General features: G+C 55.6%; 1 protein-coding gene across 1 annotated transcript; it reads right to left on the bottom strand.

The window, feature by feature from the left end:
* Window positions 1–9,473: 9,473 nt before the first annotated feature.
* On the bottom strand, window positions 9,474–89,044 carry SHISAL1 (shisa like 1). Its single transcript, XM_032645415.1, has 6 exons — window positions 89,004–89,044; window positions 61,202–61,297; window positions 57,410–57,623; window positions 46,225–46,542; window positions 13,000–13,147; window positions 9,474–9,530 (listed from the first exon to the last, which is right to left on the bottom strand). Exons 2-6 carry the CDS (start codon window positions 61,266–61,268, stop codon window positions 9,474–9,476), a joined length of 804 nt encoding a protein of 267 aa, XP_032501306.1. The 5' UTR covers window positions 61,269–61,297; window positions 89,004–89,044.
* Window positions 89,045–121,896: the final 32,852 nt, after the last annotated feature.

The following is a 121,896-nucleotide window of genomic DNA, read 5'->3' as shown; positions in this document are numbered from 1 at the left end:
TTTCTCTGTCTTCTGATTTAGTTTAATAGGGCTTCTTGAATCTGTGGCTTGGTTTCTTTAATCAATTGTGGAAATTTCTCATCTGTTTATCTCTTCAAATATTATTTCTTCTCCATTCTCTTTCACTTCTCCTTCTGGAACTACAGTACATGTCAGTTACATGTTTCCTATGACTGCTAAATGCTTTTCTGTTTTCCATCCTTTTGTCTCCATGGTTTTTATTCTGGGTATTTTCTGCTAATACATCTTAAGGTTCATTAATTCTCTCTTCTGCTGCATCTAATCTGCTTTTTAATTAATTAATTAATTAATTTTTTTTTTTTTTGCGGTATGCGGGCCTCTCACTGTTGTGGCCTCTCGCATTGTGGAGCACAGGCTCCGGACGCGCAGGCTCAGCGGCCATGGCTCACGGGCCCAGCCGCTCCGCGGCATGTGGTATCCTCCTGGACCGGGGCATGAACCCACGTCCCCTGCATCGGCAGGTGGACTCTCAACCACTGCGCCACCAGGGAAGCCCAAATCTGCTTTTTTAAATTAAACTTTTTCCTTTTGAGATACTTGTATATCACAAGCAATTGTAAGAAGTAATGCAGAGAGATCCCTTTACCAAGTTTTCCCCAGCGGTAGCTTCTTGCGAAAGCTGTATTACAGTGTCACAAAGAGGATACTGAGCTTGATACGGTCAAGATACATAACATTTCCATCACCACAAGGATTCCTCCTGCTACCCTTTTACAGCTACATCCACATCCCTCCTGCCTTCACCTCTTCCTTAATCCCTGAAAACCATTAATCTGTTCTCTACTTCTATAATTGTGTCATTTCAAGAATGTTAAATAAATGGAATCATACGGCATGTAGCCTTGTGAGATTGACTTTTTTTTTTTTTCACTCAGGATAATTCTCTGGAGCTTCAACCAGCTCACTGCACACATCAGCAATTCCTTCCTTTTTTATTGTTGAGTATCACACCGTGTGGACGTACGGTTTGTCTAACCAGCCACCAGTCGACGAGCATTTGGATACTTCCCAAGTTTGGGGGTCTTACGAATAAAGCTGTTATCAACATTCACATACAGGTTTTTGTGAGAACATCAGTTTTAATTTACCTGGAATAAATGTCCAGGAGCACAACTGCTGGGTTGTGTGGTAGTTGTACGTTGAGTTTTTAAAGAAACTGCTGAACTGTTTCCCAGAGTGACTATACCATTTTATATTCCTACCAGCAACGTATGATGGTTCCAGTTTTTCCACATCCTTACCAGCATTTGTCACTATTTTAAATTTTTGCTATTCTAATAAGTGTGTAATGGTATCACACGGTGGTTTTGATTTGCATTTCCCTAATGGCTAATGATTTTAAATATCTTTTCATGTACTTATTTGTTGTTGTCTGTATTTAACAAAAGAAGTGCAAAACTTACACTCTGAAAACTGCAAAGCATTATGGAAAGAAATTTTAAAAGACCTAAATAAATGAAAGACATCCCATGTTTTAAAATACTTAATATTGGAAGTCTTAATGGAAGACAATATTTTTAAGATGACAATACTCCAAACTGATCTTTAGATTCAGCAAAATCCCTATCAAAATTCCAGCTTGCACCTTTGCAGAAGTTGACAAGCTGAACTTAAATTTCATATGGAAATGCAAGGGACTCGTAATAGCCAAAACAATCTTGGAACAGAAGAACAAAATCATGAGACCCACACTTCCCAATTACAAAACTCACTCCAAAGCTACTAATCAAAACTGTGGTCCTGGCATAAGGATGGACTTATCAATCAATAGACTAGAATTGAGAGTCCAGAAATAAACCCTCATATTTGAGATCAGTTGGTTTTTGACAAGGGTGCCAAGACAATTACAAATGGTGCTGTGACAACTGGATGTCCACAAGCAAAAGAATGAGTTGGGCCCCTACCTCACCATACATAAAATTAATTCAAAATGGTTCAAAGACCTAAATGTAAGAGTTAAAACCGTAAAGCTCTCAGAAGAAAACATAGGGATAAATCGTCCTGAGCGCAGATTAGGCAATGGTTTCTTAGATATGAAGCTAAAAGCACAAGCAACAGGATACAAAATAGATAAATTGGACTTCATGAAAATTATTGGTCTTCTGGAGATCCTCTTTCGTAAAATATTTCTTCATATCTAATAGGATTGCTTGGATTTTTTTTTTTTACTGTTTACTTAAAAATTTTTTTAAGTTACTCTTTCTGAAAACTTTTTAAAATTAAGGTATAATTGATGTACAAATTATATTAGTTTCAGGTGCATGACATTATGACTCCATATTTTTCTTTCTAATTTTGAGGGTTCTTTATATAGTCCAACTACTAGTTCTCTGTTGGTTATGTGGTTTGCAAAGATTTCCTGCCAGTCTATAGCTTGTCTTTTCATCTAGTTAACGGGGTTTTTCACAGAGCAAAATTTTTAATCGTGATGAAGTCCAGTTGATCAATTTTTGCCTTTTAAGAATCATGCTTGGGCTTCCCTGGTGGCGCAGTGGTTGAGAGTCCGCCTGCCGATGCAGGGGACGCGGGTTCGTGCCCCAGTCCGGGAAGATCCCACATGCCGCGGAGCGGCTGGGCCCGTGAGCCATGGCTGCTGAGCCTGCGTGTCCTCAGCCTGTGCTCTGCAACGGGAGAGGCCGCAACAGTGAGAGGCCCGCGTACCGCAAAAAAAAAAAAAAAAAAAAAAAAAAAAAAATCATGCTTCTTTGCCTAGCCCTAGATCCTGAAGATTTTCTCTTTCAAATTTTTCTACAGTTTTATCGTTTTGCAGTAAACATGTAAACCCATGATCCACTGAGAGATAATTTTCCCTTAAGGTATGAGACTTAGGTACTTAGGTCAAGATTCCATTTTTTTTCGCCTATGAATGTCCACTTGCTCCAGCACGATTTGTTGAAAATGCTGTCTTTCCCTCAACAAATTGCTTTTGCTCCTTCTTCAAAAACCAGTTGGGCATCTTGGTGTGGGTCCGTTTCCGTGTTCTCTATTTTGCTCCATAGATCTGTGTGTCTGTCCCTCCACCAACACCATATAGTGTTATTTTAGCTCTATAATAAGTCTTGAAATTGGGTAGAATGACTCCTCCCACTTTATTCTTCTTTTTCAAAACTGTTTTAGCTTTGCTAGTCCTTTGTCTTTTCTTTCTTTTTTTTTTTTTTTTTGCAGTAACTGGGCCTCTCACTGTTGTGGCCTCTCCCGTTGCGGAGCACAGGCTTCGGGCGCACAGGCTCAGCGGCCATGGCTCACGGGCCTAGCCGCTCCCCGGCATGTGGGATCTTCCCGGACTGGGGCACGAACCCGTGTCCCCTGCATCGGCAGGCAGACTCTGAACCACTGCGGCACCAGGGAAGCCTTCCTTTGCCTTTTCATATAAAATTTTAAATAATCTTGTATATGTCTTCAGAAAATCTTCCTGGGGTTTTGATAGAAGCTATGTTAACCTTATATATCAATTTGGGAAGAACTGACATCTCTACTATGTTGAGTCTTCCAATCCATGAACAAGGTACATCTTATTTTCGGCTGTGTTGGGTCTTTGTGGATGCGTGTGTGCTTTCTCTAGTTGTGGTGAGCGGGGGCTACTCTTCGTTGCGGTGTGCTGGCTTCTCATTTTCGTGGCTTCTCTCGTTGCTGAGCACGGGCTCTAGGCGCATAGGCTTCAGTAGTTGTGGCACGTGGGCTCGGTAGTTGTGGCGCACGGGCTTAGTTGCTCCGTGACATGTAGGATCTTCCCGGGCCAGGGCTCGAACCCGTGTCCCTGGCATTGGCAGGCAGATTCTTAACCACTGTGCCACGAGGGAAGCCCCTCCTCATTTATTTAGATCTTCTTTGATTTTAGCAGCTTTTTATAGTTTCAGCACAAAACTCACATATGTGTTGTTTTAGACTTACACTTTAATTTTTTAAAGAAATTGTAAATGATATTGTAATAATTTTAGCATTCATATGGTCATTGCTCGTACCTAGAAATACAATTGGCTTTTGTGTGCTCACCCATGATCTTTTGAACTCACTTATTGGTTCTAGAAGTCTTTTTTGTAGCTTCCTTGCCTTTTTTTTTTTTGTAGACAATCACATCATCTGCAAATAGGGACAGTTTTAATTCTTCCTTTTTCATCTTCATGCCTTTTATTTCCATTTCTTGCCTTCGTTGCACTGGTTAGCACTTCCAGCACCATCCTGAATACGAGTGGTGAGAGCAGACATCCTTGCCTTGTTTCCGGTCTAATCTGCCTTTAAACCCATTTATTGAGGTCTTATGTCTGGTTATCATACTTTTTATTTTTTACAATTTCTAATTGGTTCTTTAACATTTTCCTGTATTATATTTTTACGGTTTTCCGTTTTTAGAAATAATAATTTTGTACATTTTGAGCATATTAAGTGCAGCTGGTTTGGAACTTCTGTGGGTCTCTCCTGTGATCCATCACTGCTGCTTCTCATGTACATTGTTGCACTGTGTGCCTGGTTACCTCTGAGGGTGTGACAGACAGAATAGATCTGACAAATCGTTTGTAGAAATATTTTGAAGCCTGGGATGATGAAACCTCTCTGGAGGAAGATTAGTGTGTGGTGCTATAAGTTACATGGGAGTGCTAGCAATCTGGGACCCCCTTAATCCAATTTCAGGATTTGGGTGTCTCTGGGCCCCCAGGTGAAGTGGAACTGAGTGTAAGGGGGGTCCACCCTTACTCCTGGGTGCAGCCTTTGAGGTCCTCATCCAAAGTGGGGGTGACGCATCCCTCCCTCAGGTAGTCCAGGACTCCAACCCCCTCCCCCTAGCCTGCTAAGCCGGAAAACCATGGCCCATCCTCTCATTCCCCTGTTTCAGAATCAGCAAGTCCCCAGGGGAAAAGCAGCCCCAAGTGCAGACCTCATCTTCCTGAGTTTCTGTCTTCTCCCAGACCTTGAACTCAAAATTCTTCGCTACCTTGTCAGCTCTCTAATGCCCTCCGGTAGTTTTAAAAAATACATGTGGCCCAGGGTTTCTAGCTTTTCTCAGGGTGGGGCTGGGGTGGGCGGGGTAGTCTGAAGACCTGATCTGCCATCACTGGGGGTGCATGTTGGAGCGCGCCTTTCAGACGGGTGAAACGAAGACATATTCGAACACTGGTGGTAATGACCCACCATGACCCACCAGAGGGGGGATATCCGGGATGCAGGACTGAGGGGGATGTTGTCATAGGCAACGGGGGATGGAATCTTTTTTTTTTTTAAACGAGTATAGTTGCTTTACAATGTTGTGTTAGTTTCTGCTGTACAGCAAGGTAAATCAGCTATACATATACATATATTCCCTCTTTTCTGGATTTCTTTCCCATTTAGGTCACCACAGGGCATTGAGTAGAGTTCCTTGTGCTCTACAGTAGGTTCTCATTAGTTATCTATTTTATATATAGTAGTGTAAATATGTCAATCCCAATCTCCCAATTCATCCCACGCCCCCCTTTCCCCCTTGGTATCCATACGTTTGTTCTCTACGTCTGTGTCTCTATTTCTCCTTCGCAAATAGGTTCATGTATACCATTTTTCTACATGATTCCACATATATGCGTTCATATACGCTATCCTGAGATATGACCCACTGCAGATAGGAGCCTGGATGCTTCGTTTTGTGGTCGCTTCCTTGCCTGTGTGGAGTGAAGATGGTAATCCCAGCAGGACCCCTTGGCCTGGTCACGGTGTGGAGGCAGGTGGCCCCTGCTTTCTGCAGACCTTTCTCTCTGGGGGGAACTAGTGCTTGTCTAGTGAGAGCCATGGGCTGTGCTTTCTTCCTGTGAAAGCTCCAGTTGGCTGTATCCCGTGGCTCAGGAGCTGAGGAGGGGAGGAAGGATGTAAGGGGAAGCTGTGGAGGTCCTTGAACAAGCAGGCTGGGAGCCAGCCATGCTCAGCTCACCCGCCGCCGCTGACGGCCACCAGCTTACGAAGTCCTGCCCAGAAGTGCATCCTTTCCACGCTCAGAGGCTGCTCTTCCACGGGATAGATCCGGTGGTGTCTCTCCTTTGCCCCCAGCCTGCCCATGGCTCCCCACTGCCCATACACTCAAGTCTGAGACATTCGGCGGGGTGCCCAAGACCCTGAAGCATCTGGAGCCCTTCTCATGTTGTCACCCCTGCCAGCTGGGGCCAGAAATGACCCTGCGCTAGGGTAAGGGACGACTGGGAGAGAGAAGGCAGCTTTCTAGCACAATCTCTACTCAGAAGGTTATTCTGTCCGCTCCCCAGTGCCAAGGCAGGGAGGTGTGTAAGTGTGTGTATGTGTGTGTGTGCATGTGGCCGTGTCCTGGCCCGGTCCTCCTTGCCTGGAAACGGGGCTCTCCAAAGAAGCCTCAACGTGCCCCAAGAACGTGCCCGCAGCAAAGCAGTGATGTCAATCCTGGCCTTTTCCCGGTCCTTTTCCTCTGCCCCAGCCATGAGGCTGGTGGTGTTGGCGGGGAGGAGGGTGTGTGCTGAGAGTCTGCGCCATCCCATGGGACTCAAGTCCATTGGGGTGGCAGGAAGAGTTGACTAGCACTTAAGACGGAAATTCCGAGCTGAGCTGGGCCCGGAGGGACACTGCTCTGGCCAAATTGGGAATGAGGTTGAGGAGGGGGTGGACAGGCTCCAACGTGGCCCCCTCGGGCGACAGTTGTTGGAGGTGCAAAACCCCTATTTGCCCAATAAGTGTGTCTGTCCCTGCTGGAGCAGGGGGTCTGGTCTTCCTCCGTGGATCCACCGGCTGGAGGTGGACTCAGCCACTGGGGGCCGTCTTCTGAGCCAGGCCTGGAAACACACTGACCCGCAGAGCTGCTCTCACGCTGCACCAGCCTCGGGCGCAGGGAAAGGGGGTGGTGCTGGGGGTGGGGGTTGCGAGGGGACGGCGCTGCATCCCCGGCAATCGTCGCTGACGGCCCGCGGCTTGCAGCCCCTCCTGCCGCCCTCCAGTGCCCCTTTGGAGGCTCTGTCTCCTTTCCGACCTCAATCTTGCCCTCTGGGAGGTGGTGTCCATCAGGCCTCTCCATCTGCCTTTGGGCTGGACTCTCTGAGGCTTCCCGGAGGGACCCATGTGATCAGCTGCCCCTAACAGCACCCCAGCAGCTTCTTAGCTGAGACCCCAGGCCCTGGCCGTCCACCCTCCCGACAGAGTGACCACAAATGTGAGCGCAGCTTCCCCCGAGCACATTTTTGAAACATTAAAGCAAATTTTAATACAGGGAAGAGTTGACGTGGCACTCCTTTATTAAAACCTAAGGACATCTTTATAAAAACTACTGTATATAAAGACAAAAGCAGTGCAACAGCGGTCCGTGTAAAACACATCATTATTATTATTATTACATTATATTATTTTTAGGAATATTATTGGTTTTTGGTTTTCCCGGTTATCAGCTCTCAGAGAGACCGCACGCCTGCTCATGTGAAGTAGGGGTTTACAGGAGAGAGACAAGTCTGTCCCATGGTGTCTGCGCCCTTGTCCGGCTGATCCCGGGGAGGACACACCGACCTTGAGTGGGGGGGGTCCTACCTTGTCAGGGTGACAAAGCCCCCCACTCTCGCAGTCCCCACTTAGTTACTGCCCATCACCCAGACCCTGACTGTTTGGTTATTTGACAGTGACGTATCCCACTAGCTTTAACTTAGAAGATGCGGAAGAGAAAGGAAGGAACTGAGGTGAGAACTTGAGGTGAGTTTCCAAGAAGAGCTTCTCTTGGGGACACCAGTTTGGCTCCAGTTGTGACCACACTGGATGCCCACAGAGGCCGTGTAATCTATAAGTTTTGATCATACGCACGGTGACCCTTCCTGGGGTTCGCTGACTTTGATGGGATCCTGTACATTTCGGAGAGCAGTTTAGGGCAATTCACAGGGCGCCTTACTGCACCATCCCTGGGGTCACTGTTCACAGCACAGTCTATAGAAACGGTGCCCCCTGGAGGTGGGCACTGCAGCAGCCCTGAATTTCAGTCCGTCAAGGGCAAACAGGTCAGGGCTTTGACGTGAAGATAGGAGTTTTAGGTAGAGTGTAACTAATAGTCAAAGCTGCTCACTCATCAAGCACCTATCTAGCACCAACTGTCTGGCAGCATCTTGGACTGACAACTTGGGGGCGGGGCGAGGGGGGGAGACAATGCCACCTCCAAGGTCACTTACTCTCCTTATGAATTTGAACATTCCTAACCGTTAGGCACAAGTCATTTCACAGGTGATCCCAGCCTCTCCCTCAGACACTGCATGTTCCCTGACATCTCCGTCTACAGCAGGAATAGCTCCCAGAGGGGCACTGGGTAAATATTTGTTGAATAGATGAATGAATGCATGCATGAACAAATGGAATTTCTAGAATCTTCTACCTCACCTGACTGCTCAACTCAACATTCAAGTTTTCAGGCCACGGGCTCCAAAGCTGCATACATTCACTTAATCACCATCTAGTGCTGCATTTGTGCTGTAAGGAGGGGCTGGGGAGCCTGGCGTGGCATCAGTCAGACGGAGGGTGTGCCGTGTTTGTTTTCTGGAGGGGACAGGACATCACCCCAGCCTGGTGGTGAGTTCTGGGGCTGCAGGTGGCAGTGACCAGAGTGTCACCCACTCACTGGGTGGGTAGCTGCCCTGCTGACCTTTCAGATGGCCAGTGGGGACAGGTAGACACTGTCTATGCTCGCCAGGTGAGCGGTAAGATAAGAATCCCCCAAGGTTGCTGCAGAGAGGGGGCCACCCAGACGTGTCTGCAGTGACGTGGCTGCCCCTCCACATGGACAAGAAATGCCCCCAGCAACTCCTCTCGGGGCTATCATGTCAACTTGGATCACTGCGGAATCTGTAAATTTACCTCTGAGGGCCACCTAAGGCATGGCTCCTGCCATGGGTGGGGACCAATCAGACAAGCTGAAAAAATGAAAATAAATCAATCAACAATGTTTAAAAAGTCTGTGACTCTGGGAGACTAATCTTCTTTTACCGCACGACCTCTAGGAGACACAGTAAATGGGGTGTCAGAGGAGCCAGGAGACAGGGCCTGGGCAGGGACCGTGGTCTGGAGGGACAGCAGAGGGCTGGGACACCGGCCTGGTGTGGACAGGGGTCTAGGGGTCTGCTGGGTGCATGGGAGATGGTGCCAGGCCCGATGTGACGGGAATGGCCTAAAGGGAGCTTTTGATTTGACGGTGAGCTGAGAAGCATCTCTTGGTAGAAGAAGCCTGTTAACCCCCATTCCTGGCTGTGTTTCCCCTGATGCCCCCAAGCCCTCCTTTCTAGCCCTGGGGATGAATTTGCCTGAAGGGTTTTTTGGATGAAGAGGAGAAATGCCCCCACTCCAGGAATGCTAGCTGCCTACCTGCTATTTCTCTAAAGCATCCGAGACGGGCTCGTCAGAGAGACGGGATCTACCTGCAGAATCACACGTGTGCACGTGTGCATGTGTGTGTGTACGTGTGCTTTCAGTTAAGGCCTGTTTCCTATAGGTCCCGGTCAGCGTCAGATGTCGGGCTGGCAGCTGGCGGCCCCAGGCCCTTCTGAGCTAGCGGGCTGCTCCTTGAGGTGCAGGGGGATCTCAGAGGTTCAGGTGGGGGCAGAGAGGCCCATGGGTGATACCAGGTATTGGTTCTGCGTAGAGATTCCAAAACGCACAATTACGTTATACACACATGAGAAGGAAAGCATAAAACTGCTCATCATAACACACAGTTCCCAGTGGGAAAAAGTCCTTACAAATACAGGGAGTCAAAGACAAGCTCCTCAGCGGATATATTGCCATCTTCTCTCTCTCCTTTTTGTTTTGCTTTTCGTAGTATTATTCTTGTTATTTTTACAAATTATGTGGTTATAGCCAGAAGCTCACAGTAAAAAGTAAAACCAGGCAGCTCGAAAAATCAGGTTAGGGAGTCACTAAAAAACACTAACTCTGTAAATCTCTACTTGAACCTGTCACTACCCTGCATCTTATTCTCAGGGACACTCCACTCATTGGCGCGTCTGCCTGCCATGGTAGGATGGGGCAGGTTTTTGTCAGGATGGCCCGTGTCCCAGGGGCTTTGAGGAGCCCTTGACATTGAGAGGGAATGAACCGCACACGTGTGCCTTTCAGACGGGCATTCACACCCACGCACACTGCCCTCTCCCCTCAGCCACTCCGTCCCACGCCAACACCCCACACACTTGACAGGTGAGGCTCAGAGAGGTGAAGCGATTTGCCCAATACCACCCAGCGGGGAAGGGGCAGCGAGTGCCGTGGGTCCCTGCACTCCATCCCCTGCATCCCAGGCTGCCCTGTGTCCGTTTGCTAAGTCTGCGACGTCTGCTGGGCTTCACGATGAGGGGCCGCCGGCACACAACAGAGGGTTCTGATCCCCAGGCCCGGCTGCAACAGTAAACCTCCACGGGGTCATCATTCGCTCCTGGAAAGACCTCTGGTGGAGTCGAGAGCAGCGCCTTGCAAGTTCCCAAGCCCAGGGATGCAGATCAGGGGAACCCTAGCCCTTGCTGGTCTCTGTGACAGTGACCTCTGGCTCTAGTGTTCGGGGCAGAGAGGCAAGGCCACCAGCTCCTTCTTGGCCGGGGAAGCGTCTCTGTATGAACAGCCTCATGAGCAGCCCCAGAACCGCAGGAAGCCAGAGAAGCAAGCCCCCTAAAAGTCCCTGCAGAGCTGACGTCAGCTCTGTGGACAGATGTTACGGGCATCCAGGTTTTTGTGGAAGTCCCGCCTTAGGTGGGAAGGGCTTCTAGAGCCCTTTCTCTTAGTCAAGGCAGAGAAGGCACAGAACTTGCCTGGGGTCACACTGCTCTCAGCGCAGAGCTGATGTCAGACTCTGGGTCTGTGCCCACACCGCTCTCCCCAAGGCTCAGGTCTCTCTGATTCCCGAGGCCATGCACATGGGATGCAGGTGTTTGCTGATCCAGCTGGGCTGAATGGCTGCTGAGCGCCCCTCCGTGGCAACTGCTGCTCCGCGTGGACAAGGCCCAGGGGCAGGTCCTGGCGTGTCTCAGCATCCAGGGTAAAGGAAGCCACGCCTATCCCTAATCAATACCCCAAGCGAGGGCTCTCTGACATTGCCTCTGCCAAAGCTGTACACCTGGGCCCTGGCGGCACTGTATGGAGAAGACGGGACTCAAGCCACAGGTCTGGGTCTTCCTTAGCTTGCCTGTGTGGCCTTGGGCAAGCCACTTGACCCATCTGAGGCTCAGCATTGTAGCCCACGAAATGGGGAGAGTCCCTTCTTTATGGGCTTTGAGAGGGTGAAAAGCCAGGCTGGATGGAAAATGCTTGACACCCTGGAAACTTCTTTCTGCTTTATCAAAGGACAGGTGTTATGTTTTTCCAGGCTAAGGTGACTCACAGCGGACCACGGCATCTGGGCTCTCACCCACCTCTCTTTCTGCCCTTCCTCTGTGTCCCAGCCAGCCTGGATTTCTTTTGGCTCCTTGAAAGCCTCAAGCTAGTTGCTGCCTCAGGGCCTTTGCACTAGCTGCTCCTTCTGCCTGGAATATCTTTAATGTCCACGGGTGGCGCTTACTTACCATTCCGAGCTGGGCTTAGCCCGCTCAGAAAGCCCTTCCCAGACCACCCACGCTCAACAGGACCCCCACGAACACTGTTTTGACCAAATTCTCGGCTTAGGGCTCACTGCTATTGCTACCTTCCTTATTCACTGCTTATTTCTTCCCTGTCCTCTCCCCCAGCTAGGACACCAGCACCACGAGCAGGGACCTGCCTGCTCACTGCCACGTCTGATGGGCAGAGGGTCTGTGGAAGACAGTGGGTCCTGCTAGGTGAGGGTACGTGAGCAGATGAGCCGGGCCCACCCAGCCGGGCGCTGGCTTCACTAACACCAGGGGAATGAAGGTATCTACACTGCCACCTTGGCCCTCGGGGATTTATGTGATCGTTTCCTAGGTCAGGCCCTTCCGTGTGTGTGCCCCCGGGCTGGCGGGGTGGGTGGTGGCAGTGGTGAGCTCTGTGGATAGATGTTACGGGCATCCAAGTTTTTGTGGAAGTCCCTCCTTAAATGGGAAGGGCTTCTAGAAGCTTCCCTTCTGCATTTCCACAGTGCTCATCACTCTGTCCAGCAAAGATCTGTGTGTCTGTCTCTCCCACCAGATACGGCTCCCCCAGGGCAGGGACGAGGCCAGCCTGACTCATCTCCCTTCCCGATCGCTGCCCAGCAGAGGGCTGGCAGACAGTAGGTGCTTAACCAGAATGTGCTGTGTGTAGGAGGGTCCTTGGGGAAGCGACGGTGGAGAGCTTGGGTGATGGCCCATCCACTGTGGGACTGTGTTGGGGGTACCCTGGGCTGGGGAGCTTGGACTTTGGGTTCTTATACCTCTGAGGTCAAACCGAGGACTGGTCTCCTCCTGGCTGTGAGACATGGGCCATTTCTGCTGGGAGTTCATCCCACCCACCTCCCAGGTGATGAGAGAGGGTATACATGAAGATAATCTAGTGCCTGCCCCGAGGATGGCCTGAGACGTGTCTCTCATTATCACTGTCATTATGGGAACAAATTCCATAAGAACGAAACCCCACGGGCATTTCGCATCTCCAACACCCCCTGAGACACAGTGTGGCTGTGCCCTGTGCTTGCCAGCTCCATCTGGCTCACAGCTGCAGCAAGAAGCTGGAGCCCGGACGCTGGGCCAGACCCCCAGCACAAGGTGACTCAGGCCCATCGGAGAACTCGGGGGGACACCAATAAAACCAATCAAACAAACAAAAAGGATACCCCTGATCACACGCACACGCACGCACACACACTCACATTCAATATTCTGACACAGAGAGGCCCACAGGCCACTACTGGAGGGAGCAGAGGCGAGGGAACCACGCACGGGTACAACACATGGCCTGAATCCTCCCGGCTTCACTTGGCCGGAGCAGCTGTGTCGGTCATCCTGAGTCCACCATGGCGCCACCTCTCAGAAACCACTGGCCCAAAATGGGACTATTGCTTGCGGACGGGTGGCTCAGAAGCTCCCCCCTGCACCCGGCCCCCACCCCTGAGTTTACTCGTAGTGTTAGAAGTCCGAGGAAGGTTTCGGGCACAGGCGGCGTTTTCTCCTCTGCCACCACCGCGGCCGTCTTGGCTCTCCCCGGCGTCTTGAAGTGGTACTTCTCGGAGGCTGAGCCAGGTGCTTTGGGTCTCACCTCCCCCATCCTGAGGCACAGCAAAAGGGTTTTCTAGGGAAGCAGAAAGGAACAAAGTATCACATGGTGTCTCCTCCATGGGGATACACTGGGGACATTTCTCTCTGGCCTCAGTTCCAGGAGAACCCAGGTTTTTCTCTGAGCACATGACATGTTTTTGTCTTCTAGTTACTGAGACCTGTTGACTTTAAAGCTGGAAGCAAGACAAGCAGGGTCCTGCTATCACTATGGTTTCATACAGCACTAGTGCCCCTGGCCCAAGCAATAAGACAAGAAAAGAGCATAGAGTGACAGGAAGTGGGGCTAGAAGAACCCTAATTACCATTATTGGCAGATCACGTACATAGAAAACCCAAGAGAATCAACAGGCTAATTACTAGACAGAGAGTACAGATACAAAGATACAATTTTCAATCTGTAAGACAAAACCAGATCAACTTATAAAACCTATTACTCAGCCATAAAAAGAAACGAATTGAGCTATGTGTAATGAGGTGGATAGACCTAGAGTCTGCCATACAGAGTGAAGTAAGTCAGAAAGAGAAAGACAAATACCGTACGCTAACACATATATATATGGAATTTAAGAAAAATAAAACGTCATGAAGAACCTAGGGAGAAGACAGGAATAAAGACACAGACCTACTGGAGAACAGACTTGAGGATATGGGAGCGGGGAAGGGTGAGCTGTGACAGTGAGAGAGAGTAGCATGGACATATATACCCTACCAAACATAAGGTAGATAGCTAGTGAGAAGCAGCCGCATAGCACAGGGAGATCAGCTCGGTGCTTTGTGACCGCCTGCAGGGTGGGATAGGGAGGGTGGGAGGGAGGGAGACGCAAGAGGGAGGAGATATGGGGACATATGTATATGTATAACTGATTCACTTTGTTATAAAGCAGAAACTAATACACCATTGTAAAGAAATTATACCCAATAAATATGTTTTAAAAAAAACCTTATAAAACCAACAGTGTTTTTTTACCTCAACGTTTACCAGGGTGATTGTATGCCTTGGCTTAAGGATAGTCCCAGTTAATACTTATTGTTCTGACAAAATTTTTAATATTGTTCCCTTTTCAGCCTCAAAAGTATTCTACTTTGGATGATAAACCAGATGGTCACCCTTGCTATAACAAACTAGAAAATATTAAGAACAGATACAGATAACACTCATAATAATAAAAAGAACCATTGTAAATCTTGGTGGCACACCACTGGATAGGACCATATCATACAAAGCCATGGAGAAGAAGCCAGGACACTCCGGGCACACGGACAGGTCACGAGATCACTGGGGTAAGGTCAAGAGTGTAAACACCAGTCCACGGGGCACTTACAGCTTTGATTGGCAGAGTTGAGTTGCCTTTGTTCTTTCTCCTCTTGAGATCACCTCCAAACAAGGATAATGAGGAACAGAATACAAAACTCCATCTCAGGAAGACACAGTGAATCCCCTGTCCTATAGCCATTTATAGGGGTAATTACCCAGTCACAAGTATTCAACTTCCCATACTCCCTTGCAGACCGGAGTGGTCACATACCCACTCTGGCCAATGCTATGCAAGTGGAAGTCTACTGGGAAGGGGACATGGATCCAGAGGAAGAGCATGAGAACAAAGGACCTTCACTAATGTGGCTGGAGTGGGAAGCAGGGAGAAACCTGGTTCTGGTGGCAGCCCCAGATTGTCCACCTCCACACCGTTGTAGCTGGGTTTCTGAAACTTGTATCTGATTACAGCTACTAACAGATAAACCATCTTCCACCAGACTCCAGTGTGCTCCATGGGCAAGGGGGGAAGTTAATGGAGGGGGTTAAGCCAACAAAACCCATCTTTCCAGAGGGCTTGATACTCCAAATGCAGAGTCAACACACCATGTGCATCACTGGGCTCTAGGGTGACAGATTCTGTGGCCCCCATCACCTGCTTTATCATTCTCCATCCAGTACACTAAATATTTTACTTACTGGTCTAGCTTTTTTTTTTTTTTTTTTTTTTTTTTGCGGTACGCGGGCCTCTCACTGTTGTGGCCTCTCCCGTTGCGGAGCACAGGCTCCGGATGCGCAGGCTCAGCGATCATGGCTCACGGGCCCAGCCGCTCCGCGGCATGTGGGATCTTCCCGGACCGGGGCACGAACACGTGTCCCCTGCATCGGCAGGCGGGACTCTCAACCACTGCGCCACCAGGGAAGCCCTGGTCTAGCTTATTGTTTGTCTCTCCCAACTAGAAAATAAGCTACATGAGGGTCAAGGTATTTGTGTGTTGTGTTCATTTTTGCATTGCCAGGGTCTGGAGCAGTAACTGGTACACATAATAAGTCTTTGTTGAATGAATAAATGAAGCAAGAATTGAAAGCCCAGATGAACCCGATTTTAAGTATAAAGTCAACAGAAAACTTTTCAAAACACATTTTGAATTATAGCTCCCATGAGCCCTTCTTGCATAAATTAAGAGAGGATGCATAGAGGATAATAAAGGATAATAATCCTATACCTTAGGATAACGAAGGGTAAATAGAGCAACTCTGGCAAGAGTACTAGCAATGAGAATCTATTTAACTGTAGGACTATGTCTGAAACTAATGTATTGTGACTGTTATAGAAAAGAACAAAAAGGAAACAGAGAACACATATAAACTATGGTAGGGAAGGTGGAGGTCAGAAAGAGGGAGGTAACATATGTAAACTATGTCTTATTTGCTTATGGTTGGGAGTCCAAAAAGATCAGTTAGAGATGGAAATAAATTAGAGGTACAAAGGTAATGGAAAAATTAATATAATATAATCAACTAAAATCATTTGATGGAAGTGAGAGAAGGGGAGGGAGAGTAGATATGTTCTAATTTGGGCATCATTCATAGTAGGAGAAAATAAACAGTGTCTAAGAAATAAGAGGATTAAGGGTATCATATGACAGTATAATTATGAAGATACTATGGGATGAAAAACACAGCTTCCAAATTGTCAGAAGATATATACACAAAAAAGAAAACAAGAAAAACGAGGCCATATGGTGAAAATTGACAACCCCCACAAAAGCTATAAAAGCAGAAAGCATGTCATAAAACTATGATGACGGAACTAAGACTAAATGTAGCTGCCATATTATTAAATGTTAATGAGCCATACACCACTTGCTGAAAAAAAAAAAAAAAAGACTCAGACTGGTTTACAAGCAAAATCCACTGAAGGGAGAATAATTCAGAAAGGTTTCATATAATAGGATGAGTAGATGATGAAAAGGTTTTGGAGATGGACGGTGGTGACGGTTGTACAACAGTGTGAATGTACTTAATGCCACTGAACGGTACAGTGGTTAAAATGGTAAATTTTGTTATGTGTTTTGCCACAATTACACAAGAAAGAATGGGCAGAAACAAAACGAGTGCAAACCAAGAGAAACCAGGGGTCTTGATCTGAATGTTAGACAAAGCTGAAGTCAGGGCAAGAAATAGAGAATGAGAAAAGGAAGGCATTGTGTGGGGATCAAGGATGAGAGTCACCATGACGACTTAAAGTAATGAGTGTCTTTGCACCAAATAACATAGCCTCAACATTCATAGAGCAAGAAATCTGAAAATGTAGGAAGAAAAAGACAGAGTATGTTAATATTGGTGCATTTTAATTCACCTCTCTCAGTCCCTCACAGATTAAGTTGACAAAAACATAAATAAGGTATAGAGAGCCAAATAACCTAATTAATAACATAGTATGTGTGTGTGTGTGTGTGTGTGTGTTTTTAATTAATTAATTTATTTATTTTTGGCTGCATTGGGTCTTCATTTCTGCGCATGGGCTTTCTCTAGTTGTGGCGAGCAGAGGCTACTCTTCATTGCAGTGTGTGGGCTTCTCATTGCGGTGGCTTCTCTTTGTTGTGGAGCACAGGCTCTAGGCACACGGGCTTCAGTAGTTGTGGCACGTGGGCTCAGTAGTTGTGGCTTGTGGGCTCTAGAGTACAGGCCCAGTAGTTGTGGCGCATGGGCTTAGTTGCTCTGTGGCATGTGGGATCTTCCCGGACCAGGGTTTGAACCTGTGTCCTCTGCATTGGCAGGCAGATTCTTAACCACTGCACCACCAGGGAAGCCCTATGTGTGTGTATTAAACAGAATCTTCCTTCTGTTCAAATGTTCTTGAAAATGTACACACAAAAAGCAATTATCAGGCCACAAAGAAATTAAATTCCAAAAAGTAGATGTAAGACAACATTCTCTGATCACAATACACTAGAATTTGAAAATGTTAATCACAAAACAAAACCCAAGAAGTTTTAAAATGCTTTAAAATAACTCTTGTGTCAAAGATAGAGCAAAAAGTCAAAGTTGCAGAATATCTAGACAATAATGAAAATAAAAAGATTACATTTCAGAACGTGTGAGATGCAGCCAAGGCAATGCTCAGAGGAAAATTTATAGCTTTAAATATTTATATTAATAAATAAGAGAACATGAATTAGCTATCCAGCTCAAAAATTAGAAAAAAAGGCAAAATACCGAAGGAAGGCATAGGAAAGCACTTGATAAATTAAAACTGAAATGAAGTTAAAAACATAAAAGTAAGAAATGAATAAATAAATCCAATTTCTTACTCTTTTTGAAAAGCAGGACACATTAACTGTTGGTGACTCTAATAAAGCAGAAGGAGAAAGTGACCACGTAAAAGTTATCTGTACTTTTCCTTTCCAATTCCGCTTCTCCATTATCTCTTAACCCCTATAGATAGGCTTTTGACCCAACTATTCTGCAGGGTTTACCCTTGTTAAGGTCACCAAAGACCTCCATGTTGCTAAATCCTGTGGTCAATTCTCGGTCCTCCTTTTACGTGTCCCCTTGGCAGCACTGACACAGGTGATCACTTCTCCTGCTTCCAGGACACTCCAGGCCCCTCTCTTGGTTCTCCTCCTAATTTTCTTGCTGTTTCTTCTCAGGCTCCTCCGTGGGTCCCTCCCCATCTTCTCGGTCTCCTCTTCTCCTTTCCATCTCTACTCACTCCTGAGGAAATCATCTCCTCCCAAGGGATTAACTACTCTACATACATTAATGTCTCTTTCAGCCTCAAGCTCACACCATAGCTTCAAACTGTCTACCTGACATCACCATATTTAATAGACATCTCAAACTTAATATGCTCAAAACTAAAATCCTGATCCTTTGCCCCAAATCAGCTTTTCCCACAATTTTCCTGACTTCAGTAAATACAACTCCAACAGAGTCCCAGAGCATCTTTGGCCCCTCTCTTTCTCTCATCCCCAAATCCAGTCCACTAGTAAATCCTTCAGATGTATCCATCAACCTTGCCCTTCTGCCACCTCCATTGCTTCTACCATGGCCTCCTCGCTTATCAAGCTCTTCTGTCTACCCTCCATACAGCAGCCAGAGGGATCCTGTGAAAATCCATGTCGCGTCATGTCCCTCCTCTGCTCAAAACCCTCACTGGCTCCCGTCTCACTCAGAGAAGCCAAAGACCTTCCTCCCCATCCTCTCTGGTCACATCCCTCATCTTCTCTCTTTTGCTCACTCCACTCCAGCCACGATGGCTCATTTTACGTGTCAACTTGACTGGGCCACAGGGGCGGTGCCCGGATATTTGATCATACGTGGTCCTGGGTGTGTCTGTGAGGGTGTTTCTGGATGAGATCCGTCTTTGAATCTGTAGACTGAGTCAAGTGGATCACCTACCCAATGCAGGTAAGCCTCCTCCAATCCACTGAGGGCCTGGATAGAAGAAACAGGCAGAGGAAGGGAGAATTCCCTCTCTGCCTTCCTGTCTTTGAGCTGGGTCATCAGTCCTTTCCTGCCTTCAGACTTGGATTTGGACTGGAATTTACACCATTGGCTCTCTTGGTTCTCAGGCCTTCAGACTTGGAGTGGTACTGGGCCATCAGCCCTGCTAGATCTCTAGCTTGCCAACTACAGGTCTTGGGATTTCTCAGCCTCCAAATCTGCGCGAGCCAATTCCTTGGAATAAGTCTCTTTATATATATAGCTATCTCTATGTAGATTTTACATATTTTATCTGTATTAAATATAGACATATATTTATATATAGATATCTATCTATAACCTAGATTTATATATAGATATCTACATCTGTGTCTATACTATATCTATATCTGTATCGATATCTATCCTACTGGTTGTGCTTCTCCAAGCCCTTAGACCAAGACGGCACCTGCACCAGCATGCTTCCCTCTCTTCTCCCAGATAAACACATGGCTATTCCCTTACGTCCTTCAAGTCACCTATTACTGAGACCTTCTCTGACCACCTTATTGAAAGTTGGACTCCATCATCAACTCCCTCCCTGCTCTCACAGTGTTTTTCTCGCTAGCACTTATCACCATCTAACAGTCCACATATTTTATTTTATTTGTTATTTGGCCGTGCCGCCCTGCATGTGGGATCTTAGCTCCCTGACCAGGGATGGAATCCACGTCCCCTGCAGTGGAAGCGCAGAGTCTTAACCACTGGACCACCAGGGAATTCCACACGTATTTTAAATCGTCTGTAGCCTCCATATAAATGGGAGCTGGCCCACTACTCTACCCCCAGGACCAATAACGACACCTGGCACAGAGCAGGCGCTCAGGAAAGATGGGGGGAACACACAACCTACCCACTCAACCCTGTGCAACGAAATTAGAAACTTTGATGAGATGAGTGAATTTCCGAGACAATAGCAACTGCCCGAGAATCCAGGAAAAGTGAATCTAAACAAAGCAATGCCAGAAAGAAAGAAACTGTCCAACGGCAAATCCAAAGTCTAACATAAGAGAAAAGCAAATGAAAGCCATAATGAGAAAGCGTTCCAGAGCACAGCGCAAAGGAAGCTTCTACATTCCTCCACTCAGCACGTCTGCAGAGATCAAAAAGGTTGAGTGCACCATGTGTTTGCTGGGTTTGGGGGGAAAACCTCTGCTTCGTGCTGGTGGGAGGGACGTCAGGTCACTCCTGGAAGGCAGCTTGGCGCGCACCCACGTTATAGATGCGCACGCCCTCTGACCCAGTAATTCCACTTAACCATTATCCTACAAATACGCTCACAAGGGCAAAATTCTTACAAGCTCATTTATTGCAGTAATGTGGGTAAAAGTGGAGGATTAGGATCAAAGAAATGTCCATCACTGGGGAACTGGTTCAAAAACAATGGCTCCCCATGCAGTGGAGACCAAAGCAGAATGATGCCTCTGGAAGCCCCTGCTGGTGGCATCTTCTGCCTGGCCTAGGCTGGGTGCTGAGACACAGACCTGGAAGGAGTGGGCCCAGCCCTCGAGTGCTCTGAACTGGGGGGGAGCCACGCTGGGACCCTAAAACGAGAGCGACAGATCCGCACTGTGTCAGTGCTGAGTGGCTGGGGGCGTAGCTTGGATGGGGGCGGGGACCCAGGGAAAACTCATGTCAGGAAGTGAGGGAAGGCACACCAGGAGGAGGGGGCAGTCTGAGCCCAGGCCAATCAGAGGGTCACAGCAGGTGACGCAGGATCTTCCTGGTGGGCTGAGGCTAGACGGGCAGCCACGGAGCACTTCAACTGCCGGGCGAAGGCCCTACACGAGATCCCAGGGCTCTGGGACGTAGACGTGGAAGATCCTTCCTAATCCCAAGAAAGGTCAGAGTTAGGGCTGCTGTGATGCGGTATCTCTTCTGGGCTGGGCACTGTCCAAGCACTTCCTTTCTTTTCTTTTTTTTTTTGCGGTATGCAGCCCTCACTGCTGTGGCCTCTCCCGTTGCGGAGCACAGCCTCCGGACGCGCAGGCTCAGCGGCCATGGCTCACGGGCCCAGCCGCTCCGCGGCATGTGGGATCCTCACGGACCGGGGCACGAACCCACGTCCCCTGCATCGGCAGGCGGACTCTCAACCACTGCGCCACCAGGGAAGCCCCGAGCACTTTCTGTGCCTAGTCTCACTTCGCTCTCCCAGCAGCCCTAGCCCTATTTCCCCTGTTTACAGGTGGGGAAACCGAGCCTCAGGAAGGTCGTGTGACTTGCGCAGTCACATATCTGGCTAGCGGTGGAGCCAGGAGTCCAGCCTGTACTGCCGGCCACTGGGCTGCACTGCCACCCCTCAGGTGCCGGGTGGTGGCCTGGCTAGGCTGGCTGTGGGGAGGCCAGTTGAGCAGCAGGCGCCGCTGCCCTGGAGAGAGGATGCAGGGCTGGGACCCGGATGGGGCCCAGCAGGATAGGGAGGGTCTCCAGCTGGCTTCTGCAACCTAACTGGGGAGATAAGACAAAGCGCCTGGAAATTTGCATAACAATGGACGCTTCCAGAAGGCTGAGAATCTGTCACAGTAACTGCTCAGGATAAAAGCAGAGGCCTCGGGAGGCACAGCGTGACTACGTTGCCAGGTGAGCCGCAGATACTGTGCCCACGGCACTGATAAGAGCTCAGCCTGGATCTAGTGGGGACACTAAGCCGGGAGTGGGGACAGGAGCCTTCAGCTCAATTTCTGTTGCGTCCTCACAGCGACCTGAGAGGTGGAGACGCTTTGACCACTCCTCACAAAGGGGCGAACAATGTGGGACCACCAAGGTGGTAAGAGGGCACTCCCACGGTGGGGGAGAGCAGAGAGAGTCCCCCGGCACAGAAGGTGGCCTCTTAGTGGCAGAAGGTGTGGTCATGGGGGGCGGCATGGAGGAGGTGTGCTCGGTAATGATGATAGAAAGTGAAACGCGAGCATGGAGAAAATGGAACGTAAAACTACTACAGGGAGCTGCCCTACAAGCCCTCTGAAACAAAGGGCTAAGATGAGAAAGACTAGTGAGGTGGGGGAGGAACTCTCACCCACGACCTGGGGAGCGCAAAATGATTCACCTGCTTTGGGAAACGGGAAGCTGTACATGCTGAAGTTGAATATATGCCTGTCCCCTGGTGCTACATATACACCTGTGTGGGTAGAACTCAGGCCCCCAAAGAGGTCTCCATCCTCATCCCCAGAGGCTGTGAATGTGGCCTCACGTGGTGAAAGGGATGAAAGGTGCGAATGAGTCGCGGGCCTTGTGATGGGGAGACTGGTTACCGGGTGGGCCTGGGGTCATCACAAGGGTCCTTAAAAGAGGGGGGCAGGAGGTTCAGAGTCAGAGAAAGAGATGTGAGGATGGAAGCAGAGGTCGAAGTGATGCCATCACAGGAAGGGCCCACACGCCATGGAACACAGGTCACCTCCAGAAACTGGCAAAGCCCAGGGAACAGATTCTCCCCGGAACCTCCAAGGAACCAGCTCTGCCAGCACCTGAATATTAGGGGTTCACAAGGCTCACGTTGAACTTCTGCCCATCAGAACTATAAGCGGATAATTTGTGCTGTTCTAAGCCACTGAGTTCGTGGTCACTGGTTGCAGCAGCCCCAGGGACACTTGTGCGACACCCAAGAGAAATGTGTTCACCCATTCACCAGAGGACTTGGCTGTGAATGTTCAGAGCAGCTTTATGGGTAATAGAAACAACCCAAATGTCCTCAACAGGTAAAGGGAGAAGCAGAGCGTGCTACATCCATATGATGGAGTACTACACAGCACTGAAAAGAACGGGTTCTTGATATGCCCAACAACACGGAGGAATTCACCTCATAGATAAAATGTTGCGTGAGAGACACTGACCCCAGGCCCCACACCAGCCAACTCCAGCCTAGGAACAGCCCACGGTTGGGCAAAACCACTCAGGGGCTGGATGTCAGAGGAGTGGTGTCGAGGGGACGCGAGGAAGCCTTCTGGGTGTTGGAATGTTTCAATTTCGGATTGAAATTCACCAAGCTGTAGCATCAAGATGGGCACTTTATGTACTTCAACTCGGAAACCGTGAACTACCTCAGGAAATGAACCTCTGGTCTCACCTTGCATGCCCCAGTGATGGGGAGCTCACTACCTAGTGAGGAAAGCTGCTGGGCTGTGAAGGGAGGCTTCCTGGCAGGATGCTCTTCCTCTCCTGAGCCCGTAACCTGCTTCTGGCCTCCTCCTCCCCCTGCTGCCAGCTCGGCCTCGGGGTCCCTCACTCTAGTCCTGCAGACACGGTCAGGCTCCACAACCCTCAGACCGATCAGGCTTTTCTGGATCAGGGCTTCCTTCCGTCCTCCCCCGCTTCAGGCGAGAGCTGCCTGGAGCAAGGCAGGGCCCAGGCCCCTGGGGTCCCCGCAGACACTCGGCCTGTGTCCTCGCTCACTGCCGTCACCCGCTGTCAGGCACCTGCCTCCGGGAGTTTGGGTTTACGCTTCTGCTAAGTGGGGACTTCGTGAGGCTCCCAGGAAGCAGAGCGTGTGACAGCGCCTCGCCCGCAGAAGGCGCTCAGGGCACGGATGTCCTGTGAAGTGGGCGGGGAAAGCGTTTCACAAAGGGGACGTTAGAGACCCTCTAGGAAATTTTTATTTTGCCTTTAGCAAGACAGCTTGTTGGTCCTCTAGACGGATGAAGAGGGGCAGTGATCCCGGTGCAGAAGGAGGGGCTGAGCAAGGGAAGGTGCGTGTGTGTGAGTGTGTGGTGTGTGTATGTGTGTGTATGTGTGGTGTGTGTGTGTGTGTGTGCGTGCGTGTGTGTGGATGTGGTGTGTGTGGATGTGTGTGTGTGTGGTGTGTGTATGTGTGTGTATGTGTGGTGTGTGTGCATGTGTGTGTCAGTGTGTGTGGTGTGTGTATGTGTGTGTGTGGATGTGTGTGGATGTGTGTGGATGTGTGGTGTGTGGATGTGTGTGGATGTGTGTGGGTGTGTGGATGTGTGTGGATGTGTGTGGATGTGTGGTGTGTGTGTATGTGTGTGTGCGTGTGTGTGTGGTGTGTGTATGTGTGTGGATGTGTGTGTATGTGTGTGTATGTGTGGTGTGTGTGTGTGTGTGTGTCGGTGTGTGATGTCTGGGTGTGTGATGTGAACAGTGTCTCTGTGTGTGGCGCGTGTGTATTTGTGTGTGCTGGGGCGGCTTTGGGCTAACTGAGTGCCCCTTGAGACCTGGCACCGTGGAGGTGCTCCCAGCAGAGGGTAAAGAACCCGACCGTGGAATCAGGTTGCTTCTCACTGGCTGTTTGACTTCGAATGTGCCAGCGACCTCTCAGAACCTTAGTTTCCACATCCGTAAAATGGCCAGAAAACACCTGTCCTGAGAGGCTGTGGTGCAGGTGAGACGGGCAGCGCTCTCCCAAGTGCCCCTCGCACCCCAGCTGTGGGTCACCGAGTCTCCAGGAGAAACGAGAGACCATCAAAACAAAGGTCTTGTTTGTGGACAAATTAGAATGATTTGGGGTCATAAGGCACGGCTTCATTTTAAAGAATCCAACGTGAAACCTCACTTTCCTTCCTGAAGAGAGAAGCCAGCTGCGTAAAAGGCCAGGCAGAGGGCTTCCCTGGTGGCGCAGTGGTTAAGAATCCGCCTACCAATGTAGAGGATATGGGTTCGAGCCCTGGTCTGGGAAGATCCCACATGCCACGGAGCAACTAAGCCCGTGTGCCACAACTACTGAGCCTGTGCTCTAGAGCCCGTGAGCCACAACTACTGAGCCCACGTGCCACAACTACTGAAGCCCGCGTGCCTAGAGCCCGTGCTCCACAACAAGAGAAGCTGCCGCATTGAGAAGCCCATGCACCGCAATGAAGAGTAGCCCCTGCTCGCCACAACTAGAGAAAGCCCGCGCATAGCAACAAAGACCCAACGCAGCCAAAAATAAATAAATAAAGTAAATAAATTAAAAAAAAAAAAAAAAAAAAAAAAAGGCCAGGCAGATGGGAAGGCGAGATGATGCCTTTGGGAGTCAGACAAGCCGTCGCCTCCGTGTGTTTGCAGGAGCCGCTGACTGTGTTGAGGGACGGACACGGGCATCGTGGGAGCGGCGGGCAGAGGGCAGGGCATTCGGTCCTGGCATCTGAGGCCGACCCCGCCGCTCCAGGATCACCCCGTCTTCAGGCTTTCTGGGTTCCGTCTGCCTCGGGGGCTGCTCCTACCCGAACTCCTTTGCCGGCGTCCCCTGGGTCCCTTCCCACACACTTCATCCTCTCCCCCAGGTGACTTCCTGGCCCCATGCACGACATGATTCTGTGACAAGCCCCCTTGGCCAAATCCAAGCTGGGATTCAACCCAGGTTTTCCTCCGAGCTCCTCCCCGACTTGTGTGTGGCACCGACATCACCCCATCCACGCTCACAGGCACCTCAGACGGCAGACACTCCACAAGGCTGATCCCCAAAGCCACACCTGCCCCTGGGTTCCCACCTTGGAAAAATCCCACCGGCATCTCCCCAGCGGCTCAGGCCAGAGTCCAGGACACGGTCTTGGAGCCCCTCACCCCCCACCCAATCCACCAGCTGCTCCTGTGGGCTGTCTGCTTCCTTCTCTGCTCCTGCCACAACCCAGCCTGCAAGACAGCGCCAGCCTCTGCTGGACGGCCAGCTCCCTTCCCCACTCACTGCCAGGGGGAGCTTTTAAAAAGGCACCTGTCCCTCTCCTGGAGGGCTTCCCTGGTCCTGGGATCAGGAAGCCCACCCCTCACCATGGCCCTGCACATCAGACACCCCCTGCAACTCCCAGCCCTCCCCTCCTGGGCTCCCCTTTTCTCCCCACACTCCTGCATCTCGACTTTCCTTCTGGTACATGAATGCACTGGCTCTCTCTGCCTCAGTGCCTTTGCACATGCCACTCCGGGGCCTGGAATGTTCCCCGGTCCCACCTCAGTCTCCTCCAACCTCGGCAGCTCACTCTTTTCCATCCTAAAGGTCTCAGCTGCCCAGAGAGGCAGGAGCAAAATACAGAGAGCCACGAATGCCGAGCCGAGGGCCTGTCCTTATCCTGCAGCCACAGGAGCCTCAGACAGGCTTATGGCTGAGGAGGGCTGCCCAGGTGCCTCTGCAGATGCAGGGCTGAAGGCTGCTGTGGCGGGTGGCGGGAAATAGAGGAGGGGTCCGTGGGGAGCTGTGCCTGGCTCTGGGGGCATCATTGTTCAAGCCCAGCATGTACCCTTCCTGCCCGTACCCTTTACTCTTCTGCCTGGTGGCATTTCTCATGGAGCTCTGGGTCTTTAAACCTCTACATCCTAAAGGTTAATTTTTAATATTGCTTCCACAGGCGCTCTGCATCCTACATTAGATGCCATAAGGTGCTCCAGAGCTTGTCCTTTTCATCTGCAGCTTCTGTCCATAACTCCCCCCTCCTCCTGCTCTACAGAAAGACTCTCTCTCTTTGCCTCCTGCTACGAACTTTTCAAAGCGCTTTCCACATCCGTTCTTGTCCCCTATCGGCGTCTCCATCAGCCAGGTAGAAGGTCAGAAAGGTTCTAAGTTGAAAGGCAGCATAGAAGCATTCTGTCCCTTCCCTCGACTTACACGAGGGGACAGTAAAGCTTGGGGAGGCACAAGGCTGCCCAAGGTTAAACAGCAAGCCAGTGGTAGAGGGGGTTGAACGAGCAGCTGTGACTCCCAGCCCAGGCTCTGCTCTGGGCCCTGGGATCCCCAGTAGGACTCAGATCGTCCTTGTTCCTGCTTGGTGCAGTGGGGACAGATGTGACAACAGACCACGTGGTCCTGGCTGTGATGGGAGCGTGGAGCAGGGGAAGAAATCCTCCAGAGGATGGAGGGAGGCGAGTGACCTGAGCAAGGCTTTGAGGGGTGAGTAGGAGCTCGTGGGGAGCTGGGGTAGGAAACCCAGTGAGGCCAGGCTTGCGTGAGCGTCTCATGGGCAGAGATGGAGTCTGATCCATTCTGTGTCCTCAGCCCTGGCCCGGGGCCCAGGCTTTGGTCCAAAATCTCTGGGAAATTAACATGCCTCCTTGCTCTGGGGCGTTTGCACCTTGCCCGTGGCCATCCGTGGCTCCTGGTCCCCTGGCCCTGGCACCATCCATGCCTCTATGCTTCCTCAGTCTGGGCACTGACCTGGCCCCGTTCCTACTTTACTGCACCCCTGGCGGCCTCAGGTGCCCTGGCCCCTCCCCGCCGCCCTTCCCGCTGCCCTAGGGTCAGGACAGAGGTGGCAGGAGGGGGCTGAGGCTCGGGCCAGGGACACACCCAAGCGTATGAACGTGCACACAACACACACGATACACACGTGCGCACACACTATGCCCAAACTACACACCTGCACTTCACGTGCACACACACCCCCTCAACACGTATGCTACACGTGTACACCACAGCCACACTGCACCCTCCCGCCCACATTGTGCACACACACCCCTGGTCCTGGCCTTTCCAGGCAGGCTTCACGGCCAGGGAGGAGGCCGTCTCTCAAGGGCAACATGTTGTGAGTCCGCCAGCCCTCCTGGGGCCCCCCTCTGCCCACCTGGCTCACACCTGGCCCTCCTGGCGCCTGCATCTCTGCATCTCTCACGATGCATGTTCCCCCTTTACACGCCCCTCCCCCCCACAGCCCCCACCCCGCCTCTCCTCTCGTGTGTCCTTCTGGGCTGTGGCCACACGCGTGTCACCCACGTCAGACCCCACAGTGGTCCTTGGTGCTCCCCTCCCCCGCCTCCCCACATCCACTCACTCCGTAGGTCCCACCTAGTCCGCCTCCAAGATACTTCCGAATCAGTCCATTGCTCCCCGTCACCACCCCCCAGCCTCTACCATCCTGGCCTCATCCCTGGGGCACAGCGGCAGCCTACCCTCGGCCTCCCTGCCTCCACTCCCGCCTCCTACTGTAAGCCCTGCCCGGGCCACAGATGGGGGAGCTCCCACCAAACTCCCATCAGACCAAGTCGCCTGATGCTGAAAGCCCTCCGCCCACCCCACGTTTTCCTTAAACTCACAGACACGCTCCCTCCCGTCACGAGGCTGCCAGCTGTGAGTCCCATCATTAACTGGAACAGTGGCTTTTCATGAAGAAGCGGGCAGGTCTCCATCGAATGCACACAGCCACGGGGGCACAGCTGGAGGTGAGAGACGTGACCCCTGGAGTCGTGTAAGTGATGGTGCCGGTCAGGGTCACAGGGACACAGTCACTGGGGTGGTATTGTAGCGACTGGTGTGTCCACACTTGGGGGCAGGGAAGGTCCAGAAAGGGGCGTCAAAGGCTCGGAGGAGGGTCACTCAGAGGTGCTGGATGGGAGAAGGGGGCCCATTTGCAGGGGGGCTGGGAGCCAAGTGACAGCCGAGGGGCCTGGATCCATAGAAGGCTCTGGCATTCTACCAGCTCCCCAGGACGTGTCTGCGGCGTCTGCCGGCCTGGGGGCAGCGGTCAGGAAGGAGGGCTGGACACAGACGGCAAACCTGAAGACAGATGGGGGCCCCAGGGCGCCTCTGCAGCCGTGTCTCCCTGGCTCTGAGACCACCAGGGCCGGGGATGGCTGTCTCCAGCCTCCCAAATTTCAGACAACCCTAGCCGGCCTCACCAGGGAGTGGGCTCTGGGATGTGAAGACCCCAGGGTGACCAGGCCACAACAGGACAAGCCAGCACCACATCCCCCTGTCTCGTCTGTTTGGATGAGTTGTGACATAAACCCTCGGCAAACTCCAGCTGAGCAGGGGGCATTTGGCAGGGAGCTCTTCTCCCACCCACAAAGTGAGCAGAGACAAGGAGAGGGGGTACTTTGGGGGTCTTTCCTATGAGTGGGGTGCTGGATTAGGTCCTCTGCACACCCTCTCAGATTCCGTCTTCACTATCCACCCCCCTGCCAGGTGGGGATTATTTGCTCCCCCACCAATGTCTACGCAGCAGCTCAGAGAGGTAAAGCAATTTGCCCAAGGATGCACAGCTGGGCAGCCCAGAACCTGGTGCCAGCCCAGCCCAGGGGACTCCCGGGATGCAGCACCCAGAGATTCCCAAAGCCATGCTCCCAGAACCCAGGGCAGGATGGAACCACTCCCAGATCTCGCGGCCAAAGTGATCTGGCAGCGGGCTCTCCCCAGCACCCTGTGGGTGCCTTAGAAACAACCGGAAGACCATCCTGGAAGGCGCTGAGGAGGAGGGGGCAGGGGGTGCCCTCTTGGCCCACAGGCAAGTGCAGGTTTCCGTCGTTCCAACGGGGCTGGAATGCTCACATCGGGAGACATTTGCTGCACCAACGAGCATCTATTCTCGGAAGCAAATATTTTAGCAGCTAAAGCCAGAGTGTTAATGGCGGGGATGGGGGAGCAGGATAAAGAAGGAAAGCTTCCGTGGTCCCTCCTGACCCGCACCGATGGAGATAAATTCCTTCTTCCCCTGCCCTGATCTGGGAGCTGGGCCTGGGAAGAGTCCTTGAAATAAAGGGTCTGGGGGAACATAACAGTCATAAGCCCAAACATGACTTCCCTCCCTGGTGACGCCGCTTTCTCTGGTCACACCTGCTGCAGCCCAGAGGGCGATTCTATGGAATTCCTGTCCAGTTGCCATAAAGGAGCATCCTCCTTTCCTGGGGGTAATGATCCCCGAGATTCGCCCAGGCCTTCATGGAAACATCTCTCTGGTAATCGCACAGGCGAGCTGGCATCTTTGTTTACACAGTAGCTACCGCAGTTACTGGGTTACGGAATTTTAATTGATTTCAAACTTGGGAGCTGGGTGGGCCGTGTGGGTCTCCTCCAGGCTGGGTGGCCAGGTGCAAGGGCAGGATTGCAGGAGCCCCTCCCAGGGTTTGAGCGGCCGCCTGGCAGTGTGCCCCCGGGAATGGGGGCGCCACGGGGCTGATCTCCTGCTCTGTGCCAGGCTCCTAGTGGGCACCGTCTCCGTCCTCCTGATGCCCCTGTTTTCACAGACAAGCAAACAGGCTTGGCAGGAGCGAGTGACTGGCCCAAGGTCACAGGGCCTGTGGATCTGGTTGGCTGGACCCAAGGCCCTCACTCCCCACCTCCCCACCCCTGCCCTGGCTGAGCTGCATCCTGGGCCCAGAGACAGTGGGTCTAGTTCATCCTGGAAGTGCATTTTCAGTGATTTCCCCAAAACCTTCCCTGAGGTCTATTCTCCCTGTGGCTGAATACCTTGATTTTCCAGGCAAAGCAAGTGGAGGGCCAGGATCGATTTCTTGCCCATCACCGGCCAGCGTTCCTTGCGGGCAGGGCTGATCCTGTCTCACCTTTCTACCCCCAGCACTTAGCACAGCCGTGACCTAGTGCCGACCTTGGATAAAGTACTGGTTGAATAAATGAGGGGGTTAAGTGTGCCGGGGCTACGGCTGCACAGCAATGCGGACTGTTTCAGGGAAGGGGGAGCAGGATGGAGCCGGAGAGTTTGCAAAGGGACGTCCGAGCTGTTTCCTTGGGGTCTGAGACCCAGACGTGTGACAGGGAGGGCTGACCAGGCTCTCTGCCTTCTCACACCCCCTGCTTTCTCCGTGCCCAGAAGAACCAGGACCTGGAAAGGGTGGATGCATCTCCCTCCAGCTTGCTTCTTGTCCCAGCTACTGCTGCCCGGGACGCCTGCCTACGGATGTCCCAGGGAACGCCAGGACCCTGCTTTCACAAGCACCTAAGAACATGTTTGCTTCTCCACAGTACGGGGCACAGACCACTGGGGCAGGCAGATCTGAGCCATGCATAGCGATGAGCTGGTAAACATTTAATGACCTGTTCTCCGGCGGGGAGCCCTGATTTGTAGCATTTGCTGCCCATGTCCATGGTGTAAATACTGCCAATATGGCGTAGCTGACTGCAGAGTTGGGGAGAGATGGGTGGTAGCCACCATCATGCACATTTGCATCACACGGATACAACAGACCTAAACCCTCAAAAGCATAGAAAGTAGCCGATGTAGCAATGCAATTAGGAAGTGAAGAGTTTCAAGTATCTATTACTTTTGTGTTTAATAAAATTTATTTAATTGGAAGTTTATAACATTGAATTTTTATAGTGGTTTAACTACGGGTTCTGAAAATTTCTCAGAATTTAACTATCAGTGCTGCTGAGGTGGCCCCAGCAACTCTTGGATATGTTTATGGGTTTGTTTTATGTGTATTAGGAAAAATGTAACTCTTTTAAAAATGGAAGTATAGCTGATTTACAATGTTGTATTAGTTTCCAGTGTACAGCAAAGTGATTCAGTTATACATATATATTCTTTTTCATATTCTTTTCCATTATGGTTTATCACAGGATATTGGATATAGTTCCCTGTGCTCTACAGTAGGACCTTGTCGTTTATCCATCCTATATATAATAGCTTGCATCTCCTAATCCCAAACTCCTAACTTACCCCTCCCCACCCCTTTCCCTTTTGGTAACCAGAAGTTTGTTCTCTATGTCTGTGAGTCTGTTTCATAAATAAGTTCATTTGTGTTGTATTTTAGATTCCACATGGAAGTGATATCATATGGTATTTGTCTTTCTCTTTCTGACTTACTTCACTTAGTATAATCTCTACGTCCATCCATGTTGCTGCAAATGGCATTATTTCATTCTTTTTTATGGCTGAGTAGTATTCCACTGTATAAATGTATGTACCACATCTTCTTTATCCATTCCTCTGACTATGGACACTTAGGTGGCTTCCATGTTTTGGCTGTTGTAATTGGACATTGGGGTGCATGTATTTTTTGAATTAGAGTTTTAGTCTTTTCCAGGTATATGCCCAGGAGTGGGATTGCTGGATCGTATGGTAGGTCTATTTTTAGTTTTTTAAGGAACCTCTATACTGTTCTCCACAGTGGCTGCACCGATTTACATTCCCACCAATAGTGTAGGATGGTTCCCTGGAAATATGTAAAGATACGATTGCTTAGAGCAAGTCTGAGTTTTCTAACAAAAAAAAAAAATGGCTTGATTTAAGATCAATTAAAAATGTGGTAAGGGAGAGAGATACACAGTCAAGAGGAACACCTAGCAGCTGAAGTTTGGGAAAGAAATGTTGATGGAAATGGCTTCAATTATCACCTGTCTTGGGGGCACAGTAAAATAAGTGGGCAACCTGCAGGAGAGGAAATACAATTAATTAACAGATGAAAGGAAAGGTGTTCAACCTCATTAATAATAATTAATAAATGCAAACCCCCGTGCTGGAGAGGGGGCTGTGAAATGAGCGTCCTCAGAAGATGCTGGTGGGTGACAGTCCCTTTGGGAATGAGGCTGGCACCTATATAAAGAACCATAACACTGTCACATCCTTAGACTCAATAATTTGCCGGCCTGGAATCTATCCAGAGGAAATAATTCAGAAAAGGGAAAACCATAAACACTTAAAGGTGTTTGTTGCCACCCCTGATTTTCTAGAGTATGTGCCTCCCCTGCAATGTTTTTTGTCACAGTAAAAACAAACTGTAAGCTGTATAAATGCCTTGTTGTAGGGGAATGGCTAAATTAACGCCAGCATATGGAATCTGGACTACTTGGGAGCTGCTAAAACGCTATTTAGAAAAATTAAGTCAAAACCACAGGACAATGGCTAATTTAATGTTAGGCGAATAAAATTAGAATGCAAAATGATGTGTCCAGTCATCCCCTGGCCATAACCATGGGGGGATACATCCCAAGACCCCCAGTGGGTACTTGAAACTTCAGAGAGAACCAAACCCTACGTATATTATGTTTTCTTCTATACGTACATACCTGTGATAAAGTTTAATTTAGAAATCAGGCACGGTAAGTATAAGGCATGTTTAACGACGACTGCTAATAAAATGGGACAATTATAATACACTGTAATAAAAGTTACGTGAGAGTGGTCTCTCTCTCTCTCTCTCAAAATACCTTACTGTACACATTTAATGCCTTTTCCATCTTAATGAAGCACTTATGAGGCACTGTGGCCGTTACTTTTGCAGTTTGAGGTGTGACAGCAAAACTATCAAATTTCTTTTTCCTTTTTCACAGCGTCACGGGTAGAAGATTCGTTCTTGCCGTAGATCTTGGCAAGATCTTAGCTATTTTTCTTTCCACCCTGAGAACTGGCATCCTTTCACTTAAAGGATCCACTTTGTGGCTTCCCTTTGGCACAACTGACTTGTCGGCATCACCGCACTTGCTCCGAGAGGCCGTTATTAAGTAGATAAGGGTCACTCGAACACAAGCCCTGTGACACCACAACTGCCCATCTGATAACCAAGAGGGCTACTAAGTGACTGATGGACGGGACACCCTGGACAGCGGGATGTTTCGCATCCGGGGCAAGATGGATTGGGATTTTATCACGCTACTCAGAATGGTGTGCAATTTAAAGCTTATGAATTCTTTCTTTCTGGAATCTTCCATTTAATGTTTTCAAATCGAGGTTGACAACAGGCGACTGAAACCGGATAAAGTGAAACTTTGGATAAGGGGGAAACACTGTACGTCATTACTGGAAGAGTGTAAAAGCACGTGCATAAGAAAGCAGAAAATGCAAAACACCCGTGCGTGTTGGGGGGTTCTGTGGCTTCTCTTGTCTACTTTTACTCTTTGCACTAATAACACACCAATAATTACGATGAGCGTTTACGGTGGCCACTATCACATGCCTGGCAGTCGCCCCGCAGGGTTGGTCTACTGGTCCATTTTACAGATGGGAAAACTGAGGCTCAGAGAAGTGAAATAATTTGCCTGAGGTTCCCCACTAGCAAGTGGAGGCACCGTCTGAACCCCAGGTCGATACTGCGTCCAGATCAGAGAGGGGCTTGGTCTGCCGGTGCCTGGAGCCCCAGACCTCACGCTCTTTTGGAGGACCCTCAGGGTCCTGCCCCAGGGATGGGTAAGGCCTGACTTGCACAGGGAGCCTGTCCTCAGGCCCAGCATGGGGCTGGGTGCTTTGTGAGCACCATCTCAGGGTGTAGCTCTCACAGCGGGAGAAGTACCGGGGGAGACCCTGCTTCCCATTCCAAGAATGTGGGCTTTGGAGTCAGCTAGACCTGGGTGTGAATTCTGCCTCGGCGGCTGTGCAGCTCTGGGAAAGTTGCTAACTCTCGCTGAGGCTCAGTTTCCTCCTCCATGCACGGAGTTCAGGGTGGCCAAGCTGGGGACGTGAACTGGCACCATCTGCAGCTGCTTAGCTCACCAGTTCCTCAGTAAATGGGAGCTCCTTTTATTAACAATAACGATGCAATTCACTCATCGGTCTGACATTTACTAGGTGCCTAATGTGTGCCAGGCTCCGGGCAGAAGAAGATGCATTCACTCAACACTTATTTATTGAGCGCCTACTTCTAGGTGCTGGGGGCACGGCTGGGCACGAGACAGACCAATCCCAGCTCTCCCGGGGTTCCTTACAGCAGAGGAGACAGCAGACAAGAAAGCAAACACAACAGAGGTGGTGGGCTCTACGTAGAAACCGAAAGAGAAATAGGGGCAGTAGAGGGGGACGGTGGGGTGGGAAGGCTGTTGCTATCATATAAACCTTGGCCAGGGAGGGCATCTTGGAGGAGGTGACATCTGGGCAGGAACCTGGTGGAAGGGAGAGAGAGCAAGCCAAGCAAGTATCTGGGAGGAGAGCTTTTCAGGCAGAGGGAGTGGCAGGTGCAAAGGCCCTGAGGTAGGGGTGAGCTTGGCAAGCTCCGGGAGCCGCAAGGAGGCCAGTGTGGCTGCATCAAGTGGGGGAGAGGAAGACAGAGGGGCTGGGGAGGGGTGTCAGGTCAAGCTGCGAGCCAGTGAAAGAATTTTCTCCCCCAGTGAGAAAGGCATCTGTGGGTTCTGATTCACATTTGAAAGGGATCGTTCTGCTGCTCCATGTGGTTGGGGGGCGGGGGGGGGGGGGTTGGGAGGCAGAGGATAGAAGCAGGGAGAGAATTAGAAGGCGTTGTCTCCACCCTGGTGGGAAGATGGACTGGAACGGTTGGTCTTGGGAGAGGGGTGCGGAGGGAGGGTTCTGGGCTCCTTCAGGTATCGCTCACAGGACGTGTGAAACGGGAAACGGGAAAGAGGGGGTGGGGTCAGCTTGGCTCCGGCGGGAGGTGGCGGGGGTCCCTGGATGTGCTGGTCTGTCGGCCGTGTCTACTGAACATCCGGGTGAGTCTGGAGTCGGGGGTGACGCGGGTGGAGACAGACCCGGGGTCAGGTACAGGGGGACAAGACTGTAAATGTGGGCCGGGTGGGGTTCCCGGGGCGGGGGGTGGAGATGGGAAAAAGAGGCTCAAGGAAGGGCCCTCCAGTGTCTAAGGCTGCAGACACGAAGAGGGAGCAGTGAAGTGGACTGAGGTGGGGCCAGTGAGAGGCCGGGAGCTACGATGGGGTAGGCCCCCCCAGAACCCGGGGCTCCCCAGGGCTCCTCACTTTTCCTCAGCCTTTTCCCTCCTCTGGGACGTTGCCAAGCTGCTCTCTCTGCCCTTTCTCCACTTCCAGAAAACTCCTACTCATCCAATGAAACCCTTCCTTGTGTTGATCGCTGTCTGGTACTCAGCCGAAAGGGCTGTGGACCCTGGGGACAGCTGACTGCCATCTTCAACACTGCAGAAAGCCTGCCACACCTCGATGTGATGCCGGGGAGAGATGAAAAACATTTGTACAGCAATTTCTATATGTCGGGCTCTTCCCACGTCTCATTTAGCCAGACAGCACCTTGTGAGGCTGAATTTAATCACCCTGCTTTCCAGGTGAGGGCAGTTCGGCTAAATCATGTGCTGGAGGTCCTCTGGCCACCAAGAAACAGGGGAGCAATATTTGAACCCAGGTCTGCCAGCCTCCAAGAGCCTCTGCCCCTCACCACTCTGCTTCCTGCCTGTAAAGAAATAGAGTTTCGTAGCAGGTGGAGTTGTTCAGACACGGGCAGCTGGCTTCGGAGGAGTGAGCCCTCCATCACTGGGTAGCACACGCCTGGGCAGGGATGGGCAGGGGGGTTTCAGTGCCAACACCGGAAACCCTCTCGTCCTGGAGGCCGAGGGACCGGGGCACGAGAAGAGCGATGCTCTGAGAGGTGGGAGGTCAGAAGCCCCCAGGTAGCCAGAGACAAGGAAGTGGGTCATGAAGTGACGGACCATCTCTCAAGGCACAATGAATGCAGCCGTTAAAGCACCGCTCATGAAAAGTTCCCAATAACACGGGCAGCTCGCCATGACATAATGTTGAATTAAAAACCCAAGACACACAATTTTCTGGGCGAAGGCAACAGCTATAAAGCGAGATGATGTGCTGACGACAAGAGAGGGCTGGAGGGGAGGAAGGGCCGCGTTTGGTGGTGTGGCCATTGGTCCCTTCCTCGCCTGCTCTCCACTGAGCGTGGGCAATTTTATGGTGAAAAATTTGGCGTGAAAAGAAAGGAAGCTGTCACAGCTACTTGGTGGAGGGCTGAGGTGGGGGGATAGTAATCAAGGCCAGAGATAAGGGGCCCCGCGCTCTGGCTCCAGGCGGCCCTGCCTCTCCATGCATCTCATCATCCCCTCCCAAAGAAGACCCTAAGCCTTGAGAGACAGGGAGGGGGCAGGGAGGGCGCGAGATGTTGCAGGAATCGTCCAGGTCACGTGACTCAGGAGGGCAGCCGAGGGATTTGAACTCAGGACTGCCCCTCCCTTCATCCACCCCCTTCCCTTCTGCTCCAATATCACAATTTACTCCTTGGTATGAGTGGGAAAATCCACCAGCATAGCCCCAGGTCCCTTTGAACGTGGACTGTTTGGTTCTTTTTTCTGGACCCTGGAGGCCGGTGCCTTCAAGGGCTGGGTTGGGGTCTCTGTTGGGGTTTATCGCCCTCGAGGAAGGGAGAGAGCAGAAAAAGAGAAGGCCTTGAGCACCGGAAGACTTTCTGGGGGGCGTTTCTGGCCTCTTGTGGAATATTATTAGCAAAGGGGGTTTCACTAGAAGAAGAATCTATCTGATAATTCTACCGGAGAAAAGAACCCTGAGCCGCACTCTGTTCCTGGACAGCTGCTCCCTTCGGAGACCTCGTGGGCCTGACCCCTCGCCTGGCCCTTTGCACGTGCTGTTTTTCCTACCAGCAACACACTCCCGGCTTTTTCTTTTTTTTGCCTAACTCTTACTCATCCTTAAAGATCATTCCAGCCGCCACCTCCTCCAGGGAACTCTCCCTGATGCCCAGGATGGGCAGGTGTGTCTCCTCTGGGCTCCCTTTGATCAGATCTGATCACTCATTTCCTCTGTCTGCACCTGAGTCAGTCTGACTGTGTGTCCAGGTGCCCAACTCAGAGACTGGCGCAGGATAGGAGTGGGGAAGATCGGCTCCCATCCCTGCCCCTCTCTGGACCAGAACTGGACCCTATACCCCGTCTTCCTCCTGGCCCCTCCCCCTGCCCTTGGCCCTGCCCTGGCTGGAGCCTGCAGCAGGGAGCTACTCCCTGCCCAAGGCTTCAGGGGCATGCAGAGGCCCTCAAGCTCTATCTCCTGACTCCTGCCTTCTCTCATCCGGCTCTCTGGCCAAGGGCACCAGGCTGAAGACCCGGGCCTGACACTGCCTGGGTTCAAGTGCTGAGTTCTGCAGGTGACCAGCTGGGTGACCTTGGACCAGTTACCTAACCTCTCTGAGCCTTCGTTGTCTTGTCTGTAAAATGAGGATTTGTCAAATAAGTGTTTGGGAGCTGGGAGGGAGGCATTGAATCAAGCAAACGAAACCCTCATTCTTATGTTCTAGCGGGGCTGGGGCAGGAACATAGCGCACCCAATCTGAGTGCTGGAACGACACCCGGCTGCACCCCTGCTCAAGGGTTGCTGTTATTTTAAATTCACTCCCCAGCACCAAACCCAAGCGTTCCCTCTTGGGCTAACTGCCCCGCCCCCGTACCCCCCATCCCCCTGCCGGCTCTTCTCCACTGAGAAGTCTGGCTTTCTGCCCTCTCCAGGGTAAGGAGGCACAGGCCAGCTGGTGAGGGGTGAGGGGACATTCCCCAGGAATAGCATCAACGCTCCCTGCAGCCCTAATGTGTGCTCAGCCCTGGGCTGGGCCTTTCCATGTGTCCTCCTTCACCTCTCATCACCATTGTCCAGAGTAGATACTGAGACTCAGAGAGGGCCAGCGGCTCACCTGAGGACACACAGCACGTGAGGCCTCTGGTCTGGACTTTCTGTCACCCCTCATCCCTCATGGTACGCCCTGGTCGTGGAGCATCACTAATGAACAAACACTCTCCTGGGTTTTCACCAAAGCCGTGTGAACAAGGTGAAAACAGGGAGAGCTGGCAGAGGGTGCCTTCCTGTGTCAACTAGGCAGGGTGGGAGGAAGCCAGGGCCCAGCCGGGGAGGACAGGGGTCGGAGGGGACAGGGCCAGAGTGTCCTGATCCAGCTGGAAGCCCTAAGCATTTGAAACTCCAGCCCCACTTGGGACAGTCACTGTTTTCTGAATTCCGATCACGGAGGCCTCCTTGGTATTTGATGTGATGCCAAGGAAAGAAGATACCTGGTCCTCTCCCTTTGTCTCCTAATTTTCTGGAATTTCTCGCTGTTGGCTGGTGTCCCTGTAGAAACCGTACACCAGAAACTCTGGCCGCAGAGCCAGCAAAAAAGTGACGCCTGGGCTCTGCCAGGGGGGAGGCTCTGGGGTTGGGTGAACTCCAGGGACCCCACGGGGAGGCACGGGTGAGATCTGCAATGAGCTGTGAGGGTTCTAGGTGGGGGAGGGAGGAGGCGGGAGAGTGATGGGCTGAGAGGGGAGCCCCCGAACGAACATCAGGAAAGAACGTCTGGTTCTCCCACACGAAATCTACAAAAGTCACGTGATTTCAAGGGTCACCGGGGCCATTTTTCAAGCTGCTCCCTCTGTCTGAGGTGACTTTTCCATTGTGTGCCAACCAGGTGACCTCCCCTTACCTCCTCAGGTCTGGCGCAACATCGCCTCCTCTTCCAGGAAGCATGCCCTGACTCCTCCCTCCCCTGCAGTTCATCGTGGGCTCTTCTGGGTCCTCTGGGCACTTCATGTTACTGTGGCTGTTCTCTCAAGTGATGGGACACTTCCTTGCAAACAAGCCCCTCCCTGGCTGGAGCCTTTCTTGGCTGGCCAGGTGGACCAGGGGGAGCTGCTCCTCTACTGCCCAGGGGGCCAGGTAATTCAGCATCCCCCTGGACTCCAGAGCCAGCCCCCCAGGCCTCCAGGGCTCCTTCTGCCAATCTGGGCCTTGAAGTCAGGCAGCCTGCCCTACAGAGAAGCTCCCAGCTCTAACGGCCGCGGCTCTGTCCCCTAGTCAAGGGCTGGTCCCCAGACTGGCAGCATCAGCATCTCCCAGGAGCTTGTCTACAAATGCAGAATCCCAGGCCCACCCCAGACCATGCACATCAGAATTTGCAAGTTTAACAGGACCCTGGGGGATTGAATACCCATTAAAGTTTGAGATACACAAACAACCCCCTTCCCAGGCCCAGTCAGGAATTTTCTCTTGGGAAGGCTTGGGGGCTGGGCAGCCTCCTGTCTCTCCTCCAGGCACCACCCCATCTCAGCCCTCTAGGCCTGACCAGGGACCCTGACCTCAAGGAAGGTTTTGAAGGATGAATAGGAGTTCCTCAGGGAGATGTGGAAGAAGAGCATTCTGGGAAGAGAATTGTGTGCAAAAGCAGGGAGGTGTGAATCAGCAAGAGCTGGAGGGGAACCAGGCCTCAAATGGAAGGTGTGAGGCAGGGATGAGGGATGAGGTGGGAGGGGAAGACTGCACAGCTTTCCTTGGTTGGGAAGATAGAAGCCCCTGTAGTCCTATCTTGCTGTGGGGTGTGAGGCTCTGAGGTTGGCAGGGGCTGTGGCAGTTGGCTCAGGGTTGTACTTAGTTCCGAGAGACTGTGGACTAGGGAGACCCTGGCTTAAGTCCATGGACTTACTGTGTGGCCATGGGCAAGTCACTTAGCCTCTCTGGGCCTGTGTTTGCTCATCTGTAAAAGGGGATGGTAAAGCTGTGCAGCTCAGTTCCCAGGGTGGGTATTACAAGGACCAAGGGAAATAATGATTGGTGGTGGGGAGGGAGTCTAAACTGTAAGTGTAACCGTGGTTCCCAGCGCTCGACCTGCTCCCATGCGTGCGTCTTAGAGGGAGGTGAGCAGCAGCCCGAGGCTTCAGAGAGAGTGAGACAGGCTGCGGAGGGCCTTGGGGGCCAGGTTAGGAGCGGAAACCCTCCCGGGGGGTGGGGAGGTGGGACAAACCAGAGGGAGTGAGGCAGGGACAACGGGGGGCTGGGGTCCTGAGAGGGCAGCCAGAACCTCATCTGGTCCTGAGACCTCCCTGTGAGGTGAGGCTGTGATTGTCCCCATTTTACAGATGAGGAAACCGAGGCTCAGACAGGTCTTGAGGAGTCAAGCTGGGATTCAAAGCCAGATGTGTCTGACCTGGAGCCCCTGCTTGCTCCCCTGGGCCCGTAACAGTGACAATGACGCACACAAGCGTCGAGGCAGCTGGGATGACACCGTGCCTCGGGGACCCCTTTCCCTGAAGCTGCAGTGAGGACCCTGGGTGGTACCTGCAGCACCCCAGGCCACCTCCCTTTTCTCCTTTAGCTCCACTGCACGCCTATGGGGGCTGTAGCAATAAAGCACGCAGCCTGAGGATTAGGGTGATGTGTCAGGGCTGACTTCAGCTCTGTTGTTGCTGTGTCAATCAGACAGCATTTGCTGAGCACCTACTATGTGCCCTGAACACCAGAGACAAGATGCCTGCGGTGGGCGTAGGTTCCAGCCCGGGGGAACTGTAGTACAATAATAGAGATGTGATTCGCCAGAAGGTAGACCCGGAGCTGGGGCAAAAAGAAAGTCAGGTGGAGGGAGAGCCAGGGGAGGGCAGCAGGAAGGGGGAGCACAGCCCGGAGTTGCCCTCCTGCCGGCTGGGAGCCGGCAGGAGTGCGACAAGGGCCGAGGTGAAACGTTCCCTAAGCTCGGGAGAAAACCAGAGCGTGTCAAGTGAGCAAGGGAGACATTATGAGCAGAAAAGCAGGGCACCTTGTCACCACTTTCCGGGAGGCAGTGAGCCATGGAGGTGCGGGCACCAGGGGAGGCTGAGTCCATGGGATTTTAGCAGAAAACTTTGCAGTCCGAGGTCACTATGTTCTAAACGAAGGGAAAGCCAGCTTCTCCGTGAAATTAACTGAAAGCAGCTGCGCTTCATCCCCTCGGACCGCACCTCCCCACCCCCGGATCCAGGCCGGGTCCATAACTCAGTGACTGTGGGCTCCGGGGCAGGGGCACCACAACGCCATCCCGAGTGGTGATGCAGTTTGGGCCTGGCCCTGCCAGGCAGCAAGGAAATGGCGTTTCCGGTGACGGGGATGGATGGAGTGTGGGTCTGCGGGGACCACGGAGGCAGGCACTGCTCTGAGATGCAGCGCCCCTGATGCACGACCTCCGACGCTGCTCTTGAAGTGGCATCTTGGGGGCTGCCTCAGTCCACGCGTCACCGGAGAATCTTTTGACAAAGAGGTTCCTTCCCCCTCCCCTGGATGAGGCCACCTCTCCAGAGGCTCTGCGAGTCTCAGCAGAGAGGCCATGGGCCCCTGCATCAGTCTCCCCTTCTCTGGCTGACCCGGGCAAGTCAATGAACTCCTCCGAGCCCCCCAGTTTCCACATCTGAAAATGGGGCTCAACAGCCCTACAGAACAAGCAGCATGTGGCTGGCCTCTGTGGGGCACAGGGTGAATGCTGTTCCCGCCCCTCCCCCATCAACCCTGGCAGGGCAGGACCCCTACCACGTTTATTTACCCAAACGTGAAATGATCTCAAGAATCACCGGCACTTGAGGACCAGGTACCAGGCCTGTACAAGGATCAGCCCGTTTAATTCTCAGGATGATTATGACCCCTGGTGCTTACATGGGGAAACCGAGGCAGGGGCCGGTGGAACGGGCTGCCCAAGGTCGCAGAGCCTCCGAGTGGCACAGGTGGGCCTCGAACCTGGGCCGTCTGAGTCCCGGCTCCAGCACACGTGCTGCTTCTGATAACGCCCACGGTGATGATAGCGCTAAAAACATCCCCTTAAGAAGGCTGATGGCTTTATGGCCGAGCGGTGCCCACCTGGCTGACGGAGCCGGTGTGGGTGCCTGGCACATGGTCGGCACTGAGCAACGGCTACTGCCGTCCGCTTCCTGTCCTCCCATCTTGTTTCTTTCTGTGTCTCTGTGCCCTGAGCGCCTGACACTAAGTAGATCAATGCCGGCTGCCTGGAGGAGGGTGCAGGGGGCAGCGCCCACAGCCTCCTTCGTGGGTTTCTGAGTGTTCGCTGAGCCCTGCTAGGTACCTGGCCCCTCACAGGACTCAGCTGGGGGCGCCGAGGTCAGCCCAGTCCACTGCCAGGCATCCAGGTCTAGTACCTGCTCCCAGCCGCTGGACCGGGGCAGCTGCAGCATCCTTGGGTCTCCCCTCCGGGGTGCCTATGATAAGCCTCCTGCCTCAGTCTCCCCTGGAGTCGTTCAGGGCTGGATCTTGGCTCCAGAATTCCCCATCGCCAAATAAGGGCTCAAAACAGGCATATGGAGACCCCAGAAGAGGAATGCACCTCGTGATGGGGACTCCAGGAACCAAGGTGCTGAGTGCATATGCAACCCTCCTCCTCCCCGGCCCCTCTTCCAAGAGGGAGAACTCTGATCCTTCTCCCCAGGGAAGAAGCTGGGCCCTGGGCCAAGAATGGAGAAGCCTCCAGGAGCTGGAGAAGCCGAGATCATCCACCTAATATGGAGAGAGAGAGAGGGGGGGGGGGGAGGGAGGGAGGGAGGGAGGGAGGGAGAGGAGGGAGGGAGAGAGAGAGAGAGAGGGGAGGGAGAGAGAGAGAGAGAGAGGAGGGAGGGAGGGAGAGAGAGAGAGAGAGAGAGAGGAGGGAGGGAGGGAGGGAGAGAGAGAGAAAGAGAGAGAGAGAGAAAGGAGGGAGGGAGGGAGAGAGAGAGAGAGGAGGGAGGGAGGGAGGGAGAGAGAGAGAGAAAGAGAGAGAGAGAGAAAGGAGGGAGGGAGGGAGAGAGAGAGAGAGGAGGGAGGGAGGGAGGGAGGGAGAGAGAGAGAAAGAGAGAGAGAGAAAGGAGGGAGGGAGGGAGGGGGAGAGAGAGAGAGAGGAGGGAGGGAGGGAGGGAGGGAGAGAGAGAGAGAAAGAGAGAGAGAGAGAAAGGAGGGAGGGAGGGAGGGGGAGAGAGAGAGAGAGGAGGGAGGGAGGGAGGGAGAGAGAGAGAGAGAGAGGAGGGAGGGAGGGAGGGAGGGAGAGAGAGAGAGAGAGAGGCCCTTGGGGAGCGGCTGAGGGGATCCGTTCTCAATGAGACGCATCTCAGCGACGTGGCCGGGGGGCGGGGAAGATCCAAGTGACAATTAGTAGTAAAGCAGCGCAGACGCTATAGCTCTTGTTCCGGGAGAAACACTGATTTACAACCCTGCTGTCCCGACTCTCCACCCTCCCCCCACCCCCAGCTTGACATCACGCATGACCACACCCACCAGCGCACCTGGTCTCAGACCTCCACCTGCCTGAGAAGCCCCACCTCCGCTCCTGTCCACAAGGCAAGGCTTGTTTAACCTCAGGCTGCTGGGCCCACGGCCTGGCTGAGCCCCTCATCCCGCCTGCGCCCCCCCCCCCGGGCTGTACCCCTCGTCCTGTGACGATTACCCAGGTCTTCGCTTGCGCCGCTTGCTTCTGTGTCCCCAGCACCCCGCACAGAGCCAGGGTGGGGTAGTGGCTGCTTGGGAAACTTCAGCCAAACCAAACAATGTCAGGGAAGACAGGTACACACTCGGGAAGGGGAGGGATTCCTGCCGCCACAGAGGGCGCGGAGCTGGAAGCAAGGGGCAGTGGGGCAGGAGCTGGAGCCAGCTGTTCACCCCCCTCCACCCCCATCACGTACTGACCCTACTGGCTGGGCTCCTCCAGAAAGCTTCTCCGTGCTTCCAGCACTTCGCCCCCGGGGGTCATAGTGAGAATGAAGGCGTGCCAACAGGGCCCGGAACACAGCAAGTGCTCAGCAGATGTTACTGGAACCATGGGTGCCCACCAGGAGGCCTAGCGAGGTGAAGGTCTGCTCTGGTCTCAAAGTCCATCCCCTCTCCCTTCGGCTGGTAAAAGGAAGCCCAAGCAGGAAGTCCCCGGCCCAAGGTCACACACAGCGTGGAGGGCAGGATGGGATCTGGGCGGCACCTGGGGATCCCCTAACCCCCATCGCATCCTGGCACGTTCCTGATGCTTGTTCTTGTACGGAGACTCATATGGTGATGGAAACCCCGTTCTGAGTCTGCCTCTATGAGAACCAGGACACAAAGAGGCTCTGAGCTCAGAAATGAAACCATCTGGACAGAGGGCAGAGCCCATGGGCTGGGAGCCCAGCCTCTCATGAAGGTGCCATGAACCCAGACTTCACGTGCAATGCCAACGAGCTTGCATGCCCCCTTCCCCTCCATAGCTGATGTCCTTAAACCCCATCTGGATCGCACAGCACAGGGCCTGGTACACAGGAGGTGCACGACGTGTGCAATATGGAAAGGGGGAGACCTCAGAGACAGGCAACGGTTAACAGCAAGGGACACTGAGAACTGTTAGGACCAGACGCAGCGACTCAGAAATGGACCAGCGTGGTCCCTTTCCATGCAAGCAAACCACCGCGGGTTCTGCAGGCAGGACGGCAACAGCCCCTAAGGGCTGGCTCACATCACCGTCTTGTCAGAAACACGGCAGGGGCTGGGGAGCACCTTCGTTTACATGGTAGAGTCTCAGCTCTCAAAACACTTGGCTCCTGGTAATGAACTTTTCCAGTGGTTCTCAAACTGTAGTGCCTACAGGCATCACCCCCAGAGATTCCTGGTTAGGAGGCTCTGGCTGAGACCCAGGAATTTATTTTGACAAGCACCCCAGGTGTGTCTGCTGTGCGAGACTCACATCTCAGGAGACCACACCTTTGGGGCAGAGCCAACAGCTGTTTCATGGTCTGTAGCTTTGGGTGGGCTTGTGTGTCCCCTCTCCCCTCCTCAAGGTGAAGAGCAGCCTCTCCTCCACCCATCACCTCCACACCACCAGAAGCCTGGCTCGGGGGCCCCGCCCAGAGGACCGGCTCAGTCCACATTTGTCCAGCTGAGCTGAGCAAGGCTGCGTCTTTGCCTCCTGCATGACAGTTGGGGCAATTATTAGATCAGTAAGCACAAGCTGATTTAAGTGTATCTTATTAATTATTTAAGTCATTCATTATTGAAAAGGTCACTATCTGTTAGCTACTTAGACGATCATGAACTAGCTTGGTTGCGTCTCCTGCAAGGAAGGAGCAATGGTTAACTGAGCACCTACTATGTGCCAGGCATTTTATTTGATCCTCAAGACAATCCCAGGGTGGGGGGGGTGGGGGCGTGCGTTCTCACTCTCCCCTGCTTCACAGGATTGGAAGGTTAAGAGGGTGAAGGAGTTGCCTGAGGTTACAGAGCTGGTAACTGGCAGAGCTGGGACTTGAACCTGGGTTGGGTTGCCTGCAAAACTCATGGCTTGGCAGGGATCATTGTGTTGTAGGTTTTTGCACTGGATCTTGCAGGCTGGGCTCAGTACTGTGATGTCCTGGGATGATGTGCCCCGTGCCCCGTGTGCCCATGGCTGCAGCTCAGCCCCTGCAGAGCAGCTGAGCCCTACACCTGAGCCCTGGACTTGAGCATCTACACTCAGCCTGGCTCCTGCCAGGGGCTGATGCCTGTTCTTGGTGCTGGCCAGTCACACAGTAGGTTCCTGCTTCAAAATGCACAGATGCCTCCTCTCTCCCTCCAGCTCTGCACCGCCCAGGGACCCCCAGGTTAGGTTATTCTCTGCCTCCCACCAGACTGGAGATGGATAGACGTGAGAGCGGCAGTCTGTCCCTTTCCAGGAAATCATGAACTCGCCCCTGGGGTAGGGTAACCAGGCTCTGCGGGGGTGACCACCCTATAAGGCCAGCCGAGATGCCACCTCCCTGGCCGGCTTCCTTCCCTTCCCCGAGCCATCGCTGAGCAGCCTGCCTGTATCGCCCTCAGATGCCTTTCTGTGACTCAACATACATGCACCATGGAGTCCAGTAATAAATATGCTTATTTTCAAATTTCATGCCAAAAAAAGCTTCTCCCTCAGCCCCTGACAGATTGACTTGCTTCCTTTGACCAGACTGTGAAAACTTGGGAAGCCATCCAGTTTCCCTTTTTGCCTTGGCAGCTAGGAAACTCACAACTCCACTTCATGCTCAGTGGCAACAGCTCTCACACCAGAATCTAAGCAAAACAAACTTGCAAGCTTTGTTTCTAAGCTCTGTTTCAACCTTTCATTTCGACTTTTCTGTCCAGGCACGCGTTGTTACCACGAGCCACTTCACATCTTTCTTGGCAAATATGATAAGCAAATCATCCGGTAATTGACAAGCCAAACACAGCAGCAATAATGATCTGGTATTTTCCAAGCTCGTCAAAGACAAGAGATCGCAGCCACTCACCAGGCAGACGAACCCTGGAAGCTCATCAGCGGTGGGCTGTGGCTGTCTCTCTGCAGTGTGTGGACAGCCTGGGGGCCTTGAGGCAGGGGACCCGGGGGAGGCTGGGACTGCAGGGCCGGCTGCCCTGGCCGGGGTGCCTGGGCAGGGTTCCCCCACCGCCTGGGGTCCTGTTTCATCCACCGTCCATGGATGCCCCACCGTGCCAGGTAAACCTTGCAAATGTCGTAGTTCATTGCCGAGTAATACAAAAGATCTAGGACGAGTAGCATCAACACGAAGAAGCCGTAGATCCACACTCCCAACAAGGCGGTGTAGTTGCTGCGGGAAAACAGAGAGGGGCTGAGAGAGGCCGGGACAGCAGCCCCGCCGGGCTGGAGTTAATCAGGGGGGTTGATTAGAAAACGTGGCACGGAGGCTACTTCGGGGTCTCCGAGAGGAAGGTGAACCCCTCTGGAGGGCAGGGGATCTTAGCTCCCTCTTCTCATGCCCACTCCCCACTTTCCTCTCCCCAACCCGCCCTGTTTGCCCCTCCCAGATGCCTGCAATCCACTGCCCTCGGCCTGTCCCTCGAGCATCGCCTCCAAGGCCCCAAGTCCTTGGGCCGGGAGCCCAGGAGGCCTCACCCTGTTAGGCCCTATGGAAGAAATTTTCCGCTGGGCATCTAGGGCTCTTGCGTTGTGGTGGCCCTTACTTTCACCTTCCTGCCCCCCCCCACCGACATGGGCGCTACGCCCGGACCTGCCAGCTGTCTCCCGCGGGTACCTCCCGCTTGCCCCCCACTCCTGGCCTTGGCTTACGCCGCCCCCGCCACCTAGGAGGCTCTCTTGCATCCCTCATCATCCCCTCCCCTCCCCATCTTTCTGGACCCAGGGCAAATGCAGGAAGTCTGTTGTCTGAGGACAAACTGACCCAAGTTCCTGCCCCTCGGCATCCACACTGGGCCACCTCACACCCCCGAGTTCTGCGTGGGAATCAGCCAGGGCGTGTCCCACCTGGGGTCGGCTGCCTTCCAGCCTGCGCCATCACGCTCCCTCCCTCGGAAGCCCAGGAGTCAGGGCATCAGCTCAGCTGCCCTCCCCACACCCCACGGACCAGACACTGGTGCATCTGCTCCACCAGTCACATGCCTTTCACACCCACCCTCAGGCCGCTCCCCGACAGCGCTCTCCACCAGGCACCCCCAGGCTGCACGGCTGGGGTCTCAGGGCCCCCTGACGTCGGTTCTTTTATTCCTTCACCCAGCATTTCCACGCTGAGGGCCAGTCTGCCCTCCAGAAGCAGAGATGATGGGGTTGGTTTTGAGCTGCAAATGCCCCTTAGTGAGGGGAAGCTGGCTACCCCCTGAGGAGCTCACTGGAACACTGCGCCTTCTGCCCAGCCACTGCTTTCTGTCCCCCCACCGCCTTCCCTCCTCCCCAGTCTGACTCCCACTGCCTCTTGGAAACTGCTGGGCCCTTCCTCTGACCTGAGTGCCCCTCAAACCCTCCCCGCACCAGCCAGGGCCATGCTGGCATGGTCCGGGTATATCCTCCCGCCCAGGCCAGGGTCTGAGTCTCTCCCGGGCGCCCGGGGAGGGCCATTTCCTGGCTTCACCACTGCAGCGGGGCCAGCGGAGCTCCACACGGGGCTCGCCCAGGACTGCGGCTGTTTATGGGACCGATTTATTAGTCACTCAGATGCCCCCTCCACCGGCTCCCTGCTGCGGCCATCTGTTCAGGTGGGTGTGAGCTGGCGGGCGGCAAAGACGAGGCAAAGCCAGTGTCCAGCCTCGCTGCCCCCTGGGGGGACCCGCCCTGGCTCTCAGCAGACAGGCTCCCGGGTGTCCTGGGTCCCCTCGAGAGGTGCCTCTGGATGCCGTCTGAAGCTGCGGCACACGGGTCTGGAGCCAGGAGGCCCTGCCTCTGGTTTCTCCTTGGCCTCACTTTGCCGTGTGGCCTGGGAGGATGCCGTGTGTCTCTGGGTCTGGAGGAGATGATATGAAGCCCCTCCCGGTCTCGGTTTCCAGACTCTGCATCTTCCCAGCTGGGTTCACCTGCTCAGCCTTGGCCGCTGCAGTGAGATGGGCGCCGCTCCCCTCTGGGTCCTCCAGCCCCCTACCAGGGCTGGGCCCAGGCTGGGTGGGGAGGCTGACTTTTGCCCACACGTGCCCCCTGCCCGGAACGCCCTCCTTCCCCACACTGGCTGGGGGCTCCTCCAGGGGAGGTTCTGTGTGTCCCGCAAGCAGGCACGCACTGGCAGGTGCATAGGACTTAGTATCTGCTTGAGGAACGAGTAACCCAACAATTCCGCATCACGGCACCGTGGATCCCTCCGCGGCTTCATCTCCAGCCACCACCTCCATGAGGCCCGCGGCCGTCCCAGGGGCTTGTTTATGCTAAGGTGTGAATGACTGCCTGCCAGCCCCTGCCCCCCGACCCAGCCCCCGAGCTGCCTCATTTCAAGGGGAAGCTAGCTTCACTTGGAGATATCCAGGTGTGAATGCCTGCCAGGGAACGGAGGCCAGCAGCCCTGTCTGGCACGCCGAGGCAGGAGTCCACGTGGACAGGGGAGGAGGGCCTGGCTTCGGCCCCTGGCACCCCTGCTTTCCCCAGCACCCCCTCTCCAACCTCCTCTGTTGCCCCCACAGAGTTGCTCTAAGCATCAGGCTTTTCCTTGGTGGTTCCCATGGCGGCAGCCGCGGGCGCTGAGGGAGCCAGTGGGGCGGGAGAGGCAGGGGCAGCTGTTGGCAGATGCTGTCACACTGAGAGAGGGAGTCCACGACGCCAGCTGGGGGTGGGAGCTGGACACGGCTGGGCCTAAACCATCAGGACTAAGAAATAATAACAGCTAGCGAAGCAGCAGCCGGTGGGCATTGCTCTAAGTGCTTTACACATCTTAGCTCATCCGACGACACTCAAAACACACAGTGAAGAAAAATTACTGCTATCATCCCCATCCCCGAGATGGAAACTGAGGCTCAGAGGAATTCAGAGACTGTCTAAGAGCTCACAGCCATTAAGTGGCAGAGCCAGGATTTGAACCCAGCAATCCAGCTCCACAGCACACGTTCCTAACCGCTGCACCATACTGCCTAAGGCAGGCGCCACCCATGTTTTCTGGGCAGACAAGCCGCCTCCAGGCTTTTGCCTGTGCTGCTCCCCTGCCTGGAACTTGCTCCCTACCTCCTGTGCAGGCAGCTGGCCCCGCCCCCATGTCTGAGCGCAGCTATCACCCCTCCAGGAAGCCTTCCCTGATGTCCTATGTTAAGTTCAATCCCTCCCCTGGGCTCCCAAAGCCACCGGGCTTCCCAGAACACATTGTGTTGTCTTTGCTGTCTTGTAGGACTGTCTGCACCTCGAGATCAGAGCTCCTTGGGGCCAGGGTCAGAGTTCAATGCTCGGCCTGGGGCTGCTTTCAATGTTCCTTAAGCTAATATATATTGAGTGCTTATAGCGAGCTGGTGTCAGTGGCAGGCTTGATAGGAATAACTTCCTCACTAGACTTTACCTTCTCTACGCGTATTCTCTAGTAGTTAATAGTGATACTAGCAATCACAACGTGCCCGTGCCTTGTGTTTCCGAATCTTTGCAACAATACTGTGAGTTAGGAGCCAGTATCCCTCATTTACAGATGAGGAAACGGGGCCCAGAGAGGCATAGTCAGTGTCCAGAGGCTACACAGCTGGGCGGTGGCCGCACTGGGATGTACACGTAGGTCCATCTGACCTCAGAGTGTGCTGAGTTTTGGGGAATCCCAAGGTCAAGTCTAAGACAGATGTCCGGGCAGGAATTCCCCACATCTGCTTGGCCCACTTGTCCTGGCTCATCCTCTACCAGGAATTGCGGACAGGCCCCAACCTCCCCAACAACAGTATCCTGCATCTCAGTGTGTCATCGTCACGGGGTGCATGGGCACTGCTGAGCCTGCAGGCCTCCGCAGCCAGCTTGCTCTAACTGGCATGAGGTTTGGGGGGTGGTAGCATCCCCCCGATCTCACCGCCATGATCTCACCACACCCCGCCCCCCCCCCCCAGCTCAGAGAAGGGAGGGGCACACCCGCAGGAGGTGCCACCTTTGCTGACTCCCTCTGCCCTGCACGGGAGGCCACCCTGGAGGTGGCAGCCGGCTGGGAAGCCTGGGCCATGGACACCGTCTCCAGGCAGTTCCCTGCCTTCCAGGGCCTGCCCTCTCCATGGTTGCCTGGCTGGAAGCATTCTGGTCTTTTTAATCTAATTTAAAAATGTGATCTGGAAATTAATTTCATCCAGATGCAGGGGTCTTTGTTGAGTGTGTGTGTGGGTGTTTTATAAAGGGCAGGAGAGAAAATAGAGGCTGTTTTATGGGACAAGATGTGAAGCCAGCCAAAGCCACAGATCGCAATTTTTCAGTATCTTCTGGAAGACTTAATGATTCAGATTCTTTTGCTGCTTCCCGAGCAGTAAACAAAACCTTCTCTGATGGAGGAATGTCACTGAATACCTCCCGGGGACAGGAGCAGGTATGTCAGCCGGGGCGGAGGCCAGATGGAGGTCCCATCGCCACACATAGGCAGTCCCAGTTGAGGACGGAGGACAGAGTTCCTGAGGCCATCCTGTCAGAAAGGAACATCAGCGGCAGAGCTCACAGCTGGGCCCAGGCTGGCTGGGAGATGGTTCATGGCCCCTCAGCCAACTTCACCTAAAATAACTGGACCCGCTCACAGGGGGGCCTGTCAGTCAGTGTGACAAGTTGATAACCCTGGTGACTAAATTCTGGGCCCAAGAGATTAGGCCTGTGTGGATTCAAATCCCAGCTCAGCAAAATTCTTTCTCTGTGATCTGGGGAAAACGAGCTTTACTTTCCTCATCTGTAAAATGGGGATAACAATATGCCCTCCTTGGTGGTGCAATTGTGAGGCTTAATGAGATAACACGGGCCTGAAGGAGAAAGGACCCAGTGAGTGCTGGCTCCTGTGATTAAGGCACAGAGGGAATGCTCAATAGATCTAGGCCCAGAGAGGCAAAGTGACTTGCCCAAGGTCACACAGCAGGATTGAGGTTGTCCAGTGCCGTGGAGGAGCATGGGCTTGGGACTAATGAAGTAGCGTCCACTAATACCAAAATATTCACTGTTCTCCCTGCAGGCCTGCTTACAGGGCCCGGCCCTGCTGGTAACAGCCTTGGCCAAGTGATGTGCTTTGGCCAAAAAAAACGTCAGCAGAAGTATCAGGCTGATTCTGGGTGGAAGCTTAGGAGTTACCTTGTAATTTCACCATCGCTCTTTTCCCTCTCCCATGGGGACATCCTGCTCTGGATGAGGACTGCTTGATCAGCTCGGGTCACAGAATGCTCCCTGCCCAGAGCCCCAGGTGACCCAAGAAAGACATGGGGTGTGAGTCAAAAATAAGCCTTTGGGGCTTCCCTGGTGGCGCAGCGGTTGAGAGTCCGCCTGCCGATGCAGGGGACGCGGGTTCGTGCCCCGGTCCGGGAGGATCCCACGTGCCGCGGAGCGGCTGGGCCCGTGAGCCATGGCCGCTGAGCCTGCGCGTCCGGAGCCTGTGCTCCGCAACGGGAGAGGCCGCATCAGTGAGAGGCCCGCGTACCGCAAAACAAACAAACAAAAATAAGCCTTTGTGTCTCGACTCCCAGGGACTCTGGGGCTGCTCCTTAACTGAGCCCAGATGACCCACACACCGGTCCCAAACCCTGCTGAGCCACTTGTGTGCAGTAGGACTACAGGAAAGCTCTCACCTTCTCTGAGCCTCAGCCCTGGTGCAGTGAGGCCAGCGGGACCTTCTTCATAAATACCTCTACTCGGATTAAAGGAGTCAGGGCAAGTAAGGCCCCGTGCCTTCCACTAAATGCTCGCAAACGTTCATATATGTCCCTTCCCCTGGCTTGGAGGGGTGTATTCAGATTAGGAAACCTCACGGATTCTAGAACCTCTTGAGCGTCACAAGGCTGACAGTGTGTAGGTATGTTTCACGCCTAAAAGGGCTTGATAGGGCTGAGCAACTGACAAGAACATCCAGGAATTTCCGACCCAACTCGGGAGCTGGATTCAGAGCTTGAAGCATGTTTGACGGTGATGTAAGGCCTGCGGGACCGGGCCCAGGTAGAGGAGACCCAGGGTACTGGGATTCTCAGGTCCTCAGGCCTGGCCAACCACCACATGTCAGCTCTCGGTGTGGCTGGAGCACCTCTGGGTACTGGCAAAGGAAAGCTACTGGAGGAAAGAGGTTTCAGTGCGGCCGAGGGAAGAGTGACAACCCATCACTTCCCACTTTGAGGTCTTGAAGACCCTTCTGTCTTCTGAGCATTCCTGTCCCAGGTTCCCACCCCTGGCAGCCCATCTGCCTGGTGAAGGACCCACACACGGCACGAGACTCTAGTCCATACCACCTCTGCCGGAGGGATGTCCCCTGCCCCTAGAGAGAGCTGACCGCTGACCCCATATACCCCGTGCCACCCTGTGCCCTGGATACATGCTGCCATTGCTTGCTCAGGGCCCTGGGTGGTCACTGCTGCTGGCGTCCCAGCCGGAAGCTGGCATGGGAGGGTGTGCAGTACACTCCTGAACACCAGGGACTCTGCCCAAGTGGCTAGAAGTGGCATCTCACTGTGGCGGCAGGCTTGGCGAGGTTGCATCCCTAGCTCTGTCCGCCTTTCTGCCAGGCAGCTAGAGCCAAAACAGACCATTCTGTTCCTCCAGAGAGACGCAAATAAATAAGTCATCAGGAGCGCTCTCCTCTTCCCTGCCACCAGCCCCGCCTCCCAGCTGATTCACTGGCGGGTCAGGCGAATGTCAGGCAGCCTTGCTGTTGACAGGCCCCGTGCATCTTCACAAAGCCCCAACGGGAGTCACAGCTGCGCTGGTCCATCTAGATGGGCTGCCGGTGGGCGCTAACCTCCTGGGATATTGGAACACCTGGCCTCTTGGCTGAGGTCTGGCACATTCCCCAGCATCAGACAAGTCCTGGCTTTCTAGATGCACCTGGGAGTGGCAGGGCCCACTGGCCGGAACAAGGGCCCTGGTGTCCCTTGGCCTTGACTGGGTGGAACAGGTGACTTCACCTGCCTGGGCCCATCCCCTTCTTCCTTCCTCTCAGAGTAGCTGTGAGGACTAATGAGACAACAAAGGCATCCTGCCCAGAAGGGTCAGAGCTCCAAAGGGCAGGACGGTCCCAGAGGTGGACTTTACCTGGCTCTCCTCACACACCCGGAGCACTCAGGACCTCTTGGCCAGGCAGGCCTGTCCCAACCCATTCACTAACCTATCCTCCCACACCCAGTGGCCCATCCTCCAGTTGTCCCCTCTCTGCCGCAAGCTCTGGCTGGACGCAAGGCCCTGGCCCCGCTCCCTGGGCTCAGGCCTTCTCCCCAAGATGCCCCAGCTCAGGCAGCTAAACGGGGGCCTCCGGGGCCTCTTATCTGAGCTCTGGATTGGCTGTCTCCTGGGTGACCCCAGCCTCTCCTCTCCACAGGGCCCCAGTCTTGCCCACGTCATCCTCATGACTTCTGCAGTGTCCTAGGTCCTTGTATCATGCACCATCCGTGAGCACGAGCCCAGCTTAAAGCTCTCGGGGCCCCTCACCACCCTCAAGAGGAAGCCCAAGCCCCTCCTCCTCTGCCCCCCGGTCCGCGAGGCCCCACCCCATCCCGCAACCCCCGCCGCCTTGCCCCATGGTTCCCCTGGCATTTCACACTCAGGCTGCAGGGAACTGTGTCTGGAAATGCTCATTCCTCTGGACTGTGTGGCTCCCACCCTCTTCAACACTTTCGGATACAGGACACCAAGTACCACGCCTCCCTCGTGAAGCCCAGGAGAGCAGAACAGCCTGGGAGAGGAGCTCAGCCCAGCTCTTCTGGGCCTCCATCCACGTCTGTGGGAAGGGCGATGGCAGGAAGCTCGGTGGAGAATAATCAGGAGGGATCCCTCCAGAGCAGTGCTGTCAACCGGGAGAGTCCCGCACCCCACGCTTGGCAACGTCAGGAGACACGGTTGGTTGTCACAGCCAGTCAGTGGGGAGGGGGCATGCTCAGCGTCTAGTGGATGGTGGCCAGGGTCTCGCAATGCACAGAGTAGCCCCCAGAAAGGAGGATTAGGCTCCAGGTGTCCACCGGGCCGCGGTGGGGGTCCCCGCTCTAGGCCCTCCATCAGTGGAAGTCCCAGATTTATTAAAGCGGCTCTGGACCCAGGCTGGCTCTCAGCTCCACCCCGACTGGCTGCCTCAGTCGGGCAAGTTATCAATCTCTCCACGCCTCACCTTCCTGTGTGTAAAGGGGGCCAAGGGTGGGCTGCTAAGTGGCTTCAGAGGGCTGAGCACAGAGCTGGCCCCATGCCGCTAGCTCCGTAAATGCTTGCCGAGGTGCCAGGATAAAAGCCAAGCTAAACTTCCTCAATGCGTCCATGCCTCCCCAGGGAAGGGCTCTGTTTTGTGGTCCAACTCTTTACTATCTGCAGCCAGGACCCCACTGTGCCTAACGATGGAGAATTCCGTGTGAATCCCGTGTAAACGTGCAGATCACAGAAACCTGTGGGCTTCAAAACGAGGAGCCCAGACACCAGTCGCCAGAGCCTTGGAGAAGTCTGGCCGTCTTGCCAAGCTTCCGTCTTCTGTCTGGCTTTCAGCTGGCAATGACAACGCTTCAGGGTCCTAACCCCAGTCCTGGCACCGCCCTCCTCCCTCAGGGAATTAGTCTTTGGTCTTATAAAAGGCTTGGGTCAAGTTCCAGGCTTGATTCCAGTCCTCGTGACAGAAAAGACTTGCTGAACTACTTCACACAGAATTATTCTGAGGTCTGAGCAGATGGCAAGATATTCAGGGGAAGCACCCGTGCATTTGAGGAAGGAAGGCTGGGGAGCTGGCCTTGGTGGGAGGAGGAGAGATTCAGAAGATAGTCAAGGGATTTGCATCTCCTGCCTGGTCAAAGGGAAGAGGCAACTTCCCCCAAGTGAGCATGGCATGGTGGCAAAACATCCAAGCCCCAATATCAGACAGAGAGATGGAGGCTCAGACCCCCACCCCACCACTCCCAGCGGTGCCACTAATCTCTTCAACAGTCACTCAACAAACACTCCTTGCAAGTGGATTTTTCCTTACCATGAAAAAAATACATCTACCCCAAGAGTCAGCTTCAGGCTTACTGGGAAAATATCTGAAGCATCCCCATTAAAGTCAGGAAGAAGACAAGATTGCCTGACAATTTTAAAGATGGTTTTAGAGGTACTAGCCAACACGATTGGACAAGAAAAAGAAGTGAGGCACAAAAACCGGAAAGAAGGAGATGAGGTTATCATTGTTTGCAAATGGCATAATCGGACACCTAAGAGAATCAGCTGAAAAAAGTATTACAAAGATAAGAAATTTCAGTAGGGTGGCTGAGTAAAAAAATACGTATTTAGAAATCATTAGGCTTTATCATTTAAACAACATTTGGTTAGAACAGTGGTGTCCGACATTTTTGGCACCAGGGACCGGTTTCGTGGAAGACAATTTTTCCATGGACTGGGTGGGGGGATAGTTCAGGCGGTAATGTGAGCAATGGGAAGCAATGGGGAGCGGCAGATGAAGCTTCACTCGCTCACCCGCTGCTCACCTCCTGCTGTGCGGCCCCGTTCCTAACAGGCTGTGGACCGGTACTGATCCGTGGCCTGGGGGTTGAGGACCCCTGGGTTAGAAGATATAGTAGAAGAAAAACCCCATTATAAAATAGCAGCTTGAAAAGAAATAAATATGAACAAACACAAAAGAAACGTGCAATATCTATATGAAGAAAACTCCAAAACATTATAAAAGAAAATGTGAACAAATGGAAAGACACATTGTATTCTTGGATAGGAATATTCAACGTCATGAAAAGTCCATTGTCCTTGAATTAATCTATGAATTTAACACAATCTCAGTAAAAAGTACTAACTAGATTTTTTTTTGGGGGGGTGCAGGGAGACTACAAAAGCCAATTCTAAAGTTCGTATGACAAAAGACCTGGGGGAATAGACTAAGAAGACATTAAAATACATCAAAAGCAACAGTAGTTAACACAATGAGGTACTAGCAAATGTATAACTAGATCAATGAAAGCCATCACAATCCACCCAGATACTCAAATTTAGTATACTATAGTATACAATAAGTTTGCATTTCGCATCAGTGAGGAAAAGATGGACAATTCAATGATTGCTGTTAGGATAACTGTCTACCCATGTGGGAAAAAAATAAATGTGGATTCCTACTTTACATCCAAAAAAATTACTTACATCCAAATTTTTAAAAAATCTTACATCCAAATAAATTCCTCACAGATCAAAGATTTGAAGGCAAAAAATTAAAACATAAAAGACGTAAAAGACAACACGAGGGGATTTTTAACAATCTCAGAGTAGTGAAAGACTTTCTCTGTAGGATACAAACCCCACCAGACATAAAAGAAAAAAAATGGGTACAATTTGATTACATAACAATTAAAAATTAAGCATGAGGGAAAAAGCATCACAAATTCAAAGACACACTGAGAAAATATTTGCAATGCATCCTATTTCCTTCATATGTAAAGAGTTCCTGTGAATAAATAAGAAAAAGGCCAAAAATTCAATAGGAAATGGCAGAGGACATAAACAGTTAGCTCACAGTAAAAGAAATACAAGTGACTCTCAAGCATGTGAAATATGCTGTTTCACTCATAGTAGGAGAAATCAGTGGATGCTATTTCGATCCTATGTGCCTTTACTTAGCATATTCTCACTGCTTTTCGACCAGCAAACTCCTCCTCCTTCTTCACACTCATATCCCCTCCATCAGGGCCCTAGTCTCATGTGTTTAATCACCTTAGGGAAAGGGGCTGCATGGGATTAATCTCTGGGTCAGGAATGTCAACCAATATGTGTTGAACAAATAATGAATGAAAAAGGAACTCAGGCCCCGTGGATTCCAGGTCCAAGCACCTTTCATGCCTGAAAGTCTTCCACATCCTTGACCTCATTTAACTACCGCAGCAGCCCTGAGAGGCAGGTATCACATGCCCATTTCTCAGATAAGAAGGCTAAAGTCCAGAGGGCAGAACAGGTCAGAAAACCTGTCACCTGAAGACTTTCCCAGACTCCTTCCAGGTCCACCCATCCTTGCACTGGTCGCCCAACAGCTGGCCTGGAGGCTGGGGTGTTTTGGCGGCACCCGGACTTGACTGGGGCCCAAGGCAGTGGGGCTGTGGCCCCAGCGCGGTACTTACTTGTGCATGTAGCCCTCGGAGCCGGTCGTGAGGTTTGCCTGCATCACCGCCTGGAACTCTGTCTCATTGCAGCAGTATTTGAAAACCGTGTTGTTATGGTGACAGCAGAGGATGAAGGTTTTGTTGTCCGAGAGCCGGGGGCAGTGGAAGCCAAAGTGATAGCGGCCTTTGTGGTCCGTGTATGGCTCACAGACACGGAAATGCGCGGACAAGACTGGAAAAGACAGTCACCAGGCTTGGTGGGGTCCCTCCTCAGGCCCAGCTGGCCCGAGACCCTCACCAGTCCATGAGGACCACGGGCAGAGCCTGGTTGGCCTATTCTAGGGTTGTGCCCACCTCTTCCTTTGCCAGGAAGGCTTTGTGGTCCAGTGTGAGCCTCCCCTCTGCCAGGAAGACTGCTCTGGCTCCTGTCACCTCCCAGGCCCCCCTCGGCTACCATCCTGCTTATACTGTGCTGTCCAGACTGGGAGCTTCTTGCAGGCAGGGCTGATCTTAGGCCTCACGTGGATCCCCTCCAAGGGCTCTGCACACAGCTGGCACTCCATTAGGAAGCAACACTAACTGAGCACTTACTATGTGCTTCGCAGGCTCTATCAGATTTAATCCACTTGGCCATCCTAGCAGGCAGGTCTGGGATCCCACTTTACAGAGGGAGGAACCCGAGGCTCAGAGGTGTACAGTGACCTACCTGAGCCGGTTAGAGGTGGTGGAGCAGGAATCCAACCCAGGCCTGCCTGGATCCAAGGTCCAGGAGCCTTTGCACTCCTCCGTCACTGTGCGGACTGATGGTGGACTCACCAACAAGTCCAGGCTGGCCTGGGTGGTGAGTGGCATGGGTGCAAGGACCAGGTCCCACTTGTAGAGAAAGCGGTGTCCCCTCGTATCTTGGTTTCTACTAAACTGATGCCCTATACCCCGAGGTCCCCAAGGGCCCGCCTTGGTGGCCCCAGCTCATGGCGACAAAGCTGCCCTGGCCTTGGACCCTCATTCTCCTGGCTCAAGGCCAGAGGCCCCTATTCAGCCACGGATGACGCTGAAAACCCAGGACAGTATTTACCAGTTGTGCTGCTGATGATAAAGACGAGTGAAAGCCTGAACAAACATAACAATGGAAAACAACTTGGAGCCCGCTGTCTCTAGCTTAATTAGTGTCTTCATAAAAGGGACTGCTGTATCTAATTTGTATCGCTCAAAAGGGGCTTCCAAGGCTGAATACATTTCTCCAACCACCAAGGCTCTAGTTCTGCAGAAGCGCCTCAGTTAATTGAGAGCTCTGTCTCTGCTGAGAGGTTATTAGACTCCAGCCCACACAGCTCCCAGCGCCAGGGGCTGCCGAGGGGATCGCAGCTGGGCTGCGCTGGCCGGTGGGCCTTATGTGCTGGAGCGCCGAGGCTGGCTTGGGTGGCTTCATGAAATCCTGGGTCCCTTCTCCAAAGTACAGCACCCTCTTTCGTGGGGACGGGTAGGATCACTGCGGGAAAAGGGTCTCAGCCTTTCAGGAGTCAGGGGAGCTCTCAGCCTCGACCCTGGGAAACAGAAGACCCTCTTATGGATGCAGTGGTCACTAAGGAAGCCCCAGGTGGATGCACCACCTCATTTGATCTCATGTATTCCCATTGCACAGAGGAGAAAACTAAGGTTGAGGGCACCAGTCTCGAAGTGTGGTCCCTGACCTGCTGCGTCTGCATCCCCAGGGGACTTGTCACAGATGCAGTTTCTCAAGCCCCTCAGCAGACGTTCTGAATCAGAAACTCTGGGGATAGGGGGCACAGTCTGAGTCTTAGAAAGCCCTGCAAGGGATGCCGATAGACTTGGTTTGGGACCCACTGGCCTGGAGGCACAACGTACCAGAGGCTAAAGGTGAGGCAGAAGGCAGGAAGTGAATTCCAGCCACTGACCAGCCCCCGTCCAGATTGATGAGAAAGCCCTGCCGGGGGGTGGTCAGCTCACACTCGCTTGCAGGAGGCTCGATGTGTCAGCAACACCCAGTGGCTGGTCAAGAAGACAAGCTGGGGCCCTGAGGCCACAGGACCCAGGGAGGGAAGCAGCAGAGTGGTGGAGGGGTCCTTTGAGCTGGGCTTCAGAGGAGCCAGATGTGCAGAGATGGAAGGGGGAGGGAGGCCCAGCCAGGGAAGGGATAAGGAGAAGTCCCCAGCAGCTCACCCCGGCCACCCCTGGACAGTCGGCACCACCTGCTTTGACCATGTGCGAAGACAAGGCCACTGCTGCTTCCTGAGGAAGAATGTGCCGGAGCTCGAGGAGTCCTGGCCCGGAGCCAGGACAGCTGGTCTGAATCCTGGAGCGCACAGGATCACCTGGGCCATCACAGCCCCTCTGTGCCTCATTGCCCTCAAGGATGGAAGACCAGCGGTCTCCTGGGGGCTGGGGGCTCCGAGAAGCATTTGTGAACAGCAAAGCGCAGGGCCCACTTAGAGCAGGGAGGGTGTAAGCAAAAGAGTGCACGATAAAGGACAGCACTTCCGGCCTCCAGGCACGGGTGCACTGTGGCTCTGGGGCTGTGCCTGGGGCCCGAGGGCAGGGGGATGGTCGTTAGGAGGCCAGTGTGTCCTGAGTCACCAGGAAAACCGGCCCACGTGGAGAGGGAACACGAGGGCAGAGACACTCTTGGGACTTGGCGTCCAAGATAGGACCCCGATCACCCCCTCCACACACACACACACACACACACACACACACACACACACACACACACACACCTGCGAGGCTCAGGGTCTGCGTGGCCATCATTTAACAGCCAGGTGACTGTGTCCACTGACCATGTGACCTCAGGCAGTTCTCTTTCCTGGTCTGACCCTCAGCTTCCTCATTTGTAAATGGGTGGGGAGCTCCTCTCTCCCAGGGGACAAGATGACCGACTGCATGAGAAAGCAGCGGGGAAGGAGTTCTGTGCACAGTGGCCCCCAGACGCATGGCCTTGGTCTGGCTTTTTCTCTGCCACCCCAGGGCCCTTCATGGCATCCTTCTGAACCACGACCCCCAGCAAAGAGGCAAAAGGGGCCCAAAGGTGCAGGCCGGTGTCCACAGCCCTGCCAGAGCAGGAGGGCACGAGGGCATAGGTGCATACACGCATGAGAGACAGAGACAGGGACAGGGACAGAGACACAGAGATACAGAGAGGGAGACAGAGGGAGCGACACAGCGAGAGCAGGCACCTTGCTGAGATGAGGGCTCGCGCTGGGTCAGCCCTGCTGGCAGGAGGCAGGGTGCACTTTTCCAGTCGGCCAGCTTCGCTTTGGAGCAGCCGAAGGACTTGGTTCATGTACATCTTTGTGAACAGGAGCGTGAAAGCCCCCCTGCTGGGACCAGGGGCCCCGCCTAGGGGACTGGTCGGGTGCTGGGAGATGGGGCCCCAGCACCACTCTGTCTGGGTTGGAATCCAGCCCCTACACTAGCTGTGTTGTCTCTGGCTGTCAGTTCCCTCTCCAAGCCTCAGTTTCCTCCTCTGTACAATGGGATGACTACGACACTGCCTGACTTTGACTTGCTGGGGTCAGGAGAGAATTCACTGCACGCAAGGGCTTCTCCCAGGACTTACCGGCAGCCACCGTTAACCCCACAGTGTCCGCGAGAATCTTCCAGCTGAGCTCCCGAGGCAGGCACGTGGGGCACAGCACACAGTAGGTTCTCACCAAACATGAACCCCTCACAAGGCTGATGCCACTAGGGCAGGCAGCCCCTCAGCACCCAGAAGCCCGGCTGAGCTATAGCCCTGACACCAGGAAGGGACCACCTCCCCCTCCCGCCTCCCGCCAAGCATCACAGAGGCTCTACCTGCGGAAATCAGCAACGAGAGGACGGCGAGCACGTTCAAGGGCTGCTGGCCACAACTGGTCATCATTTGGCTTGCATCGATTCGTCGAGCGCTGCCTGTCGAACGAGAGCCGGGAGAGGCCGGGTGTGGGCTGTTTTGTCTGCGGTGCAGACACTGGCTTTGCTGCCCATGGCAGGGCCGGATGGGCACGGGCAGGGAAGCAGGTCTGCCGGGAGCAGGGGCCGGGCCGCGGATGATGGAAACGCCGCCATCCAATTTCCTTTCCGGGACGAATGACCTTCCCCCACCAGTCAGCTGTCATCTCCCTTTCTTTTCACGGCAAAATGAGACTTAATCAAAGGAGGACGGATGGCTCAGGTGGTGGAAATAACCAGCGGTGGGCACGGGAATGAGAACGGTGGCGAGCGAGGGGATTAGAGGCGAGCTCGCGAATCTGCGGGGGGCTGGCGGGACCCACGTCTCCCTGCTGTGTCGCTAACGGTGACTTCCATTAACCCCACCCCACCCCCACCAGCATGCATCCAGCTGGCACCGTCCAGGCATTAGGGACATGGCAGTGAACTAAACAGACTCGAGATGGAACTCAATAGAAGCTGTCCCTGCCCCGGCTTGCATTCTAGTGACCAGGGCTGACAGCTCACAGATGAGGAGTTCAGAGGCTATGAGGTCCCTGGGGTTGCAGCCCGAAGACTGAAAGCAGAGACTCAAGCAGAGACTTGTACACGTATGTCCATAGCAGCACGATTCACGATCGCAAAAGGAAGAGACGACACGAATGTCCATCGACGGATGACGGATAAACACGACGTGGCACGCACTACAGTGGAACATTACTCCTCCTCCAAAAGAAAGGAAATTCTGACGCAGGCGCCAACACAGAGGAGCCTCAGTGAAATAAGCCAGACACAAAAAGACAAACACTGTGTGATCCTACTATCCGAGGTCCCTAAAGCAGTCAAGTCCATAGAGACAGGAAGTAGGATGGGGGGTGCCGGGGGCTGGGGGAGGGGGAATGGGAGTGAGTGTCTCATGGGGACAGAGTCTCAGTGTGGAAAGATGACAAAGTTCTGGAGATGGATGGTGGTGATTGGAAGACGCGTTGCATACTGAGGGAGCAGCAGGTGCAAAGGCCCTGAGGTGGGAGCAGCAGGGAGGCCAGTGGAGGATGGGGGGAGGGGTGGGTAGCAACAGGCCACCTAAGGCAGGGCCTTGGCCCTCAGTGGCCACTTTATATCAGGTTGTTGAAACCTCGGGACAAACCTGAGGGACAGGTTCCCTCACTATCATCACCACCCCCATACCCCGCCCCCGGGCTCTGGGAATGGAGGCTGCAGAGGAGGACCAAGTGTCCTCTGTGTCCTCTGTGTGGCCTGCTAGAGCCCCACCAGGGTTGTAACTGCATGTGGCTGGGGAGTAATTTGCTGAGCACCTACTATGTGCCAGGCTCCAGGCCAAACAAGGTCCTGCACACTACCCTCTACCCTCACGGCACCCCTGATCAGGGAGAGCTCCGGGACCCCAGCTTGGGTCCAAGGCAGCTCTGAATCCTGCTGACTAGCGGGCAGGCAGGGCAGGAAGCCAAGGGGGCAACCCAGAGGCCAGAAGCTTCGGACCGAGGAGACAGTGCCAGATTCACGGCCAAACACAGGCTGCTCACAGCCAGGCCCTGCCCCTGCTCTGGGGCCTGGGGCTTCGCACCTGCAGCACGGGTGGCACGGAGGCACCCAGGGTGCCAGTGCCGCTTGGAAGTTTGGTGAGCCAGAATAAGAAAAGGGGGTGGCAGGGCTGTTGGACGAAGCCTGAACGCCTTAATACGACGCTTACTCATGGTGATGTTGGTGTCAGTCCCTGCCAGTCCCTGCCAGTCCCTGGGGGGACCCGCCCACCTCTCTGTGAAGGCCTCTCTGCTCCCCCAGGAGCAGCCCTGCCCCCAAGGGCTGTGAGCTTAATTGCTCTGAGCCTGGGCCTCCTCCCTGCCTCCCTCAGGGCCCTCCTGGGAGGATGAAGGAGATTAAAGCATTTGAAAGTGCTTAGGAAAGGGTTTCATACTGGGGAAACCTAAAGATCAATCCTGGAAAATGCACTGTGGGGGTGGGGAGTGACAGGTCCTCTGAGATGAGTCCTCCCTGCCATGTGGCCCCATTCCGCAGATGGGGAAGCCGAGGGCCAAGACGGGTGTCCAGATTCCAAGCCCTTCTAGCCCCTGAAAGGTGGCTTTCACTTTTCACTTTTTAAGCCGGGCCTCCAGTCTGAGAGCTGGTGGGTTCATGGAACAAATGCTTGGGTCGGGGTAGGGGTCCACCTCTGCCGGGTGCCCAGCCCTCCTTCCTGCTGCTCCCACTCCCTACAAAGTCCTGCGTATACTGAGGGGGGCTATCACTCACACCTGGGGTGCCCTCCTCTCTTTCCTGTGAGTCCAAATCCTGCACCACCTTAGAAGCTGTTACAATGCCACCTCCTCCAGGAAGCCTGCCTTGATTCCATTAGCTTGAAGAAGTTTGTCTCTCCATTGAGGCGCATCATATTCTATCTCTTCTCTCCTTAATGTGTTAATTCATTTATTCGTTCGTGTATTCTCTCAACATCCACTTGCTGACCCCCACTTATCCGCTTGCTGACGCCCGGAAAGGGACTGGGTCGGGTTCTAGGGACTCAGGGTGTCCTGGGTGAGGGCGCCCAGCAGCTCTACCTTATGGGACTGGTCCTCATGCCCTCCTCTCTCCAACTGTGAGAGTCCTGGGCCAGGGCCTGGCCAACTGGGGGTCACGCAGACTGGGTGAGACTCCCAGCACGACTGGCACTGGCCTCAAGCCCTTGGCCCATTGGGGGCGCTGAAGCAACAGGGCCTGTTGTGGATGTGTGGGTCCCGCACAGCACAGGTGTACCCCGTCACAGCGATGCACTGTGACTCTTCTGTCCCCTGTCCAGCAGGGTCCTCCCTGCGATCTGCTCAGTCCCCTCTGCCTGGCCGTGCGCCCTCCGCCCTGCCTGGCCACCCACGGCTGCCTCAGGATGAGTCAACGGGTGACAAAAGCCACAGCCCTGTTGGTGGGACGAAGGTGGAGGTGGGGGCTGCCCCACCTCCTCAGACCCCCAGGGAAGCTTAGGTGCTGGCACTGAAGGCTGAACCCGTGGTGGAAAGAAAACCCCACCATGTGTCACTGGGAAGTTACATAAAAATTCCATTTCTAATGACCGAAGACAGGAAAGCTATAAGCCAGCATCTCTATTCCTGGCTCGGTGGGAGAGCTGCTTTGGAAACTCCGCGGCTGCCATCCCTGTGAGGTTTCCATGAGAGGGCCAGCTTCCGAGGGCACACCATCAACAGCTCCCATATTCACCTTAGCCCCCCTGTGGGGTCCGCAGAGGGGGACCTGGGCGTGTCACGCTGTCGGGTGCCACCACCTGGGACCCTCCCCCACTGGTGACATTTGGGGGAAGCCCCTCCAGCAGAGGTAGGAGCTGGGGCTGAAAGAGTGAGCATCCCTCATCCTGCCCCCCGGGCCCAGCCCTGGTTCTGGGGTCTGCGGCCGTGGGGCTGCACCCTGGGACTGGCTTAGAGCAGCTGGGCTCTTCACAGGTGCCGGACGCTGGCTTTTCACCATGTTATCTCATAGTCCCCTACAGCCTGATGAGGCAGATATCAAACTCCCATCTGGTAAAGTAGGACACTGAGGCTCAGGGAGGTGAAGTGACTTGCCCAAGGTCACACAGCCACTCAGTGTCTCAGACAGGAAGCAAGCCCAGCCTCGAAACTCACTCTCCCTCCTGGCACTATAGGAGTTTCCAGAGCCTCCGGAGCCCCCGACCCTCGCTCCTCAGAAAACACATTTACCACAGACAGATTCGATTTATTGACCCGGGTTCTATTTCTTTGAAAACTGGTAAACTACAATGGTAGCTGGTGGCCAATGATAAATCTCAAATAACAGGGGGAACATTCTGGATGAGGAGGACCCCCCAAGCTGACCGCCTCTAGAATCACAAGTCAAGCACGCATCTCTGCATCCACTCCTCGGGTCAGCCGGGGACTGCCGTTCCCAGAATTGAGGATTATTTTTAAACACCGAATTTGGCGAGGCCTGAGTGGAGAGGATGGAGGGCATGTGAAGAGAAACAGAGCCGGCGAAGATGAATTAAACCCCACTGGCAACAACAGCAGACCTGTTCTCCATCAGCCAAGCTAGGCAGGGCTCGGGAGGGAGGGAGGGGAGGCGGGCCCTTGGTGTGGGGCAGGGGGCACTGCCACGGACCCTCCAGGACCCCCCACGCCTGGCGGCCCCTGGCTCAATAACTGGAGGTTCCTCATCCTCTCTCGGCTTACCCTAGACCCCTGCTTAGCCCACCATGACCTTCCCTGGGCGCGGCCAAGAGCATCCCCTCTTGCCTGGACCAGGTCAAGGGCCGGGTGGCCTGGAGGGTGGGCCTTGGGTTTGGGCCACACTGCCTGGCTCCATCTTTTGTAGCCACACCCTGTGTGACCTGGGACAAGTGTCCTCAGTCTCCTCGGCCCTAAAAGAGGGATGAAAATAGTATCTAATTCACAGAGTCCTTGTGATGATTGAATGAAGTGATGCATCAAAGTGCTTGGAATGGGGCTGGTGCTCAAAATATCCGTGGGGAGTGCCGCTTGCCGCTAGATACCTCTGCCCCAGCCTCGCCCACCAATCCAGGTCCTACTGACTTCCTGAAATGCCCATCTGACCACCCACCCACCCACCTCCTTAGGGGTCTTGGCAGCTCCAGGTTCAAGTCCATGCTCACGTCCCAGGCCCCAGGTGGTCTGGCTTGCTGCCTTCTCTGTCTCTCTCTACTCCTCAAGGTTCAGCCCTCCAGGATGTGCCTCTCCTCTGGGCCTTTGCACATGCTGTCCCCACACTGGGGACACCCTTCCCCTGTTCTGCAGGCGGGCAGCCTGGACCCAGCTTTTGAGGTTCAGCTGCGGTGCCCATCTCTCAGCAAAGCTTTTCTCCCTCTGATTCTCTCACTCCCCCGGGTGGGATCCCGAGGCTGGCATGGGCGGGAGCACACTGCCTGATTAGTTTGTGTCCCAGCTTGAGAGCAAATGCGTTAGAGAAAACAGGTGGCGGGCGGGGGCGTTGAGAACCCACACCCCTGCCGTAGGGGCCTGACCTCTTTAGACCCGGCCACCTGAGCCCCGCACGTCCCAGCAGCAAGAACAAAGAAGGGCACGTGACTAGTTACACACCTGTCACCCAGACACATCCCACCTTGCCCCACCCCTGCAGAGTTGCAGCTCTGCAGTCAGCCCCGTGGCGGGCGGGCTGAGGATGGGTCCCGACCCAGCCTCCTGGGCATTGGGTGCTGGTGGTAGAGCACAAGAGTCGGGCCCTTTGCTCGGGCTGGCCCTTCCCCGGGCATCTCTTCCTCCAACTCAGATGTCCAGATCAGACCTACCACGAGGTCCGGCTCAAATGCCACCCGGTCCATGAAGCTGCCTCGGCTACTTGTCCTCCCCACCCCCAACGTCCAGGGAGTGGGTCCTCTTCTGCACGCCCATCGGTGAATACCTAACAGGCCTCTGCAGGGGGCCAAACCCAGCGCTGGGTGGTGGTCGGATTCAGCCACAAACGAGATGGACCAGGTCTGGTCGCCATGGGACGACGGCCTGGGGGCCACAGTCAGGAAGCCACTGATTCCATGATGAATTAGTAATTAAACAAGGATAGAGCCCTTTGGGGCCTCACAAACAGTCCTGTGGGCAGAGCAGGTACCCAATAGACGGGTATCGGAAATAACCCTGGAGACAGCCACTGGGCGCCCACCCTGGGCCGGGAGGCCTGCTATGCTGCGCTCACTTACTTCTTGACACCCTTAGGCTGTACCACTGCCCTCCCCGGGGTGTGGATGGAGGGACGGGCGGGGTAGAGCCAGGATGCCAAGCCCGCACTTTGCTCCTGTGCCCTGTCTCCATGGGCAGATGGGCATGTTCACTCACCAGGCAGCACACGCCTGCACACATATGTCTGCAACAACACGCGCGTGCACACGTAGGCACGACCCCCTGCTGCCCACACATACATGTGACGGGCACACACGTTATCCGCGGCGGCCTTATCCTCCCGCAAGTCCCCAAGTTTCCAGGGCCTTTCTTTGGCGACGCAGACCTATTCCTGAGTTTGTGAACTTTTATTTTTAGGACAACACGCACTTGGAGGTTATGAAATCTCAGTCTGAAACGTGAATTCCAGGAATAGACGCCCGTGTGAAGCAAAGATCAAAGTGTGTCCTCCTGACCCCTGGGGCCTGCGGGGGGGGTGGCGGGCGGGTGGGGAAGCAGGAAACAAGACGGAACTGGGCCAGACTGCGGCAGGTGTGCCCGCAGCCGGGCTCTGGGCTGCATGGCCAGCAGGCAAGGCCACCGTGAGGCGCACCCCAGCTGCGGCCCAGCCTGTGTCGGTCAGCCCTTTTCCCTTCCCACACCTTCTCAACCTCACGCCGGCCCTGAGGTCCACGCTGCTCCCATCTCGGTGGCCTGCACCCCACCCCATGAATCAATCAAGCACATGGGGCCCCCCTACACTTCTGTCCCCGAAACCTACCCTCACCTCGGAGCCAGAGAGCTGCCTTTCAAAATGCAAATCCCATTGCATCACTCCTTGATTAAAACCCTCCGAGGGCCTCCTAAAGCACCGGGTGGGGGGAAGGCCAGACTCCTGCCAGGGTCCTGGCACCTCCCCGGCCAGGGAGGCCCACCCTCCAGCCACACTGGCCATCCTGCAGCCCCTTCACCATGCCCCACACCCCACCCTGTGGCTTCCCTTCAGCCGGTAGATTCAGGTGAATCCCCCAGTGCCTGTGTCCTCCAAGAGGCGTCCCCTGACCCCAACACGAGGTCGGGGACCCTGCCGTGCGTGCTCACGGCCCGTCCACCTCTCCTTCACACACAGAGAGTGGTTTATAGTCGCATGCTTGCACAGTGGCTCTCTCTGAGCTGCGTCTGTCCGCTCCCCTAGACTGTAAGCTGGACACGGGCTGTGACCCAGGACCCGCGGCATAATTTGCAGGGCCCGGTGCAAAATGAACAATGCAGAGAACCATTTTTGTTCAAAAATCAATAAGCATTTCTAGACAGCGACGGCGGGGCATTAAACCAAGCGCGGGCCCTTCTGAGCGTGACTCACACGCCGCGAAGCTGGCCTGGCTGACTCGCTTTTGGATTCTTACAATGCAGCATGGGCCCTGGCACAGAGTAGGCACTTTATAAACACTTGTTGGCTTGGCTGAGTGAGTGCAGGCTTTACCATCTCCATTTTTCAGATAAAAAAATGGCAGCTCAGAGAGCCTAAGTGATTGGCTTAGAACTGGAGGCTGGCAGGGCTGGGACTTGAACTCAGGTCTGTCTGACTCCAAGCAGGGGCTCAAAGTGGGTGCTGGGGTAATGGCACAGGTTCTGGAGTCGGTCTTCCCCGGCCTGGAATCTGAGCCCCGCTGCTAAGTAGCTGAGTACTCTAGGCAAGTTATTTCACCGGCCTCAGCTTACTCGTCTGTAAAACGGGAACCCTGACCCCCACCCCTTGCTGGGGTCCTAAAGAAAGGTGAAAAGGTCCAGGAGGGCTAGCGGGGCACCTGGCACATCGAGCAAGTGCTCCGTAAATGGCTTTCATCTGGTGTTGCCCACTGTTGTTTCCAAAGCCGGTGGTTTAGGTCCCTGGGAAGTTGCTGTGCAGAGGAAAGCGCGTTTGAACTCTTCCTTTCATGCCGGGCTTATGCCGTTGGTTAGCACTGACTTCCTTCTGCCCCGCCTGCTTGTTAATTGCTTCCCTGCAGGGCACAAGGCCTTCTGCGTCTCTATCACCCACAGAGGATGCTTTTCACACAGTAGGTGCTGCTGTTCAAAGAGTGGGAACTGTGTCAACACTCATTGGCCTGGATGCGGGGTCCACTTTATTGCAAAGAGCAAACATTCTGATGGGAACAGCAGAGATGCAGGCAGAGGCCCGAGTGCAACTCGCACTGAAACGGGGTGTCAACTTTCACTGCCAACACCAGGAGGGACCTTGGGCGTCAGCCTGTGGTGGATGCCACTCCTCTAAGCCAAGAAACCCCAACTCCGGAGTCCAGGGGAGCCCGGGTGGGACAGCCCAGGGTCCTGGATCTACATCCCTTGACCCCCCACCCAATGTTCCCCGCTCCATGGGGTCACTGTAGGGTCAACTCAGGAGGGGAGAGGGGAGCTCTGCAAAGTGCGGTGTGGGGTGTCGGCGTGCGTGTGACCACAGGACAGCGTGCAGGTCACCATCAACTTGGAAACCACTCCTGCCCCCCAAGTCCCTCCTTGAAGAGGACATGCTAGTTGATTCCCAAAAGGGCTCTTCTTCCTCAGCGACATCTCCACCCCAACCTCTGCCAACTGGACTCTGGGTTCAAGTTCCAAACCCGGCTTGTTTCCATCATCCCTTCTTGGGAATCTCACCGGGTCCTCCGTGCATGTTCCTTTCCTGAATGTTTGAGGTGGTCACTGCTGCTCTCCCATTTCACAGGTGAGGAGACCGAGGCCCAGGGAGGGGAGAGATCTGCCCGAGGGCACGCAGCTAAGAGAGGCTGGGCTGGAAACTCCAGTCCTGCTGAAGGCCCAGACGCCCTGCTCCCTGCTCAGAGCCACACCAGATCACCAGACGCATGGCTCCCCCAGTTAAGGGGAGGGCTTAGCTGAGAGCTCGTGAGGCCCTCTGCCTCTATGTGTTCTCCCGAATTATTTGGCTACACCATGGAGATAAAACAACCCCTGGAAATCCCAGCAGCATTTTTTTCCCACTGGAGAAGCATGAAAATATCACATGAAGAATGGATCACTTAAAGTGTCAGGGCAGGAAGAGGAAAGACAGGCCCACAGACTGTCGGAGGGCAGCCCTGGATTTCTCTCCCCACTCTGGGGGCCTCTATTCCAGCCTCTGTCCGTGGGAGGGGGCTCTGGCCCCAGGAACCTTCCCGCACTGGGGAGAACAGAAACCGAAGGCCAGCCTCAGTTTCCCATCTGTAAGTGGGGATAACACGCCCCCCTTGAAGGCGTGTTGGGAGGGGCCGTGGAGGTGATGGAGGCATTCCTTCATTCATTCCCTGCCGAGTGTGATGTTGGGCAGCCCTGAGCTAAGGACTGCAGACACGGTGGTGGGCTAAACAGACCCCTCCTGCCCCTGTGGAGCCAACCACACTTGGCGACTCTGGGCACCTGAGCACAGAAGTGGGCCCTGACCTGGTCTGGGTCGGGGGTGTCCCCAGGGAACACGAGATCTGACAGGTCAGATCTCAGGCAGGCTCAGCTGGACCAGGCGAGGCGGGCCTGGGGAGGGAGCGCGCCAGCAGTGAGGCCAGCAGGTGCAAAGGCCAAGGGGTGGGGCCGAGCTCAGGGAGGGCAAGTGAAGGAGGTGTGGCCGGCAGGCAGTGGGCACTCCTGGCACGGAGTGGGTGCTGATGGGTCTCTTTGGCGCCCACCCCCACCGGTCACGAGGGCCACCAGAAACCGGCGGCTTGGCCCTCTCAGGTGAGGAAGGGGCGGGGAGCAGAGCCGAGGACAAGTAAAGCCCTTTGAGCACATACTGTGCACCGGGACAGCTGTGCAGTCTCACGCCCGAACCTGCCGGGTGAGGGGAGGAGGGACGCGCTGGCCCAGTGCTCACACAGGGGCCAGCCATGACCCTCAGGGCGTCCCCGGGCTCTGCCCACCCTGTCCTCTGCCTGGCCACGCCGGGCCAGCCGGCTGGGTGTGCGCACAGGAAGAGACCTTCGGGACAGCTGGGTGCAAAGGGGAGGTGGGAAAGGGCACCAGGTCACCAGGGCAGGGCCCCAAGGGCAGCTGACTTTGGGAAAGAGCTTGAAGGGAGAATGGAGTGCGGGTGAGGGAGGAGGCTGGAGGTGGTCCAGGTCGGACCCTCACGCCTCCCCCGCACTCCCTGTTTTCCCTCCCATCCCAGCTTCCTCGCTGGTCCACAAAGCACGGAGCTTGTCGGAGCCGTTGCCCCTCTATTCACACACCCTGTGTGCTAAGCTCCTGATACAAAGACACTAAGGCACAGAGATGGTCGGCAACTTGCCCGAGATCACACAGCCTGCAGGCAGAGGAGCCGGAACTTGAGCAGGTGGTCCGGGGCCAGCATCTGCGCTCCTTACACAGGGCTCCCAGCCTCTGTGCCCAGAGCCTGCTCTTCCCACACCTGTCCGTCACAGCCTCCCCCGGGGCCCCTCGCATCCTTCTGGGACTGAGGGTCACTCTTTGGCCCTGCCTGGCTCCTTCCCCAGGCTGTGCGCTCGTCCAGGGCAGGGACCCGGGCTCGCAGCTGGGCTCAGTGAGGGTGAGGCCCTCACCCTTCTTGCTCCCGAAGGAAGTCGTGCCTCTGCACGCCGTGGATCTGGGAACACCCTGATCTGCCCAGCTCCGGATGGCAGAGACCAGAAACCCTGTCCCTCACAGCCGCTGGCCTTCCACTCCCCACCACGATCAACCCCACACCCCAATAAAATGAGAGTGACTCGGTAGGGCCTTGTATAGGCAAAGGAGCATGGCTGCCAGCCTGTGTGGACAGGAACTCAGCTGGTTCTTCTGGGGCCACGAGGAGGCTAGCAGCTGGAGAGAGCCTCAGGCCTACGCCCCCGATGGGGACCCAGCTCAGGTCTGGGGCCTGGGGCCGCCACCTGGGGACTGTCCCAGGGGGCCAGGCTCAGGTCCCCCGGCCTTGGTGTCTTCACAGCGCCTCACCAAGAGTCCCATTTTACAGGTGAGCAAACTGAGGCTGTTCTCTGGGAGGTCTCACAGCTCGGAAGCGGCTGAGCTGGGGTTGCAGGGGCGCATCTGGGCTAACACTTCACAGGATGAGAGACCATGCGTATGCATTCCCCGCGAGGCCCTCAAGGTCCTTGGTCAGATGCGGGTCAGTGATGCCACTGCTGGAGGCCGTCCTCCATCCCGGGCACTGCCCAGGTGAGGTGCGTTCGTGAGTGCATTCAGCCCCCTGCCCTCTGAGGGAGGAAACCGAGGCACACGGAGCCCATGGAGAGGGTGTTGTCCACCTGACTCCAAAGCTGGGCTGCCTTCCTGGCTGCCCCCTCCCACGCACCCCCAGCCCATCTCCAGCCAGCAGCAGAAGACCTGTCCACCAGGGAGGGCTGTCCACTCCAGCTGCTGTTGGAAACACATCTGGACACAGTCAAAGGGCCCTAGGTCTCTACAGCCAGGTCTCCCCTCCCCCAGGCACTGCCCCTCCCACCACCGTCTCCATACTCAGGGCCCCCTGTGCCCCCGTAGCTGGCATTTCTGTCGTGGCCAGTGCCACGGTGGCATTTAAAGCCAGGCCACAAAGGAGGCTGGCTCCTTCTCCCTCCCTCCATTGCTGGATCCTGCCTTGGGCCAGACATAAACCTCTTTTCTCGTCCCCTGAAGTCACAGGTGCTCTGCTTACGGCAGACAGAGTGCCAGGCACAGACAGGCCTGGGTGTCCCTTATCTAGTCACCATCCAGGTGGACAGTGGCAGCCCAGGGTGACTGGGGCTGTGATGGGGAAACCAGGGCGCCACGAGAGCCCAGGAGAAGTGCCCGACCCAGCCTGGCGGGATGGGGGGATGGGGATTTATTTAATCCTCACGCCATTAGGAGGTGCTGTGATTACCCTCAATTTACAGATGAGGAAACTGAGGCACGGAGAGTTTAAGTAACTTGCCCTGGGTCACCCAGCTAGCTGTGGTAAAGCTGGGATTCAACTCACCAGAGGGTCTGGCAGTAACTCCTGATGGACCGGTAAGTGTGGGAGGGCATTCCCGGCAGAGAGACTAAGACACACGCGGCAAAGTGAGGTTCATTCAGTTCAATAAATATGGGACCGGTTTGGGGGCAGTGCTCACCCAGGTAACGGGGCTTCCCGTCCTGCCTGTGGTCTGAGGTTCGGCACAGCAGCAGAGAACAAGAAGGAAGGGCTCTGACCTTGGGGTCCGAACGCTTGGGCGCTGCCACTTCTCAGCTGTGTGACCCTGGGCAAGTGCCTTCACCTCTCTGAGCTGGGCTGCCGCAGCCAGATCCTGGGCCCCTACGTCATATGAAAGCGCAGCTGTATCATTGCCTTTCCTCCTGGTGATGACCCCATGCAGTAGGAATTCCTTTATTCCTCTTTAATAGAGCCTGTGATCACAGCACAGACCAGCCTGCCTGGCGGGCTGGTGGGGGGCGGGGGAAGGGGGGACGGGGCCGGGCTGGAGAGAGCACGACCCCACAGCAAGCTCGCGGAGGCTGATTTCACGGCATCCTCTTGCACACGGTGGGTCCTCAGTGACTGTGGGATGAGTGGCACTAACACCCCTCCTGGGCTCAGCAAAGGCCCTGCTGACCCCCGCGGGCACGAGGTACGAGAACGTTCTCGGAGGCCGTTTTTGAGAGGAAAACCCTGGAGACGGCCCAGCTGGATAGGCGGGAGAACGCATCGCAGGATGTCCAAACACTGAATGCTCTACAGCCGCCAAACTGAAACGTAGCCACACCAAACGTCACAGGGCATTTTAGCAACCAGGGCTCAGGGAGAAACCTCGGTCCCCGGATCAAATTCTGCATGATCCACTTTAGGAAGCTAAAAAGAGCTTAAAAATGTAGAGTGCATGTAGCCGTGATAAGGGCACAGAGAGGAGTGGGGGTAACGGTGGTGGCCCCAAGGGGACGGGGGGTGGGTGTTCCAGCTGTTAACGCTGGCTGGTAGGTTCAAGGATGTTTATCCCTGTGCTGGGGTCTTCTGATTCCAGCAAGGATTTATCTCCAAGTGGACTCCCCGTCTCCTTCCGGGGAGCCCCAGACACTCTGCCCCGTCAAGTACTTCCTGGTCATAAGCGCTCGATGACTCGGTTTCCTCGCCTATAAATTGGGGACGCTGGCCCTGAAAGGTCCTCCTATGCTTGGCAGCGCGCCCCAACCAGGTGGGCCCCTGTGAGGTAACCCAGGCATGGAATCCCACCGCCACCTCGCCGCTGCCCGGGCAGGTCACCTGGCCTCGGGGAGGCTCAGCTTCTCCTCTGTAAGTGGGTGTCCTGCCCCTTCCCACCCCTCCCAGGTCACGGGGAAGATGAGAGATGAAGAGGGTGCCGTGTGGGAGGTACCCTCGATCATTCACAAAGTGACATTAGATGATTCGGGGGTGGCAGCCCGGGTCTCTGCCTGAGCCAGGGGATGAAACCAAACAGACGTTGGTAACTGAATGCACCGCAAACTGCAGATGCCAGGGGTGGGGGAGGCAGCAGAGCCCCTGGTAGGGGCCAAGCGCTCTCAGCTGTGCCCCTGACACCCCGCCTTCCCGCCATCATGCTCCCCCAACCCAAGGAAGGCAACACACTCTGACTTGCTAAAGAGTCGTCGCTGTCACCGACGGCAGAGCCCGGTGTGGACCCCAGATGTGGAACCGACCAGGCCAGGTAACCGAGCTGGGCCTGGTGTGCCCTGGCACGTGGTTCACCCGGGGTGAGGTGCCTGGGTCAAGGGTGTAGCATGTGCTGGGGAAGAAGAGTGTGTCAGCTCAGGCCCTCGGAGAAGCGAGGGACCTCTCAGAGCCTTGGCTTTCTCTTCCGTCTAAGGAGGACGGAAACGGTTGTGAGGGACCCTGGACGTGGCTGGACCGGGGCTGCCTGGAGTGTGGCCCCGCGCTCCGCTTGGGAGATGATTAGCAGCGCGGGACCTGGGGCCCCCCGGGACCCGTCGGATTAGAACAAGGGTGGATGAGGCAAGGAATCCGCGTTTTACCAGCTTTCCGGGGGATTCTGACGCACACTCACGTACGAGAACCACTGGGCTAGGTCGGAGGCGGGGACGTTTACCTGTGAAGGGCCACACACTAGATATCACGGGCTTCGTGGGGCAGGAGGGCTCATCACAGTGACTCAGCTCTGCCGTTACAGCAAGAAAGCAGCCCTAGACAATACAGGCTGCACGGCAGCGGCTGTGTGCTAATAAAACTTTACTAACAGAGCTGGGCAGCCCCGTTTTCTAACCCCCGTGCCTTGGTACCCAAAGTACAGTCCGCAGCCCATCGCGGCAGCATCTCCAGGGAGCTGGCAGGGCCTCCACCTGCTGCATCCCAGGCTGTGTGCTAACCTGTCCACACTCAGTTCTGCAGGCAGCTACGGGCCCTGCGGGTTCCTTCTGGGTCTAAGGGGGGGCCGGGCGGCGGGGGAGCTGGGAGAGGGGCTGCCTAGCCAGTCTAACAAACCATGGCACCAACGCGGCTAATTGGAAGCAGCTGCTGCTGCAACCAGAGACTTAGCCGTGATTAAGCGAAGTTGCCTTTAGGCCAATCAACTTCAGAATTATGCAAATAGGGCCGCAGCAGAGACCGCAGGGATGGTGCCGAGCAGGCTCCCCGACCCAGCCTGGCACTCTCAACCCCCCACGGCCGGCCTGGAGGGCCCACGGCCACGTTCCCATGGACCAGCTCCACTTCTGGGGATTAACAAGCCTCCCACCCACACTCTCTGTAAACTGGCACCAGAGCTGCTAAGCCAAGAGGGAGGTGAACCAGCAGCCACCCGGAGACAGTGGATCCGCCCCCCAGCCCCCCGTGTGAAAGCGGTGGCTCGCCAGGCCCGGGTCGCCAGCCTGGCTGGCGGCCACACTGGCCCTCAGTGAGCCAGGCAGGGGAGGCTGCACACCAAGAGGGCTCCCTGGCGGCAACGGCTGAGCGTGGAGGAACACAGGACACTCCCAAAGGTGGCAGGAGGCGGCTCTCAGCCAGCCTCCCTGAGCGCTTGCAAACTCTGGCTCACCGCCACCAGCTCTCCCGGGCCCCAACCTGGACAGACAGTGGCCTCCTCCTGCCCATCTCCACTCCTGGGAGCCCCGGCACCCCAAACTGAACTCCTCAGCCATCCTAGCCCATTGGGCTTTGCTGCCTCCCTCTGCCGGCCCCTCCCTTAGCTGATGTCCCAGGAGGCGTGAGTGGCCGCCACTGGAGTGGTGTGAGGGGCAGGGGCCAGGAGAGAGAGACACGGAAGACCCCTCTCACGCACGCCCCTTCAGGGGCGCTCCCCGAGTCCTCATCCTGGTCTCGGAGGACGGCAGTGTCATATGTCCTAGGAGACAGGAGGGAAGCCCAGCTCTCAGGCCCGAGGTCAGCACGTCCAGGGGCTGTCAGGTGTCTGGTTAGAGGCTGGATTCTGGAATCAGACCAAACTGCTCTGAGCCATTTCACTGGCATTTTTCTCTTCCTGTCTGCTCACCCCTCTTCCCAGCCTGGGGGCACCTCCCCAGCAAAGCCAGTAGCAGCCAGCACTCCCTCTGCTTTTGCTCTCTCCTCCCCAAATTGGTGACCCATTCCAATTCTGAGTTTGCATCTGGAAACAAAAGAATTGCTAAGAAATGTGCCTTGGGGCATTCAGAGATGCCAGAGCCCTCTGACCATCCCCCAGGTGGGCTCTGACACCTAAGACACTTAAGAAGGAGCAGGGAGCTAGGGGCTGAACACAGGCCCCTGGTGGAGGGAAGTCCCCACCCTCAGGCTGACAGCGCCCCTCCCAGCAGGGGTGGTCCCTGCTACTGGGGCAGAGGCTGGTGCCAGGATAAGCCTTTATCACATGGGTCCTACAGGGGCCAAACGTAACTCCCGGGCCCATCATAGCAGGCTTCCTCCCTTTCAAAACTGAACACTGCTTATCGTGTGGAGAAAATTGATAAATTTTATAGTGTAAGTTGACATCTAGGTAAACAGTATTATGGAGGTCTAATTCGTGTGCCGCTGTGGGGAATGCTGGCTCTAAAATTTCTGGGGAACGGAGAGGTAACATCAAAAAGCATTTACGGGAGAGCCCTGCCGACAGGAAACCAGATCAGAACTGGGGTGTGAGGGCGGGACGTCAAGGGGAGGTGGGTGCTAGGCCGGTGCCGGGCAGAGGGCGGCCAGAGAGAGGACAGAGAGTGCAGGCAGGCTTGCAGGAGGGGACACGGTTGCCCTGTGACCCTGGGCACGCCACTTAGCCTCTCTGGGCCTCTCCCCAGAAAGTAGGGTGCTAACCCCAGCCTCACGTGGGTAATGTGAGATTAAATGAGACAGTAGAAGTGAAACCTGGCCCCCCCGAGCTGGGAGCTCAGTAGGTGGTCAGTAAACAGGGCTTCCATTCCCATCCTCTGACTGGCTGGGGGTTTGCTTAGAGCTGTCACATATGCTGTCACATCCGTTCTCTTAGGTGAGTTGCAAGCGATCCTGAGCAGTGGCCGGGGGAGGTTATTAGCCTCAGTTGAAATGCCGAGGCTCAGAGAGGCTGTCTTTTCTGAGGGTCACACAGCTCAGACAGAGTAGACCCGGGACTAGCACCTCGGGCCCTAGAATCTCAGCACAGGTTCCCTCCACTATGTCAAGCTGGCCTCGCCCAGCACAGTCTGCACATCCCCGGCATGGTTAAGGGTGGGCGCGAAGACATTTGGGGCTCGCAGGGCCCTCTGTGCTGTGGCATAACGCCCCCTTCTCAGCTGGGGGCGACTTGCCCTGGACTGGGCTCCAGGGTGCAGACACAGAACCCAAACGAGAGTTAAGCAGTGTCTAACGACTGGCCTTCCCCACAGTGGAAACGGGAGGATGAGACCATTCTTGAGCACTTACTATGTGTTGTCCAGCCCCATGACAGGCATTTGACAAATATGGCCTCCTTTAATTTTCAAAAAAAGGGGGACGACCGCTCAGTTTGCAGATGAGACAACAAAGACTCAGAGAGGTTGTGTCACCTGCCCAAGGTCACACAGCTGCTGAGCTACTGGGACTTGGGCCTGAGCTGGTCTGGTTTCTAAGTCAAGGTTCTTTCTGGTCCTTAGGCTCTTGGCCTTGAGTATCTGGGGAAGGAGGGAGCTGCCACACCCCCAAACTAAACCACTGGGAATTTCCCCCTCTCCCAATGCCTGGGGGAAAACAGAAGAGACCATTCTCTGGGGATGGGAATCTGCTGGTCTCATTTCCCACCAGCACTGGAGCCCTCCCCCTCCCCCTGCACTCAGGACTTCCCCAAAGGCCCAGCCCCTGGTTGAACTCCCTCTGGAACTCAATGCACCACAGCCCCCGGGGAGTCCGTTCCCTCCGGGGGACAATTCAGACTGGAAAGCGGAGAGGGGAGCTCTGCACTGCTGCCCCCCTACCCTCCTCCCCTGTCCCCCTTGCTCAAGCCCCACACTGAACAAGCTTATTTGTTTATTTGTTTTGAACAAGCTTACTTTAAAACAATCAGCATTTGGCCCCAGTGGTGAAAGACCCCTTCAGGAGTTGTGTCGGCAGGAAAAGAAAGCATCCTTGGCGGGGGAGGCCCTGCTTCCTGGCTCTCAGACCTGGTTCCTGGCCCCAGGGATGGTGGGGGGCTACATCCAGGTCTTGGGGTCGCAGCTCCGGTTCCAATCCCACCTCCACCACTAACAAACTGGTGGCCATGAGCTGGTCGCTTCATTCAAAGCCTCTCTTCCTCCCTCCCTCTCTTCCATCCATCATTCAGGCAGGAAACCTACTAGGTGCCAGTCCCAGCTCTAGGCCCAGAGGATACAGGAGTGAACCAGACACACCCCGTCCTTGGCATGAGGACGCCTCGGTCTGCCTTTTTGGTACGTCCATGTCTGAGGCCCCTGCAGACTGCTGGCTCCCCAAGGCTGCAGCTGGGGAGGACGTCCCTCCGAGACCCCTGGCTGCCCAGCCCAGCACTGGGCAGGGGGTAGGAGGGGGCCAGGGCAGTGGCGGAGCGGGCGGTGAGGGGGTGAAAGGCCCCGGCCCCGGCCTCGGACAGTCCACGAATAGACTCAGCTCATCGCTCTTCCCAACTGAGATAGAAAATAGCTTTCACACTATATTTTCTGATTTTTTTTTTCACTTCACTGCTTCTAAATTGATCCAGAACAGATTGTCCAATTGTTTAAATTTCAGGAGAAAAGTCTCCTAGTCTTTCCCTAGTCCTGCCCAGAATTCTGCCTGGCCCCAGCCCTCCCCCAGAGACCCCAGTCCTCGGCCAGACCCCAGCTGGATGTCGGGGCTGACCTGGACTTGCCCACTGGCCTATGGACTTGTAGGTGATGGGCAGGGGCTCACCCGGGATAGGATGGTGCTCATGCCTGGACCCACTGGAAAGAAAGGCTTTGTTTTCCCAGGAAGGACCAAACTTGCCCAGCACTGTAAGGCATTGGAGCCACACGGGAGCCTGCTGGCCCAGGTGGAATGAGAGGCTGCCACCTGCCTCCTCTCCTATCGGGAAAGTACTCTGGGTGCCTGGATGAGCCACACAATATAAGCAACTGTGAAGTGCTGTCATTATTCCTATTGAGTACGGCAGTAGGGCAAACAGGTGTCATCTTGGGTTCCTACAGGATCGACTGGTTGGGACTGCCCTGGGGGGGCTGGGCCGAGGCACATCCTGGATCCATGCTGTGATGGATTGATTAGCAATGTCTGCCCTAGGCACAGCAGTGGCTGGTGGTGGTACACAAGCCATATGTCTGCCATCCTGCATCTACAGAGTAAAGTCCAAACTCCTTAACTAGCCAGAGTCCTTGGAGATCAAGCCACAGCCGACTTCTACAGCCTCACCTCCACAGCTTTCCACAAATACCACGGGACAGCCATGCTATCCAGAAGTTTCTCAAACCTCTTCCTCTGGGCTCCATATGCATTGTTCCCTCTACCTCAAGATCACCCCACCCCTTGCCTATCGGCCTGGTCGACTCATCCTCCATTTCCTTGGGTGCCACCTCCTCTGACAAGTCCTCCTTGATGTCTGGCCCCTTTCCCCCAGGGAGAGTCCCTGCCCTGTCCTCCTGTTCTCACCCACATCGGTGCGATCCCTTACGTGGGACTTGGACCCGGGCAGAAGAGCCTTCCTGCGGACTTGGAGCCCCACCAGGGCAAGCCCTGGGTGCAGTCTTTGGAGGGAATAATCACATGACACATACCCAGGCTAATGGCTTGCCCACTCCTGTCTGACAGCCAGCCCCTTTGGAGGAGGCCACAGGCGGCAGCAGAAACCAGACTCCAGATGTTAAGGACCCCACTGCCCTCAAGCTCCAGGCCCAGACGACGCTGCGGCAGCCTCAGTGCAGACCCTCACTGGCTCCTGCCAGGCCCCGCCCATCCTTAGGGGCTCGCTACCCCATGTCTCTCTCCGCCAAAGAGAAGGAATTCAAATAACAGTGACAAATGAGTGGGAACGCGTGGAGGGCTCCCTCCTGGAGCACTTTGCCTCCGTGACCCTCGCCTGGACGCGTTGCAGGAGGGCCTGCGGTGGACCCACGTTGCAGAGGAGGAAACTGAGGCAGAGAGGACGGAGGTGACTGGGCAAGGCCACCCAGATGTGAGGGGTGGGCACGGGAGTGTGGTGACCCGTACCCCCACGCATGCGCCCCTCCTGACCACTGAGGGCACTCTGCCTTCCCCCCACCCCACGTGAGAAGATCCAAGTCCTGGCTTTGCTACTTAGCAGCTGTGTGCCCCTGGGGAAGCCATAGCCCTTCTCTGAGCCTTGGGTGGGACAGCAATCCGTCCTTGCTCAGGTATGTTCTGAGAATTAAACCAGGCAGTGTTTGTAAAGCACCCAGGAAAGGGCTCGGTGTAGACGGGAGGAACTCTCAGCAGCTCAGGGCTCTGGGTACCCTTGGGCGCAGCACCCCATCTCTGGGGCAGTTCCGCCCTCCGCCCTCACTCCTTCCCCGACTCCGTGCCTGGAGCCCCCTTGGGAAGGAATCAGATGGCCCACAGGCTGGTGGTGCACACTGCCTGCCCCATGCCCGTCCCCAGCTCCAGAACCTCCCTGCAACCTGCCGTCTACCGTGTGGAGCCCAAACACCTCCTCTGACTTCCCGTGCACCTTTACAAATCACAAACCACGCTCAGTGCGTGATCTTTGCACATCACCGTCCCCGCAAAGGAAGACAGCATTCTCCCGTATTACGGAGGAAGAAAGAGAGGTTCAGATAAGCACTGGAACTTCCCTGCCCTGAAGGGGAGGAGGTCACAGTCTGAATGCAGCTCCGTCCTGCACCAAAACCACACTGTCAGGGACACCAAGCAACCTGGGGCCCCAGACTCGGGTCACCATCCCTGGTCCCTGGAAGTGGGGGAAAAGCTCATGCAGAGAAGAGAGATCATATCTGGCTAAAAACTCACTCCATCTCATCGCTCATGGCCCTCAAAGAGAAGCCTCTGCCCCAGTCCTTGGGTGCCTTCCAGAGCTTCCCCGAACTTAGGCTTTTGAAGTTTCCTGACAGCCATCACTCACTCACTCACTGATTCATTTACTTACCCATCCATCCATCCATCCACCCATCCACCCATCCACCCATCCATCCATCGGTCCATCCCTTCATTCACAGACCTGTCCGAAGCACGCCTGAGGTAGAAGCTGGCTACAGAGCTAAACCAGGAACAAGGTGGTCTCTACTCTGAGGACAGAGAGAAACTCCACTGCTTCTGTGCCCACTGGGTGTTTCTGTTATTAAATGTGGCGATCATGCTAACAGTATTATTTACTGAGCACTTACTATGTGCCAGGCTCTACACCAAACATGTTCCTTGAATCAACTCTTAATTCCTGCAAGAACCCTGTGAGGTAAATGCTATCCCCATTTTTAGAGGAAGAACCTGAGGCTCAGAGAGGTCACATAACTTGCCTAAGGTCACACAGCTATTAGCGGTGGAAACTGGGATTCAAATTCTGACAGCCCCTTTCAGAACTCAGGGATAAGATAATAAATAATGGTTATCACTGTAATTGATCCAGGGGCCTGGAATGTCACAGTCCTTACCTTTAATCCTCAAAATCACCCTTGTAAGTTATTATTATTATTATCAGCTTTCTCAAGCGGATTTAAAAGATTAGGATACTGAGGCTCAGGGAGTGAGATAAGCAGCCCAGCACTGGCCACAGGTAGGGAGTGGAGCTAGTGTGTGAAAACAGGCAGGTGAGATCCAGAGCTGGCTCCCTGGCTGCCCTGCTCTGTGGTTGCCATGGCACTGGCTAGGCACCAGCGCGGTCTAATGGTTCACTTGATTCATGTCCTCACTCAGTCAACAGGCAGACTTGGAATCCCCTGCTCTGGGGATTCCCAGGTGATCGGGTCGGGTTCCTGCCGGGCTGCTTCCCCGAAGGGCTGGGGCAATGCTGGCAGAGTAACAGTTAATAAAGTGACAATACAAAGAGCTGACCCGTCTTTGAATAGACACGATGCACTAACGAAGCTGCAAATTCATCCTACCCGGTTCGTGCAATAAGCCGTTTCCCAGATGAGGAAACTGAGGCTCACAGGTTATGTAACTCGACGAGGGTCACAGAGTTAGGAACAAGCAGAGGGGAGATTTGTCCAGGGTGGATCCGAGGCTGCTCTCCCGCGATCTGCGCCAGGAGCTTCCCTGCAGCTCTGCTTCTCGCCCTGACAATGGGCCTCAGCTCAGAGGCTCTGCTCATTCCCCAAAGGCCTCATGGTCCCGGGGATCAGATTTCGGGCAGTGACACCCAGGTGATGCCATATTCCCGATCTGCTCCCGGAAAAATCTAAACAGAGCCCTTCAGAAGCAAGCCCATGGGAGGGCGTGCTGTACTCCCAATGAGCTGAAGGCTGGACTCCGCTGGCCAGGCCTCCGAGGCTCGGTGAGGATGCCAGGCTTCCCGCAAATGGGTAGAGAGAGGCTCCATCCCCCGATTTTCTGGTTGCAGAGACCGAGCCCGGCAGCTCTGGTATGGACATTCTGGGACCCCTGTCCGGAAACCCAGCCTGGGCTGTAGCCGAGAAGGAGAAGCAGGGCTCAGGTGGAGGGAGAAAGTGGATCTTCCAGACTTTGGTATTAGTGTCTGTAATTCTTTGATCTAATTTTTAGAATTTCCCTTTAGCAGCTCACGATACTGATACTTGCTCTGCTGTCCCCATAGAGCCCATCTGACCCAGAGCCTTGGGCTTCAGAGCTCTGGCTGGGACCCCGGCCACCTGCTTCCCCTCTCTGGGCTGTGTTCTCCTTAGGGAAAGGGAGACTTGGAGGTTGGCCTTGGGGTTGCCTGAGGGTGCTGGAAGATAATGGACAAGAAAGGGCTTTGTAATAAGGGAACCTGCAAACTTTAAAATCTGAAGATGCCCTTGGGAGGCCATGCCTGTCTGAGACCCACTGAAGACTTTCCTCAGCTGTTCCTCTGCCTGAATGCCCTCTGTCCGCTTCGCCTGGCACACTCCTATCTACCCTTCAAGACTCAAACCTAAAGTTACCTCCTCCAGGAAGCCCTCCCTGACCTGACCTCAGGCAGGGTGGGACCTTGCAGATGACTGTTTTTCTTCTGTTCTCCTGCCCCCAATAAATACACCGCAAAACCCACCAGGGCAGGGTCCTGTTTTAATTGTCCCTTGTCCCCCGAGCCTGGCACTATGTCCGGCACAGGGTAGGTGCCCCGGAAATGTGGAATGAGCCAACGCTTAGATGCGTTTTCTGTTGGTCTATAAATCCAGCTGCACATGGACGATTCTCCCGACAAAGGCGAGGAGCTCAAAGTGAAAGCGAATCACCATCGGTTCGGTAACCTGCTCAGGGAGCCGTGGAGGAAATTATGGAAGGAATTGGCCTTTATTTTTCATTTGTGCCAATATCTAAGAAAGCGGCACTTTATTTTCAGCCCATCGTGTGCCGAGGAGCTTCAGATCTGGCACAGGAGACAAACTTTCCCAGCCCCATTTCCCAATGCAAATCTCGCAGCCTCAGCGAAGCGGACGTCTCCGCCCTCCGCCGGGCATTTCTCAGACGCTTGCCAGGAAGGAATAATCAGATTATGTAGCTGGGTTTTAAAAGATCACGGTTTGTCTCATTTTCCAGGGAAGTGTGAACCAAAAAAAAAAAAAAAAAACAGGAAAAAAAATTTTTTCCCCTCCCAGGGTTCTGTTAAGAGATTCCAGAACTTAATGCAGTGTTAAATTGGTGTAATTCGGGAAACTCATGCATTATTTCTTAATTTCTTAAAGGCGAGTTTGCACACATCTGCTGGGGTAGGTGTGCATGCAGACAGATGGGCGGTGACGGGAGTGTGTGCCCCAGACAGGGGAGGAAGGGGGCAGCCTGTCCAGAATACGCCGAAAGGGAACGCTCCATTCATGTCTGATGGCCAGAAATATGGGACAGGAGGCATTTGCATTTCATCTCTCGACTTCTGCTTTTCCGCTTGGATGGTCAAGGAGGGAGAGATTCCGAAGCCTCTTCCTGATGGGAGAGCCTTGGGGTTTTCAGGGCAAATTTCACCATCCAAGGAGTTGTTTACACCCCTCCCCCACCCTGGGCAGCAGCTTCAGAGGCTCTGGCTGACACCCACCGGGTCTGCCTCGTGTCATGAACATCCTTGGCCTTCGAGGATGCCCAGTTCACTGTGACCTTGAGCATATGCCACCAGCCCGCTCTGGGCCTCTGTGTCCCCAACCGTACATGGGTAAGCGGAGAAGCTTCTAGCTCCCTATCAGGCCCCGAAGCAGCAGCTCTTCGGGCTTCCCACCATCACGGCACAGCACAGCACACGGGCCTCGGAGATGCTGGGGTCCTTGACTCTATCTGCCCCTCCCCCCAGCTACAGGATGTGGAGGGTGGAGGCCCTCACACCGAAGATTCTGCCAGCCCCTTTCCCACCACCGCCTTCATGAAACCCACTGGACAGGCACCAAGTCTCTGCACTGCTGAACGGGAAAACCCAGGCTCAGAGGGCAAGGGCTTTGCTGGTGAGTGGTAACACCGGGATGCCCAGAGAAGGCCCTCCAGAAAATTCCCAACCCGCTCACAGCTAAGGGGGAAAAGGAAGGAGCAGCTTGTCACAAGTGGGCCAAGCTGGCGTGTGGAAGGGGGTACGCTAGCAGAGCCAGGGGCGCTGGGACGGCCACGGTCTCAGCTCAGAGAGTTATTTACTCACATAGTCAGTTGTCAAACAGATCCTGAGCCTTGGTCACGTCTAGGGGCAGGTTTGAGGGGTCTTGGGCTGCTCTTTACCTTTCTAGGGGGTCAACCATGGGGGTGTGTCAAGGAATGTGTGTGCTGGAGGAGGGAAGGCAGGGAAGGAAAAAAAGGGAGGGGGGAGGAGGGAGGAGGAGACAGGACCTCTTCCCTGCCAGTCCCTGTGCAGGGCGAGACTGACACCAACAGAGTGGGTGGCACCCGGCATTCCCAGGAGAGCGTGGCCCAGGGTGGGCAGGGCCCCTGGTCACCCTTCTCACTTTCACTGGCTCCAGACGTTCAGGACCCCACCTTACAGAAGACTGTTTAGGAAACAAGGCCCCACAGTTCTTAGGGCTTGACTACTGCTTCAGTAACTTCTAGAAAGAGTGGCTGGGCTGGGAAAAGCCACTCTCGGAGAGCCGGAGATGGGCTCTGAGTTCATTCTAAGATCAGTATGAATCTGTTGTGTGACTCAGCTGGGTCAAAGCTCAAGCGAGAGGCTGAATTTATAGAGGTAGAGCATCCCCAAGAAGGGAGGTGATACCTTTCATCTGAGCCTAACAAGGGCCACACTCTGGATCCGCCCAAAAGAGAAAAAAACAGAACAATGAGTAGGATGAGGGATTCAGCAGACCCTGGCCTGCAGCGGCTCACTGCACGGTGTCTGAAGAGCCGCCACGGTTGCCGTCAGGCACGGGCTGGGCTCCAGGTGGTGGAGTGCAGTGGTTAGCAGCATGAGAGTAGCTGGGTCATTTTTAGCCTCTCTGAGCCTGTTTTCTCAGCGGTACAACAGGATCGATAACGGCCAGCTCACAGGGTTGGTGTGAGGACTAAATGGGATGATGGGGTTCAGTGCCTGCCCCGCACGGCGCCTGGCACATAGTAGGGCCTTTGTGGTCGAGCGCAAGCCTATCGCTGTGCAGGCGGTGAAGTCGTTTATCACAGACTCGGACAGTTAAAGCAGCCTGATCTGATGTCCACTCGCTACTTTCCCCTCCTAGCAGCCAAGGGCCTGGCGGGGAGGCAGTCCTCTCCCACCATGTGGCCGGAAGTGGGGAGCATCTGGCAAGGGCTGGGCCGATTGCCCCAGAGAACTGGAAACCAGACTCTTCTTCTCCTTCTCGCAAACCTCCCTCTTTCCACCCCAATCACAGGCTCCACCCACGGGCCATGGACGTGTCCAAGTGCTGAACTTGACCATCCGCCCCTCCTCCCTGCCCCACCCCCACTATCTAACCCACACCCAGGCTGGGTGGTGGTGGTGCCCAGATCTCCTGCCTTAGCCCTGCTCCAGCTGCACCACCTTCCCCAGCTCACTCCGGCTGCAGCCCCTCCCTGCCCCACCACGCCCCCCTCCAAGTCCCGCCCACCGGTCCACAAGATGCCTCCCTCCCTGCGCCCTGTGTGCCCCCATCTTTGCCCGTGGAGGGTCTCTGCCCGGAACACTGCTGCTCCTCTCTTCTTCTGGCTGCTTCAGGCCTGCCTTCCGGACCAGGCTCCCCCAGCCCCGAACCCACCTCAGGCTCTCTGGGAAGATGCTCCCCACCTGCACCCCTGCCACTCAGCTTCCCCCAGGCAGGGCTCCAGCCCCACTGGCTTGTCGGGGGCTGTTTCCTTAAAAGCTGCCAAGAGCAGAGCTGATGCCCTTCAGCAGCAGGCATGGGGGCTCGCTGAGTTGGCTGAAGAAGGGGAGTGAGTGAAAGAATGAATAAATGGAGGGATGGATGGATGACTGGGACCGAGGGAGTGGCTCTCTTCCGGTCTCCTGATCTCCCGATCTCCCTCGGGACAGGCCTCACTCCCTTTCTCTTTCACTCACAAAGGTCTAAGCAGCACTCGCCCTGCCCCCACCCATCCTGTCCAATCCAGCTGCCCCGATAAGTTCCAGGCCGGTGGCCTGGGAGAGCGGGGGTGGGGCGCGCGCGCGCGCACACACGCGCGCGCACACACACACACACACACACACACACACACACTCCACATGGCTCCAAGCCAATCTGCTCCCCCAGCTTCCCCATCATACCTCCCAGATGCCTGAGACAGAGTCAAGAATTCAGTGTGATTGGTGACAGTAAAGAAACAGGCAGAAACCCCTCCCTGGGGCTTCCAGCTGGAGCCGTGAGGCGCTGGGGCTGCCTAGCTGCAGCGAACTTTCTGGCCACCTCTTGCTTCTGCTCCACATTCAACCCCCAGCCAGGACAGGCACAGCCAACAGCCTCTCTGGGGAGATGGATTCGCGCAGGGAGGTGTCCCACCCTGAGCAGTCACAGGTCTAGGGGATGGTGGGGGACTGACCCCCAATCCCGGGCGACCCTGACCAGCATGGGTATTGTCCTGGCTGACACCAAGGACCAAGGCTGGGCTGCCTGTTTCCCCACCACCTTCAGACCACCTGACAGGTGAGGGAACAGGGGGTGACGGAGGAGCTCCCCTAAGCCTGGTCTGAACGCAACTTGCTGGCGCAACAGTATTTCAATCGCAGCCTGGAGTGAAATTCACAGGATGACCATGACTAAAGACACCCTGGGGTCCAGGCCCTCATTCCACAGACTTGGACACAGGCCCAGAGAAGGACAGGCGTCTGCCTAGGGTCACACCGTCAGAACTCACAGAGCTTTCTCGGTGTGACCTCGCAGCAACCTTCAGAGGTGGGAATGGCGCCCATGCTACTTTACAGATGGGGAAACAGAGGCTCAGAGGGGTCAAGCGCCTTGCTCAAGGTCACACAGCTGGGGGAGAGAGGGCTGGAGGCCGCCGGCTGTGATTCCTGGTGCAAGGCACTTTCTGCTCTTCCCATCCCGGCCTGGGCTCCCTGGGCTCCCTTGGGCGGGAGGAGCCGTCACTAAGCCAAGGGATCAGAGAGGCCGAGAGGTAGGGTAGACACAAGAGGCCCACAGCCACACTCCCACGGCAGATTATATAACTCCCCTTCCCAGTCCCACCGCCCCAGGGGTGCCACCCCGGCAACTGCACAGGGCACCAGACCCAGACGGACGGCCCTGACCCACCAGCCGGCATCAGTTCTCTCTGAAGAGATGACAGTTGGAGGCGCCGGGACGCGCTGGCTTTTTTTTCCTCCTTTCTGGTTTCCTCTGGCTGAGTAACAAATACTAATACTAACAATGATAATAATAATTAGAATAAATATAACCTGAAGACGCTTGGGGTCTCGTTGCCATGGCAACCGCTGGAGCTAAGGCACTTCGGAGGCCGCCGCCGGGCCACCCGGCCCCAGGCGCGGGATCAATATTGATTCGGCCCCGGGAGGCGGCGGCGGCTCCCCTGGGGCCCCGCGGCGGGTGGGGAGCGAGGGGCAAGCACTTGGAGGGGTCTTCCTGGTAGCCCGCGCCGCCCAGCTGGGACCCCCGGAACCGGTCGGGTCCCCAGCGTGGCTCCGGAACCCTGCCCGGCGCGCGCGGGGCTCCCGGTTCGCTCAGCTCCAGGACTGGTCCTCGGACGCCGGTCCCCACCTCGGAGGCGGATGCCGGTCCCAGCTGCCGCGTCCCTGCACGGTGCGCCCTGGACTGGTCCTCGGACCCGGGCCCGGTCCTCTCCAAGGTCCAGAGACCCCGACCTTGGCGAGCCCTGGCGCGGACCGCAATGCCAGGGCACCGGCTGCCCGACAAGGCTCCTGCCCCCAGAGTCTTCCCCGGGCGTACCCCGTCCCTTTCCACAGCACCCCGGACCCCCGATGCACCGAACTCACCTCTCCCAGGGGGCTCACCCCTCCCCGCCCCGGGCGCCCGCACACCTTCTCGGAAGCCGGGGCGCCGAAGACCCGCCCCCCACCGGCCGGGACCCTCCTCCGCCAGGAGCTCCGCCCCGACCCCTTTCTCCCACCCCTGCGCCCGGACCCTGGCCCGGCGCTCCCCTCCCCCGCGCGGTCCCCGCCCGGCCCGCCCGGGGAGCCGCTCACCTTGTGCCCGCCGCCCGCTCGCTCCTTGCTCCGCCGCCGGGAGCCGGCGCCCGCGGGGCTGAGCCGCCTACCGGGGCGCGGGGCCGCTCACGCCCCCGCGGTGCCCCAGCCGCCGCCGCAACAGTTGTCCCAGCTCCGGGGGCTGCGGGGCCGCGGGGACTCGGGGCTCCGGGGCCGGCGCCGGGAGAGCGCCCGCTCTTAGGCGCGCGGGGCGCGGGCTCGGGCTGGCGCTCCGGCTCGCGGACCGGCCCCCGGCCGCATGCCCCGCCGGCCGCCCCGCCGCGCGCCCGCCGCTACTGGGCGGCCCGCGCCGCCCGCCAGCCCGCCGGCCCCGAGCCCCGCGCCGCGCCCGCCGCCGCCGCCGCCGCGCTCATGCTCGCCGGCCCCGCGCTCGCCGCCGCAGCCGCGGTGCCCACTTCACTCTTTGCCGCTCGCCGCTCGCCCTCTGCTGCCCCCTCTCCCGGCTCGCGGCGCCCGGCCGTCCTGCCCTCGCCGCCGCCGCGCCGCGCTCCCTCCCCAGCGCCCGCGGCGCTCTCCTCCCTCTCTGCCTCCCTCCCTCTCTCTTTCTCTTCTCTCCCTCTCCCTCTCTCTCTCGCCCTCCGCTTCTCATTTTTTTCTCTCGCAATCTCTTTCTCCCCTCTCGCGCGCTCTCTCCCCGTGTGTGTTGTCTTCGTTTTTTCCCTTTTGCAATCTCTTCCTTCCTTTTGTGTTCCACTCTCTTCTCACTTTCTATCCTCCCCCCCTTTCCTTCCTTTCTACTTTTCCTTTCCTTTTCCCCTCTCCTCCCTCTTTTCCTCCTGTTCCTTCCCTTTCTGCTTTCTCTCCTCCTCCCGGCACCCCATCTCTGATTCTCTGTCTCCCCAGCCCCACCGCACGAGCTCACCTGCCTCCTCCCTGGCGGCTCCCCAGCCTTCGGCCAGGCCCGGCTGCTGGGAGGCGGGTTCCCCCAGCCCCTCCCTGCGGGAACACCAGACCCGCTCCAGCCAGGTGGCCGCTGTCCTGCCAGCCCCTCCTGCCGCCCCTCCCGCAGCCTGCCACTGGAGGGCCCCACCTGCAGTGCCCCTCCCCCTGCGGTGCTAAGCAAGATATTCCTTCCAGCCAGTCCCCCGCCGCCGCCCCCCCCCTCCCCCCGCCACCGCGGGAGGTGGTCAAAGTCAGGGTCAGGCGGAGGTGGTCCATGGCAGGGTCAGACTTGGGCAGGAGAATCCTTCACATCAGACAAGTGTCTTCTGTGCAGTTTTCAATGAGAAAACCCGACTTCCCCAGGCGGTGGTACCCCTCTCCTGCTCCGGGCCCCCATCTCTCCACCTCTCCTCCCCAGCAGCCCACCCCCACCCCCATTTCACCCCTCACCTGCAGGACAACCCCTTGCTAGACTCACTGTGTGGCCTGGGGCCAGTGAGCCAACCTCACTAAGCCTCAGTTTCCCCACCTTCACCCCCACCTGTCCCTGGCCCAGTGACCTCTGGTGGTAAAGAAGTACATGTGGGGGGACATTGCAGCCTCTTCAAAGGCCCCGCAGAGGGAGGGGACGGCAATGAGGATGGTTTATGTCGTTCAGGGTTAGGGAGCGTGGTCTTGAGTGCCCTAGAAGGCAGGTTGATCCCACCGGGGCAAACTCTGTGTCTCCCACGTCATTGGATCTGGCGCCATTTTTACAGATGTTGATTGAACCTCCCCGGAAACTAGGTTGAGCCCTTCATACACCTTATTTTACTTAGATCTCACCACAGTGCTGGGTAGTGTCTTCCCCGTTTTACAGGTAAGGCAACTGAGGCTCAGAGAGGTTAGAGCACCTGCCCTGAGCCACACAGCTGCCAAGGGACAGAACCAGGGCTCCAGCCCAGATGCCCCCGACTTCCAAGCCCAGGCTCCCCACCTGTGACAGTTTTCTTCCCTAAAGAGGTCTCAGCAGCGTCTCCCTCACAAGACGTTTCGCAGATTAAATGAGGCAGGATATTTGAAGCACTTCACCCAGCTTCTGCAAACCCTCCCAAGAGTGGGGAACCTGATCATCCCATGGGATGACAGAAACCAAGGACCAAGGAGGTTAAGAAACAGACCGAAGGGCCCAGTGCTGGAGGCGGGTGGGACTGGGTTGAGAGCTGACCATCCCCTGTGCTAGGCTGGGCTGCACTCCGTGTGCTCCCAGGGCCCTGTACCTTCCCTTCCCTACAGTCAGGCTCCCCAACCTCGGACAAAGCCACTTTGCCTCCCTGTGCCTCAGTTTCCTCATCTGCAAAATTGAAATGATTCCACTCACCCCAGAGTCAGCATGAAGATTAAACGAGAGGCTGTATCAAACAGAAGACGGTCCTGTTGATTTTCCCAAATAAATGAGGGCCTTGATCTGCAGGAGTGGCCCTTCCGTCCTTCCAGGTGGTGGTAGAGTGGGCAGAAAAATGCGCAGGCTTTGGAACTGGTCGGACTTAGGGTTGAATCTCAGCCTGGCCATTCACCAGCTGTGTAACCTTGGGCAAGTTCGCTTCTCCCAACTCCTGTGCGCTGGTTTCCTGGGGCTGCCATAACCAATATTCACAAACTTGTAGCTTAAAACAGCGTATGTTTATTCTCTTGCAGTTCTGGAGGCCAGAAATCCCCAAATCATTTTCACTGGGCTGAAGGTGTGGACAGGGCTGCCTCCCTGGGAGGTTCTCTGGGAGAATTCTTCCAGCTCCTGGTGGCTGCCGGCATCCTTGGCTTGTGGCCGTGTCACGCCAGCCTTCAAGGCCAGCATCTTCCCACCTCTGTCTGCCCCGTCTTCACGTGGCTGTGCCCCTGTGTGTGTCAGAGCCCCTCTGCTCCCTCTCAGGACACTTGTGATTGCATTTAAGGCCCACGGATAATCCAGGATAATCTCTCATCTCAAGATCCTGACCTTAATCAGATCTACGAAGCTCCTTTCTTGTTGCCATATACGATAAGGTCCCCAGGTTCCGGGGACTAGGACGGGGGTCTTTTTTGGGGTGGGGGGCATCTTCAGCCTCCCACACTCTGTGCATCTGTGATCAGGGCAGCTTGGGCTGGTAGGGCCTCTGGGAGAATCAGCAGAGACTAGCATGAAGACCAGCCTACGTGGACCCATTCAACAAACATGTGTGTCTCCACTCTGGTCGGGGCTGGGGGAGAGATGAAGGGGATCGGGGCTGTGCAGGTAATTACCCAGACCGCGTGGGAAACGTCGCTCCCATTTCTGAGCACCTACTGTGAGTCGAGGTGGCAGGGTGCTCCGCGCTCTGTCGCCTTTAATCCCTTCCCTATTTACTATGTCTCTGCCTTCGGGAGGCCTGCTCCCCCGCAAATGCTCACACCCCCCCCTCCCCCGGGGCGGGCTGGCGGCCTGGAGGATGACTCATGCTCTCTCCCTCACTGCCGAGAGCAGCCTTTTCAAAGAGCTGGCTGGGGAGGGAGCTAAATTTAAAGCCAGGCTTCCCGAGAAGATCACCTGCCACGTCAAAGTTGCTGCCGTTTAATTAGAAGTTGGGGGCAGCGAGGTCCACGCCCGTGAGCCCCTTTGGGAAGCGGGGAGGGAGACTCTGGGATGGGCAGGGGGAGGGGCCGCGACCAGCTGGCACCCTGCCCCTGCATCAGCATCCCCCACCTCCCTCTGGGGAGCAGCCCTCCCCCTCCCAGGAACCCCCCCAAGTCCCTCCTTCTCCAACCCAAGATCTCAGGGTTCCAAGCCCCCATTTCCCCAATTCAAGACATAAGGAACTGGGGCTCCCCCGCCACCAAGTCACCCATGGAGGATGTGGTCAAGCTGGAGTGTGAAGTGCTGGCCTGGCCTGGGGGCTCGTGTTCCGGGCCAGCCGGCCACTCGGGGAGGAAGTGGCTGAAGGTGGTGGGCAGGAGGCCTGGCTCTTTGAGACTGTTTCCCTCTCAATCCAAAGAGGCTGAGGTCCCCAGGCTGCGGCCTGCCGCCGCTGGGAGGCATTAGCTACACCCCGTTTACCTGGGAGGAGACAGGCCCCTGGAGGAGCCCGATCCCAGCTGGGCCCCTGCTGCCCAGCCCTGCCCCTCTGAAGCTCGAGGCTTAGTTCACAGCCATCCTTATGCCCTTGCTGCTCCGGCTCTCCCAACCGGCCGTGGGAGCTACGTGTGGCAGCAAAGCCGCAGCCTCCCCATGGCTGCAGGGCTGGGTCACGTGGGTGGCAGGGCACCTCAGTGGTTAGAACACTGGCTCTGGAGCCGGGCACTGAGCTGGCAGCCCACAGTGGCCTGGGCCGTGCTCTCCACCTCAGTTTGCTCTTCTGTGAGATGCTGTGGCTTTTGACTCTTCCAGTCCAGACACATAGGAGGTGCTCCGTGTGTGGAACCCACTGCTATGGCTGACTGCTGTCCTGGAGATTTGGGAGACCAGTAGGTCATCTGGTCCAGAAGCCTCCTTGACCCGTTGACTCCAACCTGCGCTGGGCCAGGGGCTGTAAACTCACCGGGGGGCCTCCTCCCGACTCCTGGACTCCTGCCTGCCTCCCTCCTGGTCCTGGGTGTGAACTACCTACAGCCCTCCGAGCCGGGAGGAAACGGGGCTTCTGTCTGCGCCCCGTCTGCATCAGAAAGGCGCGTGGCAGACCCAGTTCCAAGAGGTCCTCATCACCTTCCCCCTGCTGTTACTCCACTGTGGCAAAAGGGGTTTTGCAGATGTAATTAAGGTTATTCATCTGTTGATTAGTAAGATCAGGAGATAAGGAGATTATCTGGTGTGCCTAAGCCAATCACGGGAGGCCTTTGAAAGCAGAGACTTTTCTCCGCTGTCAGCAGAAAAGGAAGTCAAAGAGATGGCGGCCAAAGGAGGGATTTGACATTGGGGAGGCTGGCGCTGAGATGGAGGGGTCTCAGGGCAGGGAGGTGAGAGCAGCCCCCACCCAACACCCAGGAAGAGACCAGGGGCCTCAGTCCTGCAACCACAGGAATTGCATTCTCCCAGCGCCCTGAAGGAGCCTGGAGTCTCCCCAGATCCTCCCCTAAGAGCCTCGCTTGGCTGACGCCTTGATTTCCACCTCGTGAGACCCTAAGCAGAGAACTCGCGGAGCCCGCCCTGACTCTGCCCCACGGAACGGTGAGATAATACATGGGCGCGGTTTTAAGCTGCTAAATTAGTTACAAGCCACAGAGAAACCAATATACCCAGCAACCGCTTGTGCCGATTCCTTTATTTTTAGGGGGCGAAGGTCTTTACGGCCCATCCCTCCCCCTGCAGACCCCTGGGATGGTCTTTGTACTATACAACCTGAATCAGCCACCCCTCTGCCTGCAGACCTTCCATGGCTGCACCTTCTCAGTGTGATGTCTGAGTCCCTGGTTTGGCATTCAAGGCCCCCTGTGTTCTGAACCCTGTTCCCCCACGTCCCCACGAGTGGCCCTGCCCGACCTGTGCTGTTCAGAGAGCAGCCTGGGTCTCTCATCAGGCACAAGTTATGGATCATCACGGTTCCCCGTACTCAAGTTCAGCACCTACATGTTCCCAAGTGTTTCCGTTTCTTTAAATACACCCCCGATAGCTGCTCGTGTGGATACTGGGGAGACGTCAGCCAATGTTCTACGCACAGTTGCAAATTCCACGTTTTAGAAAATTCAAAACAGGGAAGAAAAGACACCGTTCCCATCAGTCTGGAGAGAGTTGGCAGCAGGGGCCCTGCTACTTGCTTGGGGCAGCTGATTAAGGCAACAGAAATCAATCCCAGGGAAACGGCAAAACGCGGAAGACCCCCCCCGGCCCCATCCCTTTGCAGACCTGCCTGCCTCTGGACCCTAAGACTCAGAGTCCGCTGTGTGGACCAGGGTTCCTGGGAGCATGTCTGATGCAAAAGGGCAGCAGGACTAGGAAGGCTTGGAGTAGAGGGGGTAGGGGGATGGGCACCCAATCACCCTTCCCAAGGCTGGAAAACAAGAAACCCCAGCGGACTCAGTGTGCCCTTGGCCTCCTGGAGCCTCAGTTTCCTCATCTGTACACTGTCACTGATAATAACCTCCACTCAGGTGGCACCAGGCTCTGGTCTCAGTCATAACAAGCCTATGGGGTAGGAGCCGGTATCCTATCTGTCACTGTAACAGTTTCGCAGGTGGTGATGCGCTGTGACCCCAGCGCCCGGGTTGCAGGGGGAGCTGGTGACTGAGAGAGCCCTGGCTTCACAGCCCGCGGGCTTGGGTCCTGGCTCCCTGCGTGCCAGCTGGTGGCCTTGGGCAGACCGGTTCACCTCTCGAAGACCATTTCCTCATCTGAATTGGGATGGCGCCGGCCTCAGCCTCCTGGCTTAGGGAGGCGCAGCGCAAGACTGATGGCAGAAGGCAGAGGAGTGCTTTTGGGGTGGAGTGAGACACCCCCACCCTTACTTCCGGGGCACTCAGCCCCGCTCCAAACCTTCGAGGCATCAGCTTATACGAACGGTGACAGCTCCATCCCCTGTGTCTATCCCGGGTTTGGATTCTGCCACAGCTGGCGGGCGGCTCTCATGGCCTCCCTGCGTCTCACCAGCCTCTCAAACCCAGCGCACAGATGATGAGAATTAATATGGTGCAAATTGGTAGGTTGAGCCAAGCACCCCGAGATGGAGGCCTAATTTCCACACAGCCCAGCCCTCCCCACGGGCAGCCGGGAAATAATAACAACAATGGTAATCAAGATAATTGGCGTAAGCAGAGCCTTTCAGTCACATGCCCTCCACACCCATGTACACCTTGAAAAGAATGCAGGGAGTCAGGGCAGGGATCTACCCTCATCTCAGAGCTGTAGGGTGGGGGCCCAGAGAGGTTGTGTAATGGACCTGAGGTCACACAGCTCGTGAGAGGCAGGAATCTGAGGACTCCAATGCGAGCGCTCTTTCTACTGCTCTGGAAGCCCCTTCTCAGAAGCCTCTGTCTAGGTGACTGGAGTGGGGGCTTTGCTTCAAAGATCAGTCATTTTAAATCCCCAAGGGCAGGGCAACCTAGACTACAGTAGGATTCGCAGCTTTGTAGCAATAAGGCCTTGGGCAAGTTGCCTAACCTCTCTGGGATGAGGATCTACCTTTTCTCCCACTTACTGGGTGCTCTGTGGCCCCCAGTGTCACTTGGGTGGTCTCCTTGAATCCCCACCACCGTCCCAGGAGTTGCCTCTATTTATCCCTGTTGACAGATGACAAATAGGCCCAGAGAGGTTAAGTGACTTTCCCCAGGGTCACACAGCCAGGAAGTGACAGAGCTAAGATTTGAACCTGGGTCTGTCCCTCCCCTGCCCCTGCTCCAGGCCCGTGCTCTTGACCTTGATGCAAGGAGGAACAGAGTTGAGGGCCCTGGAATGGGAGCACGTCCTGGCTGTGCTTCCCCATTTCTCAGTTTCCCCAGCTGCTCCGTTCCCACTGCCGGTCAGGCCCCTCTGGCTCAGAGAGTGTGAGGCCCTGGCAGACTCAGCCCAGCGCTGGCTTCTTGCAGGTTTAGCCCAGCCGTAGGGAGGCAGGTCGTATGGGGTTTGACAGATCAGGCTCCCGTGGCTAGGGTCCAAATTCCAAGCTTCTTTGATTTTGCCGAGCAGCCTCTCCCGATGCTGTAAATGGTTTGGCTTGGTCTCACAGAGCGACCTTTGTTATTGCAAAATCTCATGTTTCCACAGAACCCAGGGAAAAAGGAGCCTTTGGTGGTGGGTTCCAGCATCTGTCTGAATTCTATTCTGGTGAGGTTCCCAGCTGTGGGGAAGCCAGCCCCGGCCTGGGCCGCAGGGTGGAGCCCGTGGCCTTGGCCAGGTAGCCCCCGCCTGTCTGGCTGCCTGTCAGCTACAGCCTGTTCACCGGTCAACATCTGTGATGAATCAGAACCTCCAAAGGGCTACTCAGGGGCCTGACGGGAAGCGGCTGGAATAAGAATGAGGTGGGGGTGCCTTCGGCACTGTCTGAGGTCTCCTCTGTCTGACCGGGGCCAGCCAAACCCTGGTTCCATTGGAAGAGGGGAAAGGGAAAGGAAATTCCAGCTTTCAGAGCCTGGATTCAGGTACCTCGTGCCAGGCCTGGGGCTTTGCAAACATTTTCTCCTGAGCCCCACTGGCCCCCCAAAAGCAAGGCACTATTATTTTTGCCCCATTTCAGTTGAAGATAGGGAGGACCAGAGAGGTTAAGTACCTTGCCCAGGGTCACACAGTGGGTAAGTTGAAGCTGCTGCCTGCCCTATGTTAGATTTCCAAGTTCAGAACCCTTTATACCATTTACATCACTTTCTTTTTTTTTCTTTTTTTTTTGTGGTACGCGGGCCTCTCATTGCCGTGGCCTCTCCCGTTGCAGAGCACAGACTCCGGACGCGCAGACTCAGCGGCCATGGCTCAAGGGCCCAGCCGCTCCGCGGCACGTGGGATCTTCCTGGACCGGGGCAGGAACCCGCGTCCCCTGCATCGGCAGGCGGACTCTCAACCACTGCGCCACCAGGGAAGCCCTACATCACTTTCTTGATCAGAGAAAATGTGGCCCCACTTTGGTGTCCAGGAGATGATTTTGTCTCAGCCCTCCCCATCTGAGACCCAGACCACGTGAGGGGCCAGGCCCTCTGCAGTCAGTTTTCCTCACATATTGCTCTAAGGCCTCCCCAGAGCACCATGCCTGGTACTGGAGCCTAGCCGAAGAGAGGATGGGCTGCTTTCTGCCCCCAGGGCATCATGGGAATATCCTGGCATACCACCTGCAGAGAGAGAACCCCAGAATCATGGCCTGCTGGAGCAACCTTCCAAGATCAGCGGCATGAGCCCTAATTGCAGATGAGGAAACCGAGGTTCAGAGAGGTCCAGTGATTGGGCCAAGGTCACCTCGCACATTAAGCCTTCTCGCCACCTTAATGTCCTATTTTAATGTGAAAATTACAAAATAAGCCCCAGCTTCGGGGTCAGACTCTTGGGTCTGCCTCGCATCAGAAGAAGTCACTTTCCCTCTCTGAGCCTCGATTTCCTCATCTTTGAAATGGGGGCAACAGTTCCTACCTTTCAGGGGCCCTGTGATACGTGGTCGGTTGAGGCCATATTAGTAAGTGCCTTAGCACAAAGCCTGGCACACAGTAGGACCTCTACTTGGCTATCCCCACCACTACCCCGCTAGTAGCTAGTGCCTATAGTCTGGTATTTACTGGTCATAATAACAGTTACTAGGTCTTAACCACCTACTATGTGTGACTCACTGCACTGGGCACTTTGCATATTCAGCATCGTGATGTGGGCTGCAGCCACGCCCATCTCACAGACAAAGAAACTGAGGTTGGAAGTAACTTACCTGAGACTCCTAAAACCCAGGTCTGCCTGACCCCCGAGCCCAGCTCTCAAATCCGGGCCAGAACCTCTGTCTGAAAAGCTGAGGTCTTGTCCTCCACCCAAAAGGGGACACCCGAGCTGGCTTGGGGAGGAAGGAGGAAGCAGGGTCATCGCCAAACCCAGTGGGGAGTGTGTGGAGCTGGATGTAGCTGGGCAATAGCTGCAGGTTGCAGGCTGCTGGGCAGCACCCCAGAGGGAGAGTCCACGGGGCCGATGGTCCACAAATGCCCTTGGCCAAGGTCCCGCCCTGGTGGCATTCAGAGCAGGATGGGGTCGGTGCTGTGGACGCAGGGACCAATCTGTGTGGGCACTCTGCCCTTGACCATGCAGGCTCACACCTTTACCAGTCACCAGGTGTCTTGGCTTCGTCGGGCAGAGCCCCCCGAGCCCTCCACCAGCAGCCCCTGAGCCGCTCCTCCCAGTATTCACTGGAGCTGCCGGTTCAAGCCTCACTGTCTCCTGCCTGGACGCGTGCAGTAGCCAGCAGTCTCCCTGACTCTATTCTCCCACCCAGTGGGCCATCCTCCAATGGGAGCCAAAGGGATCCGCGTGGAACCCAAATCTGACAGCATTGCTCTCCTGTTCAAAGCCTTTCTATGGCTCCCTACTTGCCTCCAGATAAAGTCTGCATTCCACCTGCCACTGAGCTCCATCTCCTGCCCCAAGGGCACCCTAGGCTTGCTCTGCCTCCCTACTTTCCTGATCAGACCGTGCTCTCAGGTCAGCAGACCCCAGCTCTCTCTGTTTTCTCTTCCTGGACTGCCCGTCTTACTTCTTTTTATCTTTGAGGACCCAGGTCATTTGTCTCCTCCTCTTGGAAGCCTTCTCTGAGCCAAGCTGGATCTCTGCTTCCTCTGGGCTTCTCCACCCATCACAGTCCTGGCCACACTGAGTGACACTGTCTGTGCTTCTGTCACCACCAGGAGCTCCCTTAGGGCTGGCCTGGGTCTGATCCAGCTCCGTGTTGCCGACACTGTCCACCACAGGGCCCAGCCCGGAGCCGGCCTCGGTGTGAGAAGTTGCATAAGTGGTTCTAACAGGCTCAGCCCGGGAGGCCAAGAGCGACTGACGTCTCTCTCCGCTCCTGCCAGGACAGCCAGTGCCCAGTCTGGCCGCGTCGGCAACTTGGCGCCGATATTTTATTAATAAGCACATTTGGCACTTCCCTTGCACCTTTCCTTCTCAGCTCACTGAGAACCTCCCCACCTCTAATTAATTCTCCCCACACCCCACATAAGCTGCTCTTCCCACAGCAGATAATGATGTGTGAAGTCCTTTCCTTAAAGGTGCCTGGGATTCGTTGCACAATGTAATTAGAATCCTCTCTTCCGCATCTCCTGGGCCCTTCCCACTTCTACTCCTCCCTCCCCTGGGCCAGCAGGTGGTCTCAGAACCTTTGGGATGGAGTGTTAATTTATTATTGTTATTATAAAGCCATGCACGAGCTTGCTGTCTTAACAGCTTAGTTTTGTCATCAGAAAAAATAACAAGATAATTTTTGAAGAGGCGAGAGGCAAGCGGAGGGGCAGGGGGTAGAGTGGAGTGGCACCGCAGCCTGGTCTGTGCAAAGCTAGCTGGGTGGACTGGTGTTGCCGAGGGCCCTGGGAAATCACGGTTTCAGGCAACTCCCCTTCCTCCAGGAAGACTCCCCTGATTAGTCCACTCACATTGGGTTTTTCTGCTTCCCTCTGGCCTTTAGAGCAGAGACCCTTGTTCTGATAGGTGATTGCTCTGTGTGGGCTTGCCCCTCCCAATGGCACTGAGAGTCCTCGTGTAGGATTCAAGTTTCCGTGTCTTTGCATCCCGGGAAACGAGCAGAGGACTGGGCATTCGGTGACCAGTACTTGTGATGCATTGAGGAATGTGGGAATGAGTGAAAAGATGGTGGGTGGGTGGATGGATAGATAATGGATGGACGGATGGATGAGTGGGTAGGTGGGTGGGTGGACGTATGGATGAGTGGGTAGGTGGGTGGGTGGACGTATGGATGAGTGGGTAGGTGGGTGGATGGACGGATGGATGAGTGGGTAGGTGGGTGGGTGGACGTATGGATGAGTGGGTAGGTGGGTGGGTGGACGTATGGATGAGTGGGTAGGTGGGTGGGTGGGTGGATGGATGAGTGGGTAGGTGGGTGGATGGACGGATGGATGAGTGGGTAGGTGGGTGGGTGGACGTATGGATGAGTGGGTAGGTGGGTGGGTGGACGTATGGATGAGTGGGTAGGTGGGTGGGTGGACGTATGGATGAGTGGGTAGGTGGGTGGATGGACGGATGGATGAGTGGGTAGGTGGGTGGGTGGACGTATGGATGAGTGGGTAGGTGGGTGGGTGGACGTATGGATGAGTGGGTAGGTGGGTGGGTGGGTGGATGGATGAGTGGGTAGGTGGGTGGATGGACGGATGGATGAGTGGGTAGGTGGGTGGGTGGACGTATGGATGAGTGGGTAGGTGGGTGGGTGGACGTATGGATGAGTGGGTAGGTGGGTGGGTGGACGTATGGATGAGTGGGTAGGTGGGTGGATGGACGGATGGATGAGTGGGTAGGTGGGTGGGTGGACGTATGGATGAGTGGGTAGGTGGGTGGGTGGACGTATGGATGAGTGGGTAGGTGGGTGGGTGGGTGGATGGATGAGTGGGTAGGTGGGTGGATGGACGGATGGATGAGTGGGTAGGTGGGTGGGTGGACGTATGGATGAGTGGGTAGGTGGGTGGGTGGACGTATGGATGAGTGGGTAGGTGGGTGGGTGGACGTATGGATGAGTGGGTAGGTGGGTGGATGGACGGATGGATGAGTGGGTAGGTGGGTGGGTGGACGTATGGATGAGTGGGTAGGTGGGTGGGTGGGTGGATGGATGAGTGGGTAGGTGGGTGGATGGACGGATGGATGAGTGGGTAGGTGGGTGGGTGGACGTATGGATGAGTGGGTAGGTGGGTGGGTGGACGTATGGATGAGTGGGTAGGTGGGTGGATGGACGGATGGATGAGTGGGTAGGTGGGTGGGTGGACGTATGGATGAGTGGGTAGGTGGGTGGGTGGACGTATGGATGAGTGGGTAGGTGGGTGGGTGGGTGGATGGATGAGTGGGTAGGTGGGTGGATGGACGGATGGATGAGTGGGTAGGTGGGTGGGTGGACGTATGGATGAGTGGGTAGGTGGGTGGGTGGACGTATGGATGAGTGGGTAGGTGGGTGGGTGGACGTATGGATGAGTGGGTAGGTGGGTGGGTGGGTGGATGGATGAGTGGGTAGGTGGGTGGATGGACGGATGGATGAGTGGGTAGGTGGGTGGGTGGACGTATGGATGAGTGGGTAGGTGGGTGGGTGGACGTATGGATGAGTGGGTAGGTGGGTGGATGGACGGATGGATGAGTGGGTAGGTGGGTGGGTGGACGTATGGATGAGTGGGTAGGTGGGTGGGTGGACGTATGGATGAGTGGGTAGGTGGGTGGGTGGGTGGATGGATGAGTGGGTAGGTGGGTGGATGGACGGATGGATGAGTGGGTAGGTGGGTGGGTGGACGTATGGATGAGTGGGTAGGTGGGTGGGTGGACGTATGGATGAGTGGGTAGGTGGGTGGGTGGACGTATGGATGAGTGGGTAGGTGGGTGGATGGACGGATGGATGAGTGGGTAGGTGGGTGGGTGGACGTATGGATGAGTGGGTAGGTGGGTGGGTGGACGTATGGATGAGTGGGTAGGTGGGTGGGTGGGTGGATGGATGAGTGGGTAGGTGGGTGGATGGACGGATGGATGAGTGGGTAGGTGGGTGGGTGGACGTATGGATGAGTGGGTAGGTGGGTGGGTGGACGTATGGATGAGTGGGTAGGTGGGTGGGTGGACGTATGGATGAGTGGGTAGGTGGGTGGATGGACGGATGGATGAGTGGGTAGGTGGGTGGGTGGACGTATGGATGAGTGGGTAGGTGGGTGGGTGGGTGGATGGATGAGTGGGTAGGTGGGTGGATGGACGGATGGATGAGTGGGTAGGTGGGTGGGTGGACGTATGGATGAGTGGGTAGGTGGGTGGGTGGACGTATGGATGAGTGGGTAGGTGGGTGGATGGACGGATGGATGAGTGGGTAGGTGGGTGGGTGGACGTATGGATGAGTGGGTAGGTGGGTGGGTGGACGTATGGATGAGTGGGTAGGTGGGTGGGTGGGTGGATGGATGAGTGGGTAGGTGGGTGGATGGACGGATGGATGAGTGGGTAGGTGGGTGGGTGGACGTATGGATGAGTGGGTAGGTGGGTGGGTGGACGTATGGATGAGTGGGTAGGTGGGTGGGTGGACGTATGGATGAGTGGGTAGGTGGGTGGATGGACGGATGGATGAGTGGGTAGGTGGGTGGGTGGACGTATGGATGAGTGGGTAGGTGGGTGGGTGGACGTATGGATGAGTGGGTAGGTGGGTGGGTGGGTGGATGGATGAGTGGGTAGGTGAGTGGATGGATGGATGGATGAGTGGGTAGGTGGGTGGGTGGACGTATGGATGAGTGGGTAGGTGGGTGGGTGGATGGATGAGTGGGTAGGTGGGTGGGTGGGTGGATGGATGAGTGGGTAGGTGAGTGGATGGATGGATGGATGAGTGGGTAGGTGGGTGGATGGACGGATGGATGAGTGGGTAGGTGGGTGGGTGGACGTATGGATGAGTGGGTAGGTGGGTGGGTGGACGTATGGATGAGTGGGTAGGTGGGTGGGTGGACATATGGATGAGTGGGTAGGTGGGTGGGTGGGTGGATGGATGAGTGGGTAGGTGAGTGGATGGATGGATGGATGGATGGATGGACGAATGGGTAGGTGGGTGGATGATGGGTGAGCGGGTTCATGGAAAGATGAATATGCAAGAAGATGGTTGGCTAGATGGAGAGCTTCACAGAGATGAATGAAGGGAGGGCTTGATGGATAGACGGATAAGTGAATGGTGGGTGGATGGGTGATAGATATGTGACTAGATGGGTTAACAGGTGAATGAAGGGCGGGTGAGTCTTGGGATAGACGATACCAACAATAATAATATTCTACCCAGAGCTAATATTTTTTGAGGTTCCAGGAACTGTTCCAAGTATTTGTTCCAGGTATATTCATTAGATCATTTAATGCTTGTACCTATCCTAGAGGGGAATGTGTGCTGGATTGGGAGATGAGGGATGCTTGAATGGGTGTTTTGGTGGGTAGACAGGCAGGCAGGTGCCCGGCTGGTGTGTGTTTGTGATGAGAGGTGGGCAGGAGCTCGGTCAAGCAGATGGGATGCCGGGCGGGCTGGGAGGTGAGGTGGAGGGAGCAGTGGACGAGAGGTCAAAGCGATGGGCAACAGCCTGGATATTTTCTCTCTGTCTTCACCCCAGGGAAGGGCGTGCCATTCCCTAGACACCCACCTCAGGAGCCTGGCGTCAACCTTGGCCACTGTCTCACCCTCCATCTCACCAACCCTCGGAGCTCCAACTGTCTACACCCACGACAACTGTGGCTGGATTTGGCCCCCAGCCCCCCTTAGCCGTCCTGGGCCCTCCTGTGTCCCCTCCACATGGCAGCCAAGGGGATCTCGCTAAAACACAGCCCCAAATCCTCCTCTGACCCCGAACGCCCATGGGCCCCCAGCCTTCTTGGTGTGCCCAGCCTCCCATAGCCAGTGCCTGTGGACACACTAAAGGGCCCTGGTTTCCTCCCAGGACAGGTGCCTTCAGGCTCCTGGGTCATTGTTTATGCAGTGTCCCTTCTGGAAAGCCAGTCGCCCCCGTCCACTGCAGGCCCAGTGAAATCTCTTTTTCCCTGGGGTTCCCATCACTGCCCACCATCTTCAAGTCACCACAACGGTTTCCAGCTGGGCTCTGGGGTCTCTGCAGGAAGCGACCCCTGGCTTCCCCGTGGCCGGCCTTCTCATGTGTAAAACAAGGATCTCAGCAAGACTTCTCGCCTGGGTGGTTGTCACCAGCATTGATGAGGCGGCCACGCTCACTATGGCACCTGACCATGGAGTGCTTGCGAATGGCTGCTATGACCATTATTAATGAAGTGTCTGCCTCCCCCCACCCGACAGTATATTTCTCAAAAAGAAGACTGGGCCTGGTGCACAGACTAGTCAGTTCATTCAACAAGTATTGACGGAGCCTTTCTTGTGTGCCAGGCACTGTCCTGGGTGCTGGGATACACCAGTGACTCCAGGCGTCCCGGGGGTCAGGGCCGTGGCACCTACAGGAGGACGGTGATCCGTGGTCGAATCGCTAAACGACAGCGACCAAGACCAGCAAAAGGGTCTCGCGGCCGGGTTCACACCAGCTGCTCGCTGGTCGGTTCTTGGAACCAGGAACAGGCCTCGCCTTCCAGAGCAGGGCAGGCCCTCTGTCAGTGTGTCTGAATCTGAGTCACTTCTGTCTCGCGGACAACAGGGTGACCTTGCTTGTGGGTCCCGAGGAGCTAAGAATAGCCTGGGAAGCCGAGCGTGCTGCCGCCCTCCCTCCCCTGCGTGTGTGCGAGGTGGCAGAGGGGGGTACGTGTCCTTCCCCACCGCGGCGTGGCCAGCTGCTGCTGGCATCTTTGGGGCATGGCTGAGCCTTGCCAGCTGTTTGGGAGGAGAGGAGCCAGAGGGAGGGAGGGTTTCCATCAACCAAAGTACTGAGCCAGCCCTTGGCTGCGGTCCTGGAGGTCCTGCCTGGAGCAGGGGAAGGTCCCGGATCGGCCACTTACTAGTGGGAGACCTTCAGCCAGCCGCCTGTCCTCTGGTCTCTGTTTTCCAGGTGAGGAAACTCACACGCCTTTCTTCAGGGTGTGGAGCTGGCTTGGGGCCCCCCACCCGATCCTGGCCCCCGCCAGTGGACTTGGAGGGCAGAGACCCTCGCCTCAGGCCTCTGCCCGCCACCGTCTAGCTTTGCCGAGAGGGCGCCCCGTGTGGCCGCCCCTGCGTCCGTGTGAACAGGCAGGAGCGTCCAGCAGCTCAGAGCATTGCTCTGGAGCCTGATAGCCTGGGGCAAACCCCAGACAAACCACACACAGACTATGTGACCTCAGACCAGTCACTTGACCTCTCCCAGCCCATTTCCCCCACTATGAAATGGGGGTTACGGCCCATCTCAGGGACATAGTGCTGTGGCGGGAGATATGCACGCAAAAATGACACATAGTAGGTGCTTCTGGAGCACATAGTAGGTGCTTGGTGTTGGTGCCATGCTTCCTGGTGGGAAGTGCTGGGTGTGGTGACTGGCACAGGGAATGACCTTTTAGGCCAATCTGGGGAGGAGAGGAGATGGAAGTGCTCTTTGTGACTCTGAGGGAGAGGCCTGGGACCGGCAGGGAGACCGTTTGAGCAGATTTGGATGGAGGAATAGCCCCAAATATCAGAGATGAGAGAGACAGAATGGGCTGTCCCCTCAGATAGAGAGCTCCCCATTCCTAGGGACAATCAAGAATAATCTGGTCCCCTGCTTCCTGGGGAGACTGCAACAGCGATTCACACACACGTGGATCGGTATCTACCCCGGGGTTTCGTGACGCTGGGGTTTATCTGTATCTGAGTCCGGTAGAGACAGACTGTGTAGCTCCGGGAGGGGAAGGTGTGGCTGCCCTGCCGCTTCAGCGGTAGCTCTCTGGCCCATCCACCTCCCGGCCCTGGGGCTGCACAGTCCTGAGCTGCTGGCAAATGCACGGACGGTTTCCCCCTCCTGTGGACCAGCTGCAGGAGAGCGCACAGCTCTCTGCCCGCCCCCACGGGGTCCTTGCCCTGCAGGTCGCTGTGCTTTCCCAAGGCAGCCAACCTGTGTGCTCCTCCGGCCTTCTGACAATCTCCGTACCCAGCGCCCTCGGGGGTATTTTACACAATCAATGTAATGAGGGCCAGTTTCTGCATTTAGGTCTCAGCTTAAAACCCTCCCACCGTGGCCTGGAATAAGAATTCATTCATTCAACAGGGTTTAGCGGTAAATACTACAGATCAAGAATTGCTCCACCTGGAGAGAAGTTGGCAGGGAGGGATTGATTCTTGGTTATATTTATAATCTTGCCACTTCTTCTTCCTCCCTCTCTTGCCCATCTGTGGACCGCCAAGTACCAAATCTCTGGGCCTAAATCTCTCCTGAGTGCAAAACCACATCACCAGGTCCTCAGGCCCCCGGGTCTGCGGGGAAGTCTGTGGTGGAACTCTGCGTCCTCCTGCCCCGAGCCCGCCCCCTTCCACTGCGCCTGCTGCATCCTGCCCTCCAATCAGATGCCTCTCCCTGGTTCTCCCAGGCTCTGTGGGCCCCACCTCCTAAGCATTGCTGGAGTCTGTCCACTTCCATCCACTGCCACCGCACCGTCACTCTCACCTGGATAACTGACAATTGCAGCAGTTGTCTGGGGTCATCCTCTCCCCTCTCCCCCCGCCACCAAGTGCAGGGTCCGTCCAGCGCCAGCAGTGGACGAATAAGGCTGAAGTTCTAACCGACACGTCAGTGAGGTATCAGTGGTGCAGCTTCCCCGGACGCAGAAAGTGAGCAGGGACCCTTCCCCGAACCTCAGGCTCCCCAGCCATAACAGGACAGAGAGAGGCTGGAGGGACTTACTGTCCTACTGTGAGTCCCCGAGGGGAGGGGGCTGCCGCCTCCCTCACCTCCAGCCCGGCGGGGGCCGGTTGGAGAGTCTGTCCTGTGTTGCTGGAGCCGGGGTGCCCGGGGACCCCTCCAGGAGAGGCCAGGAGAGACAGCAGGGATGGACATGGAGGCGCCCCCACGGTTGTCCCTGCGAAGGTGCCTACCTGAGTCCTGTGGACCAGGCATGGCGCCCATAGCCCACCTGGGAGAACAAGGGACCCCAACAGTGAGTCTTCCAGGGGCGGATGTCAGAGCATCAGGGGCCGGGGGTGGGGATCCGCATTTGAGAAGCCACCACGTTGGAGGCGACGGAGGCTGGGGGATGTAAGACAGGCGGCAGCTGGGCTGGGGTTTGCGTTAGGAGCCCAGGGGGCTGCGGTTCTGCTGACTTACTTCCTCGCTCCGGGGGGAAACACAGCAGGGTCCTGCCTCTGTCCGGGGCTCGCAATCCCTCTCTCCCTCCACAGGCTGAGCGGCCCTGGTCCCTGGCCCAGACCATGGAGCCCTGTGGCCAGGCCAGTGGCACTCGCTGCTTTGCCCATCGGAGTGGGATGTGCGGGGCCCTGGGCCTTCTCCTGCCTGGGCCTGGGTCTTAGGGACCTGGAGATGCCTGTGTTAACATGGAGACTCATGAGCTGGCCGTGGAGATTTCCAGACCGTGGGCAGGGCCAGGGCAGGGTCCCTTTCCAGCCCAGAGTCTGGCCCCAGGTGTCTAAGGCAGGGGATTGAGGCAGGGGGTGGGCGGGGGGAGATTTGAGCTTCATGAAGGACACGTTGCTGGCAGCTCAATCCCTGTTTGTGGAGACCAGGTGGTCCCCCACCTCCACTCCCTCTGCCTCCCAACAGGTGTGTGGCAGGTGCTTTGTGGGTGGATGTCTGTCTGTCCCTCTGAGAACTCACCAGGGCCAATCAGTGATAGCCATGGGACTCACACCCTCCAGGGCCCCACGGCACCCAGAGCAAAGCCCCCTCACAGCACCTTTCCCTGCAGGGCACTGGTCCTAGGACCCATACAGAAACTCGGCTCACTTCTGTCAAATCCTTTCTGAAATATCAGCTCTTCAATAAGGCCTCAGGGGCTCTCACTGCCGGTCCCCCATTAAGATTCCTTTTCTCAGTTCGGTTTCTGTTTCTCCCGCTACGGGCAGAGTGCCTCCTGATCGTCTGGACGCTTTGGTCCTTTGTCCTGTGGTTACAAATGCCCTTCGATCTGGAAATTCCACCACCCAAGGGCTGGACTCTGTATCTGCTGTGCCCCTGGGGCCTGGCACACAGTAGGCCCTCGGCAAAAATTTGCCAAATGAACGAACCAACCAGGATTCTGCAGAAACACCGGGCAGAACGTGGGCAGGGATCTGGGCACGCTGCTCTCAACTGTGCAAGTGTTTTAAAAATATTTTTGTTTCATTTATCAGAAATCAAGGCGGAGTCAAGCGCGGTAATACATCTAAACTGGTTGATTAAACCATAAGGAAGAAAATGGCACTTCGTAGCAGTTAGACAGAAGCTACCGGAAGATTTAGAAACACTGTGATCCCCTGAGCGGTTTTTGCAAATGGGGTTTCTATTCATAGTGAGGCCTTCGTCGTCTTTATTTCATGATTTCTGGGGGTTTTCTTCACTGCTCTTCCCCAGGGTTTCATGATATTGTTATATAAAGTGATTTCAATAATGAAAATCAGGCACTGTTTGCTCTTGCCATTTTGGGAGCCAGGAGTGCTGTGCAGAGAGGGCTGGCCTGGGGGCCTTGATGTGACAGGACTGGGATTCAAATGTTGAGGCTTTTCTTGCCACCTGACAGGGAGAACCAGGTCGGGTCAGAGGCTGAGTCCTGGGCCAGGGGCACACGAGGTAACCAACTCGCCCCCGAGGGCTCCTTCCCCCCACCCTTCTCACCAATTCTTCCTCCGCTCCAGCAAGCCCACTCCTGCCTCAGGGCCTTTGCACTGGCTGGTCCTGCTTCCCAGATAGTTCTGCTGTCCCCAGATATGCCCGGAGCTGGCATTCTCCTTCCTGCCTGCCTTGGCTGAAATGTCATTTTCAAGAAGAGCCTTCTCTAAAGCGCCCCTCACCTCCTGAAGCTTCCCACCTGCCTTCTCAGCTTTTTTTCCCTGAGACATTTATTGCTGTCTGCTATATTATATACGCACTTGCTTATTTGTGAAGGGCAAACAGACTCAAGAGTTCTTTATGTGGGTGGGGGGTCAGATCTGGGGGCTGAGGGAGAGGGAGGGGCGGAGACCACCCCAGATTTCTGGTTTGAGGAGCGGGGTAGGAGGGGATGGATGGGGAACCGAGGCCACACTTCCATGACCAGCTGCTGGTTCCCCATGCACACTGGTGCCTGCAGAGCTCCCATCGGGCCCCTCCTCCAGCTGGCCTGTCCCCAGGGCCCACGTGGCACGCAGCCTGGCCTCCTTGAGCCTGTGGCTGGCCCGAATTACCAGCAGCAACCCTTTGGGTGCCCTTGGATTGCTGTTATGAGTTGAACTGTGTCCCCCCCCCCAAATTTACATGTCGAAGTCCTAACGTCCAGCGCCTTACGATGTGGCCCTTTATTAGGAAATAGGATTGTTGCAGATATAATTAAGATGAGGTCATAGTGGAGTCGGGTGAGTCCTGGTCCAACATGATTGGTGTCCTTATAAAAAGGGGACATTTGGACACAGACACAGGGAGAAGGCCATGTAAAGATGGGGGCAGAGATGGGGGTGATGGGTCTACAAGCCAGTGAACGCTAAAGGTGGCCAGAAACCCCCAGAACATGGGGTAGGGGCCTGGCACAAATCTCCCCTCAGAGCCTCAGAAGGAACCAGACACCTTGATCTCAGATCCTGGCCTCCAGATTGTGAACGCATACACGTCTGTTGTTTCGAGCCGCCCAGTCCGCGGTGCTTTGTCACAGCAGCCCCAGGACACTCATGCCGTTGCCAAGCTCGAACTGGCCGGCCCCCGGCCCTCACCCGGCAGCTCCACTTGCAGCCCCACCGAGTCTGGAACTGTCTGTCTGGGAGGGACACCCTCGCTCGTCAAACAAAGAGGCAGCTCTCCAGTCCCTGGTTCCTAGTTTGAAAAATTAGGATAATAATACCCACCTCCCACGGCTGTCACAAGCCTTCAATCAAATACAGTGGCAACGCACCTGGTTCGTGGTAAGGCTTGGTAATCGGCGGCGGCAGTGCTGTGGTCATGTTTACTATTGTTGTTATTGAGTACGATTGTAATTAGCTGTCAGTTGGCAGGTCTGAGCTGGCTGTCGTGGAGATCAGAAAGCCTCGTGGTGGGGCCTCTGCCCACCGCTGCGTGCAGGAGAGGAGACAGCCTGTAGGAGAGGGCCAGATGTGCGCACCGTGATTCATTCACGGTCACTGTTGCCACCTCTGTGCCTGGACGCCTCTGCCCCCAGGGAGGGAGGTGCACCAATGGTGATCGCAACGCAGTATGATCTGGGCTCTGATGACAGGACCCTGATGGGCTGCGGCGGCCCAGAGGGCACCAGATCCGGCCTATCCGGATAGGGTGATGGATGCAGGGAAGGCTTCACAGAGTAGGTGACTTTTGAAAAGGGCATAAAAGGAAGGGACTCTGGGCATCCAGGTTCCCAGCTCCCACACCGATGCACGGTGTGACCTTGGGTTGGTCCTTGACCTTCTCTGGGCCTCTGCCTCCCTGCATGAAAAACGCAGGCCACCAAGGGCCTGTCCCCCAGAAGAGCTTGGAGTAGTCACCCTGCTAAGTATATCCAGCACCCAGGCCCCATCCTCAAAGCCAACCAAGGTAAGGACCCAGATGTCCCATGAGGCACTTGAGCGGGGCAGGCTTGTGGCCGACATTTCGGCCAGTTCTGAGACCTGCACGCCTGAGGATAAGAAAAGAAACTCTGGACAAACATCTAAAACCTTTCATGACTCCCTGCCCTGCTGTTCCAGTCGAGGAGAAAACAAATAGCCAAAGCAATCTCTCTGAAGACCCACACCCAGCCGGGCCGAGCCTGGACCATCCAGTAGCTTCCCGGTTCTTTTATTCAGTTTCAGCTCTGCGGCTGGCCACCTGCCTGTCCTTTTTGAGCACCGAAATAGAGCGATAAATGGGGACGCTGGAGCTGGACAGATGTCACCATTTCGGAGAGTCGCCCCTCGCCTGCCACCTGGGATTTTGTTCTCCCCGTTGGAAGACAATATCCCAGCAACGTGGAATCTTTCTCTGCTGGCAGATTTAAGGCATCTTGTAAACAGGAGCCAGAGAAGGAGAAAGAAACGCCCATTTGCTGAACACATGTTCTGCTCGGAGAGCTGCCTTGTGCGCTGTGAGTGTGGTTTCTCCTCCCCCCTGTTCCTATTTTACAGATGTGAACTACGGTGCCAGGAGCTTAGAGATGAGAGAGCCCACCCGGGAGGGCAGCAGGAAGTGAAATCAGGGATCTGACTGTCAAGTTTGCTGTGGACCAAGACCCAGGGTAAGATTTCAGGGCTGAGCAGCTTTGGGAGGACGGCCAGATTGGTGGGGGCTAAAGGGTGTGTGATAAGGAGAAAAACTGCACCGAGCTTCTGCTAAAAATGGCAAGGAATACTTTATTCAAGGCTACTGCGATAGGGGCAAGAGATTGAACTCAATTTCCGAATACAGCAAGGACAGCTGGGGATGTACAGCCAAGGAGCAGAGTGAGGGGATCAGCGGGTGGAAAATTACTAAGAGAGACTTGATTAGATTTCCCGGGTAGGGGAATTCTTGCTAAATTGGCCCAAAAAGATTCTGGCTAAAGGGTCAAGGACTTCGATACCAAGGGTCGGGAGAATGAAGATATGGGGGAGGGCATCCTTGATAACCTGGCTTGGCAGGATTCTTGGCTGGAACTGGACTTGGCAGGTCAAGGTCAAGGAGAAAAGGGCTCGGGAAGCCTGATGGAAGTTTGGTCCAGGAGGGAGTCTGTCAGGCGGAGGGGAGACCCTTAGGAGAAAGAGGTCCAGTGCCATAGTGTGAATATCCAGCTCTCTCTGGGGACTGGGCAGGGCTCGGAGATGTCCCGGGATGTGGCGCTGGGAAGTCCAATGTCTGGGACCAGGAAGAAGGCGACTGGGGCTGTGCTTTGACCCCCTGACTCAGTTTCTCCATCTGTTAGGTGGGGCCCCTGGTGCTGACTGAGAACACACAGGAGCAGCGACTGCACATACAAGGGGTTTGACAGTTATGAACCCTCCTCCGATCCGCTGCCCCGGAGCCTGGGGGTTTGTAAACTGAGCTGCCACATATAGGCCCACTGCATCCAGTGTAATTTGGGGAGAAAATTCCAACTGGGACAAAGACACATGTTCCCTGCTACTGCAGCTCCCGGCCCTGCGGGGCCGTCTTGTTAGGCTGTTCACAGCTGGCAGCAGGCTGGGACCACAAGGGGCGAGGAATTCAGAGCTGGGGCCAGCGGGGCCTTTCATTCCAAGAGGATGTGTCCTCTCTGGGTATTTCTGGGTGGTGTAGCAAAGAGCTGAGCCACTGGCACCGCTGGGGACAGGCAAAAACACATGGGGGCCAGATTGCTGCCGAGGAATCCCACGAACCTCCGTCGTGACTCAGTTCCGGGACAGCCGAGCGCTTCGGAACTAGCTTGAGTCCCGCCAGCAGACGCGCAGAGTTTAGCTCCACGCGGCCATTGCATGGAGGTTGGCAGGGCCCAAACCAGAGGGGAGAAGCGCCTGGTTCTTGGCTGCATGTCCCCGTTGCTGGGACGTGCGGCTGGCTCGCCGCCCTCTTGCAGAGTGAGTGCATTCCCCCAGGGCAGCGACCGCGCCTGCGTCATCCTCAGGTCCGTCCAGCAATCCCCGAGCAGCTGCTGTGTGCCGGGCAGGGGTGGGGCACCGCGGTGCCGAGATACATAGGTCTCAAGTTCTGTCTCCTCAAGCTCCTTCCAGGACTGGGCCCCCGGCTGGAACAGACAACCTGATATAAAGCAACTCACCGTGTCCCAGCCCCTGAAGGCGGCTTGCGGGGAGTCCAGAACTTTCCCTGACCATTTTACGAAGCTGTTGTAGCACGTGGAAAGCTGACGGACTCGGGGATGAGCCAGGCCTTGGCCCAAGTCCTTCTCAGCCCCCGGCTGGCTGTGTGACCATGGACAAGTGACAGTCTCTCCAGCCACGGTCTCCCGTCGGAGGCGGAAGTCTTGGTGTTGGGGGACTGTTTTTATAGGAGTTACCAGGGTAGTGATCCATGAATTCTAGAATTATGATGAATCACCAGTGTCACGGGCTGAATCGTGTCCCCTCCCAAATCCATATGTTAAAGTACCACAGCAGGTGACTATTTGGAGAGAAGGCCTTTGAAGAGGGGATTAAGTTTATGCGAGGTCATTAGGGTGGCCCCAATCCAGTAGGACTGCTGTCCTTATTAGGAGAGGAGATGAGGATGTAGACACGCACAGAGGGACGAGCACACGAGGACACGGGGAGAGAAAGAAGCTCAGAAGAAACCAATCCGCAGAAACCTCGAGCTTGAACTTCAGGCCTCCAGGATGGTGGGAAAATAAATGTCTGTTGCTTAGGCCGCCCGGTCGACCGGGGCCCCAGCAAACAATCACAACCAGTATTGACGTTAGAAGAGTCAAATGGTCATCAGAGCCTCTTGGGCTTGAATTCACCTGCAACCTACCAGTACACGCCGTGGGACACTCCATGACATCCATGGAGCCCCCGGGCCCCTCAGGGCCAACCTGAGCCGGCCCCAACCGTTCTCGCTCAGAGCATCCCAGATGCTTTTCTCAAAGGAAATGCCTTCCACCATTCCCGACAGGCGTGAAGCTGGAGTTTGTCGCACCCAGGCCCCGGCATCCGCCTCCAGGGATGGTCCATGGGGAAGCCCTGGGCACAGAGATGTTTGCTGTGGTCTTCATGGTAGCAAATCATTCAGAGAAGCAGTTAAGTGAGCCATGCGGGTCCACCCAACAGACTCTAAAGTTGCTTGAGCTCAGTGCGTCTGAAAATTACAGAGGGAAACGGGAGGAGGGAACTAATGGACTCTGAACGGCTGTATGAGGCCTGGCTCTGATAAACGCTTTCGATAGTTATCTTGTTTATTTTTCTTAGCATCCTACGTAAGATAGATATTTTTATCCCTATTTTATGAGGCTAAAAATCACGCCCAGGGCCACATGAGAAAGGAAGACAAGTTTTAAAAGGAACACGGGAAGTGAAGCGAGCCCGTGATGAGGGAGGCATCTTGAGGGCATCTCTGCTGGCTCAGGGACTAGAGATCAGAGAGGAGTTCTCTCTCATCCGCTCCTGCAGCGCTCCTTTTCTGTCTGCCATAGAGAGGGAGGAAAGGTCTTGGGGTCTGATTGCCGAGGCCTGATCCACGTCCCCTCCTGGAGGAGGCCTCTCCTCCGGCACCTGCTGGTTTGTGTCCTGGTGTCTTGAAGGCAGACTCCGTCCCGCTCTCTGTCTCCCTCCCGGCACCTAACACAGGCTCTGCACGGCAGGTGACTGTGACAGCAAATGCTGACGTCACTGGCCGTGTGCCAGCTCCACTCTGCACTCCCACCTCATGCCCCAAACCTGTGGCAAGGGCTGTGATCGGGCCCATTTCACAGACAAAGAGACTGAGGCCCAGGGAGCCTAAGTGACTTGCCCAAGGTGAACGCCTGGACGTGGGGACACCAGGATCCACCCATGGTACTTTGGCCCCCGCGGCAGAGTGTGTGACCGTTGGGCCACCCTGTCTCTCGGCACACGTGTTGAGTGACTGCTGGAGCGAGCAGCTGTGGGGTCCGGAGTGAGTCCCTGTGCCTGGCCGGGCTCCCTTCCTCAGCTGGAAAATGGGCTCCCTCTGAGGCAGGAGGTAGATGGGCTCCAGGCCAGACATTCATTACCAGCCCCCTGTTTATATATCCTGAGGTAAGAGACAAACGGGCCCCAGACTACATATTTATGACCAGACTCCTGTCTATATTTCAAGATCTGCACTTCGATATAAGAAACAACAACAGGAATAGGGTAGATAACTGGACATTGGACACTTTTGTGGCAGGGACAGAGAGGGGCTAAACCCTGCTAAAAGATCGAGTGGTCACATATCTCCCATCCTTAGGGCAAGGGAAACATTGCACGTGCGCAGGAAGGCTCCTTGGGGGTCAAAAAGGAGGGGGCACCACCCCATAATAGGTGATGCTAAGGCCATCCCACAGGCCTGTGGGCTGTAATCCACCTTGGAAAAAATTTGCGCACGCGTGTTGGGGAGGGTCCTAGGGCAGGTCACGTGTGGAAAAAGAAGCCAGGTAATAGGCCAAAGGTAAACAAACCCGGAAGAACTGCCCTATATGAATGACGTCACCACCTCTTTACTGGGCCCCTCCTCATTGGGGGGACGCCCACACCCTTTCTCTCCCCGTGTGCATCTCTGCCCTGCTTCTGTCTTAACTAAGCAAACTGCTTCTCTGTGTGCTCTCCCACTTGTTGTGCTGTGTCTCTAATAATAAACTTTGTACCTGTTTTTACAGGTGAGAAATGCATTTTTCACTGGAGGCAAGAGCCAGGGGGTGTGGTGGCTGGGATTCCTGCTTTTCACCCAGGCTCCGCAGGTTCAATTCCTGGGCAGGCAATCAAGATCTCGCTTCAGGCCACCGTTCCCTGCTGCGTCTCCGAGTTCACCTCCCCACCGCGAGCGCCCTGCGCGGCTGCGGGAGAGGCAGGGAGGACCAGCCTGAACTGGTCAGTACTGGACAGTTTCTAGTGGTGTGGACTTCTGGGAAGGCGGGGACGACTCCACCTGGAGCCTGGCTCAGAGAGGGCGTCCTCTGAGCGGCTGATGAGTGGCCACAGGACCGGCCACTCTCCCTGGGCCTCCCGTCCCTCCTTGGCCAAGCAGCTGCCTTAGGGAGCCTTGTCAGCAAGCCCAGGGCTCAGAGAAGGAGCCGGCGCAGGCCCACATCCTGAGGCCCCTCTGCCCAGGACAGCCCCAGCCCTGTGGAAGGGCCGGCCGCGGGATCGGGACACAGCTGAGCGGTAACGAGGGCTCCCTGCGGAGCGGGTTGGCGGCGCCTGGACGCCACCCGGCGTTCTTCCAGGGCGTTCCGGGATCCCCGCTGAGCTCCCTGTCTGACGCTGTTGGAACCAGTGCTTGCGCCAGCCGCCTGCTCTGGGCTGGTCCACAGATAGAGCCACCAAGCATCACAGGAGGGACAGAGTGTGTGGGGGCCCCGGAGCACCCAGACCCGGAAACCTCCTTAGTTAGATGGGCCTGACTCACCACTCCATTTCACAGGCGAGGAGACTGAGCCCAGCGGGGGATGCTGCCTGTCAGTCACCAGGGTGGCTGTGCTCCTTCAGGGCCCTGCCCCCACCCTGGCCTCGCCTCCAGCAGCAGCTGCCGTCGTCCTGCCCTTGTTCATGATGGCAGCAGTGGGGTCAGCCGTATCCCACCTCCTGTGGGGGGACTGGCTGGCCTAAGGAAGGAGGAATTGGGTAGGGCCCCTCTACCTTGGGTGTGGGGAAGAGGGTCATGTGACTCCCCCCAAGGCAGCAGGACGGGTAGGGAGGGGGGCTTCCCATGGGGAAACCAATCCCCGGAGATGCAGCAGCTGCCCCCATCCCCCCAGGGTTATGACTTCCTGGCCCAAGATGGGCCTGGGCCCCATTTCATGGAACGTTGTCTGCTCACCAAGTCACTCCGATATTTTGGGGGTCCCACCGTGCGCCAGGCCTTCCTGTCCAGGAAGCAGTGTCTGCCTTTAAGACCTTGTGTGGGAGCGGTGGTCTCCAGGCCAGGTGGTCAGTGTTGAGATGGGGAGGCACAAGGCGACAAGAGAGCCCGGGGTGGAGGCGTTGGAGGCGGTGCACACCCAAGCCAGCCCAGACCCTGGCACAGGCCCCAAAGGCAGCCATCGCTGTGCCTGGGGATGCAAATGGGGTTGGACTCCAGCCACGCCTCAAAGCCAAGCCACGCCAGGGGGTCAGCCTGGAGGAAGGGGCCTGGCTGCAATTTGCACAAAGGCACGGCATGTACTAGTAGCTGCTGGAGGAAGATGGGTGGGGCTAGCAAGCAAACCACCCCCAAACTTGACCAGTGTCCCCTGGGGTCCTCTGGGAATCCAGGTCTGGGGACAAGAGGTTGCTGGAGGGGAGCCAAGAGGCAGGACCGCGTGAGGAACAGTGGGACGACGGGGCTCATTCTTGGGGCCAAGTTAGACCCTGAAGAAAGCGTGGATCCTGGAAGCTGGGGTAGAGGGCAGGGCATTGCCCAGGGAGCCGCAGGCTGAGGGGCCCTTGGGGAGGGTCTCTGAAGATGGCCACGCCCATCAGGAGACCCTCCCTGCCCCTCCTCTGGCCCTGCCATGAGCCCAGCTCCAAGGGGTAAGAAGCACCCCAGCAATGGACCTCCCTGGTGGCGCAGTGGTTGAGAGTCCGCCTGCCGATGCAGGGGACACGGGTTCGTGCCCCGGTCCGGGAAGATCCCACATGCTGCGGAGCGGCTGGGCCTGTGAGCCATGGCCGCTGAGCCTGTGCTTCCGGAGCCTGTGCTCCGCAGCGGGAGAGGCCACAACAGTGAGAGGCCCGTGTACCACAAAAAAAAAAAAAAAAATGCACCCCAGCAATGGAGGAGAAGTGGGGGACAGAGGGGAAACTGACCACGTCCCAGGCCCCTAAACCACGCTGAGCTGAGCTGGGTCAGGCAGGAGCTTTAAATTTCAAGAGACTCTGAAGTTTTATTATTAGACTTGCCTGGACTTCGTATTACCCAAAAGTGCCTGGAAAAACTATAGGAAATACCCTCGCTGTTCATGCCAGGGAGGGAAGAGTCTGCCGGGTGGGAGCGAGGGCCCAGAATGGAGAATGAAGCTGGTCCCACCCCCAAGCCCCCAACCCACGCTGAGTGCGTGGTGGGCGTGTCTGTTGAGGGGGGCGGTGGTGGTGATGAAGAGCCATCGGCCAGGTGATTGGGGCTTGGGGAGCAGTCCTGCGGGAAGGGGACGGGGTTCCCCTGGGCGGGGGGGTGAAGAGGGAATGGAGCCCTGTGCAGGGGGCACGTGGGCTTGTGGGCTGAGCCTGGGCAAAAGGCTGCAGGCATCAAAGACCCAGCCCCGCAGCAGGGTCCCTGACCGTGCACTGGTTAAAAACACCCCTCCCAGAGGTCAGCGCCCATGTGCATCCTTCCTGCTCCCACCCGGCTCCGGGGCACCCACTTCCATGTCCAGAGATCCCAGAAGCTGGGCCGCTGTAATGAGGCCTTTGAAGCCGAGTCAGCACACATCTGGAAGGGCTCTTTTGCCATCAGAAAACTTGAGACAGATTTTGAAATAACGACGCGGCTTCCTGATGTTTGAAGAAGGGAGGCTTTGGGCTTCAATCTGCACTTTTGTTTCTTAGCCTGTGGACCAACACACCAGCTATCGACTGACACACACACTTGACACATTCACAGATGCATGCCCACACAGGCGCACACAGACATGCACACGCACACTGCCCGCCTTGCCACAGCTGTCCTGAGGAGGGGGGAGGGGGTGGTCGTGCCCCGTGCTGCCTGGGGTGAGGGCGGGGCACACTGGGAACCGGAGTTCCCTCACTGTTCTAAGCCTTTTCAGAAATTCAGCAGTTTGGCCCAAGTGGATCCTAAAAAAGCATGGTTTCTGGTGGAAATTAAGTAAAGCGAGAGAGAAGTGTTCCTGCCTCAAGCCCTGGCTCACGCAGACGGCGGCCAGGGGTGCCCTCCCGGGGCCTCGGCGGGCAGGCATCCACACCTCCCGGCGGATGTAGACCCAGCCTTCCCAGTGGGTCATAGGTCAGCAGGAAGGGACTTTGGGCCTCCTCATGTCTGTGGATCCAGCTCGAGGGTCTCCAGCCCGGCTAAGCTTTCTCCAACTGCCTCCCTGCAGGGCTGCCAGCACCCCTGCACCTGATTCCCGCTGCGGTCCCTTGTCCTCAGCACGAGGTGCAGGAGGGTCAGGTAAAGGGATGCATTGTTCCTGCCTGATATCCACCTGAGGCCTCAAGAGGAGACACTGCTCAGGGTCACACATGGGGCTGCTCTGCGTTGCTGAGACTCCTCGGCCCCTGGGAGGCCTTTGCTGCGTTAGGAGGGGAAAGGGTGGCCCTCGTCCGGCTCCCCTCCCAGCCCCGGGCTCCCCGTGTCTCGGCCCTGGCACTGCAGCTGGGGGCTCTTTCAGGGCAGGCACTGGTCTGAGCCAGCTTGAAGGACGTACACCAAACTGATGAGGGGATGAACCAACAGATGCTTTTTGAAGACTAGTGAGAATAACGCAGTGATAAAGCTGACTCCTAGCGCCTGTACAATGCGCGGGGTTCTCCTCCAAGCACCCCGGTAGTCACTTGTTTATCCTCGCCAGGGCCCTTTCAGTGGAGCCTATCACCAGGCCCACTTTCCAGAGAGGGCCACAGAAGCACAGAGAAGCTGAAGGACTCCCCAAGGTCACACAGCAGAGTTAGGGTTGGCCACAGAGGGCAGAGCCCCCCTCCCCCTCCCCTCGGCTGCCCTGGCGGGGCCACAGCCGCTGCCATCCTGCGCATCTGTGACTCAGCTTCCAACTGCAGAGGGCCCGGCGCTCTCTCAGACCTCTTAGCCCCCAGCTCCTTCCTGTTTTGGCTTCACTCTCTGTTCACCAGCACTGCCCAGCACTGCCTTCACCTCACACTGGATGTCCTCTTGAAGTGGAGTTGGCTGTTTGGTTTCTTTTTTTAATAGACTCTCTTGCCCCCATGCACGGCCACCCCCATTATCAGCATCCGCCATCAGGTGGTATATTTGTTACAACCGATGAACCTACACTGACACATCACTGTCACCCAGAGCCCACAGTTGACATTAGGGTTCACTCTTGGTGTTGGACATTCTTTGGGTTTGGGCAAATGTATAACGACATGCATCCACCTTCACGGCGTCATAAGAGGAGCTTCACTGCCCTGAAAATCCTCTGTGCTCCCCGTCTTTGTCCTCCCCTCCCCCCTCCCCCTGGCAACCACTGATCTTTCACTGCCTCCATAGTATTGCCTTTTCCAGAATGTCATAGACTTGGAATCCTACAGTTTGTAGCCTTTTCACATTGGCTTCTTTCACTTAGTAACACTGGCTGGCTTTTAATGGCACCTTGGCTGGGGGGTTGCTAGCATGTGTCCCTGCCCCCAGCACCACCAACCAACCAAGACGGTGCGCATGGCCACAGGGAGAACTGCTCACCACCCACTTCCCCACCCGCTGTATGAATCCTGTCTTCCTTATACAAATAACAATGACCTTAAATTGCAAAACTGGCCGCATTCTTCCCCTCCTTCTTGCCTTGATCTGTGTGGTCCCTCCCACATCGACTCTGGACTTGCCCATGGGGCTTGCTTTGGGCAAGGGGACGTTAACGTGATGCAAGCAGAGGCTTTGGGACTTGCCCTGATGATGCCCTTGGGAGGCTGAGAGCAACAGGTGAATGAGCCTGAGCCAGCCTGCTGGAGACGCCACACTGAGGAGACCAAGGTGCCCCAACCAGCAGCCTGCCAACTACCAAACATGTGAGTTGGCCATCCTAGGTCATTCCATCACCAACCTACCTGCCAGCTGACCACAAACGCAAGGCGTAGATTGCCCAGCAGAAGTGAGCCAAGCCAACCCAGACCCAGAACTTCTCAGGAAACCCATGCAATCATGAGCTAAATAAACAGTTGTTAAAGCCACAGAGTAGGGATGGTTTGTTACACAGCAGAAGCTAACTGATGCAGGCATTAATATTTGATTTGGACGCTGGGTATTTGGTGTGAGTGTTCAAGACTTCTGTGCATTGGGGTAGTTTCTTTCAGGGCAGACTGGTGTGGAAATGACTCTTTACGCACCAAAAGTTTAAGTTGCCACAACTCTGTCTGCCCAGCACAGGCCTCGAAGAGCAGCTGACTGACCCACAGTGTTGCCCAGATGCAGAGAGCCCACGTCCTTCCTGAAGACTTGGATTGGGAGGCAGGCACTTTGCAGACTCCGCGAGGGGAGACAAGTCTTAGAAATGTGGTTGGTGATGACCTCACGGACAACCAAACTAAAACTGACCAAGAGCTTGAACATCCTCTGCAACGAGAAGGGTCCTGCTGGAGGAAGCAACGAGTCTCACAGGAAATAGCTCAGGACAAAGGACACTGTGGCCTCTCTTTCGACCCAGAGTTAATTCTCTTAGTTAAGGGGTTTCTCCAAGCCCTAAGTGGGGAAGGGATACAGAACCCCATGATCTATCCTTATATCTTACTGTATGAATTTACATATGGCATATGATAAGATACAGTATATATTTATACAGATAGTTCAGTTTATGATCTAATACACCAGACACATGTTTCTTATTCTAGAGCAAGGATCTGCGGCACACTTTTCATTTTCTCCCTAAAGTCCTGAGTTGAAAAACACACCTAGACACTGTTGCACACAGATATCTGGCTTGAGGACCCACCCCATGCCCTGAAGTCAGGTTTCCTGAGTGGGGAAGAACGATCGGGAGGCCCTGCCCCAGATGAAGTCATTGAATCTCATCTGACTCCTCCGGGAAACACGGGGAGGCAAGTGCGAGCCCATTGTACAGAGGAAGCCTCAGAAGGACAAGACAGGCCGTTTAAAGTCCTAGCTGGTCCGTGTCAGGGCTGGGACTCCAACCAGCCAGCACTTCGGATCACGTACCAAAGTGAGCCTTTCCCAGTGTCACACGTACCAGAGTCGATGCCACTCCTCTCCCCGCACCGGCAGAGAGACAGACCCCACTCCGCTGTACAGCCAGCCCCCAGGGCTCCTCCCCTGCAGCCCCTCCCAGAGAGTGATCAGTAGCTGGGGCGAGGGAGCCGGGAACCCTTCTGGGCCAGGGCAGTTGTCAGTGGGAGCCTGGCCTCCCACTGTTCCTTGGGCTGATTGCTTGAGGTAATTGGATGCAGGCTGGGGTGCCTCTGGCAATGGCACAGCGTGGGAGCGGCTCAGGGCCCTCACCTGCCCAGGGCGGGGAGTTGGGGTGGCTTGTGCAATGGGTCTGGGCCTCTTCAGCCCATGGGTACGTTTATCAGCTGCTTCCAACCTGATTAATCCCTCCACGCCTTGGGGGGACCTGGAGGCCCCGGCCGCAGCT

The sequence above is a fragment of the Phocoena sinus genome, chromosome 10 (genome assembly GCF_008692025.1).
Source record: "Phocoena sinus isolate mPhoSin1 chromosome 10, mPhoSin1.pri, whole genome shotgun sequence".
Lineage (NCBI taxonomy): Eukaryota > Metazoa > Chordata > Mammalia > Artiodactyla > Phocoenidae > Phocoena > Phocoena sinus.
This window is presented reverse-complemented; position numbering and strand designations above follow the sequence as displayed.

Coding starts and splice junctions, on each gene's coding strand:
- SHISAL1 (XM_032645415.1), bottom strand. CDS start 61,268: ATGATGACCAGTTGTGGCCAGCAGCCCTTGAACGTGCTCGCCGTCCTC. Junction 46,543..57,409: donor TCCGAGGGCTACATGCACAA/GTAAGTACCGCG, acceptor GTTTTCCCGCAG/CAACTACACCGCCTTGTTGG. Junction 9,531..12,999: donor TCGGACTTCTAACACTACGA/GTAAACTCAGGG, acceptor CTGCACCTCAAG/GAGCAGCCCGCTAGCTCAGA.